Source organism: Battus philenor, unplaced genomic scaffold, assembly GCF_028537555.1.
Source record: "Battus philenor isolate CCGP_79_NKW_IND1 unplaced genomic scaffold, ilBatPhil1.0.hap1 SCAF_1, whole genome shotgun sequence".
Classification (NCBI taxonomy): domain Eukaryota; kingdom Metazoa; phylum Arthropoda; class Insecta; order Lepidoptera; family Papilionidae; genus Battus; species Battus philenor.
In genome coordinates, this window is record NW_027181661.1 from 15,454,442 (window position 1) to 15,576,337 (window position 121,896).

Sequence of the window (121,896 nt, forward strand, 5' to 3'; positions counted from 1 at the left end):
AATGATAAAGGACTAAATGCTTTTGTTAACAAACAATCTATTCTTTGCAATGGCAGTCATTGTCGGCATTTAGCATTGTAATTAAATTGTTCTATTATTATAAATTCTATTAGTTAATAATTCTCGCTGTTAATTGATTAAACCAAAAATTAATCTAATTATATTTCATAATTAATTAATTTATACTTTATGAATTTTATATTTTAAAATCTACGATTCCATGAGATTTAACGATCTTATTTAGTATGACCATTAAACAACCGATAAATTTACCTTTTAATAGACGTTTGTAAAAGTAATACCAAAAAAGCGAACTATATCTATGGAGGCTTTGTAAGGCTCTGTCAAAACCCATTTTACTCTATTTCGAACAATAGATATATGTTTGAAAATAATTAATTTAAAAAAAAAATTGGCCTATAGCATCTTCAAAAAATTATAAATACCACTGAGTTTCTTGTTAGTTCTTCTCAATAAGTAACGCATTACGAACTAAGGTAAACTTAATTTTAAGCCGGATATTATATCGTCGTATTATATGTTATAATGGTCGAATCTATGACCATTTATAATCAGAAAACAAAGCTATTTTGACTTTGACTTTCAAAGTCGAAGAACGTCATTATAGCAAAGGTCAATATGATTCTAGTTGTTATCAAACTGAACGCTACTGATATTCTTCTCTTCGTTATAAATCATTATAAATGAGTCAAAGTAGATCATTTGAACAAATGAATGAATTAAATATCAGACTATTCGTTGTTATCAGTAGATACATATATATATGTTTGTATATACACCCTAAACTGCCCTCCTCCTTCATGTGTCTCATCTCCATCCAAGGGTTGTCTGGTAGAAATTGCCTCGAGCGATAATACTGCCTCTTATATCTCTATGTTCTTATATGTCATATATCTCTATGTTAATTGTTTCTGTTTTTTTTAATTATTTATTGTGGTGTACAATGAAGTGTAAATAAATAAAAAAATATACATACATTATAATATTTTTTTTATATGATATCGCTGTAACGATACAATAGATTGTTCATGGTTTGTTCTTATATTTTTTATCATTTAAAATGTTTTTCTGTTTTATTCAATTATTCAACTTTATACATAAATAAGCACAATAATACATATTCAGTTTTGTAATATGTTAAATGTCCTTGGAGTGTCCGTTTTAAATGAATAGTTGAATTACAAGGTTAATAAAAATGCGCTGCTGTGAGAAAATGTGATATGAGAAATTGATATTGACACTTTTGTTATTGTACGAGTTCCCTGTAACTAAGGATGCAAAGGTTTGCATTGATGTTTGATTACTAGAAAATAAACATACAATGCCGTCGGAGAGAAAATAAAATTGTTACGTAAGCATTCTTAATAATAATTTTTTTCTTAAATAATATTGTAAATTTAATTTAGATTATATTCACAAAGTTATTTAAAATGTTCATTAGCAATAGAATCAATCAGGTCATATATCATCAAGGTCATTTTAATTGTAGGACATCAACTTGTACTTAGGCCTTTTTATTTCTCATAGGACCGGAATGGAATAGGCTTACATTCAGCATCTTCACGCAACTTTTACAGGATCTATAGTTCGTATCTACAGGTTCGTATTCGCCAATCCAAGACCATAAGGTCTCAGCGGCTATCCGTTCTGCTTGAGTGGCTTTGATCACTATCACTTCAACCTGGCAATCAATATAATGGCACATATTTTCTTTCCTCTCGTACCACTTGTGTGGGACAAGGACTATTCAACGTTATTTAATTTTTTCACATATTTTTTTATTTTCATTATCGTCTTTCATACATCGTATAATCTTTCGTTCTTTCATTCTTGCCACAATTCTTCTGTCTTTCCCTTTCGCTCTGTACCGCCTTTCATACATCATCTCATTACTCTTTTAAATTTTTATTATTTTATTTCTATATAGGATTATTACAATATCACTTGGTTTTACATTATTTTATTTTATTTTTTTGGATTTTTGTTGTTTACATTTTTATTAGCTTTTATTTCTATGTATTACTATACTTATTATTTTTCTACAGAGTAGGAGGAACTAATGGCACATATTGAATACACAGTAATGTCAAAAAACTAAAATTTTTAACTAGGCTATCACATACGGCTGAAGATTCTAGACTCTGACTAAAGCGCTGATCTATATTCTTAAAATCATAGAGCAATGCAGAGATAATATTGAAATTACTCTAACAGATTAAATAGGAAACAGATAATATAGATGGCAAACTTATTGTCGATGTGTAAGCCAATCACTTCATTGTCGGTGATCGTAGATAGAGATAAGGGAAAATGAAAGCCGTGTGTGAGACAAAGAGATATATCTCTCCCTTTATCTAGATAGTAGATGTCGAGATAGGACTGCTTAAAACGAAAGTAATTTGGAAATGTCTATACTAAGCAATGATTCTACTTACTAACTTTTCTTCGTCAATTGTTATGAAAGTCATTTACGTTACAAACTCATAGATAAATATCGTTTTCCTATTGAATTTTTAATTTTTAGAGTAGTTGCTTGAAAATACAATATTTAAATAAGCTGGCCGAGGAGCCTGGCATATCGAAATACATTTGTAAATGCAAATAAACCGATTTTAATGTTAAATTGGCTACGTTTATACTATTTGCGTTTCTCCGTTAAGAATATTACTCCTGAATTATTCGTTCGAAGCGAAATAAATATTGAAATAACAGAGGTACATGAAAAATTTACCTCTTAAATATTATATTCGAGAGTAAATATATTTGTATACATTATTTTATTTTTTAGTACACACTGTTTGTAATGTCGATTCATCTTCCACACGAGCCAAAAATCAGTCACGATCTTTTAGTAATAGAATGTTTATTTAGTCAATTTACTATCGACGTTTGCATTTAAGTCCATTTGTGATTTGTAAAACTTAAATTGTGCTTTACATAGCCCTTAACAACCACAGGAAAGTAAGAAAAGGACCAATATTTAGCCACTTCCGCCCGAAATTACACCGCTAAATTACAGAGTGGACTCTGTGTTTGGCACTAATCGGTGTAACATAACTCCTGAAGATGCCCCGTGGAAGGGTGAAACACGTGTTGAGTAATTTGGCGGTGGCGGTTGTGTGATTCGCATTGTTTGCCGCATACGCATTTATCAGCGGGCTGGCGGGCGGTGCATTTCATTGCACGACTACCACTGCATGTGCGGAAGAGGCTAAATATTTGTCCTTTTCTTACTTAGGATGAACTTCCGCGAGGTAACGCCTGATTCCATTAAATAACCACTGGAAAGTTATGGTTGATATGTAAATAAATTATATTTGTGGTTCATTAGGCGTTCTGTATGTCTTAATAGAGAGCATAGGCATTTTTATTATATATCGGTTCGCCGTCCGCTTAGCATCGCCCGCATTGACTTTCAGTACCCGGTGATTAATATTGCACATCGACCTAAAGAAAGAGACACTCAGCTAATTTCGGCTTCGTAGAGCATTATCTCTGTCCCACACTACCTATGTGACGTTTTGTCAGTCGTTGTATTTCGTGCGACAGAGATAACGCTCTACGAAACCGAAATTAACCGATTGTCTATTTCCAAAGGTCGATGAGCAATATTTATCGCCGGGTACTGTCAGTGGGTGTAACATCATAAAATCAATTCTTGGTAATTTTTAAAATGCCAAAATAATATTCTGACCAAGATATATGCTCTGGAAATATTCATTTTTTATAAACACGTCATCATCTTTTACTGGTGAAATTACCTAAAATCCGTTCTTATCCGCCTTTCTTTCTCCTCTATTCAGCGAATGGAATATTCCTACCAAATTTCAAGTCTCTAAGACTTATGGATTCAGAGATTTCGTGATGTGTGTTAGTGCATAGGTGTAAATCTCATATATATAGATATACATAATAAATACATATAAGTATATATATATATATATGTGTGTGTGTATATATATATATATATAAAAATTAGATTATTTATTATTTCTAAAACTGATGTATTCATTTACAGCAAATGAATTGTACACCTTTACCTTCACAAAAGCATTCTATACAACATAATACTATTTGAACTATTAGTTGTATAATTTTATTACTGAATAATCTACTGTAAATTCAAATATGCAGAAAATTATCAACATCATTATCATCTTAATCTTAGGATGTCCACAGCTGAACTTCAGCCTCTCCCATACAAACCCAATGAGATCAATTCGAAGTTGCCCGTTTCCAGTGTATTCTGACGAGCTTAACAATGTCTTCTGTGCACGTACTATATTCTCCCGAAACAAATAAATTATTGACAATTTATAACTAATTTATTGTATCCACAAATAAGACACATATATGCTTAAGATAAGTATGCTACGTAAATAATAATTATAATATTTTATTTCTCATACATTCAAAAATAAATTCTAACAATGAATATCCATTGAATAACATTACGGGTCAGCTCTTTGAGAAAGCTGCTACGTTCAAAACGAAAATCCGGTTATGTTCAGCCAGCTATCGTTAAGGTAAAGTCCGTGATGTGCATAAAGATTTATTCACTCTACATACGACGGATTAAATGAGAATTCACTTACGAATTTTTGCATTTATTTACGTTGACAGTGTCACAGCCGCTCAAGGAGTAGTAGACAAAGGAAAGTAACAGACAAAGCCGAGCGGATTGAGAAGTTGATCTGGCAGTGCGAGGAAGATGGTTGCTGACACCTTAAAGTTGTGAGGAGAACATCTATCCATACATCTTTGTTAAAGTCCTCAGTAACGCTGGATGCATGCCGAAATGTATAGGACAAAGGGGTGCTTTGTTTATAACGGAGTTTTAAAACGTAATTTTAAATATGATCACAAACTAACTTACTAAAATTGTCTAAATGTAAAGGTATGATTAATAATGTCGTTTTGAATTAAAACATACATTGATTATACGAAGAATTTCATAAACATTCCTCACGATTTCAAAACTTCTTGAACAAGTATTAAGGGGCCGAAAACTTGTAAATTAAAAATGTAGCAACGTCAAAAGTTTTTAAGAGGCAATTTTTCTTGTCCATTTACGTTGTATCATAGCTACAAAGTGCTATTTTTTTTTATTTATCTTTCAAACAAATGGGGAAATAATGATTATAATTTCATCATTTATACGTCCTTTGTATGTTTTATAATATGATATATAAAAACGAGAACTTTGTTCACTTTTTTTCGTTCTTAAACTGTACATATTGTAGGTTTGTTCAGAAACCTCAGCTCAGGCTTATATATTACCGTATTGCGAGGCCAATAGCTATATAAGCTATATAAACCATAGAACCAAGCATAGGAGCCCCTTAACATTTGCGATCTCACTCTCACACCTCGAGCCTCGATTTGGTTCGTTGCTTGGTTATCATTACTCAAACATCTTGGAGCATTAATACTGTATGTTATATACATAAACACATGTATATGTAAAAGAGTGTGAAAAGTTCTTGAATGGCAAACACGAGCCGGTAGACTATTTGGACCATACGTACACTGGAGGCAGGCAGCGCCAGACCAACTATCCTAGTAATATTTCTGGAAAGCCTATACTTCACTGTTGATTTCTATCGTCTGATATTATGATGTACATTTATATACATATCTACATATAAACAAAGAAATAAAAATATATTTTTACGAGAAGAGAACGTCTTTACTCTTAGGCTAGTTTATGATGACATGTAATATTTTTCTTCATATTAATTAATGTTCATGATAAAATTAAATAAGTCTGAAATATGTACATGCTTAATTCTATAAAATCATTAATCTTCGAAGTTTGATACGCGTCTGTCACAGCTTCCAAGAAACCCTCACGCTTTTTTACGTCACACCTTCAGCCAATAGGTCTGCTAATCAATTCAGTAGGTGAACTAACGACATTGCTAAGGTTACGGGAAGTCGACGGGTGCGGACAGTACGACACCATTTACATATATGAATCATATATTGAAGTGGGCGTTTATCGGTTGGAAAAAAGAAGAATCAATTCAGACTTAACTTTCATGTATTCGCCAAGAACAATATAATAACAAAAATCTATAAAGACGTTGTTAGTGTAAAAAAAACTAGTTTAAGCCAGTTTAAAATCCGCGTAGGATTTGTGTTCCATTTTCAAATTATTTAATATAAAATATGATCATTAATTAGATGGGTAATCAAATGAAATTAATATATATATTATACATTACTAGTTACATTTACACGAACAATATTGACAATCGTTTTACTTTTTAATAATACTAAAAATTTGTCCTTTGTTAATAACAACAACATCTTGTGTTATTAACTTTAATTAGAAGTACTTGAAATTATTTTCAATTTAGAAATACCATCAGTGACTAATGGAAACATAGTTTATATCTTCAAAATTCAATGTTAATTTAGAGTAAAAGTTATCATGATCGTATTAAAGTTATTATTATATTTAATATATTTAAATATTCGAGTAATTTAATAAACTTATTAAAACCTATAATAAAATGTGATGACTAAATTCGCGTGGTTAATTTAAGGGACTTTGGTGCCACTACGCACTAGATGTAGTTGAATTAGTTATACAGTAGCACCGGAAATAAGAAAAAGTTAAGATAAATATGAAGGGAGGGCACCACCGAATATAGTTAAATAAACAATAATTTTAACTACCCTCTAACTTTTCAGTATGTCGCCTGAGTCATTGGTAACTAAGGAGTGAGATAAAAAATAAATGCCTAACGGTAACCAAGAAACAATGATGTAAAAGCTTTAAACAGTTGAATGTAAAGCTAATTTGTCAGCAAAACGTTTTAATTCTTAACATCATTTCCCGATCATCTTGTTTAAAGTGACTATTTTCAAATATGTACCACAAATTTAATTTTTAATGATATACAATAAACTAAAAAACTTCTGGCAGTACAAAGTCTGGCAGGATTGATAGTAAATAGTAATTAATTTTAGTAACTGTTAATCCGAAATTTGAAACCTTTTTAACGATATTATCACAACGTTGTTTATTATTTCTGTAACCATTAATTTTTAGATAAGGTATACCACATATAACGCGACAGCAAATGAGCTGAGCTGAGATACTAAATATTTTTCAATCTTTTAAAGAAGTGTGAGGTATCGATGTTATATTAACACATTTATTTTAAATACAATGTAATTCATTTTTGTTATTATAACGAGTTGTGTGAAAGAATAAATAAGTATTTTATGTATTAATATCATAATTAATTATGTGTAAGCAGAACATTAAATATAGATCTTAATTATAATTGAATTCGATCAACAATTGAACTGTCTACGTAGTTGTTAATGTCAACACTCGAAGTCTATTTCCGACCATAACGCGTAACATTTGATTACAACCTGGAAATGACGTTAATTACATTCGCGTACGCGAAATTAGTGCTAAATCTGGCCTTGTTTATTATTCCCTGTGTTTATGGAATTAAATTTTAGTTTGTTAACAATAATTCCAGTTATAACGTGCCACACATTTTACAATTTCGTATTTAATAGATAAATGCAGCATACATTGAAAGATATGTATTTATACCACTCTTGGGCTTCCTAAAACGGAAAGGTTAACACGTAATGATTATCAGTTGAAGCCAAGATGTCATCTCGGAAGTCTTACATCTGGACTAGACTACATTGGGGTTTTTATATGTATGGGTAGGCTATGATAAGGTTCACTTCTTCAGCTCCTTTTTATCTGCCTTCGTTTTTGGAGACATCTCGGGACATGACATATTAGTGTTGATAATATTTTTAGTAAAAATTTACATATCTCATTCTCCTTCTGTTCTTCACGTGCTTTTCTTTCGTGCTTGACAAATATCTATCTTTCCATCGCTTATACAGATCTCACACGTTTTTCCAAAAACATAGCGTTCAGTGGGATGAAATAAACGATAAGGAGTCGGTCGCACATTTCCTAGAAAATAAGCCCGTTGTTACACATCTAATGCCAACATAAATGTCGTGAAAAATATTACCAAGAAAAGTCATATCGAAAAGATTTTGTTATAGATACATCTCATCTTAATTTTTTTTTGTCAGAAAACATTTTTTATATTAAACCAAAAAGTTTAATAATAATTACTGACTGTTACAAAAACAAGCTTGCGAGTTAGCAAGCTTGTTTTTGAAAACCTTCAGTGACGTAGATGCAAATTTTTCAAAGATCAGGTGGATATTTAATCAATAAAAAAATATTAAATTAATCGTATTGTCTCGTTAAAAATCGATACAATAAATATATATAAATGGAGTGTCTGCTTGTTTTTATCCGTCTTTTTGTTTCGGCTAATCTCGGAAACGACTGGACCAATTTCGACGGAACTTACACTGAGAGGTAGCTTATGTAATAAGAAGTAACTTTTACTTTATAACTTTTATTTTAGAAAAACACTTAATTGAAAAAAAAAACTTTATAAGATAAATATTTTTTTGTAAAATTCCACGCTAAATCTAATCTAAATTTGCAGATATAGCTAGTATACCTACATATACGTCAAAGAACAACATTTATTTTTACATTGTTTTCAAAAGACAATTTTGTTAAGGCCCACCTGTATACCGGCTGAGCCGAGGATCCCGAGAGAGACTTTAAAGCTTTCTAGAAACTACTTTTATACAGCTACCTCCATTCTGTGGAATCTGTAAATGCCGGTAAGGCTATATGTGGTCTTTTTTATACGTTTTTACAACGCTTGTAAAACGCAAATCGAGCAATTCAAAACGTGAGAGACTTGTGAAGGTACGCGTTCTTAAATACCTAATAGGGGCTATTATGTTCAAAACACCTCCGACTTTAAACTTTACTATCACAAAGATGCTGTCTGGTTGTGTGCCCTGTGAACTGTGTGTGGCTACGAGAGCTTTTATTCTTATATATCACGCATTCGTACCTCTACTGTTAATGTCAGTCTTTTTATATGACATTTATTTATTAAATAGATGTCACTTAATACACTGTTTAACTTATCTCTTATTTTAGAGAAACAATTTTACTAACCGGGCCAATATTTTACAGGTGCTTAAGCATAAATGTTTATTTACGATGTCCTATTAAAACGGAAATAAGCGATACAATCTCCAGAAAACCGTATATATATATATATATATATATATATATATATATATTTTGCAGCTTTTACACCTATATATATATATATATATATATATATATATATAGGTGTAAAAGCTGCAAAGCCTTTACAGCTATTTCCAATCATCCTGTATAAACACTCTAAAATATGTTACACATTATTATATTTACATTTTTTTTTTACAATGCGACAAGCCAATTACTTCTGGCAGTAGTCATTTTAATTTAGCTGCATTTAAAATTGTTTATAATTTTATTAAACTACAATATATATTACATAAAACTAACTAATACGTCATTTGCCAAAGGCGTTATCAGTGTATTAGAGTGTGTGCTTTAGTGTTTATTTACGAGGGTGTGGCAATTCGTTTTCACAGAATAAGCTTAAAGTTGTACGAGTCAAAGTAAAAACTATTTTATTATGTTATCATAGATTAAATTGCTAGTTGACTATGTAATTAAAATAATTAACCCTTCTTGCCTTATCTGAAGAACGCTACCGGGGAGGTTGTGTGAAATTATTTCATGTTTATGCAATTTTATGGCAACTTTCACTACACATTGCGATTCATTTTCAATATATATCCACGATTTTTAAAAAAATAAAAAACGATAGACATATGTACGAATTATAATTACTTTAAATAATTTTATTGAGACTTTATGATTTTTGTTTGTTTACGAATCGACACCGTTTATAGATATTTAAGCATATATTTCGACCTATTTTAACTACCATTTTTATTAAAATACTTAAAAAAATATTACTCAAGGGTTTATTTTTTTAAAAATAATTATAGATATTATAACTAAGTCGTGTTCATACCGTCTTGAATAATCAGAATAACATAGTCTTATAAACCACGTATGCATATACAATAAGTGTAGTTTGTACTGTAATGAATCCCGCAACTGCGATATGAATATTAATTATATGTTAACTGTCTTTCCTTATAGATGATGATTGGTTACACGTGTAAAGTTTCAAAGGGGTATATATAGGTTTAGCATAAAGCTGCTTTATACCTATTTCTTCTTAAAAAAGTTTAATATTAATTAATTTTTTTAGATTAGAATGCGACAGGCCAGTAACTTCTGGTATAATGAACAATTTCTACAGCTATAAATTGAAACCTTTAAAGCTTTTAAATTGACGTAGCAATTATTTTTTAAATATTTTTTTACGTAAAAAATATTTACACTTTTACGCAACTCTATTAAAGTCTGAAAGTAATTTTAACAAGATCGCCTTTAGAGCGCGGCTTCAGCGACGAAGCCAGTATAAACTTATAATAAAGACAAAATGCATATTAATCACTTCAGAGTGGTTACCCCTCTTTGGTATGCAACTGCTAAGGGAAAGTTTTACTCAAAGACTATGCAACGTTGTCCGGCGTTCGAAACTTTGGCCAGGTTAAACGTATTAACTTCGTACAAGATAATTTTGAAGCTGAAATTGTTTACATTACAGATCTAAAATTCAAACATCGCCAATGCTTCAAACTTCCTAACGTTTAAATGTAATATAACATGGTTATCATCATGAAAATTCGTATGTATACAAGAATAATTATTTATTGGTGTCAATGGTTTAAGGTGGTAAATTAATTGCAGAAATAATGAAAACCGTAATGATTACGTAAAAACAAAAATGTTTTCAAAGTTCGGATTACAAGATATTAAAATTGATTTTTGTTTATTAGGTGTGCTTGCAGATTTTGTAATGCCAGAAGTGATTGGCTTATCACATTGTAATTGAAAAACTAAATTAATGTAACATATTTAATAGTGCGATTATTTTAAATTAATTGGAAATAGATGTAAAATCTCTGAAGATTTTTTCTGTTAAATGAGCTATATATTTACATCTTTAATGTTTTTATATTTATACCCAATTATCCTATATGTTTTATTTCACTGAGGTGTTATTGCTATGGCCATTATAGTAAATTGTCAGCAGGTGACGCTGTGACTTATGAATGCATATATAAAACAATTACAATAAAAAATTACATGTACATTATGTTAAAAATTTTGAACATTGAGCAATGGTAGTGTGGCGGTAGAGGACTGAGACTAGCGATCAAAGGTCGCGGATTCGATTCCCGGGATACTATCTTATATAAATCACACTTTGTGCAGTGATTATATAGGATAGCCAACAAGTATCCAGAGGATGGGCAGCAGCGTTCTCTGCGTACCATTATACCACATTGCAATCGCCATCCCGCCGGCCAAGAGTGGCAATTACGGTATCGCCCACATGTAGGGGAAGCCTATCCCTTGCAGTGAGCGTCTATGAAATAAAACGGCGGCGACATATTAAACAAAACTTTTTGTTTTACCCGTACATTTACAAAAATTCTGTTAATTTATAAAAGTTTCGCTCTTATATAGTTACCTTCTCTTTTTTAATTAACTTCTTAGCTTTAATTAAGCTTCAAGCGCTCAATGAATATAACTCCACAGAACTTAGTTCCAGTAAACTAACAGGATATCATTCGGTTCCATCATGAACGTCAAACGAGAAATATTCTAAAGAAAAGTCATATCGGATATACTTTAAGAGGCTACCACGAAATTTAGAATTATTTTGTAATTTTTAATAGGGAAGTTTCAAGTACAAAGTTTTCTGTAACATTTTTTTTAAAAAATACTGTTGATTTCAAGTTTATAAATGGCGGCGGTTCGTAGAACAACTTGCACGTATCTTTTAAGAAATTCACTGTCGTTTAAGATTATTCTTAAAAATTGATATCTATTTAAATGAAACGCAAAATGTATTCTTTTATATTATTTTTAAAAAAGTATACTTTATTATATTTCACACTTTACGTAATACTTACGCAATTTTACCTATTAAGAATCCTAGTCGTAAACAAGTGAGATATGATAATGTTTAGGTTTACCGTTTCCAAAGAATGATGACCAATCAAAACTCTGTAACCCTTTCTCGGACTATTCCCGACGTTAGCGAATGTATCGGTTTATATATGAAACCCGATTACCATGCCTGTGCATGTGAAATAAATAAACTTCACTGTGCTCTTTGCAACATATCAGTAAACACGTGTTTGAAGTGAATCCTGATCCTGTTGTTTTGGAAATGTCCAATTCTTTTAATTATTTATACGATCTTGATTCGCTTGAGCAACTACCTGATGATACCGGGAATCCTGAAGTGAAGATTGATGTAGAGGAAAATCCTAGTGAGTATAAAATTCTTAGTCTGTTATCGGTGATGATAATTATCATCTAGTAATTTACTTAATTACGCTGTATCGCCTTTTTCGCATATCCATACATTGGTATATCATTTCCCGTATTGACCTGATCCGACCATATTATGATTATACCTATTTATTGTTTCCTTTAACAACGTCGCATATGCAAATTCATTTATTTTCACATGTATATACCTTTATACACGGAGTGATTAGTTACTGGTGTAAAATGTTTAAACTGTTGAATATAGCACAAGAACAAAGAGCTTTAAAGCTTTTATATCTATACAATGATACTGTATAAAGTGATCATTAGAATGCGACAGACACGCTAACAGAGATTATTTTATTTTAACACGTACTGACTCGAAATTAAAAAACGCTTATTCTTGCTCTAATATGATTATACTATTTAATATGTCTAGAGAAGATTGTTAGAAGAGCATGATCTTATGAAACTACAGCTTAGGCTGGGAACGCTTGACGAATGGAATGGGAGGTATATGGAAGGTACGACGGCATCGACAACGCGGAAATTTTTCCCGGACGCCGTCTCAGCCTATCGCGTGCTCCGTAGTATCGAAGTGGACGCGGCCTTGATCCAGCTCTTCACGGGGTAGGGGGGGTTCTCCGAGTACCTTCACAGGTTTATGCTCAAGGAGGGCCCCTCGTGCTTCTGTGAACCGAGCGGACCAGACCGTGGTCCACTGTCCCGCATTTGGAGTATTCCAGGTCGAATCCGAATGTCGGTTAGATATTAAAGTTAGCGATGATTCTATGGCCTCGCTAATCAACGACGAGGAAACAAGACCAACGTTCCTAAATATGTGCAGAACGATTGCGAATTTTCTTTAATGTTGTCACTATCTAACGCACAAAATCAATGTAGTTTTAATATATAACATCATTGCAATCATCTATTATCGTCGGCTGAAAATTAAGTTTATGCTAAAAGCGCGGGAAAACTAATAAGAATCTTAATTGGCTTGTAATTTTTTTTATTTTAAAAACGGAACACTTTGTTTCCAAGCTTTTCTTCTTTTGTTTTATTTGTGAACCTAATCTGAAGTAGGGTATACCTTTTAGCAAAGCACGTATTTAACAAATTTCTTGACTTTCCTTTGAAATAAATTTATCGCGTCGCCTGATAGTTTGTCATAGAATCGTATATATTTATCTTCGAATAATTGAGACACTTTATGGAACTGTATAGTGAGTATAGCGAGTTAATTTTTATTCCTTAGCTTACATTGATGGAGAGGCGTTTGTCTTAAATTTACTAAAAATTAAAAAAATGGATTTGAGTGTAAATAAAAATTTTGCATCGAAATTATTATTAAAAGGAAAATAAAAAAGATTCAAGTGTATTGTCATTAAAATTACAGCGCCAATTACAATAATATGGATTTTTTTTTAATTTTCTATATTACATTTCGCAGCCTTACATTTATTAGACCGTTTCAAAGTTTATATTTTACTCTTACACGGTAATGATTCAATAACATTCTCCAATATGCTACAACTGCGGTATATTAAATAATTATTAATGCGTAGTTTTTTTTTATAATTTGTAATATGAGACTTATTCAAAGTATTTTTCGTTAATTGAATCTTCTACATTTCTTCAGTCAGTTACCGATAGAAAAACAGCTGTTATGGAGCTACCGTTACTATTGTGACACGCCTTAGGAAAGCGTGGCTAGGTTGGGACCAAAGCAAAAAGCTTGGGTGCCGTCGCGAGCGTTGACAGCGGACTGTCGGAATAGATCAAATAATACTACCCCCGTCTCGTCACGGACATGCCCTGTGCGCGGTACCGCGGTTTCGGTATCACTATAATAACAATCCTATCTAATATAGATTATATCCAATTTCGTATATAAATATAAAAAAGGCATTTAGATTAAAATGTTAAAAGAAGTTTCCATTTCCATTAATTTAAAATATTCCGTAAAAATTAATGTGTTTATAAGTACCTAATAATTCTACTAGATTTTGAAAAAGTATTAATTACAGTCGTGACGGTATATCTTCATCATTATCATTTCAGACGTAAGGCTTGCGTTGATCTTAGGCTTCCTCCATAGATTTATAATAGGATCGTTTGGAAGCAGCTGGAATCCAAAAATTTTCGTCTGTCGACCTTTTGAGTGAACATTCTACGCTGTGCTTGCCGATCCGAGGTCTCCGTTTCAAAACCTTTAGACCACGTAGGCCTGTCCACTGATCAAGAATCCAATCCGTTGGCCAATTTCGTTTATCTCGTAAATAAATGAAATAAAATGTTGACATACGTAGCTGGATAAAATGAATTTAAGTCTAACTTAACATTAACAAAAGCATCCGCGTCCAGGGAGATAACGCAATTTGAAGTTGAATCTGAACAATTGAAATTGAATACGTTTCATGAATGGCCCTCGATACCAAAATCCAACCGGCTCCAATGTCCCATTACCGTTCTTGAAAGGGACAAACGTTTTGCCGCGTATGTATGCAGTGCTCGATCGGAAACCGGACTGCCAAAGTGGCCGTCTTGTACATTTGAACAGCAATTTCGAATAATTTCTCCCAATTCAGACATACCTTCCAAATACATTTCAAGTCTACTCTTACATTATAGCTACACGAGTGTGCTCTGACGAAGGGTATCTATTTGTATTTCACTACAACTTATATACAACAAATCAATGATTTGTATCATATCACAAAACTAAATTACCTTCCTTATAACATATATACTATATACCTTCCTTAACATATATACTATAACTATATACTCTTTTGACTTTCAAATAGGTATATAAATATATATGCTATGTATGCGCGTGTGTGTGTGTGTGTGCGCGCGTGTGTGCGTGTGCGTGTGCGTGTGCGTGCGCGCGCGCGCGCGAATCCTTGTTATGGAGTGTGTATAAAAAGATTATCTCCAATATACAGATAATCACAAATTAGCCAATTTGCTATAAAGCGGTGGAATAAAATACAACAACAATTTTAAAAATATAAGATAGCAGATGACACATAATGTAACTAATTTTAGAATTCAACGTGTATACGAATAAATATAGAAGGTTATGAATGTAGTATAAATATAATATAATATAAGTAGCAGACGATTAAATAGCAGATTCTGCTATTATTGCTATTAACGTGAACAGCTCACGCAGTAAAAACCGTTATGTCTACCAAAAAATGTTATAGAAGGAGTATTTAACAGTCTCTTACTTTATTGGTTATAGCTGTAAAAGCCTTTAAGAGGAGAATGAAATGAACAAAATAAATAGCTTACGAAATAATAAATAACAATGATAATGTAGTAACAAAAAGTATTTTTTTTAATTCCGATTACTAAATTTAAAAATTAATTATTGATTGTTATATAATTACGCAGACTTTATAATGACAATAATTGTTGGTTTTTACCATTACAATAGAAATAAAATTAATGTAACATGTTTTAGAATCACTTTGAGACTATAAAGCTTTTTGTTGAAAAAAGAGTTTTAAATTCACCTTCTCTCTTGCTTCTTATTCCTTTATAGCGTTCACATCTATAAGCTATCACATTGTATTCATTTAAAATATTGAGCTTTAATGGCATAATGACAGAGGCTGTATTTAAAAGTTCTTTTCGCTTTTATTATTAAATAAGCGACTTAACCTGGTTTCTATATAATAATTAATTCACAATGGCGGCTTACTAACCCATTGTATTCAGCTGCGTTGACTATTTTTAATTCCAAGTTTATGACATATTTAATATATACCCACGGCTGTTATTCTGAGTTCCTTTTCTTATAATTTAATATAATTAAGTATGTATTGCATGTCCGACGTCAATATGAGATAAACGCGAAAAGTTTACATTTTTACACTTTTCCTTTTTTTGATATATAAAAATACCTTTTTTTTGGTATTTCTTAAAAAGTAATGAATGCTTCAGTATGTTTTTTTTATTAAAATTCCAAAACTACCTCTGTGTATATACACACACACACACACACACATATATATATATATATATATATATATATATATACACAGAGAGAAATGTAACGATACAAGTTATATATATGCACTACCAAAATTAGTATCATAATACATTTGGTTTTATTATGTTGAAAGTAATTACGCGTTTTGTGTTATTGATTAAAAAGAAAACCTGTTAGGAATAATTAAAAAGGACTTACTTTTATTTTTTATATTATTAAATCCCAAATTTATTATTTAAAAAAGTATAATTTAAAATTGGAATTCGATAGTGCATCAGTGTGATTGGACTATAGATAGTAATTGGCTTATTTTTTCGTATCATTTTATTAAAAAATATATATTCCCACATGAATAATACAGCAGTAGTTTAGAATCGCTCGTATAGGAAGGTTGTATTTTTCCGAAAATTTGTAGATAAAATACTAATGAACACATAAACATAGAGCTTTTGGTGGTATATGGAAGATACGACGGCTGCGAAAACGTGGAGTTTGTTCTCGGACGCCACATCGGCCTACCGCGCAATCTGTCATTCAGCTGGACACATGTCCAGTCTTTGAGCACCTTCACAGGTTTAAGCTCGATAAAATTCTGGCTTGATTCTGTAACCCGGGTGAATTAAACTGTGATGCACGTTGTAGCCAATCGTCCCGTGTTTAGAAGAAAGTTCTTTGACTGCCAAATTGCAATAGGAAAGAAAATAGAAGAAAACATCGTCCTCCTTATTGGCGATGGTAAGCGTCGCCCCACGTTCCTTGAATTTTGTAGAAAAGTAGCAAAATATATTGTAGAAACGACCTTATATTAAAAAAAAAGTGTTGGCTCTAACGTAAAATATAGAAATTTAAAATACCTGAACAAGTAAATATAGAAAGTGTAATTAAAACAAGGTTTGAAATAGATTTATGTTTACTATCCATGGTACAAAACTAAGAAATTGAATAATATATTTTTTTAAAAAACAAAGTAAAAAACTATAGTTACGAAATAGTGATATACTGCGATATTAAAAGGAATACTTTGGTCTAGGAATGGAGGTGAAGGAAGGTAGGCGATGCATGAAAAAAGATATGCAATAGTATGTATAAGAAATTAAAGATATTGTGAAAGTAGAAAAGGAGTTTGTGAGAAATTGTTAATAAAGGAAGGAGAATGTGGAATAAAAAAAAATAATGAAAAAATTATTTACCCGAGGTTGCAACGTCCGTGCTATAAACGTAATAGAGGGAACGAGAGAAAAAAAAATGACGTTCACGTGAAAAAGCTCCTTATTACTGGCGACTACGGGCACAATACTTTTTAAAAATAAATTATTATTAAGCAAATTCTAATTCGCCTTATTGAATTCAGACGTGTTCAATGAGACATTACTTACATTGTGTTTGGGTCAAAATTGTAAATAATACACGGTTGTTAATAGACTCCGTAAATATGTAAATAAACGACCCATCGACCACTCGAAGAAAGAACAAATAAGCACACAAGTTGTAATTTACTTCACGTTAAACACGCATAATGTTTGTAACAAAAAATTACTGCGCAAACTTTATTTACTCTTTCATGAGTGCGATCTTCAGGTAAAAATCGTATGACAAAATGCTGCAGTTTTAAAATAAGTAAACCTGTGATAGTGTTTAAATAAAAAAATAAACATTGCAATAAGTTGAAAAATATCATACTTCGAAATTTTACATGTAACATAAAAAAATGCCAATAAAATCACATAGAGTAGTTTTAACGAAATTGTGAAATAAATATGTATACACACGTTTTCGTTCTTTGATGTGACGTACCTTTCAAACGGTATAACAATTCTGTTTGAATATAGAAGATGAAAATTCCATAACGTGTATTCTTATAATGTATATTTACATTTTACGGTCTTGTTCGCCTGATATATATATAGTTAAATGTTATATGTAAATGACTCCTAGTGTTATTTATTTAATTAGTATTTCTTTTCAAATACACATGAATTTATGTAATAATATTTTTAATATTTTACAAAAATTTTATTTGAGTACATCCATTAGTACAAAAGTCTGGGGGAAAAAATGTGACGTAATTTGCACCGAATCATTGGCAATAAATTTTTTGGATCCCATCGCTTGTATTCTCAATTTACGGAGGTATTAAAATAGAAGGCGTTATCAAAGAAGAGATGGAGGAAGTTTACTTCTGGGTATAGAACTCCCTCGTAGATTTTTAATAAGACTAGTTGAAAGCGGCCTGTTTCCAGGGTCGTGCAGCTCACTTTGAAGTCTGTTGAATGCCACTTTCGTTTTCGTTTCTCGTTCCACAAAAGCACAGAATGATATAAAATTTTGAAGAATGAAAGAAGAGAAATTTAATAAAGAAAGTAAATCCCTATTCCCAACGAAAACTCTGTTGTTACTATATCGGTTATTTTAGTTAAACTTAGTTGTATTTATTACGAAATTGGGTTCTTGAATGTTTCTCAAGTTAGTATATATATGAATATTAATTAAAATCAATATATCGACATGTTTATCTTATACCACACAGCTAGTCGACAAGTGTATATCCGTTGTGCTCAACTATTCAAGTCAGGGATAAAATCTATTGTCCCAGTATTCCATATTGCAAATGACGTGCTGTCAACTGCGCATTTATGTACGAGATTCAATTCAACACGGTTACAATAAATATATGAATTCGAAATAAAAATCGTCTGTAAATAATGGGCAATGTTTAAAAAGGATTATCGACTATATAACGTCATGTCAAATATGAAATATCCAATTTTACGTTGAAGCGAAACGGTCGTTGTTAATCCGATGCCAAATTGGTTTTATGTACATTTTATATTACATTTTTATATGTAACATGATATTTTATTAACGATATTTGGGATCTTTCCGAGTACAGTAGCAATATATGGAACCGACCTGTAGAATAGTACTTCTTTTGATCTCTTCGAAGATGTAAGGTGATGAAAAATATATTGACGACTCGAAAGAGGTTTTATTATTTTTATCCAACCTAAATTTCAGAATTATGGTAGTATGAAACGGTCGAGAACGATCCGATTTGTTTTTGGAAGTAAATATAACGTATCTGCTTTTTAATTTTGGGTTTCCATCCATGTCCCCTACCTTAAGAGGGAAGACAAGATAAAATAGAATTCCAAACTACTAAAATCTAGGAAGTTGATTTCAAACTCTGATGATAACACGTAAATTCTCCATGAGGAATCCAATGACATGTTTCATTCGCGCTATAATCCAAGTCAATCCATCGTCTTTCCCAAAGTTGCTTAATAGTGTTTCTGGTACGCACCCAAACAACACACCAGTTTGACGTATACCACAGTTTTTTAAATTTCGGTGAGGTAGATGCCGAGGAAAAACAATCGTTTCTTCTGTAATGACTACCCCCCTTCGCAGCGTACACTTAAGGAGCGGTATAGCGGTTTCGGTAGCACTTACTGTTCTTTATAAAAACTTAACGAGGCGTCTTTCCACTTCGAAGGTTTTTCAGTTGTAAAGATTTACCTTTTAGGTTTCAAATTAATTCTTATTAACCATGATGGTTTTTCAGAAAACTGAATACATATGTATATATAGACACTTACATATATATTTAATTTAGCTTTGTCAATGATCTCTTAGGATAGTTATCTTAGGTTTTGCATTAATTATCTAATAAGTTTTCCGGTATTGAGTTAACGATATAGTTTTTAACTTTTATTAAGACATTATTTGGGTTAAACTCTAAACATTAAAAAATCATGAATGTTATCAGAACAGAATCTATCCTCTGTTTATCTCTACAGCTTCTTCCTTATAAATACCTTCTATACTGGGCCTTGTTACGATCATCAGGAAATGCTGGAAGCAGACCTATTCCATCCGGTCTTTTCGAAAATCTATTGAAGCGATCTACGCTAAGTCCAATAAGATATCACAGAAAACAATGGAGATATGCTCTGAGTTTTGCTCAAATAAGAAATGAGGACATCCGCAAATGAACCAAAACCACTGACGTAGCTCGAAGAGTTGATCGTCAGAAGTGGTAGTGCGCGGGGTTACCAATGGCTGATGGGAGCTGAAGGTTCTCGAGTGGCGACCACAAGCCGGTAGACGAGGCTAGTATGCCCACCACTAGGTAGACCGTCGACATAATTAAGGTAGCAGAAAGTTGGAAGTCTGTCAGAGGCAGCGCACGTCTGGTCCTCGTGGGAATCTTTGGGCAGGTCCATCAGTTGAAAAGAAAAAGTAGATGTCCAGCAATAAACTACTATCCTATGACGGAAACGACGATGATATTATATATTATTCTTACTATTATTTTATAGTTTTTCATATAACAGTGTACTAACAAAAATTTTATTTCTACATTTCTCATAGAAGTGCAGCCGGATGGCATCGGTGCTGGTGGTGGTACAGATGGTGGCCAAGTACCACGGAGCAGATTTTGGTTGCTGTGCCTTTTCGTCTGGCCGAAGCCATTACGCGCTCTGTGCGCTTCTCACCGTTTTGACAATTTACACGTAAGTACATTGATGTTTCAATTATTATTTATGTAGTACCTGCGTTGACATTAATATCAAAAGTTACTGCTCTATTGCAGTTTAATAGAATAAAAAAGGTCGTGTTTAAGAATATATTTTGTTTTAATGTTTCAATAATAACAAAGATAGATCACGGAACTAAGATTACTTAACTCGAAAAGTATATTAATAATGTTAGTACATGATCTATGGTATGCGTATGTATGTACATATTTTTTCGTTTTTGATTGTCGTCAAATATTTGACAGCTATTAGCAGCTCTTTCAATTTACTCTGCGGTTTGTATTGAAAAAATGTTGAGAACCTAGACAACATTTAGTGTCTCAACGAAACAAATATCGAATAAATCATCGTTATCGAATTTTGAATTTGGAACACAATCCATAGCTTATGTTTGCTCGAGAGGAAATCCTGCACGGGATACCCCTCCGCTGCGTGGGCAACGAAAGGGTTATGCCGGACTCTAAACAGCTAAAACCCCACGGTCTTTTGGGATGCCTTTTGTTGAAACTACGGAAAGGCTTTCGCATACTCCCGTAGTTAACACAATCCATACCTATGGTTTTTTCTATATACTTATGTAGATATTTTTTATTTCTCTGAAAAAGAAAAACAAAAATAAAACCATTTATTGTATTTAAAAGCTTTTACACACTTTTAAAAATTCGAATTCTAAATAACGATCATAATTAACCGGCATCTTAAGTATTATTAGGAGTGCTCTCATATACATGTGCCATTATATCCAACTTCAGTAGACATATTTAAATAATTATAATAAATACGAATTTATTAAAAAAAAAAAAAAAAACATTGTTTGCGTTTTGTAAATGCGTATTCAATTGCGGCTCGCGAAAAATTCAAATTTCGAAAAATGCCTCGCACCATGAAAGAGCTTGGCCACGCCTGATATATAGCTTATTTGTTTCATATCCTCGTTAAGATATACAGCTATTTGTCGCTTTGTAGCTTAACTATAAATTCACCTCATCTGCCTGAGTACCTAAAGAATAAGTCGGTATATTGTAACCAAATTTCCTGAGTACATATTGCTTTTTGTGTGGAAAGGATCCATAGAAACGAAACCTTTGGTATTCAGAGTCAAAAGCATTTGTTAGTCGAAAAATAAATTTTCAAATACATTGACTGCGAAAGTTTTACTTCAACTAGATTGGAACTTCTCGGTTGACTGCAAAGAAATGGATGCACTGCACCTGAGTCGGTGAAGCGGAGCATATATTGCATCTAAATTGATCGGAAGAAGCGCTCCCTAGCAATTATTTGCTATACTTAACGTCGGGACTCAATTCTTAAATCGGCAATAATTGAAATGGAGAACTGACAATCGTTTCAGTGAAACTATATGTTTTTATATCTAAATTTATGAAATATTTATCAATAGTATCTTATTTAAGTACTTATTGAATTATAATCTATGTTCAATTATATATGTAAATATACATTTGTACATTTTCAGTGGAACCTAAAAAAAACGTAGAATAACCTCAAACTTTTTCATAAATCGTACTGGCCAGGTATGTTTACACAAAAGATTATAATCATAGTATAGCTTTTAGCCAACTTAGGATAACTTTGTATTATTTTTAATTACGTAATTTTAAATGTATTTACCTAATCATAACATGGGGAAAATGTTTAGACCATTTTTAATATATATTTTTAATGGATGCCCTTTGCGGTTAGGGTTTCATATCAGTATTAAGCTGACATCTACTCGGCGAAAGGATCGAGCGATTGTTACTCATTTGTGAAAACAAATGACAGAATAAGAATGTACGTGAAAAGGTCAGTAAAGAGTTCTATTTTTAAATTTTAAAATATTTTGTCAGTAGGATTTTTAAAACTGACCAGTTCTAAAATCTATCTATTATACTAATCAATGTGATGTCACTTTTTTCACACATTTCATAGTCTGTACCTTCGCTTTCTGAGACCAGCGAACCCAAATATTCCTATTTGGGCGCGACCCCACATTTTTTAAACATTGTTGGCGTGTTGTAACAATCAACGGTCATCATACTGTTTTTCAGATCAAACTTGATGTTTTACTATATCAAAATGGCGCAAAAGTGCAGTCACTAATTACTTTATTACTTCTTACATTATTCTGAAAATTTTTGCGAGATTCATAATATCTACAAAATACATTTTTCGGACAAATTGGTAAATAAATTTTGGTATAAATACGAAAATAATGAACCAACTCAAATGGTCTGATTAGTAATATTAGATAATTTTTCTTTATTATTTTCATTATTTACTTAACACGAAAACATGTTAAGTTATTATATAACTTTAAAATGACTTACAGCAAAGATTTAACACGTGAAACCGCGTATAAACCAAGCATGTAAGCGAATGATTTACGGCTTCTAACTTTTGTTAAGCTCTCAAAGAAAAGCAACTTTTCAATACTTTATATTTGCCGAGGACTTTCTTTACAATATAAGAAACACTTCCGGTAGCATTCTGTTGTATTTATAAAGAAAACAAACTTATATACCACGATTTTTCGTAACCACAACGACAAACTACAATGACAAGATATATAGACGAAAGGAAGTAAACGAGATAGCCCACTGGATTGACATGTGGAGAGACCACATAGCGCGCAGAACTGATGGCTGCTGGGGGCTTTGGCTTCTGAAGTGGAGACTGCAGTCTGGCAAGCACAGCTTAGGATTTCTGTCCACAAAGTTAATAAAAGATCTTGGAAGAAGCCGTGTGCAGGCCCTTTCCTACCGATATTAATTGAAATCCATTTCGTATGTGTACACACACACAAACTATACATACATATATATGTATATATAAATTTATATGATAATGACAATGGACAAGCCAAGGATATGTTTTCAGTTGCTTAGTTATTAATTACAACAGTAAACACATCATTCGATATGAATTATCGTCGGTGTTCGAATATCATTTTTTCGTCATTCGTCATTCAAAACTACGTTAATGTAATTTATTACTCTAACCGAATTTATTAAAAACTTTTTTTGTTTATTTTAAATTCAACTTTAATTAGAAACGCTTTTATATGAAAAAGAACTAAATAAAACGTGTATAATAAATACTCATTTTGAAATCTTAATAAGTTAAGGTGAAGTTCATACTGGCACGTTTTCATTATTTTAATCCGTCCCAATTCAAAAGTATAATAAGAGACATTTGTTTTTTTTTATAACACAAAGCTAGCTCTTTTATACCGGGTTCCAAGTCATTTTAAAAGCAAAAGAACTTTCTTGCGATATAAGAAAGTGCAGTAGTTTCGTTTTATTTTACGGCAATAAAGAAGCTAGGCTCTTTGTCAAGGTAAATGCTTGCTTTTGAGCTGATACTTCCAAGGGGTGTTATTAGATTGTAGGAAGGTGATCTTTTACTTGAATTTTTTCTTATTTAATATTAGATTTCTTTCATTTTAAATTTAAGACGATTTTATTGCTGCGTTCTTTCGCTTTGTTTGTATGGAATGTTTAAGCAGGGAAATTTTATGTTCGTGTTTCAAACATCAACACTTCATATTTTAACCGTGATATTACAATTACATATTCCCAAAAAGACCAATTTGAAATTGCCTTTTCACCATCTTCCAAAGACGTTAATACGCTACTTTTGCCAATCTGTGGACCAGCCAAACAGTTCAACATACAATGTGCCATAGCCATTTCAACTTGCCAATCCGCTTAACTATATCAGCTACTTTAGTTCATCTATGGTCTACGGATGTTATAATTGCGATCGGACCTCGTAGAGAAATTCCATACCTCGCTCCTTGTTTAACTTAAACCTTAGCATATTTTATTCCTTTTATTCGATTTATAAATGAAAAGGGCAAAATATATTCAGATGTTTTAGCATTGATTTTACGGATAAATTAAAATGCTAATTACCATTTACTAATAGTTTCTCCATTTTGCCGAGTACTCGTATAATAATCGTTGCGATTATTTCTGCGCAAAAATAATTGTATTCCGTATCAAATGACATGCATGGCATGCAGTTATCTCACAGTGACAAACATATTATTCAAATTTTACTGATAAATGTAAAATATAAAGAAACGTTACAGGTATATTACGTAGTTATAAATTGTTTTTATATTTTCATTGAAATTAAGGATAATTAAAGTCACTAAAAATAGAAATAACATATCAATGACTACAAGTTTTCACATAAGAACAGAAGGACAAGCAGCAGATATAATTGTTGATAGTTTATAATTTTATAAATACACGGTTTAGGCAATAAAACAAGTACATGCATACATTTGTTTTTATGTACAAATAGTAAATACATTGAAATACGTTATGGTAATTACAATTCAATTCAACCGCTTTAAATTAAACTTTTTGTAATGTACCTTAAACTCGTGTAAGACCTGGTTGCCTATGATTGTGGAAACATTTCACCATCACCATGTACAGTACCCGGTGATAATATTGCACATCGATCTTTGGAAAGAGATCATCAGTTAATTTCGATTTTGAAGAGCGTTATCTTTATCGTACGAAATACAACAACTGACAAAACGTCACATAGATAGTTTAACATTTGTTCGGTGTAGGGAGAAATTAATGAATACAGGTGAAATAATTATATTCATTCATTATCATCGACGAGTCTTATGGATCAATGAAAAAGGTCTTTGACTTGTGTTGATAACGTAAGTCTTTATAGTTTTTGGTAAACATTTTTTAGATTTTCATAGTCGCAGCCGTCAACTCAATAGAAAATTACTTGGCTTCGTATAGAGGCTGATTATAGATGTAACAATCTAAAAACTTTTACGCAATATATCATCCTGTATAAAGTAATCACTCTGAAATAAGTTGCATTAATTTATTTTTTCAATTCTAATGCGACTAGTCCGTAACTTCTGGCAGTATCAAAGCTGCAGAGTTAGTTAATAATTATTAATTATAATATTGTCTTATTGACTATATATGAAGCCAATGATTCTTAGACAAAACCAATATATACAGTACCCGGCGATAAATATTGCACATCGACCTTTGGAAAGAGACATTCGGCGTCACATAGGTACGTTTTGTTTGTCGTGCGACAGAGATAACGCTCTACGAAGCAGAAATTAGCCGAATGTCTCTTTCCAAAGGTCGATGTGCAATATTTATCGCCGGGTACTGTAATCCGATAGACGCTTACTGCAAGGCCACAGGTAGGATGACCAGTCTCTCGATGTCCGTATCCAATTACTTCCTGTTACTTTAACTATGTCAACATTTCATCGTCGACGTCGTTTCAACCCATAGACGCCCACTGCACTGCCTAGCTATCCCCGAAAGATATCTAAAGGGGGCTATACAATAATCGGCACACTTGGCAGGGTTGGCGATCGCAGTAAGGTATTATAGTACGCAGAGAATGCTGCTGCCCAAATTTTGGAAACTTGATTGTAAGCAGTGGCACTTATATATTATTAATGCACAAAGCGTAAATTACATCGGATTGTATCCCGGGAATCGAAGTCGCGACCTACGAACTCAAGTCGCAGTTCTTACCGCATGGCTACATTGCTCAACATTATAAAAGATTAAGTTATAGCGTTTTTTTAATATGTTCCATTTAGGCGAGTTGAAATTACATAAAATAAAAACAGACTAAACTAGACTTTGGACCCTCCAAATACAAAAGATTTTTTTTACAAATCAGCACAAGAAACATTTTCAATCCGAGCATAAGCGTCTACTAACAAACCCTTCAGGCCATCTGTTCTATGCGCCTCGTGTTCTGCCCACAGCTTCTTCTCCATGTGCTCCAAGCAAATAAAATCTCTTAAAATATAACCAGAGCTTTTCTTTAATCGAGGTAAGAGGAGGAACCTCAAACACCTGCAAATGGAAAACAGAGTTGGAAACCAAAATAGAACAGAGGATTGAGGTATAAAACGTCGCCTCTTTGGTGGGAGACTGAAAACATCGCCCTTAGTTCCTAAAATTCAGAAAAGATATCGTACAAGTTCTAATAAAGAGAAATAAAACAAATCAGTAAGGGTCGGGAATATATAATAACTTAAAAATTATAAATATTGTATAAGGATGTAATTAGATAGGAAGTATGTAACTAAATACAAGAGTTAAATTGTATTGTAATATAAAAGAAAACCTACTGTGATATTTTATAGCGAAGGAGAAGCAAGAAAGTTTATGTATAGAAGAAGACTAGTAAGCTAAAGGAATATGAAATATTGTGAAGAAACATAATAAATTAGTCTTAATAAGGCTTAATTTGTGGCGGATAAAAGAGAATAAAGAATATAAAAATAAATGAAAAAATTATTGATTTGTAGAATCCCTTTTAAAATAGGGCTGATCATGTATACACTACACGTGTCGTAATACAGTGAAGCATTTTTATAAAATAATACGAAATAAATATCCAATGGATTCAGGCATTATTTTGAGGAAGTCCATCCTAAGTAAGAAAAGGACCAATATATAGCTACTTCCGCACATGCAGTAGTAGTCGTACAAGTGCACCGCCCGCCAGCCCGCTGATAAATGCGCATGCGGCAAACAATGCGAATTACACAACTACCACCGCTAAATCACTCAACAAGTGTTTCACCCCTCCACGGTGCATATTCAGGAGTAATGTTACACCGATTAGTGCCAAACACAGAGTCACGAAAGAAATATGTATTGAATAAGTAATATATTTATCTTCGTTCGTGTAAAAAATAAACCTTGTAAATAATGGTAAAAAATAAATTACATATTGCCAACTTCAATTGTCACGCTAAAAAGCATGGTAACAGAGTTTAACTTACAAGCGTAGGATACCCGGCAAGCCGCAACTATTGTGTGAAACATTTAACAGTTATTTACCACAAGGGAAAGAAAGGAAGGTTGCTAGAAAACCTGCATGTACAGGAAAATGATCATTATCAGCCGATCGACGCCCACTTAAATGCATAGGCTAGCCCCAAAGAAAGGCCCTTGGCCCTAGCCCTTGGCCTTTCTATATTCAGCTACTTCCTGCAACCTTGACTATTTCTTTATTGAAATATTCATTAATAGAATACAATAATATTTTATTTCTTGACCAGTTTTATAACCTTGTACAATGTTTCAAAATTCTGTTTGTATGTCTAAGTCTCCCGGCGATTTATTACAACACCATCAAACAAAGACTACAACGATATTTATTGCATAGAAATTTTATTATTTGCTTACTATTTAACATTCAGCGGCGGTTTCGTCAAACAATACAGGCTATCGAATAGACTAGTAAATATAAACAGAACGCAAAACCACCGTAACAAAGTCCGACGAGAAAATGAAAAATGAAAAACTAATCGAATGCAATGAATACACTGCATTCGTACAACTCAATTCCTTGTAAATTCAATTCATCTACAACAAAGCGAAATTGCGATATTCCTATGAATTTCAATTTCGATTATTTACTCGCATTTATTCCGCCACTGAATTCATTTAACAGTTTCATTGTGCATGAAATGTGAGTCCGAACTATGTTTTGTTAGCCTTTGCGACTTTAACTGCCTTTTATACATTTCACCCGAACGACTATTTGACGACGTTGTTATTCCAATCGAAGCTTTCAAAATTATTATGATGTCAAAGAGAATGCACGGTCCTGTGTCACGTGTTTTCCTTTTTTTTTAATCCAGAGTGCTGAAAGCATACGTGCCCGAACATCGTATTAACGAACTCACGCATCACGGCGTTATACAGGCGGATGAGCAAATCCGTAACACGACGTTAATTAAGAGATGCGACTAAGTTACTCCCTGCAAAGTTTTGCTGTCTACGTTTGTTTTTGTTCACATGTTACGTTCGTCTTTAATGCATAGAGCTTATAAATAGTAGACTAAATTATGTTATGACCATTTATGGTTTTTTACATTGTAATGGCTAGTGATAATGATTCGATCTAAAAACAGACATTCTATCACAAAAATACGAAATATGTTTGATGAACCAAAATCAAGAATAAACCAATAAGCATTTGTTGTAGATTAAGGTCAATGTATTCTTAATGGTAATAAGTATACCAGCTTTAGATATATTAAAAAAATATCAAGAAGTTTTTCGTACAGTAACTAAAAATATGAAAGATGATCATTTACTAAGTCTTTTTTTAAAAAATAACGACACTGTAAACTCATCCTTACATTTTATAATCATCATAAACATTTCTGCAGTGGTACAAATACCACCGTACATAAGCCGTCCCCATAGATTTCAAATCGGTTAAAAGCGGTCTACGTGTGGCATCTTCCGTTGACTATAACAAGGTCATCTGGAAAGACCTCCATTTCATGTTGACATCCTACGCGGCACTTGGCGGTCCGTGGCCTCCTTTCTAGAACTTTAAGGACACAGCGGCCGTCTAGTCTGCGTGCTATGTGCCTCCCTCGTTCCAGATTATAACTTGTTCAAAAGTAGTTAGGGCAGCCCAATCTGTGGCTCGTTGAGAGACTGTAAGCTTACTAGCTAATGAGACCCGATGGATTGCCATTTTTGGTTGCAGAAAAGGAAAGAGAAGTTACATCGCTTCGCTAGTTAGCCAAGAGGGTAGGATGCCAGATCTATCTAAAGTACGGTATGAGGATAATCGGAACAGTAATAAAAAGGAATAAGACGTAAGTCAATAGAGGATGTACATTGCGAACAAACTGTTGAAAACCGAATTAAAAATAGTGACATAGAAATGTATATGTAAATCATAATAATATAATGTATATAATCTGTAAAATACAGATCAAAAATAAAATTTAGAATTGTTAAAGTATTCAGGAGGGAAGACAAAGGAAGAGAGGAGATGTATGAAAGGTTACCTTTCATACATCGCCTCTCTTCCTTGGTATGGAAAAGAATGGAAGAGACTAAAAAGACAAAAGAGGAGTGTGGAAACCGAAATTTGTGAAAAGTTTAAAGGTCCCCATAGGGGTCCATAAAAAATGAGACTTTATGTGAGAGATCACATTTCAATGCCATAAGTCATTACTAAAACACATTAGTTGTAAACCTTTTTCTTGAGGCTTTCGTCGCCCAGCTGAATTGGATTCTACTATTGAGCTCTTTCTGTTTCGTTACGTAATCCTTATATTTACGAGAGTATGTATGATGTACTGGCAAGTTTGGTTTAGATGAAAACTTGTAAGACATCCATATGTACGCCTACTCGATGGACCCCTTATTTACTCTCTTTACTTAACCTTCATTACAATTGTATGAAAATAAAGCATTCCCTTCAATGTGCGTAACAAATGTGTTTAATGAATAAAATTATAATATACAGTTTTCGTTTTTCCCGACGTGGAAATTGAAGTTGCTCTTCGAGAAATAGGTCGCGTATTATTCGGGCTTTTAAACAAATATGAACTCTTTATAATTGCGGATTATTTATATTTAGAAAGTTTAATTTTATGAAAAGCCAACCAAAATGCAGTTAGTAAAGAAAAATTTAAAAATACTCAATTAGTAGAGTATAAGTTCGCTAAAAAAATCACGCTCAATGTACTTTCATTTTTGATATAATCATTCTTAAAATCGAAGTAGATATTTGTCGTATATTCGAGTGTCGACAATCGTACAATTTGTTCGAAAGAAATCCGGAGAGGTAATCAACGTATTATATTAACCCGCAAGACATTACGTCTAATACAATGAAATAATTGACTCACTGGGGTTTTTTACGTGAATATTATTTATGTTATGTGGACAACTGCGTACGCTATTATTGTAATAGTGTATTAACACTCCCATATAATGTGTCTAAAAAACACTATACTTAAATCTTGTATAAAAATCCTATTACAGTGTCAGGAATTTTCAATTGATAACAAAGCTTGGGAATGAATTGTCCTACTATTATTTCTACTATTAAGAATATAATATTTTTTTTTATTATTCTATCTTTATTCTACAGGCATTAGTTTCCGTGCCTTTGTTTTTATTACAATTAGTATTTTCGTATTTTTTTTTGCTCACGTTACTGCATGTCACGGTTTAAAATAAGCTTTAGTATCTTAAATTATTTCCTAACTTGAATGTTAAACTATTTTAAACTAAATAGAACCAAACTAAATACTATATTTTTTTTAATCGTTGGTATCTTGTTTCTTTGTTCACAACACCTTAACAGTGTCTAATTTTTAACATTACTTTTCGTGCAACCGCTTCCTCATCCCCACACCATATTGCCACCCTCAGGCTGTACGCCAGTATCTGGCCACTGACTTCGCTATATCAATGAATACTTCTCTCAGTCTGGGTTTGTTATGGTCTCTTGTCAGAACAAAACGAGTTTGTAAAGGTCATAGATTTAAGTTGGAAGATGCCATTATGAGGGAAGCACAATCTGATTCCTATTTCTTATTTTCAAATTGGGTTCTTAGCATTCATCTCATGATGTATCACCACACATGATCACTAAAAGTGATCTCACGTGAACATTCATATGAATAAATCAATAAATAAAGCATGTAAAAACAAATCAGATCAAGTGCAAAATGCGGTCTTATCGCAAACGCCGAATCGTTTCAGACAACCATTGGATGGACTTACACAATAATTGAAAGTAGAACGAGCGGTCATCAGCCGATGGGCGTTGGAAAAGATGTATATAAATATAACATATTACTTATAATATATTCTTTTTGTTTCTCATAATGTATTTAATTCATGTATTTCTTTAACAATGCGCATTGATGGTACAGCTATTGTGTTGAACATATAAGCACTCTTAGTAATTAAAAGAAACTAACTATATATTCAATATACATTAAAACGCCATAGCAGCGTGCGCCTCACAACACTTGTTGAATGGTGTCCCCGCGACACTAACGCCCTCTAACCCCTAACCTTACGCCTTCTTAAGCGATTTTCCTAGTAATATTTTTTCCGAAGCAACCCTACATTAAAAATCATTTGCAAATGTAACCCCATATAGATACGTAATTTTAATATTTGCAAACACATTTATAAAAAAATAAGGGTATTAGACTATCAGTGTTACTTTAGTAGATTTAGTTGTTTACGAAATTTATTAGTGGTAAACCAACGCAAGACTTGTTGTCGTGACGAACTTTGTGGGTGGCCTGTGGCGATATGAGGGAGTTTTTTCCTCATACACTTGCGAGACATTTTCCATAGAAGGCATTCAAATTATCTTAAATATAATCAAATATTTAAGATAAATTAATTTTCCAGCGACGAGACCGCTCTCCGTTGTATTACGTGGGTGGTATAAATTAAATACGTTAACGCTGCCTTTCCCGTCGCATCTCATTTATCTTTTACACTGGTCCGCGCTGATGAAGGCGACGCTGAAAGAGACGGTTCAATGATTTTGTTGAATATTAAACAATTGTGCATTTGCATACGCTTCGCTAAGCGAATTAAATCTGCGTCGATTCCAATGCTTTATACTCGTGTATCTGGACACGCGACGTTCGCTTCCTTTATTACAGAGCCGACTACTGAAACACAATGTACTGTCTGTACTTGACAATAATCATAATCCAATCATACATATGTAACCATCTTTACTTTAGATAATAATATAGCAACTTCAATTTCGTTAATATGATCTATTTATCTATACATACAGGATGATTGGTTATAAGTATAACAGCTTTAAATTGATGAATTTAACAACAAAAAGAATTATATCTCTGCATAAAATGATCACCGTGAAAATATCTTGAAAAGAAACAGTACGAAATTTTGAAGGACGATAGGAAACAAAGATTAATTTTTAATCAGATTTTTATTTTTATTATTTCTTTGACCATTGATTTTTGAATAGGGTGTGCAACACATTAATAGAAAAATGATTTTGTATTTATGTATGTAAACATATATACATAAACATTACAAACGTTTTAAATTATATTACTCTGTACCTTGCAAGGAGAACGTTTTGTAGGAATAAAATGAGCTGCTTATATTTATATGTTTAAATAGAAATTTTTATTCTTAAAACAACCCGTTATCACCGAGTGACCTTTCTTGTTACCGTTTATGTCCGTCCGTCCTTTATAAATATAATTAAAGACTACAACACTGTTATAAAAGAACTCATTTTCTTCCGTTAAAACTCTGAGTTTTAAAACAGACTGCGGAAATAGAAAAGATTATTTGAAAACATGAGGCGACGGTCCGAGATAATTTTAAAATGTTTGTTATTAAAACTTTAAATAATAACGAGTGTTTGCAAATATTAAATGTAAATATTTTCTTATGAACTGTTTTGTTTAAAGTTTAAAAATAAAATTCATTGGAAGAGTTCTCTCAAAACTTAAGAGTATATTTAAAACAAATCATTAAATGTTTTGATATAGTATAATAATTAAAAAATCAATATATAATACCAAAGAGGTTTTACAAGATTCTTGTTATCAACATTATCATTTCACCCGTAGAAAATTTACATAAACTTCCTCTACAAATTACTAACTGGACGGTTTGAAAGCCTTTTTTGACGATATTACCAAGGTCATCTTTATCTTGTACGTGAACTGCCTACACGGAGCTTGTTAGTCCATGGTCCTCAATCTAGAACCTTAAGGACTAAGAGGCTATATGTTTAATTTAATTTAACGCTCTTTATTTTTCACACTAATGTATACATAGCTACATAATAGTAAATAAGTACAATGGGTCTTATCAAACAAGGCAATTTCTTTCAGATAACTCAGTATGAAAACAGTAAAGGGATATAAAACGAGTAGTTGACATGGATATATAGACTAAACATAATAAATGAAAATATTAAACTAACTTGGATCGCACTTTCTTCAGAAAGAATAAAGAAACGGAAAGAAAAAAATGTTTTTCAGGATAAATAATCAATGGTCTACAATTTTTTTTAGCCATTTTCGTCTTATATTCAGTGGCAACGTATTCCACAATCGAGCGGCCTGTGTAGTTAAAAGATTTGGCCATAAACGAAAAAATGCGCTAGAATTTTTAACTATTATTTATTACTTTTATATTCTATGTTACTTATGGCCTGATTACTGTCACTTCAAACCTTATTGATGCTAGCAATAAGATGACGCAATTACGTTTATAGTCAGCCTTGTTCATAAAAAATAAACTATATGTATTCTAGGTACCTCAATATCCATTTTTTACATAAAAATAGATTTCCATTTGTTAAACAACGAATTATAAAATGTTATATATTCTGTATGAAAAAAAAATATTTCTTACTAGCATCGCTGATTAAATCATTAAAGTAAGATATAAGTGTATAGTTTTAAAATTACTTTTTAAATAGAGTTATCTATGTGTATCCATTGGTGCTGGAAAGTAGTAGAACAATCGGAAACATAATTAAAAGGTCCACGATGTAAGATCAGAGATCGCCACGATGACCTATCAAGCGTGTAGTATTCGCATCAAACTAAAAATTAATTAAATCTTGTTGTTTTCTCTAAATTCTCTTTTTGAATCGTTTGTATCTTAATTAAGTTACTTATCTAAGAAAAAATACATAAACAAGAGTTAATTAAAAAAAATCTTAATTGCACTTTTGATTAAATTTTCTTCCTCGACCGCAACGATTTCTTTTCAATTTTCTTTGAGTCCTTTGTTATAATTTTCTTTATACACAATTAATTTTAAAATAAATTAAACTGCGTCTGTACTGGTCAGACTTGTTAATAAGAATATGCACAATGAATACATAGTTAATTATCTGTGTATTAAAATACGGTATACTCTATCAAAATATTAATGGTTTCAGGAACAATAAATAACGTAAATATATAATAGTGCAAGGAAAATATCTGTCCATGTGGAATTTGTACTTCCAGAAGTTATTCGCCTGTCTCAATATTAGAGTGGTAATTTTACACACTGACCGACTAAAAATAGGTATAAAACTTTAAAGATATTTATTTAAATAATCTAAACATTCACCCCTTTAAATCTTTTACACCCGTATCAAAATACAGTTTAATTAATAATTTAATACAATTGTTACATTAGGATATAATTCACTTTTGCATTTGCACTTTACCTCGATGAGTGGTCGCTTTTCCGTGCTCTCGGTACGACTCATGTTTTTATGAATAGAATAGTTGACTAACGCCTGATTCTGTTGCTTCCGAAATGTTGGCGTGTAATATTCCCAGTTCCATTGTCTTCGGAATCCGTCTGTGCATCTGTTTCCGATGTTAGTTCCATTACGAGTATCTCAGCGGGTTTCTACGACGTTGTAAATCGTAAAGTAGTTTTGGATGAATACACAACTAGACTTCATTTATTCGTTCAACGTGTATAAGTTTGTAAGATATACTTTTAAAAGCACCAGCACTAACTTAATACGGCGCGTATTTGTTCATCCTATATCCTTTCGGGTTGATTTGTTTTCGTGCCTATTATCGGAGTTCATAAAAACCACTTCTGTATCACTTATTAACCACAAAATTAGAAATAAATTACGAGTACTGCATTGGCTATAACCTGTAACTAGTAGAGAATGGAATAAAATAAAAAGCATCATTTTTTTTATTTTGGCACTAATTTTAATACACTAGTTAACCTGCATAGGAGGAAGAAGCCTTGTTGGTCGTTCTTTGAACTGTACCTCAGAGTCTTCTACGGAACAACTTGATGTGTCTGCAGTTTTTTTGCAGGTAATACCTTTGTATGCGCCTCTTGCAGGTTATGAAGGAATTGCTTCGATAAAAACCTCCATAATGTTTCTCCACCATCCCTCCATGGAGGGACGGAGGAATGCTTTCAGCCTCGTCTCGAGGGAGAAATGACTCCCCTTCTCCTCCCAAGGATAGGGGCACCGGCATCTTTAACACAGGCTAAGATTAGAACGAGAAGAAATAGAGTTCTAATATAAATCCGCCGACCATAATATAATTAAAAAGAATGGTTACCACAGCTTCACCAATGTACGCATAGGTAGTACGGCCTGTCTTAGTCATAAATGAAGGGAGAACGGAGCATCGCAGTACCCGCGCTTGTCTCTTCACTCAACTCCGTCTCCAATAATTAACCCCTCTGAGGGCGCTCTTACCACTAACAGTCTCAATAGACTGTAAGTGGTAAGAGCTATATATGGTTCAATAACCCTCTCAGAGTGACTACCTCAGGCCAGCCGTGCACTTCGAGCCGGTTGCGGAGACTTCTCTTAGCTTCACAGTTTGTAACCAGACTACAGAACCATACAGGCAGGAGTCATTGCGAAAGGGAGCAGGGTTTCATCATCACCTGTATGTGAATAGGCCTCCGCAAAGACCATCATGACCAGTCCTGTGCTGCCCGCAACCAGAGACTCCCCGCGACCTTCACAATGCCATCGGTCTACCTAGTGTGGGTCTACCAACTTTTAGTCTACCAGCCCATGGTCGCAACTCGAAATTCTTCCAGTCTGAACGGCCGTCAGTTTCAGGAGTGATCTGCTCTGCCTACTGCCGTTTCAGACGAGCAATTCTTCGACCAACTTATGGTAAGGTTTACTTCATCCAAAACCCTTACCGATCAACCAAATCACGCAACACGAAGTAATAAAAAAGATTATGCTTGAGAGTAAAAGTCGTTTATCACAGCTATACGCTTTGTCGAGTTCGTTTTTTGTTTCAACCGCATTAACAGAACATCGCTGCAATAAATCATAAGGCTGATTTATAGAGTGACCGGTCGCACTCTGAACTCTCTCATTTTCTCTCATAGATTATATATTTATAAACCGATACAGTAAGCTAGATTTATAAATTTAAATGAAATTCATACCTATTTTTTATATGGACAAAAGAAAAAAAATTGTAGTTATTCTTCTTATAATTACTTTTATTAATAGAATAGTATGAATGAATGTACATATTTGCAATTAATGTATGGTATACCCAATCCAAAAATGTATGGTATCAGAAATAATAATGTAATGTTCGAAATTTGAATTGCCACATACTAATAAAAATAAAATTAAATATTGTCTACTATATTTTTCTGCAGATTTTGTACAGTCAAATGTAATTGACCTATCGCATTCCCATAGTTTCAAAATGATCACCTTATATAAGGTTATTGGAAATTTGTGTAAAAGCATTGAAGATTTTTGCTGAAAAATGAGTAATGAAGTCACCTGTTTAAATTTTTTATGTCTATGACTAACCAACCCCGTGTTTTGAAATTTTTATAGCAAAAGTATAGTTTAATTATTTGTTACCTGAAATATAACGATTGAATCTCAGACACGATTAAATATCTAGGCTGAAGAAATAAACTTAAAATACTTTCAGAGCTTTAAACTACGATCTTGAACACTGCTTTATGCTGAATTTTAAAACTTTTACTGAACATCTCCCGCAAAACCCGTCGAGATAACAAATCCGATTTGATGAAACCGATTTAAGTTATTCAAACTAAGTTTCAATCTTTGCTTCGCGTAGTTTGAGTGTCTGTGGTCTTTCTCTTCATAATTTCAAGCGAAATTTTGAACTGATCGTGCTTTGTCAAATTTTAAGCTTATAATAATAAACGTTTCTGTGGACATATTTTACAGAAAAACTGATTGATTTTACCGCTCCGACATTGAAAATTTGTTTACTAGATGGCAAAAGGTTGCTGATAACGATGGTGAATATATAGAATTTAAAAATGTAGTAGAGTGAAATTAACTTAAGAAAGCGACATTACTTTCCGGGTCCACTAATAATATATTAACCCAATTGTTACAAATATATAAGGGTATATGTATATTATATATAAATGCACATATATGTATATATATATATATATATATATTTATATGTACTTATATATGTACACAACAATTCCAGAGGAGACATATACCTGTATTTACGTTTTACTGGGTTTTTTTGTCTACATTTAAAATTATCTAACAATATAAAAGTATGAATAAAACAATAAAAACTTCAAACAAGTACGTGGGTGTTTCAGTACGTATGTAATAATATTTCATAATTGTTTCCTTTATACACTTCACGCCCATAATCTTTTTTTTAATTTATTCTCTTTCAACACAATATACTTATTTTCTTTATTATTTTTACTTTTAAAGTTACGATATCTGCAGGTATTATACCTAAATACTTAACACTAAGGTTAATTTCCTCTGACAAAAATATTACGTAAATATTATTGTGAGTCTGTTTGAGGATATAGTGGGATATAGGGGCTATGCTCGATATTTCTCAACTAGATCGATTTATGATAAAAATAGCCCAGTGGATTGACAAGTGGAAGTGACAGTGAATAGGCCACTTAGTGCGCAGAATAGTACCCTGGACCCTTAAGGTTCTGGAAGCGATATCTTAATACGGTCGTTAGAAAAATCTTTAGGCCTAGGTCTAATTGTAAATCTATGGCAGAGATCTATGTTCAGTAGTTGACGTGCTGCGACTAGACTGTTGGTGATGTTGAAAGAGATGTTTCAACTTAAATATTAAGGGATTTTTTATCTTTGGATAAACTCGTTTCACGCAATGGTATACTTCATCGTTATTAAGCAATGGAAGTATTATCATAATGCGTTCATTCGTGTAGAGAATCGAACCTTCGTTTTGCAATGCGTAAATGTAAAAATGTTTAAGAATAGATAAAAAAGGTGCTAAGAATGAATAATAATAAATTAGTCGCAGAAAATAACAAAATGTAAGATACAAAAGTCAAAACACAAAACTAGCAAACAAAAATGTGATGAATAATCGGTGTTGCTTTGGGAATAGAAAAAAAGGATGATAGCCGAAGGGTGAATGACAATAATGCTTATGGAGTGAAAGATTTTATGATTAGTAAAAGAAAAAAAGCATGAAAGATTTTATGACGGAAGAAAAAAAATAAATATAATATAAAAATTATCTGAAAGAGTTATTACAGGAAATTGGAGTATTCCTGTCCCACACCAAACAAGGGGAAGAAATAAAAGCAAGAAGAAATCTTCGTTTTGCGATTCTAAGCATCTTTAACCTTTCTGGTGTAACTACAGTCCATTCGAATTGAGAATATAATGATTTATCATTATCCGCTGACTTTACCATACCCTTTAACTAATCATTCCCATTTGAAAAAAAAATATTCACGTTTACCAGTTGAACCGATTTGATCAGTCAGGTAAGGTGGCGGTTAAGATAACTTACTGTTTTTTAACATACGCATAACTGTATATAGTTACATGAGAATTTTATATTAAAAATCTTTTACCATCGTACCAGGGTATCATTCAGATTTTATCGTCACTTGCTGTAAATAAAACATTTGATAATTATTTTATTATTCAATAACTTTTTTATAAATTTACATTTACGATTCTAAAATATATTTCACCTATACTAATCTACGGTTGAAAGGTGGACAGAAATTTCAGGTTTACTATGTGATTTGTTTTGCCAACGAACAGTGACTTTATTTTCTTATATTGGAAAGTAATTAGAATGGGCCATAAAGTTGAAAGAATTTTTTGACGAGAAAATAAACTTCATGGTTCATACGTACACACTCCTTGAACCTAGACCACAAATTTATGTAAACTCGCTGGCACATCGCTCCTGGGATAGCAGACATTTCCTCGCGAATGTTCTTTTTAAACAATTCTCGTCGGTGTTGACGTGACCGCGGCACTTTAGTACCACAGCAAATAAAAAATTCCGTGGCGTGAGATCCAAGCTGTAGAAAGACCACGGAATATCTCCTGTAGGGGATATCAGTGTTACACTTCGTTTACCACTGCCAAAGATACATGAGATGTCGCGCTATTTTTTCGGCACTAGCTCCTGCTGTAGGCTACAAAATAATGCAGTTGTAGAAAGAATAAGTTTACGTTATTTTGTAATTTGCACGTCTTTCTGACGAAAATTTTATTTTTTAAATGTAATCGTCGGTCAAACTACAACAAATATATATATATATATATATATATATATATATATATATATATATATATATACACTCATTTATGTGTGTGTGTGTAAACTATATTACTTATGGCTTCAAAAACCTACTTACTTATTAGTTTTTTCGTTTTCTTAACGTTTGACCGTCAAGTCGATGTAATGTCACAAGAAATAAAGCGTGAAAAGATTTTTACGCTATAAAAAATAAAATAAAGACTTTTATTCGGGACCGCCGTCTACATATTGTTTGACAATCCCACATATATGTCGTCTGTCAAATTATTTTAAAAACGATTTTCATGGTGACAATGAAAATGTTTACTATAAGATCATAAGAAAACCCATGTGCAGATTGCAAACTTTGTACTTGAAATAGCACAGTGAATATAAATACTAAATGTATCTTTTAACCTTTGAAAATATACAATACTTCGAGGTGTCCTTTTTAAAATGAAAATTGTCTGTCATCTGGAATTACTGCAGCTGATCGGTGAACACGAAATATGTCAATCAAGTAACTGAAGCGTGGCCTAGAAATTCTAAAGTGGAAACTACATTCAGTTAAGTCAGTTTCCATTAAATTAAATTCAATTTTTTTTTAAATAATTAAACAATGCCTTTTGTAAATCAACAAATAAGATCTTCGTGTTACATGTTATAATTTTTATAAGATATCACAATCATACATCTTTAACATGCCCATGTACTATCTGCCGCTATAGATTTATTACTGTATAAAAGTATTAGGCCAGTGGAGTCCAATAAAAATGAATAAATAAATAAAACTTTTTTCGGATAATTAATGTAATAATAATAATCATGGAGCGAGGTAGTGTTGCAAGTAACAAAAATAGGAAAAAAATAAATTATATAGTGTTTCGTTCACTAGACTAATATTGCACTTTTTGAATGATGACGTCATTCGAAAAAAAATTGACAGCTGTCAACTCAATTACTTTGTGTTTCATTTGAAATTTAAAAGCTAATTTTTCTTTATACATTTTGTACCATGTCAACGTCATGACGTCATCACAGTAAAGCGCTTTTTGAACCATGAAATCAAAATTTTAAAACTTACCGGTTTGAAATAGATATTTGACCATTATTATTTTATTTAATACTATTGCCAGATTTCGACTTGTCGTTGATTTATGGGACATCGTATATCTCGCGATGTATGGAAAACGAGATTTATTTGTTCAAAGTTTATTAAAAAAAAATTAAGACCATGAATCCTCACAGATAATGTTAATTACGATTATCAAGTTGTGTCACGTCTTCTCAGACTTTGGCGGTGTTGATTTAATGAATTAACATCTATGTACTTTTATATACGAGTATTTATAAATGATACATGTTGAATATATATAGCTAGTTATGCTTTATTATTTTAAACATATCGATGTTGCACAACTAACGAAATTTGCGAGGATGTAGATTACATTTCGTTTATTTCGTTGTTCCATTAATAACACAGTTAACAGAGTTCCGGGAATCTAATTTCACGTTCACGTATTCTTCTGTGCGTTACATTTATCGTCGTATGTACGGGAACGTTTGAATATGACGGCATAGAATATTTCAACTCGAAAATTGTTCATTAAACTTCAACCTTTTCCCGAACAACCTTTCACAACTTTGAATGTGAAACTTTTTTTAAATGTAATCAAATACTTTACTATGCCATAATATCTGTATGATGTAAGCACTTAATTTTCCCCGTGACAAAAATAGGGAGAAATGTAATTTATTTTTTGTTAATGATTTCGCTGTTTACAGATATTCGATAAGATTAAGCTATTGCAACCGCCACCATTTCTTCTTTTAAATTCATGGTGTCTTTTCGCCGAGTTTCAGAAAACTATTATAAAGATTGATTATAAAAATCACACACTGACCGATGATACAAATTTAGATGACCACTGAATATCACCCCTTTTCGATTTGACTATTCTTGTAACACTTCACGTATGGCCTCCATGCTAGGAATAGTTTGGTACACAAATGTCTACATCCTGCTGGAACCATAATTAAACTTCATCAGGTCATTGAACACTTGAAGCTATATTTCAAGAATTTATTACTATAATCTCCCATATCTCCTCTGGATTACCATGCGATAAATAAAAAATTAACTTTATTATAGAAAACCAATAAAAATATAGTAGGACAGACTACCATGTTAAGCCTTTTTTTTGGTTTCGGGATGGGGATCTTCCGGACGTTCAAGATGCCCCACCTCTGGGGGGAGAACAGGGGTATGTGGGATTCCTACCCACTAAAACCCCCCGGTGATCGCCCTCTGCGCTATACGGGGGACCGCGGTATCTCCCGGTCACGGATCGCCACGCGGTCTTCCCTCGCGTCGTGCTATTTTCGATAGCCCGTCCCTGGGTAGGTATGCCGTCTGACCGCCTCGAGCACACGATCCGGCTCGCCACCGCCGTCCCGGCGGAGGGTGCGGACTCGGTTGTAGACCCTCGCATCCGTCTCCGCCAGAATGTCCAGAGACGGAAAGCGCGCCAGGACTGTCGCCGCCTCGAACGATATCATGCGATATCCGCGTATGATCCGTATGGCCATCCTCCGCTGGACGCTGTAGATCTTAATTCTACAGCATCGAATCGCCAGCCTTCTTGCCCACACGGGCGCCTCGTACAAGACTACGGAACACACGATCCCTGCATAGAGGCGGCGGACTTCCTCCGTGGGTCCCCCGAGACTAGGCAGCAGTCTGTGCATGGCACCCGCTATCCTCTCAATCCGGGGGACGAGTTGATCGAAGTGCTCTTCGAAGCCCCAGCGACTGTCCAGAGTGAGGCCGAGGTATTTCATGTAACCGCCCACCTTGTTAAGCCTTTTCTAACCGGTCCCCCTGAAAAACTTTTGGGGTCGTCTATGTCCCCAGCAGCGGACGGCGAAAAAAATATGACAATGAATCGTTCTGCATCAATTTAAAAACTAGATAAGAATCACATGGGATCTAACAGAGAAATTAGGAGGCTTTTGTTAAAATAAAGAGAAGAAGCCTCTCTTATCTAACTCAACTTGCAATTACAGTTTTTTAAGTGAATGTAAAACATATTTTTTATATATTTTTATTTGCGAATCAAGAGCTTTCTTACCTTAACTTTGCTGTATAAATGGCTGGTTGACAAGATCCAATTTTAAAGAACAGTTCTTCTGTCTCTATGGGTTTATTAATTTACGTGGCGGTAGAAACTAATACAAGTGTATTAAAGTTTTAGCGTAGAAAGTTCCAACATTCACGATCTTCGAGGAAGCCCCAATTTTAATCAGGAACATTTCCGCATTCAGTTTTCCATTCAGATATAAATCTATGGAGGAAATGAAATGGATATGAATTCATTTCGTTTTTTCATTTTTTCTACTCTCTCAATACGAGATATGGTTTTAAATTGAATACGCTAAATGTATTAAACTTTGCAAACGGTATACGCTTTTTAACTTTTTATAACCATTGTAACGTTTGGATGCGTGTTCAATTTATTAACACCTTTTAATTTATTTATTTTTTCAGTCAGGATTAAAAATATTTCACTGTCTGTCGGTTTTTCCTTAACATTTTGATCATTCGTCGAGTAAATTTAAAACGAACAGATTTCAAGGATGAGTAAGATGTTACTATGGAGTGGAATCAACATTTCACTGTCAAGGTCACCCAAAGAGAAATAGATAGGGTTATTGTGAATGATTTTGCTGAGAGATCGAAACAGAAATGAGTAGAACCTCAGAAAAAGCAAAATCGCGCGTTGTTCGTGCAACCGATGGCAGAGGAGCTGAAAGATTTTCGAATGGTGACCAGGAGCCTATAGACGCGGCGTGGGTAGGTTTCCCGACTGACCGAAGATTTAGTCAAAACCTCGAGAAGTCGCTGGATGTGGTCTGCGCAGGAGCGGTCATCATTGCGATTTTTGGCTAGGCCTGCGTGGACGCCTATTAGCATAAAAGAAAAAGACACGGACATCATGTTTCGACGACCTTAATTAAGTCGTCTGCCAACCTCGTGGGGTGGACGTCGTTCACTGTGCTTGCCCTTCTTTGAATTCTTCCCTGCGGTTATCGCTCTTGCGTATACTTGACCCTCCCACTGCAAATCCGTCAGGCTAGGAAAATAGTTTTTTTTTCTAGAACCTTGACGTCTGCTGCTATCTGTGTCAGTCATGTTGTAATTATAGCTTCGATATTAAAAAGTGAAATTAGGTCATTGTGAAACGGGCATCAATATATATGTATATATTTACTTAGAAGAGATGGGCAAGCCGTTCGATGCTATCCAACTTATATATTTCTCACAAAAGATGACTGTCATATTTAAAAAATCTTGTTTCAATATAGGATAAACCATTTACGCAAATAACAACTGTGTGAAACTTTCTTTATGTTCTGCTTTAATATTTAACGTCCGTGCAAAGTGGCCAGCGTTTTTTAATTATAATTGACATGCAGTTTAAATAGATAATCGTTGAGCTATTAAAAGAAGGTAAGGTTTAGTAGGTCGAGTCGTTTCCGGAGCTTGCAACGTGACTTTGGTGAGATTGATTATATTCTAAATAAAATTTTGGGTTACATAATAAAAATGAACACATTTTTACGAACCAACTTGTCACTTTTAATAGAATACTTTAAAAATAAAAGTTATCTTGTCGGGAGATTATGTTAGTGACATTATCTATATCTAACAATTATAAATAACATAATATTTTTTTTAACATATAACATACTTTAATATATGTTACAGTCTAGATAAAGATAAATGTTACGAAACATATAATTATAAACAGATGATTTTTTTTTAAATACTACCTTCCCCGTTGGATTTTTGTGCTATTTACAGCTAATCGCAGCCTTTTGATAAATAAATGAAATTTTAATTTTTATAATCGCATTAAATTTATCATTATTTTAATGATCAAATTGTTCTGTCGCTTGTAGAACCAATAAAAAGAAACTTGATCATTAATTTAATGTATCAATAATAAACGATCACTTAAAAAATAAATTTTCCAAATATGAAATGATTTTGGACTTAACAATAATATGATTATAATGCTTTATACTTTACGATATTTTGTATTCATTTAATCCTCCTTTTAGAAAATGTGGAGAGAAAAAAATGAATTTTTTATTTTTTTCACCATTGTTATATTTTTCACCCCATAAAAAATTTCATCAGACTTTAATGAAAATGTTAAAAAACTGATATGTTTTTCGCAGTTTTTTTCGAGTTTTGCGCGCAAGAACCCATTCGGCTATTTTTAAATGCATTAGCATCTTTTTTCATGTTATCGATGATTTTTAATGATCTTTTAATATAAGCTGCGTTTGATGTTGCGCAGGAGTATGTATTTTAAAATTTTAGTGCTTATCAAGGCATAATTAAAATCATTGATGATATCATTTGATCTTTATCTTCGTCTCACAATAACACAAGTGTATACAACAAAGAGCCTCAATTTTGAATAACTGAAGGCATTCATACAAGTACCGAATATTCCTGGTGCACATAGCATTCTGAAGGTTCTAGATTGGACACCAGGGGTCGGCAAGCGCAGCGTATTCCTCCCATCTACGAGATGCACAAATAATCCTATACAGGTAGTCAGAAAAAGCTAGATGCTGGCAGTTATAAACCGGTGTTATTGAAAATTTATAGCAAAGCCTATGTGACACTAAGACTGACGGTCGTAAGTCTCGAGATCGATTTCAGGAATACAACCTTATAAAATTGAAATTAGAACGTTAATTATATAGGATATCTCTTCTGATTATCTCTATCAGCCGTTGTATGGCAAGGCACAAGCCTCTCTTAAAAATCGCTGCTATGACAGGTCCTGCGCTGCCGATGTCCTGCGACTTCCCACAACCTTAACTATATCATCAGTCCACCTAGTAGGAGGGCACGCCAATCGAGAACCTTTAGATCCCGGCCAATGATTGCACGGGCGTCTAAAGTGGCAGTATGCGAAGCACATGCCCAGAGCAATTCTTTGAGCTATGTCTATAAGCTATGTGAAACTCCCAACATAGCCATTTGCTCTTTGGGTGATCTTCAACCTTATACGGCCCGTCGTATGCAGACTCAAGGATATACTATAATAAAATTAAAGTATTCAGAAAAGCACAGGAGTATACATATGTAATCTATGATATTTTAATGGTTAATAATCTGTATTCAACGGTACTCAGGAGTTCGTATATAAAATCTCGGCTAAAAACAACTTCGTAATGCCTTTCATAATTAAATTACCATCGTCTATCTCTCGTAGTATCTACAAGTACAAGCGTCAATCTCAAAGAACTCCTAGAGTCTACACACAGGTACTAGAATTTTTCTAGGTTTAGTTGGAGGATGTTGTAAAATATCCACATCTGGTTATAGGCCTCCCCCATTGATTTCAAATGGGATCGGTTGGAATACCTGCCTCCAGTGTCTTCTGTCGACTTTTAAAAGGACATTCTACTCAACGCTTGCAATTCCGTGGTCTTTACTCATCAGCCACGAATTCTTGAAGTATATACCTATTACCATAACTTTTAGATGAAAGTTATATTGTGTAGTTTATTTTCAATCTAATTTCTATAAGATTGGACTTCACTATTTCTTCAACGCGTATATATCTTTATCATCACATCATCACAATAAGTGATTTGTAGTAAATAATACTATGAATAATTACATATTATATTTTTTATAGTTATTAAATAAAATATATATAGGCCTACAGCGAAATAGCTCTACGGACGTCGAGATGTTACATTTTTTATTAATATAAACAAACATCACGGCTTGAGTCTATTATTAAAGAAAAAATTTGGTTTCAAACACATTATAAATTCTATTAACCATAATTATGTTTTATTTTCCTGTAATTATTTTTTACAAATCAAATACAAACGGTAACCGGTAATTACTGTACATATTTAAATAGATTACATACTGTTATATTTTACTGGATTGTCATTGTTGCTTGTGCTATCATAGAAGAACGGAGATCAGATTAGGAGGTAAATATATTTAATTAAAATTATATCAAGTCATACTTTAACTAATTAGCCAACCGTTTGCACAACTAAATATGATTTATTTCATTTTTTATACATTCAGTGAGATTCATAGACAAACTAAACTAACAAACATAGCCTTAAGTTTTGTTGGTTAAACTAACAGTGCACAGGCCTCATAGCGCTCAGAACAGACAAACCCACGTTAAGATTCTGGAGTGGGAACCACTAGTGGACCGGCAAGTGCAACGTAAATCCACTTTCAAGATGTTTCAATCTGACAACACATCCGGCGGATGCCCGTCTGACGAACATCCGGTTTTTTCACAACCTTAACAAGATTACCCGTCGGTGTTAAACCTGTGCAGAACCGGATGTAAGGTAGAAAACCATGTTAGTAGAAATTTACAGGGGAAGCATATGTCGAAAAGCAACACTGATACTTGCGGTCGTAAGTCGCGGTTTCGATTCCCTAGATACAATAATATAATTCACACTTTGTGTATTAGTTATATAGTATTTTGCCACCTTACATACAAGTTTCCAGAGGATGGGCATCAGCGTCTTCTGCGTACCATAATACCACGCTGCGATTGCCAACCCGCCTGCCAAGCGTGGCGATTATTACACATACTTCTATAAGATATCTTTAATGCTTTTGGAAGTCTGTGAATATGTCGACGATGCCTAAATGTAGGAATCTTATAGCTAAAATGATAATTATTTTGTATTTTATAAATAAATTGTAATATGTATTAAATTACGATTAAAAAAAATAGTGTTAAGTAATATTAGTTAGCTATTTCAAAGTCCAGTATTTTAGCAGTTAAAATAAAGGGGCTTTATTGACACAGCGCGTGAAACTGGCAGTAACAAGGCGGGTAAATAAAAAAAACATTTAATTAAAAAAGTGCCCGACGGCATGCAGAGATGAAATTCACAGTTTCGGATATATTTTTTTTTTTTTGGACCCGTGTCGCTTTGTGAACTCAAACGCTTCCAGGTATGTTTTTTGAATGTTAAGCTCGATATATTTGTACAAAAGAACTTCTCAGCTGGACTCAAAGGCGCATAGGTATTTGATATGTGTAAATCCTCTGTAGCGGTTCAAACAAATGTCAATGGACATTTTTATTTCTGTATAAGCCGATTCACTTTCAATATAGCAGACGTTTACATATATGAAACATATACGATGAATAAGAACTACCCATAGCTGCCTTAAATTTGACGTAAAAAATTAAAACAATTTTTTTTATGACGTCGTCATTTCAATCCATAGGTGTCCAATGCACGACATAGGCCATAGAGATATCTATGGGGGATATACCATAATCGCCGCGCTTGCAGGCGTATTGGCGATCTAACTGACAAACTTTGTGTATAGCACTACATTATGCTACTAATATCTGACGAAATTGAAGCATGCGGTCATCAAGTGTCTATGTCTTATTTTGCTTTATTACCAAATTAATCCAATGGTTGCTTAGAAGAAATCGCCGTTTAATCTAATTTTTGAAACTCTTGGTAATTTAAAATACGCCAAAAAAAATTCCAGCCTAGTTCTACACAATAAAAGTTAGTTATGAGGAACGTAAAGAGTATAGTTCAAAACAGCAACTGTGGTAGACCAGCGGTAGGGGATTAAGACTTGTGATCGTAGGTCGCGGGTTTGATTCACGGAATACAATCTTGTGTAATTCACACAAAACCATTCCGACAGTTGAATAAATAGATAAAAAATCTTGATAAGAATTCTGTCTAAATAGAAGTTTAAATCGGTGATTCTGGCAGACGATAGCTACTAATGACCTGGTAATGTGAAATTCAACTTTTATACTATGCGTTGAGGCCCAGCGGTAGACTGACTTGCGATCATAAATCGCGGATTCGATTCCTAGAATACAATCTTGTATAATTTACATATTGTAAATTATTTATATAGGTTTTCCATTGCTCACAAGTTTCTAGATGATGATCAGCGTCCTCTGCGTGCCATAATACCACACTGTGATCATTAATCCGCCTCCCATAATACCACACTGTGATCATCAATCCGCCTCCCATAATACCACACTGTGATCATTAATCCGCCTCCCATAATACCACACTGTGATCGTCAATCCGCCTCCCATAATACCCACTGTGATCATCAATCCGCCTCCCATAACACCACACTGTGATCATCAATCCGCCTCCCATTATACCACACTGTGATCATCAATCCGCCTCCCATAATACCACACTGTGATCATCAATCCGTCTTCTATAATACCACACTGTGATCATCAATCCGCCTCCCATAATACCACACTGTGATCGCTAATCCGCCTGCCAAGCATGACAATTGTGCTATAACCCCCGTAGTTATCTTTGGGGAAAACCTATGCCTTACAGCCGGCATCTATTGCCTGAAAAGAGAGAGTTAAAAACAATAAACAAAACTTTTTTTTCGTGAACGTCCTCGACACCTATCGATGATGGAATTTTGTAAAATCCATTCGTAGCAGGCCTATACTCGGAGATGGAAATATTTCCAATGAATTTCATCTCTCTATGCATAATCGTTCAAGAGATATAGTGATGAGTCAGTATATAGGTATGAACCTTTCAGAATTTTATATTACTGAAATTATATTACTGGCTTATTATTTGGGTTATTAACGTTCATAAAAAAAAACTAATCATATTTTATTAACTTTATGTGCATGTAATATTTTCATTTATAATTTAATACATGCACTTCAATAACTGAATGTTGTCTACACTACAAGCTTGCATAGTCTTAAACTCAGAAGAGGAAAAACTAATTAACAACTTTAATACGTAAAATTCACAACTCCTCCGACCGATGTGCGGTGTAATTTTCATCAAAATAAGTTAATACTCTCGACGTTTGTTCGAAATGTAAAGCATTCAGCGTTGTTTTGCAATTTAAACGTATAACATTTATTCTAAATTTAGTAAGAAAACTTCAAAATGTTGTAGATATCTTTGTTAGGTTAGGTCTGCAAAGTATAAGACTCCCTGAGAGATTGTTATGGTAACTGGTTTTGCTCTGACTTTTTGTTGTTTTGTTTGACTTCCGGTAACATAGACAATGTCGTTGGTCCATCTAGTATAGCCCCTAAGCGTCTACCTACTCATGCATTTGCATTTGATGTGTTTGAAGTTATGCTGCTAGCCGATTAAGGCTATATGCAGCCTTATCCAAACTATGTGATCCTAAGTGTTTCCGGTACTCCGCAAACTAAAAAGGTTGCCGTACGAGAACCTTCTTATAAAAACTGTCTGAAACAAACGATATAATCAAGGATTAAAAATTTTTCAAAGCATTTGTATATCGTTCAATGAAAGTGAACATATATCTTAAAAGACTTAACATTGCATTAAATTGTTTGGCAACCAGAGTGCAGTCAATTAAGAGCTTTTTTCCTGGAAAAACCAATTTGCTAACCGTATCTAAAAACATATCTTTTTTATGACTTATACCAATGCCCGTGTGTTATTTGCAGATAGCATTAGTTCGAGAGGAAAAAGCGTAGATGGCGCTTCGCCTGAAATCTCTTTTAGTACTGGTCCGTTAAAACCTCCTTAGAGGAGGGCTCCCAAGGGACCCTCGGCTCAGGCCACAGACTATAATTTCACTGAATTGAGATGCCACTGAGCTGTGACAAGTTGCACGTACCTTTGCTTCTGCCGTCACTCGTCGATAATACGCCTTTACCTTTCAAGATCGCCCAAGGGCCAAACCTATGCTTAGTCACTTGCTTTTTCCTAGGTAACATTACTATCATTTCGTAATCTCAAAAACAGCGCAACCAATTTAAATCATAATGCTACACGATAAATATATTTCAATGTTATTCACAAGTGCGGAAAGTAATTTAAGTGCGTGTGTGTGTAGATTCGGGCGATTTCGATCTTTCGCTCAACGCCCGTCTAAATTTCCCTCAAATACGTTTAATGTTAAATTTACTTTCTTGTTTGTATTCCCAAAACGTTACGTACATCGGTTAATTTTTTTCCAAATTTATTTGTATCACTTGCACGAACATTTATTCTATTATATGTTAGTAAATGGTTCTCTGTTAGGTCACTAGGAATTTAGATGTGAAATAATAATAGATAACAGTGACGTAAATAATATGTTATAAATCAGTCAAAAAATTGTACAATAAACTCACCTATAACATGACACGATACTTTTATAACCCGGCCCTAGTATAATTAACGCTCCATCTATAAGCGTTCTGTTTTTAAATGAGTATTTACACAAATAGTAACTTTTTATTTACTATGATATTCATTATCATCGTACCATTCGATAGATGCATGCTGTAAGGCATAGGTTTATTTCAAACATCGTCACAATGACCGGCCTTGCACTGTCCGTATCCAGTGACTTCCGCGACTCTGACTACATCTTCAGTCCAACTAGTGTGATGCCATCGACTCGAGGGGTCTCTTTTGGTTCCAAAAATGTGCATTAACACGTTGAGTGCTACGCAGTTACATAGAGACTTCCCCGTCAAGCTAAAATTATAGTGGACTATAATAGAGGAAAGACTGCTGTAGACTTATCTGATCAGATGAATGGTTATAATAGTCCACTAAGATCTCTGAAGTGGAATAGGAAACTGGCTATTGAACTTTTACTAAATACTTCAGACCTAAATAGTTTTACTCAAAAATATAACGACGAAGAGAATAATAATTATAGAATTCCGAAAGAAATTGGCGATTTACTAAACAAATTGCAAGAAAGCCAACATTGCAACCAGTAAAAAACAACACAGTCTGCAGTAATAACTTGTCAGAGTGTTAGCAGTGCGAAAATATTGAAAATTGTGCTATGAAGAAAATACACCGGCGTGGCAGAAAGATAGCACGAAATTTGACCAAAAAGGTTATAACATTCTGTGACACTTGCGAGAGACAACCATATTTATGTTTACCTTGTTTCAATAAAATCCATTAAAGTTTTCTATAAAATGGTCAATTTTTACTTTTATTATCATCTTTTAAACTGTCAGTCACCGGTGACTAACGCTAAACGGAAAGGTCGATGTCAATCATCGGTGACTGACGTGGCACTAGACGTGTTAGATTTTAATTTCTGTGTTATTTATATCGGGCTGATTTATACGACATAATAATAAAACAACTCCACGCATTAGCATAGTATATTGAACATCAGAACCTGAAGATGGGAAATTTCCGCATACATCACTTAAGAGGCTAATGGAAAAATGAGATAAAGTAAATTAAAAATTCTCAAACGCTGCTCGCTAATTTGTTCATTAACGTTGGATTTATTTCCCGGCCAGACCTCTCCCTGACAGGCGTTGTATTTAAAATTTTATAATTCGCTTCTTACTGCTTTCTTAATGAAGAGTAATTTTAAAGAGTATTTTGGTGTATTAAACTCGTGTTCCAATACTAACTGTCCCGGCAGGATTTATATCATTAAAAGATTTATTTCTGTCGCAGTCCATTAGAATAAACATTTATTCCAAAGAGATTGCTGTTTATAACAATTTAATTAAACTATCATTTTAATTCTTTTTGGTACTCGTTATTTAATAACACCTTAAAACGCATGTTTAGTTTTGACTGACTGTCTTTGATCCTTTTTTTTTCATATAAAAGATAGTCGTGGTTTTGCAATTTTCATTTCCATATCTATTTATTTCCCCACAACTACGTAAAGAAAAAAACAGTGTCGGTTCAAAATTTTTGCTTGACACGCAAAATAAAGTAAATTGCAAAAAATTATTTTAATTTGCTCTTAAACAAAAAAAAACGTTTATTATACAGTTCAATAAAATATTATCCGCAAAATAGTTAAAAACTTCCTATACCAAAAGAAATATGATAAAAATACAAAAACAACCTGTCAACGTACATGACATGCGCAAGCGAATCTACACAAATTAAATATTCAATTGAAAATGTATAGTGTGCCTCGCTACGAGTAGCTACGAACCGCTACAAAGGGCCTACGACCGCTACGGCCTTTACGATCGATCGGATGTAAATTTAAATCATCCGAAATTCTAGACTCATCAAAGCGGCCTCTGTGTGTAATTCTGGATCCAATTTTAAAAACATCACTTTTGTAGCAATATCTGGCACAGATCCGTCGATCATGAACCTTTCGAAACTATGCCAACTAAAATACACGATTGGAACACGGTAATATTCTCTAAAAATATACATAATTTACGAAAGAACAAAAGATGGTTTATGGGTATGCAAGAGTTTGAACAAATCGGAACACAACTATGACGATAAAGTTACCTGTGCTGTAACATAGTAAAATATTAAAGTGATTAAATTAAAATCCCTCACAGAGATGAAAATAATTAAGAGAGCAAATTTTAAAAAGATTTCATAGATAGAATTTATAATTCTTATATTTGAAGTTTGAATTAAATGTCCAAAAATCTAAATTCTTAATAGAACACATTTTAACCACCTGTGCAAGTCATAGAAAAAATGTCAGAAGAGGCCAATTTATGAGTAACTGGAATCAGATTTAACTCCTCTATTGGCATTCTTTATCTTAAAACAACGAGTCGCAACGTATTTTTATGTTTATTTATACAATATACTTAATTCAGTATTAGAGAGATTCATTCTCAAGCTTTTTTATCATTAAAAATTCTCCCACACTGTAATTCTTTTTTTTTTACAAATATTTGTTTAATTAAATCTTAAATTTATTGAAAGATAAATAATTAATTTTTTGTTGCTAATACTACTCACGTGATAGATCGCGTACGTTGCGTAAACGCTTCGTCGATTTTTATAATTTTATTCACTAAATGTCACATGTTTTAAAATCGTTATATAATTTAGTTAAAATGTATAGTTTAGTAAAAAACAATGAGAAACTAAAGGAAGTTAAACATGAACACTTTCCGGGAATAACGGATCACATCACACATTACTCGAACATTGATAAATCAAAGAACAAAGTTAATTAGTGTGTCGTATTACTATTTCGATTCAACATATTTATATGAAAAACAATCGTCATTTTAATTGAAATTTGTTAATGTTTTTTGTTGTGCTATACTCTGTAGTGATAAATAACTTTCTATATTCAAAATGAGTTTGCTTTACATATATAAATGGTTTTACAAATAATACAAATCTATCGATATATATCTATCGATATATCTATCTATCGATTTGTTAGTGAACGAAGATAGAGCAATAAAATCTTAGCTTTTTAGACGTTTTTCTCATAATCGAGGGTCGTCGCGTCAGTTTCCGCATCTATTTTTCTCCAAGCTGTTCCATTTATTTTGTGAAAGTTTTATGGAGCCGTGAAAGGTAGTGTTGTAGTTTTTTCACTCAAGCTAGTAAGTGACATCCTTTAAACCTTTTACCTTCCACATTACTGACAAATATTAGTTTCTCCTGATTATCTGCATATAAAAAAAATCCGCTTACCACTCCTAAATAAACGCTACCAATAGTCAATTTAAAAAATTGAAAAAAAACGTCGTATTCCGGTCCCTTCTTAGTTCTGTGCGCGTTTGGAGCCTTTCGAAAATTGGCGAGCATTCCTTACGTACATATTTCTTCACTGTAAATGATCCGACGTGGATATTTAGATGAATAAAGGATTAAATAATGACCTTTCACCAAATTTTGACTTAACGTTGATTTATGGGATACAATATTGGGATTAAATTCTTTTATTCTCTTTGATAACTACATATTTTTAATAATTGTCGCTATCGGTGGAGAAAAGATAGATTTTTATATTAGAAATTATTTTCAATTATACTTTCACATCCCTAATTCTAGGGAGAGGCTTATTTTTCTCGTTTCATAATTAAATAAGTTATCAAACAATCAAAAAGAAAATCCTTGTTCATGATACGTTGTTTCATTTGATAGATTTATATTAAGAGTTGACAGCAAGTGCATTAAAAGTACACTAAAGCTTTCGATTCTGAAACTTTTTCCTTGTTAAGTCAACTGATACTGCATTAACGGCTTTATTCCTAAGAGCACCTAGTAGTTGTACTTTGGAATTTATTTCAACCGAGTAATTGCACTAGAGGACGGACTTAGAGAACCGTACACCGGTATCTAAGAATTCTATCCGTACGACTTGGATACCTCGAGTTCTCTTAATTACTTACTTATTTTGACTTTTAGACATCATTATCTTCATTGACATATCAGCCGATAGACGCCTCCACCGCCTGGCCACCCCTAAATATTGCCACGATGACCGATCTTGCGCTGCATATGGGAGGCACACCCACGCCGCCTCTATCAGCTCGAGATCACCATATCTAGTAGCCATAACCCATATATATAAGGGGGCCGTAAGGCGTCCACTGCTGGGCACAGGGCTCCCTCAAATATTTTCTAAATTTAATCATTAGTCAAACATAGGTCTACGACAAAGATTTCCAATAGGACTGGTTGAAAGCGGCCTCCATCTAGCTTATTCGGACGCTCTTACAGTACGTCCATCTACTTTGCGGGGGTCCATAAGACCTAGGCCTCCTGCCATAATCACTTCTTCATCTTGGCAGGTTGGTTCGCTATCGCAGTACGGTATTGCGGTATTACGATCCTCTGGAAACTTGACCAGTGACAATTATATATTTGATATTATATTATATTATATTATATTATATTATATTATATTATATTATATTATATTATATTATATTATATTATATTATATTATATTATATTATATTATATTATATTATATTATATTATATTACATAGTGACATCGAATAACTAAACTGCAAATATCTCAGATGGCTCAGGTCGACTCAAACAAGTATTAACTTATTTCGGTCAAATAATAATAGTAAATTGATATTTAATTGAAAGCGATTCTATTTCTAATACAGACAAGACAACTCTAATGAAATTAACATGGCGACCTATGTTCTATTTGGAACGTAACCCATTCGCTGTCAAGGACGAGTATACTCGTCTTTGATTTTCTGCTTCTAAATGATTATATATGATAGTATATGTGCTCTTACTAAGAAATAGTAAGGTTTTAGTAAACAATAACGCGCAAAATATAAATGGCAATGGGGATGACTTCATATAATTTGGAAATATACAGAATTATGTGATTTTTTTGGCGCTTCATCGTCATTATTTCAGCTGTCCACCACTGGACATTGGCCTTCTCATATAGATTTAGAAAAAGACAGATTGGAAGTAGCTAGCGTTCAGCATCTTCCGACGACAGCTAGGCTTTCTGTCCACCTTGTAGATTGCCATCTTACGTTGCGCTTGCCGATTCAGTCAAAAACTTTAAGATCACAGCGGTCTGGGCATGTTATGCCTGCTATTTGGTCTGGCCAATACCTATAAAGTAGTTAAATTTTATTTTTAGCAGTGAAAGATAGATGTAACTTAAACTTTTCCTATTATAGGAAAACTCGGGATGAACATGTAACACTATTCGTTCCAATCAGTTTGCGGAGTGGATCGTAAATTACGGATTTGGGTTTCGATGCTAACCCATTACGAGCGGTTGCTGCATTTCGTTCAGAAATTTCAGACACAAAGGCTTCCTATTACTCAATTAAGGCGCACATTAAAATCGTATAATTCGATGTACATTCATGACGTTAATTCGAATACGAAGGTATGTGTAGAACCTCAAATAATCCGATTGCACTCCGACCCCCATTTAAATTGCATTTTCGCGCTCATATTTGACGAAAGAGTAAATAGAACACCCAATACCGTATTTCAGAAATGAGAAATTCCTTTAAGATTACTTTAATGACAACCATCTCGTTAATATTATTCAAAACATCTTCAGTATAAATGGAAATTTAAGTTAATATTTACTATTATATGCACATACACTTTTATACACTATTTAATAATAGACAAACGATATAATGATTGTAATTCGAATTTTCTAGAACATTTAATGTATTATAATTTAATTTGGATCATTAATAGTGACGCAGCTTTTTGGCCACTTTTAACTATTCGTTTTGGAGAGCTATCTGACGGCCTAGAGTAGTGGACTATCCACAACTGAAATGGTGATGATTTATATACGTTTGACAAAAACTTGAATCAAATTTAAATTTTCTATTGTAGGAATCTATTTTTTTTTCTCACAATACGTAGTTTCATTTACCGTTCTAGCCTGAAAAACTCAACAAACTATGTTAGTTTTTGTGATCGCTTACACAAACATTTTAACAGAATAGCAATTTATTCCCGAGTTTAAAAATTGTTATTAAAAATACTTTACACTGTGGTGTAATTTTTTGCTATAATTATTTATCAATTAGTCCGGAGATTTCAGGAGTAACCCGCGGTATTTTTAAATAAATAAATTATGAGAAATTAAACAATATATGAGTGTATAAAAAGGAGTTGTTAATACTGTTAGTAAACTTTACATTTCTATATAATATTTTTACTTATTAATTGTAAAATGAATTACCAAAATCAATAATATGCGCTAAACTGCTGTCAGTATTTAAAAAGATGGTAAAAGAGCACTTCCTTGGCCTCTAAAATAGAATATTGTATAGCATTTGTTATTTATTCGTATTTATCTAATACCTTTTTCGCGTAAATATATTATGTGCGTATATATGTATATATAAGTATTTTTGTATGCGTGTATCGTAATGTATGCGTTTTTTTGTACATACACCCTACTGACCTCTCTTTCATGTCTCATCTCCATCCAAAAGTTATCTGTAGAGATCGCCTCGAGCGATAAGACCGCCCTTTGTACCTCTATAAAAATTGCTTCTTTTTAGTTATTATCTATAGTATATAGTAAAGTGTAAATAATAAAAATGATTAAAAAACTCTACAATCATTACTTGTCTAATAATTTAGTGTTGTTCTTTATTCTCTGTTTCTTTCTTTTCTCTCGGGTATATACGATCCTAGTTTATTTAATTTTTTTCTTGTTACATTTATAATTATTAGAGGTACGAAATTTTCGCAAAAAAAAATCACCAATTTCGCATTTAAATTTTTCAAACATTGCAAATTTCGCATTAATTTCGCATTTATACTTTAAAACTTATTAAATTTGGAGTTATAGGCATTTTTCGACAAAAATTTTTGTGTGCATTGCTTTAACATTTGACAAGTTTAGTTAATTAAAAAATCGTAAAAAAATTAATATTCGCAACCTTAAGCGTTCTTTTTTAGTTTGTTACGACGACATTGTATATTTTAAAGATGAGTTAAGCGTCCACTATGTAAAGTTGGATGTCAAATACTCTGTATTAGATTCTGCTCCATCAAAGGACGAAAAGTTGCATTTGACGGCCAACAAATTGTCATGCATATTATGATTTATATTTTTATTAATGAGTTCATGGATTAGCCCATTGATGGCAGAGTTCGAAAAAAAGATAAGGCGTTTTTCTAAAAATTAGGGATTTTCAACTGACCAGAGGTCTTTTACACAAAACAAAGAGCTTCTTAACTGATAAGTAAGCCAAGAAATATATCCCGTAGGCCTTAGGGGTCTATGATACGGGGTTGACATGAATTTACCTATGAAAGTGTGTATATTCATCAATTAACTCATTTAAAAATGATCTTGAAAAACAGAAAAATTGCATACATTTCGCACTTATTCGCATTTATAAGAAATTTTCTCATTTATTCGCATCTATTTCGTAAATACGAAATTTCCGTACCCCTAATAAGTATGTATTATAATAAATATGTTGTAGTATTTAATTATAAACATAATTAAGGCATATAAGAATAAATGTATGAATGTTTATGTATTTATGTTTGTATATACATATAAACGAGCAGTTATTTACTGCTAAAAAAACTGGCTGTACCTGGCTGTGTAGTGTATAGATTCTATAACGAACTGCTTAAAGACATATTACTCGATTTCCAAATATGTTCAGAATTAATATGCCCGGAAAACTATTATTCTAATTATAAAAAAAATCTTTATTAAAACAAACAATTACCACGAAAAAATTACAAATCCCGAAGAGTTAGCCACCCAGGCTGTGAACTTAAAATAAGCTGATTGTAATGATCTTATATAATAAAGCTATTTTGCCTTTGACTTCTATTGCCATTTTCGTGAAGAAATTGCTTCGTACGATAAGACCGCCCATTGTACTGTTTCTTACAACGCAACTATGTATTTTAAAACCTGTTCAATAGTGTATTGTAAGAACTTAGCGGTCATTTCATAAACTTCCTTGACTTATATCAAATCATTCCTAAGCTGTCTATTTACTTTAATAAATCCTTGACGTTATACGTCTTTTAAAATTTAAAATGTAATCCATGGTAACTATACCACATTATTATATATCTTTTTTCTATAACATTTACTTGCTTATCCATTTGTATCTCTGCACCACCATGGATAGACTGATAATGAAGGTCTATAAGGTATTTAGTCCCCCATTACATAATGTTTATAACTAAATACATGATCAGAGGTGTAAAGTAAACGTAAAATTTGTTGAGTGTTTATAGAAACTCGTTTCGAGTCAAAATGTTGACAATTTTGAACTTTCTATTCGTAACAATTGTTTCCTTACTTGGAGCGCTTCTCTTAATTAAGATGGCCGTAGAACGTATTGGAGGCGTCACTTCCTCCCCTCCCTAATCACTTCCGTGGTCTCTCATTACATTGAAATTATAAAGCAACTTGTAAGTGTGTATTTTTTGCGACAAAATTTATTTTATACTTTGTCTCGCTATATATAAATATTTAAACAAATATATATATAAATAAATGTATATTTATACATATGTACATATATTATATTTATATATATTTGTATGTAAATATGTATATATATATCGGCGGGCTGGCGGGCGGTGCACTTTGGTGCCCGATTACCACTGCATGTGCGGAAGTGGCTAAACACTGGTCTTTTTCTTACTTAGGATGGACATCCGTGAGGTGACGCCTGATTCCATTAAATGTTCATAATAAAGTTTATAGTTATATTGATAAATTTAAAAAAATATATATAATTTTACAAATGCTAAGCTTGAGACCATTTATAAAGTATAAGCTAACAATTTCATTAAGTTATTGTAAATTGTGAGTATTTTATATATATTTCATATTCAAGATGATACATTTTCTTATTACATGAATGAGAAAGTGATCACTGCTTTAAGTTTTTTAGAATAAATCATCACGTAGGAATCAAAACCGTTATAAACATGAAATACGAACAACAATAATATCAGATTACATAATAACACAGTACGTAGTTGCTTAGGATATAAAATATTGTCGTGAAGATAAAAGCACACACTTCAGCAAAGAAATGTCGCAGAATATTCTATTTCAGCGTTTGTCTAGCGAAGCATTCGCTCAATATTCGCTCACTTTAAAATCAAAAATTTTAAATTCACTTTACTCTTTTATGTTGTGCCGTGTTTTCGTGCTGGCTTCAATATCACTAAAGTATACATATCAAGCATTTATTTTCTATTTACATTCTGTGTAAGCTATATTATTTGCTTCCTTCTCTGGTTCATCGTAATCATGATTTACTGGAAGCTTAACTAAAATCATTCAGTCACATCATTTCAGTTTACGTCTTCTTTTATATATAGGCCTCCCCCATAAATTTTTAATAGATTGGAACCAGTTGAAAACTGCCAGCATCCAGAGTCTATCGAAGACATTAACAAGGTCATCTGTTCACCTTGTGTGGTGGATGCCCTGAGTCCTTATAGGCCATCTTTTCTTCACGCTACGTAACCACTGTCACTTTAACTCACTGTTTTACTCGCTAGTTCACTGAGGTACTGTGTTCTTGCAAATAAGGCTTTAAGGGAGACGACGAAGTGCCTGTGTATCCTTCCGGCTGGTTATTATATGAATAACATAGTATATTTTAATGTAATAAAAAAATTACAGTGTAAAAGTCTACGTAAGACGCACTGCTGAAGAAACTCCAGTCTTACGGCTGATGGTATTGCAATAAAAATTAATATTTACAATCATGCATTGAGAGTATAAACTTTCTTTAATCCACATAACTCTATGGAAGCAACGTTTCCACGCAAAATTTCGGTGAAAGGATTATCTGTCGCACTATATTTCGTCGAAGCAAAGATTAAATACGTTATCCGTCGGTAATCACATTGCCAACCCTTTCACTCACTTGTTACTTTTCGTAGTACAATGATAATTCGAGCCGTGTACAATGTTTTAATGACATATACGAATCAAGTTGCGTTTTATTATTGTGCATCTTGTATTCAAAATAGATCTTCGATATTCAATCTTTTAAAAAGACCGGAATAGAATTGTCATTATTTTAAAGTTGCAATGAAACACACGTCCTATATCTCATATATATTAATTGATTATAAATGTAAATGATTTAAAGGAGTGTACAGTAGCCGGCGATAAATATTGCACATCGACCTTTGGAAAGAGACAATCGGCTAATTTCGGTTTTGTAGAGCGCTATCTCTGTCGCACGACTGACAAAACGTCACATAGGTGGTGTGGGACAGTCTCTCTTCAAAGGTCGACGTGCAATATTTCGCCGGGTACTGTATATATTGGTATTGTCTAAAAATCAATGGCTTCATAAATAGTCAATAAAACAATATTATAATTAATAATTATTAACTAACTCTGTAGACTTGGCTTAGTCGCATTTAAATTGAAAAAATAAATTAATGCAACTTATTTCAGAGTGATTACTTTATACAGGATGATATATTGCGTAAGTTTTTAGATTTTTACATCTATAATCAGCCTCTATACGAAGCCAAGTAATTTTCTATTGAGTTGACGGCTGCGACCATGAGAATCTAAAAAATGTTTACCAAAAACTATAAAGAGTTACGTTATGAGCACAAGTCAAAGACCTTTTTCATTGATCCATAAGACTCGTCAATGACGATGAATGAATATAATTATTTCACCTATATTCAATCAAATGTTAATCGATAGAGAATGTCTTAGGCATTAAGTTAGTCGTTCTGAGCCTATAAAGACAGTGCAATTTAACACATGGCGGTTGATGAGATACCTTGATAATATTGACCATATAACAGTTGTTATAAATGAAGACCGCAATAAAATAACAATTTTGTTTGGGATCTTAAATATTCACAGTTCTTTAACAGTTTGACTTCGGCAGAATATAGCACCCAATGTTGAGGGAAATCGGTAGATCAGAAAAACGATTATCGTGTTATCTGGCAAAAGCTTATGCCTTGCAGTGGGTGATTAAATGAAGAATAAGAAGCAAAAATCACTGAAAAAATAATACGAAAACATAATTTAAACTATTTATCTGAAATTAATGAAAATTTTCAGGTTTTAAATCTCTGAACTAAGTTGTGTTTAGACCTGTAGATTCACTTCGAGTTTTATGACCATAGTAAATTTCACGAAATCACAACATTAAAAGTCCGACGAGGATATATATCTCAATTACATTTATTTCCCCTTGTACATAACTTCGCGAAAGGTCACTATATAATATTGTTACAAAACTATAAAATAAATTTATATTATTATTTGCTTAATTTAACATTACCTGCTTTAGAGGATTTCAGTTTAGATTTTTCTCATCAATATTAAGCAGTCCAAGGGAGTGTATAAAACACTTTATATAGTTATACTCAGTAATATATACCAGCATTTCATTCAAAAGGAAAAACAAATAATTTACATATATTTTTTGCGAAACCTTCTAGACCTCTGTTAAATATATTTAAATCACCTGCGTAGACTAAAATATATATGAGATTTCCACCTCATCACGATTTCTCTAGAACCATAACGATTAGTTACTTGAAATTTAGCATAAATAATTATTTTGTCAATTAAAAGCCAGCTAAAAACTAATTTTAAGAAATTCTACCCGGAAAAGAGTTTCATGACGCATTTATAGATGTATATAACTTGGTTAGAATGTTTACTGCGTGTTAATGATACCCAAAAATTAATTATGTGAAATTACTTCCACAAAATCAATCCATTCCGCGTAGCGAGCGGGGGACAGCTAGTATCTTTATTTATTAAGATAAAAATAATTAAATTTTTGACAGCTTATATTTATTACTGTTGTACTTTTTTTAAAACAGTGTTTCTAAAACTTTTCGTCATGCCCCACTTAAGCCTTTCAAAAATACGTCTCCATATGTAACATACATTATTTCAATATAAAGCCATGAGGTTAAACTAACGTGAAGTCCATTTTTGAATTGCTCCCCGTTAAAAATGGTCTTCCTTTGGGGCGTAGGCCCCATGTTAGGAAACACTGCTTTAAAGGCACAAGTGATAGTCCGCAAAGAGCCTAGTGCAGATTAGTTGATGTTGTATTATAATTCGTTCTCATATAAGCCAGTTTCTCTGCGATGCTTTGTATTATTTTATTAATACAGCGAGTGCCTCCCAAGAATTTAACTTGTGATCTAGAATCTTATAAGTTACACACTTAACCAAAAGGTAGCAATTATAAAAAAAAAGTGATAAGAAACAAAAAAATAGAATCTTACTAAAAAAACGACTTCCTCTGGGTAATTACACCAATGGTGATATTCTGTAATTCACACAATGTTCCACCCGAGAATTGAACATGCGAGTTCATATCTCGAAGTTTGTAACCAATGAGCTATCTATGTTATTATTTCTGTAACACTGTCATTTACTTTAATTACTATGTACAGAATATTATGATATAGATGTGAAGGGTTTAAATGGATGAATGTCTAGCATATTTTTCAAAAAATTCAAATAGCTTTGTTTTTACATAAGTTTCCAATTAACCTAATGTATAATACATTAGGTTAATTGGAAACTTATGTAAAAACTGTATGAATGATTGATTTTTGTACATAGTGTACCATACATCAATTTTCAGTAATAGAAAAAATCATACATATATACATGCACACACACACACACATATGTGTATATATATATATTACGTCTTGTAAGAAATATTCTTGGTCTTTTAAACGTTGAAACGAAATTAGCTTTGGTTAAAATAAATAATAAATAAAAATGCCATGCGGTTATTCGAAAGATTTTGAAAGTCACCTGTATATTATCTATGTACGAGTGGTCTTAGACAAGACTTCGTCCATCTATGTACGTGTTGACAATTTATTGTCTCATGTAATATTTAGAATTTTTTTAAAAATCGTACATGGCTCGTGGATGAATTAATCGCATTAAAGCCATCACGCCCACGATTTTTATCCGATATTGTTCGTTTTAAAAAAAAACTCTAAAACGCCAGGCAACCTGCGCGCGCTGCATATCTCTTACACCTATCCAAGGTATTTTATTCCAGACAGTATCGGTCCATCGAAGCGAGAAGTAGTTCTCTAACTATCGCGTAAAGTCAAATATTTATCCGTACTTTGAAAGTCTTTAATTGAATCATCTACTACTGCGCGGTGCAATGGAACAGGCAACCATATTTTGTTTTTTCAAGCGCAAGAAAACCATGGTAAGGAACTTTTAATTACTACTTAAACTTTTTATTTTTTTTATTTATTATCAATTTTAGACATAATGAAGATATTAGTTCGTGATTTTAAAACAGATTAAAGACAACCGCGTAGCTTGTCCAACGCGGAATCGAACCCGAGCTTCAAAAGACTCAAAAAGTCTCATAGAGCGAAACAATATAAAACTTTTTTATACTCTTATTTTTTTTCCAAAGTTAGTATATTTTTCAGATTAATATCTTTATTGTTGTTTTAAAGCTAATTCGCGAAGTTTTCAACTGTTATCGGTTACAAAGTTTTCAAATTTTTGGTATTCTCCAGTATCCAGATTATATAATTTTCGGGTGATAAAATTTTTAAATTTCGAATTTCGAAATAAAACTTTTTGCAAAAACTCATGTAGGCTTAATTAACGTAAAAAAATTACTTAGCTTTCATAATAATTTATTTTATTTTATTGGTAAATTATAGTCCATTAAACCACCGCCCGAACTTAATACTGACTTGAAAGATTTTAAAAACAGACCTATGTACAATGATTACAGGCAGTTTTTTTTTTCTTTTTATTAAGTCAAGTTCTTTTATCGAAAATATTCACATATTTTGAACGTAACGTTTCGTTTCGTTTCGCCGCTTGTAACTCGCACAAGACAAGCAATATATGTCAAAAACGTAGAATGTAAAGTTAATAAAATTTAAAATGGCGGATGACTTTTACGATTTGATAAAGAACTAAATGTACCAGTTTAGGCGTCGGTGTGTTACGCATCTAATTAAAAGTTTGAATAAAGTTTTGATACAACTGAACATAAACTGATATAAAAAAATTTAAAACCTGTTGATATACCTAATGATTATCCAAATTTCCAAGGTGATTTGATGTATTATTTTTGAATCTATCGAGTACAGACAGACACATATATTTTTAAATACATATTATAACCAAAAGTACTTAACAATTCTCTTTACATGTCTGTAAACAAATATTTTAAAAAACAGTTTTCGATTTATATTTTGTTCCGTTCAACATTAGCACACACTTTTATGAATGAATTTATACGAAAGTCGACGGGCAACTGTTGTTTTCCTTTCCTTCTTGTTAAATTAGATAAATAATTGCAGTGTCTTATAACACAAGCATTATTTACTTTATAGGCGACAATATTATAAACTGCTGATACCATAAGAATATCTTTATATTAGGGGGACCGGAAAGTAATGTAGTTTTTGTCGACATATTTTACAGAAAAACCAATTGATTTTTACAGCTCCGGTATTGATAATTTGTATACTAGATGGCAAAAGGTTGTTGATAACGAAGGTGAACATATTGTTTATTAGAAATGAAAAGTTGTTTAAAAATGTAGTCGTATGATTTTAACTTATGCAAGCGACATTACTTTCCGGTCCCCCTAATATTCTATAACTTAACTGAGAAAATCGTGTGCTATAAAAGTTTAACAATAATATAAAAAACTTGATTTGAACTTAATTCCAATATAAGCTAATAAACCTGTTATATAGAAGATACAAGTTGCTATAAACATTTGATCCAAATATAGTTAATATAACAGAATACGAAAAATAATAACTGAAAATTTTATAAAAATAATCACCATGTATAAACTTATTTAAATCACAAAGCATAATATTTAGCCATATTTTACCATATAGTGGTATACCATTCTGTATTCCATCCTTGTCAAAGGGTGTGCTAACCAACCTCTCCTTTCAATAGACATGAAAGAAAGATCTTTTTAAACTAAAATTTGGTTAGTGAAACAGACATGACTACACGAAAATTTGCCAGAAGTAGATATTGATTTAACCAGGACAATGCATTAATATAAAAAAATAACTAAATGGTCACTGAACATCGCAAAAACGAGGCATCTTATTACGGCTAATTACTACTCTAAAGTAAATATTTAATTTCTTTCAACTTTTCACGTATAAAACAGAAGAAGCTTATTTTGTAATCTTTACTAATTACCGAGATAGGTTTGAATAATCGGATTTATCTTCTGTAGATTTAGCGATTCGAATTTTAAAAAAGATGTTTAGAAATAAATAGGTTTAAATTGTGTTCATAATTCCTATGCTTTTTATTAAATTTATATACCACAGACATTAGCGCCTTTGCCTTTATTTTTACAATAACAGTTTAATTATTTTTTAAACTACTTATTTTTCGCACTTTTAAATTTCTTATTTTAGTTTTTTTTATTTAGTGGTGTGTAGTCGTTTGTTTTTTTTTACATCCTAGAAATAGCCAGTATTTAACATTCACAGTTCTTTCGAATACTTACTCATCCCTACTCCTTATTGCCATCCTCAGGTTGCACGTAAGTATCCGAGCGGTGGTTGCAGGTTTCGACATATAAATGAATCTTGCGATCATGTTTTATCTCATCAGGATTTTATATTAAAGACACAAAAGTAACTATTTCTGTTTCTAAGCTATATAAAGAATATTTTATTCTGTGATCTTTAGAAATAGGTTGCCAGATAAATTATAATTTTTTTATTTCATAAAAGACAACGTAAAAATAGTTCTACATTTTCTTTTATGTTGTAATTGAATATTTTATTTCTAAATTATAATTTTAGATACGTTCGCAAATATTTATCTATTTCTTGCTGAAATTTTATATCTCTGTCGATATTTTTATATTTCTTAATAATTAATTACAATTTAAAAATCGAATAGCCAATGCAATTATGTTGTAATCAATAGCACTCGAACCTTTAAAGCGAAGAAACCGCAACTTAATGAACGAGAAGGAAACTTAAATTATCTCGCAACTTATGTTGGACCTGTTAAAAGGTATAAGCAACTTATGTTGTCCACCTCAATAGCAATTTGTTGAAGCTCAACAACTCGTTTACGACAATTTTCCAACCGAATACACTTGTTTGTATTGGCGACTTGAACGCTCGATGTTCCAATGCAATATTTTTAACTTTAAAACTGAGTATTTATAGATTACTTTTATCGTTTATGAATCAGTTATACTAATATATTTTATCGATCATAAGTGTAAAAGACTTTAAAGGGAGAAAACATATAGTTTAGACCAGCTTGCACGTAAATTTCTATCTAGATAAGTAATCAATCTGAAATATATCACATTAATTAATCATTTCTATTGAAATGCAACGGACAATAGATTCTGGTTGTATAAAGTCTGGAAGTACAGATAGTAAACAATAATTGATTTTAATACTTAATTTCCGATTTTTTAAAACACCATTACGTTATTCTTTATTTCTTAAACCATAGATTTCGGATAGGCTCTATGATACATTAATTTACTTCGTATGCGCTTTTAATTTTATATTCACCCTATAAAACACTTTTACACCTGTTACTAATCAACCTGGAAACACGGATAATAACATAACACAAGCTTTTTATTGTAAAGTTAATCAAATCATTTTCTTTCTAATTTTAAAACTTTGTATTATATCACTCTGTGTTTGTCACTAATCGGTGTAACATAACTCCTAAAGATGCCCCGTGGAGGGATGAAACATGTGTTGAGTGATTTAGCGGTGGTAGTTGTGTAATTCGCATTGTTTGCCGCATGCGCATTTATCAGCGGGCTGGCCGGCGGTGCACTTGTACGACTACTACTGCATGTCCGGAAGTGGCTAAATATTGGTCCTTTTCTTACTTAGGATGGACTTCCGCAAAATAACGCACGATTCCATTAAATATTATAAAAAAATAGAAAATAAAGCCAAGGGTAAAATTTTCCGAAATCTTAAATCAGTACATTTCAGTATAAATTAATTTTATTTAAATTGTGACGATAATCTTATTTATCTCCGTTGACTTACTCGTACAACGGGTAGAAGTGTTTTAAGTAAATTCGGAATTGTGAAAAATACCACAAGTAATTTTACTTTAGTACAGGTGAACCTAATAAAGAAAATTAGGGAAGACAAGACTTCACTGTTTTTCTTTCGATTTTAATATATTTTTAATCTCAACACTATACTATTAACTTTATTCACGTATATTCACGGAATCTTCCGGATGTTCAAGATGTCTCTGGGGAATAGAGTTATGTGGGATTCTCACTAAACCTTATCCGTTATCGTTAGCGTAATCAGGAACTTTTTATTATCTGCACTGCCCCTTGAGCTGTGCTATTTTTGATAACTCGTCCAGGGGTATCCGTTCTTCACGTACTATTACGAGTGTCCGAGAAAACATCGATTCGTCGTTCGCCTGAGAGACGTTTAAGTTAGCAGGAGATTAGGACTTTCAGCTAAATATCAAATGAAAGTAATCGAAACAGTTCATCGAATTAGCCAGTTAAAGTGGCAGACCGCAGCCGTGTAGTGCCCAAAATAGATGGCTACTAGTAATAGTAATAGGACGTCTACCCACTATGTGAATGCAAGCTGAATTCAAGCTGAAAGTAAGTTGAATGCAAGCTGAATGAAAGCTGGATACTAGCTGTTCCTAACTATTCCTATTAGAAATATTTAGGAAGTCCTATGTCCAGCTGTGAACGTCATTTGTTTGAATTGAAAATAATTATTTAATGGAATCAGACCTAACTCCAGAAGATGCCCCATGGAGGGGTGAAACACGTGTTGAGTGATTTGGCGATGGCGGTTGTGTGATTCGCATTGTTTGCCGCATGCGGATTTATCATCGGGCTGGCGGGCGGTGCATTTCATTGCACGACTACCACTGCATGTGCGGAAGTGGCTAAATGTTGAAAATAATTAATCATTTTCCGCAAATGACAAAGAGAAACATCGCCAGGGAAACGTGTCTTAGTGGCCAAAATTCTAAAGTTATTTGATTTCTACAGATTAGTAATAATGATAAACGAGCGATGAATTAATTTCTTTAAACGTTTTACATCTATATTCATATGTACAAGCAAAATTACAGATTAATAAATATTTTCTCGTTTGTTCACAGGTCGAGATGTTGTACCAGCGTTACTTCCTGCGCATGAACCAGACCAACATGACCCACCTGCTCGGTCTGCTACTCGCAGTTACTCTGGCGCTAATGTTCGTGCAGGTACAGCCTCTGCTGTTCACCCAGAACTTTCTGAACACCTACCTAACGCCACCAAATTCGACCATGATCTTCGATCCCGACTTCTACCAGTAAGTATTATTGGAAATGTAACATATTTAGTAATGTAATACTTTCTGTCTTATTGGACTCTTCCGGTATTTTTCCACGACACATACAATCCTTTGAATACATGAAACTTAAACAAGCATCGATAGTATTGGAAGTTTTACGATAGTAGTAACAGATCGTATCGAAGTTAGACGGAAACTATTGAATAGCCTTTGAAACCACAGACTCAGTTACTCCATAAAGGATCCTTAGCAACCAAAAAAATTAAAGACTGCTTAATCAGTTTAAATTAAGAATTCAACCGTCAGGACTGAGATTCTGTAAGACCTCAGAGCTTAGTTGCTATGAAGACTTCTAAGTTAAATATAATTGTTTCAGTTGTAAAACGTCTGCATGACATAGACTTCACCCTTAGATATCTAATATGACCGGTTGAAAGCGGTCCAACTCAAGCGTCTTCCTGCGATCTTAATATAACGTTTCTCCATCTCATTGATGGACATCTTACGCTGCGTCGATTCGCTGATCTACACTCAGGAATATTGGGTTCGCTATGTGACCTGCTCTTTGCGACATAGCTTGCCCATTCATAATTCAGGGTAACGAAGAATGTCTACCTTGTGGGAGGACTTTCTATGCTGCTGATACCGATTCCACGGTCTTCATTAAAGAACCTTATGTCCCCGTGATAATGCTAACCTAATTATATTATTATTCTATTCAGGAAAAAAAGTTTCTGAGATACGAAAAAGAATTTTTATTTTGTTGCAACAGACGATTTGAAAATACAACCGTTTATCCGAACACGACCGCCACTACGGAGAATTACATGGAAGCTGTTATCAGAAATGGCACCTTTCACCTGAAGCGGCTCTATTACTCGAGGGAACGCATCGCTCACACCATCAACCTAGTAATTCTCGGAATTTCGGCCCTCGTTTACGCCTGTAAGTTTCTAAACTTTAATCGTTGTAATCCCGACATGTAGGATACACGAAATTCAGCCACCTCAGTTACTTGAGCAAACAAGATTTTATACGCTGTTCAAATTAATTTCAATATATTCTCACAGCTCCTGTGAAATAGTTGTTACACCCAAACTTTGTCCGCGTCAACGGAACACTAACTTAATATTTGCGGTATCATATCCCGTGTTATACTAGTTGTCCGTCATCTGCTTTGCGAACTCAACGAAGACCCATATAACCCTATTGCGGGTAGAGTTTCGTAAAATCCGTTCTTAGCTGATCTGATGTTTCTACGCCTTTTAGTTCTTTAGATATGTGTAGAAATCTCTTGGTGTGTTGTTCATTTTCAAAATAATCTCGGCCAGTTTTGTCTATTTCAACTAGATTTTTAACAAAACCCATTGAAGATTGAATTTCGTAGAATAAAATTCCAGATAATAATAATAAGTCAGTACATTAGTAGACCTCTCTTGTAACATATAGATAGATTAAAGCTTATATTTTCCCTATATTTTAAGAATATGTTTATAATAAATAGGCCTGCTGGGATGTCTGAGCCGACCTGCCATGAACGAGATATATCTCCTCACCGTCTCCTACGTCGTACTGTTGACCTTCTTCATGATTGAAATCGCTTTGACCGGAACCTCCGTCTACAGGTAAACTTATTTGCCAAGTACATATTACATGCTTAGTATAGTTGAATGATGAGGTAATTTTTGTTTTGAAATTACTGTACAGGATGATGAATTATAGATGTAAAAGTTTTAAGGAGGTGAATAGTTCATTTGCTGCCAAATATTATAAAGCACCGCATCAAAGAATCAAAATATTTAGAAATAATAAATAACGTAACACGAAAAAAATTTTAATTAATTATGTTTTATTATCTGTATTTTAGAATATGTAGAACTCTACTAAAAGCCATGCGCCTGTCGCTTTCCAATAATAAAGGTAAAATAATATAATATAAAATAGTAACTAAGTAATCGCTTATACAGGGTGATCAAAAATACGTATAAAAGCTTTTAAGTTCGTTGCTGACAAACTAGCTATACACTCATCCCTTTAAATCTTTTACATCTATATCCAAATCATTTTGCATCTTAATTTTTTTTCATAAATTTAAAAATAAATTCACGTTTCATAATTTCTCTTGAAACTACGCCTACTTAAGTAAAATTCGTTTCGCTAACTTCGGATATCAAAAGAAGCCGCTAAAGTTTTTCTGAACATTCAAAGACCAAACGAATTGGACTTTAAAGTCCAGGTTGTTGTTACATTTTTTCGGCTTTCAGTTGGAGAGTTATTTCGATAACGTTAGAAAAACGGAAGTTGAGACATTTTTATACCGTTTTTATAGCGATAATTTTAAATCAAGCGTTTTATATAAGTAAATATGATTGTATATATACTTCGACCACACGCTACTCGTCTTCTTGTTTACAAGCTTTAATAATAGTTTCTTATAGCTATTATATCTATATGCTAGTCTTTCTGTGACATTTAAAATAATATTCAATTAATTTAAATCATGCAAAATTTTTTATAATTTTCATCAACTTTTTTATGCCCTATATTTGTCAGTGTCGACAGAATTTTATTCGCATAACTGCGTACAATTCTGACAGTATGAACACAGAAGAAAACAGAACTAACATGTAGCGATAAAAGTTTGAAGAAACTTAAACTAGAACTCTTTAAGTAATCTTTAATTCGAAGTTAGAACAGTTTCTTTATCTCAAGAAGTATGATGCATTCAAAGGCTACACTGTCCTAACAGACACGCAGTCGAACACGTGGCTTCTCTTATTGTCGCGACGACAATAAGAGAAGCCACGTACACTGCACATCATCATTGTCGAATTCAATAACCAACCAATCTCGTCGGAAATGATATCTGATCGTAAATCACATGGGAAGCAAACACCAGTTCATACTAGAAGCATCGCTAGAGTTTCTTCCGCCATTTTTCCCACGCTCTTCCAATTGGTAGTCACGATTTTAGCTAAGAAATAGCAACAGACCAAGAAGTTCAACCCTCTCGGGCGCCCTTATTTCGGAATATTTAGCAGATATATATTATCGGTAAGTAACCGCCCAAGCCGAGATGTCCTAGTACGTCCACCAAAGCAATCGAAGAGTCTAGCGACCTGAGCAGAGATTTCTCCGGGAGCCCCCGAACTTCGTTACTTCAAAAGAGGTCTTAGGTTAAGGACCCTCTGCAAATGTCATATCAGCGACAGTCCGATCCAAAAAAAGAGTAAACATGTTTATGTAATAAAAGATCATTAATCATTCGTGCAATTATAGGTCCTTGAATGTGAGCTCTGGTGACTGTGCTCTCTTCATCTACATCACCTATGCTACGCTTCCCGTACGTCTGCATGAAGCAACCTTCGGCGGATTCTGCCTTGCCGCTATCAACCTCGGCGCCCAGGTCATACTGAGAAAGGCTACCGACGCTCAGGTATAAATCCATTAAAGTCATCAAAACCTCCACATTACTATGTAATAATTAAATAGAATCAGTTCTAGTAAAGACAAGTCCGTTTTAATATAATTTTTCAAATTAAAAATTGTTAAACAAATTGTGTATCTAACTGCCGAAATTACTCTAGACTGCTGCATAGACCACCCGAAAAATAATAATAAATATTCGTGACTTGAAAATTAAAAAAAGAAACGGTATAATCAATGGACAATTTTTAAAATAGAAAGATAAAACATGATGTAGTAAAGTTTAGTTAAATGATTTGTATATAGAATTTCATTGAAGTTAAAAAATAACTTCGAGTTTAAAAAAAATAGTTCTCTACAAGTCTGATCACTCAGTCAGATTTAAGATCACAAGGGAACCTTCAAGTGATGAATTTTTTAAGCAGTTCACGCCAGAGAGATTTTATTAAAGTAATTTCTTGCTAACATTTTTATTTTATTACGCGTTCATTGTTCACCGCATATGAAAGATCGTGATAAAAATGGAGAAGAATCAACATCATTGATGTCAGCCAAAAGATTTTTATAGGCTAATGCTCAAACATTCTCGGCAGATCTTTTGCAACCTGATCACCTTGGTGGCAAGCAACATTGCTGGCATTATGACTCATCACCCCCGCGAAACCGCCCAGCGCCGTGCCTTCCTCGAGACCCGTGACTGCGTAGAAGCCCGTCTTGTCACACAACGCGAGAACCAACAACAGGTAAATATCTAAGTAAATTATAACGTGTTATACTAAGAGTCACGCTAGCTAGTACGATAGTTGCGCCATCTACTTTAGATTACAGAATAAAATCTTAAGAGGATTGAAAGTAATGTTATTTCTGTCGACATATTTTACAGAAAAACCGATTGATTTTTACAGCTTTAATCTAAAAATTTGTATACTAGTTGTTGATAACGAACGCAAATATATTGTTGATTAAAAATAAAAGACTTGTTAAAAAATTAGTAGTGTGAATTTAACTTAATAACGAGACATTACTTTCTGGTCCCTCTAATATATCGTTAAAAAAGGTATATTTTAGAAATAGAAATTTTTAAGTCATGTAACGTCCACTTATACGTAAGGAGAGGTGTGAATTTTTAATAGACAATTACAACAGACACTGTGGTATTTACTTGATGATAATGAGTTATGAGACATGTATTTAAAGTATTTTACATCAAAGGTATGCCTTATTGGCTACGACTTTACGGTCCACCGGTACTGTAAGATTCGCACAGAACACGAATCAAAATAAAATATATCGTCCCTTAATAAGAAAGTTTATGACCAACTCTATCTGTAATAATATGTATACTAGAAAGTTTTTTTTTAAACTTTAAAAACAATGTAAAGCATTTTATATCCAACATCGTAAAAATTAGAAATGTTAGTTTTAACAAAGGTTGAAGAAAGTTTAAACGAAAATTGCCAGTTGCAAGAAAAAAATTCAACACTAGCAACGTGTATATAAATTATAGGGACTCATGTTACCTTTGTCTTTTCATTTTAATTAACCTGAGAAAAACCGCTCGATTCGATTTTATTTTGTTCTATTGTTACCCAACACGTAACGGCTGGAAAGGTTTCGAGCGCTTACCAATTATCCACCCGTACAGTGTCCATTAAAATGACCGGAGAGCACGTCGTATACACATGGCAAGACTTTATTTATAACAGTGACTTGATAATAGTCATCGTCATTTCTTATTTAGAATGTCCTCGAAAGGACAAAGGTTTCTTCTATAGATATATTCCTCATTATTCCTAAAACCTTAGTAAATCCGCTTGTCCACTTTGCTGACGTTCTACGTTGCGCTTGTCCCCGCTGGTGGTCCCCGCTGTTGGGGACCTCTCGTTCCCCTATCTCGTGTGGGACAGGGACTTTTTAATTCTAGTAATTTATTCATAATTTTTTTTATTATTATCATTCTTCTCTTTCATATATCATCTTATCTGTCGTACTGTTTCTTTCATTCTACAATTTTCCCAGTCTTTCTCTTTCATTCCATTAGCCATACATTCATCCTCAACCACTACATTCTAGGTTTCCTTACTATTTTATTTTGCAACATTATTTATTGTTCAAATATTTAACACGTATTATTCCTTTTATTTCTATATTTTAATGTTCGTTTTATTTTTACTTATTGCATTTATTACCACCTTCCTGCAGTAGCTGAGGAAGCATTCTCTCTCCCCTTCGTCTTGCATGATGGCCGAGATATTCCTTTCCTGTATCTTTTTGCCCATCCGGCATTCGGAATCTGCGCGCAGTATTCCGAACGCCGGACAGTGGGCCACAAGGTGGACCACGGTCTGTCTACGTTGCGCTTGTCGTTTCATGGTTCAGAATCCTAAGGGCCCAACAGTCTTTTCGGACCACTTTGCGGTCTACTCATTAACTCTAGAACTTGCCAATCAACTGTTGGCAATCTTTACTTTAATTCGTTTAAGAGTCTTTTAAATCCATAGGAATTCCGACTGTAGCTCTCCTTGATCTCCCCCATAGATGACAGTGACTTCATTATCATATCAGCTTATAACCGCCCCGTGCAAGCCAAAGTCTTTTAGCCGAAGATTTCTACATAACCAGTGGCAGTGACATTAAATTGCCAATTGATAGTTAACATTTAACGGAATGAGTTATGGTGATCCATTCACTAACTCCTCCCCCAACATTTTTTCTTTCCACTGCCCTTATAATTGACTTGTCATTTATGATTACGCCCTGATAGCAGTATCTAAAAGCAGCTCCAAGATTTAAACTGAGCAACACATTCGGCTATTCGTTTATATTTTTTGTAGCTGTACCGGTAGATTGTTCTGCCGGAAATTAGTTTTATATTTTGTTACGATAAGATAGTTCCACAGTGTAATTAAAAAAATTATAAAAATAAAATTGATGAAGTTATAATATTCATCGTGATATACAATAGACACCAACTGTTGGGCATAGGCCACTCCCAAAGATCACCTCGACCACTGATATAGCGCTGCCCGCACCTGACCGTTCCTACGTCGTCGGTCTACCTGTTGGACCGCTCACCCACGCTCGTGGAGAATCTGTCAGTATGAACGAACATCAGACGACATGACGATCACTATTTTACCGCTTTAGTCTGAAAATTTGTATACTAGATGGCAAAAGGTTGTTGATAACAAAGGCGAACATATTGTTGATTAGAAATAAAAAAACTTGTTAAAAAATTAGCAATGTGAATTTAACTTAAGAACGCGACATTACTTTCCGGTCCCTCTAATATATCATTAGAAAACCGGTATATTTTAGAAATAGAAATTTTTAAGTCATCTAACGTCCACTTATACGTAAGGAGAGATGTTAATTTTTAATAGACAATTAGAACAGACACTGTGGTATTTACTTGATGATAATGAGTTATTAGACATGTATTTAAAGTACTTTACATCAAAGGTATGCCTTATTGGCTGTGACTTCACGGTCCACCGGTTCTGCGAGCTACGTCGGTGACATTGGTTTTCCTGCGGATTTCCCCATCTCAGATTCGTAAATAAAATTTGAAAAGGAAGTAGTCATTTTCATACATATAACATTTAATCATCCAAACATATATATTTACATGACTATTTTTTATCAGCAAGCAAATAATATCGACATGGTCATACTTCACGAAGTTGAAATAATGCGTTGCTACGAATTTAGGAGTCACTTAAAAACTCTCGTAGCATATAGGAGGACATTCCTCGCTCATCGCTTGAACACGTGATCATGCATACCCGAAGCTATTTTATTTTTTTCCTTTGTCACACTCCCGATAATAACGAAGGTGTACGGGACTCCACAGATAATGAACAATTCATTTTTTGTAAAAATTTTCCGCTGTTTCACTTTTATTTGTAAAAATATAATAACCGTTTTAATATACGTATATAAGAGCTTTTATCTTTTCCTTCTATACAATTAAAAATTAGAAATTCATTATATCACTAAAAGGGAGATTGGTGTGAAAGTTTTAGAACACTTTGATTTTTTTATATTGTTTCGTCTGTATTTATTTATCATTTTTTATTAGTCATATTGTTTATATGATTACCCGTGACTAAAATTACAACTGTGCCTGTAATTTTAATGTAATTTGATTTTGCATATAATATTGTACATTGTATTTGCAATCCAAATTAAAAAAAAATTAAAGGTGTGAATATTATGTATGGATATTAGGTTATATTTTTAATTAAATTTGCATATTATGTTATACAGGGGATCTGAAAGTAATGTCGCTTTCTTAAGTTAAAATCGCACGACTACATTTTTTACAAGTTTTTTTCTAATCAACAACATATTTACCTTCGTTATCAATAATCTTTTGCCATCTAATACGCAAATTTTCAATGCCGGAGCGGTAAAAATCATGACAGATTTTTGTTAAATATATCGACAGAAATGATATTACTTTCTAGGCTCCCTAATATAATATTATATTACATTTATAATTTATATTCATAAGTTAAAACCGTAAGCTGTTTTCAACGAAAGCCGCTTCAAGTTTTTAATCCCAGTGAATAAAATAAAAATGTTCCCCCTTTTCAACGAGCGATCAAGATATACTCGTAAGCTTTTATCATTTTTTCAGAAATTTTTAGGGCCGAAAGGTTCTCTTCTTTGTCGAAGTCTAAGCGGAAGCCGTTCAGGCTGTTACAGCTTATTCGTATTGTGAGTTGTGAATTTCAAATGTAAGAAACTCCATTGACACTACACTTTTACTTAATAGATTAAACTCACAGAAAATATGCTGCTTTCTTTTAAAATACACACTCGTTAAACTGTGTTCCTTCTTTACTGTCGCCCGCTTTTAAATGATGTGGGGAACACCATCCACCACCACTTTTTTCAAAATTATTCTATTTCATTCACTTGCACAAGTACCGTCACAGAACCACTTAATTTTATTCATTGCCAAAACAAATGAAATTTTTGATATATTTTCTCCGATTACCTTTATCTTACATAACTATGAAATTCTAATCCAACTCATACAACTTATTCTACGTTTCGACGTTCATTTGAAATTCAAAACAGCTTTGAGCTCAAAATACAAATCCTCGTATCTACACTCGTCTGGAATTTGTTTAACGCCATTGTGGAATGTGGTATCCGAGCAATGGAAGACGGTTTTTTTTTATTTTCATTGCGAACATAGACTATATGTCTTATATGTCGTCTCTTCTGTTCAATGCTACTTCAGAATGTTGTTTTATTAACTCTTTAATAGAGATTACTTAGCAGAGATACTATTTATTACTACTTTACCGATAAGCCAGTGTGATTTTGGTGTTCATAACAAACTTTCAATACAATACCAACAGTTTTCTTATGTTCGACTAACAGCGTTACAACGTCGTGGAAGTAGCGAGCCTCTTTATCCTGTTATTGCGGGTATATCCAGTACATATGCACTGCAAACAATATGTTTATGGATAAAAGTTCAAATACATTTTACCACAGAGACAGCAGTGCACCTGGACCGCGTATTTCAAAAATTTAAATTAGAAACTTTTTTTTTTCTGTAACGCCGTCTATGGAAATTTATTGGCACTAGATCAATAAGTCATAAACGCCAATGTTTAGACACTAGCGCACAAAATCAAGTGGTAGCTTGATTAGACACTAATTGACATCTTTCTAAAATTTCAATTTCTATTCCTAAATATTTACTTAGGTTATTTAAAACCATTTAAAAATAGTCACGCCTATTCAAATTTTCTAAATCTAATTAGTACGGGTTTATATAAGTATCTTAATTTTTATAATTATTAATAAATATAATAGACTGAATGCTACCAACTTTGATGTCACACAAACCTCATTAAAGAATGTGGAATCTCGAATTAAAAGTTACATGATTTAATTACACATATATATAAATATGGTTTTTTAAAGATGTTCACTATTTTTTTATATCGACAAAGTTTCGTAGTAGATACATACATCTGAATTCTATCCTGAAGTCAAGGTAACAAGACAAAATCTTTTATTTTTTAAATAGAATTGTCACACAAGTTGTAATGAAATTTTAGTTATATAAAATGAAATTGTATATCGATACCTTATTATCAAATTGGACTCTCCGTGCACAAGTGACAAGAATGATTGATTCAAAGAGGCAAACAAAGTAAATTAATGGTACAAAATATATTTGTATATTAAAGAAAAAAATTATAAAATATATATTAATCGCTTTATAAACAGATAAAGCTAATATAAAAGCATAGTGTATACAGAACTAACTTACCCGATGAACTATGGTAAACAATCAATGAGCAGATTTCTGATTTACAAACTAACACAAAATTATTAAGTTCAAATCATAACTTATCCAGTCATAAATGTAATGTATTAGGGGGACCGGAAAATAATGTCGTTTCTGGCGACATATCTTACAGAATAACCGATTGATTTTTAGTATAATATTTGTTGTACAGTATTTTTTTCAGCTTTTTAAATTATTTTTTATTGATAATTTGTTAATGAACCACTACCATATGTTATATACTAGGGGAACTGGAAAGTAATGTCGTTTCTCTCGACATATTTTATAAAAAAACCGATTGATTTTTACGGCTCCGGCATTGAAAATTTGTTTACTAGTTGGCAAAAGGTTGTTGATAACGAATGTATATATTGTTGATAAGAAATAAAAACTTGTTAAAAATGTAGTAGTGTGCATTTAACTTATGAAAGCGACAATACTACACATTTAAATTAAAAAATAATTTATCTGTATAGATAGTTTTATTCACGATAAAAAAAACAAGGGTATTGATTATCGTTTTGTTTCAGGAACGTCTCTTGCTATCCGTACTGCCCCGTCATGTCGCCATGGAGATGAAAGCTGACATTGCCAACCAACCCCGACAGGAGCAATTCCACAAAATCTACATCCAGCGCTACGAAAACGTTAGGTGAGTTTATTACTTTTGAAATTCTATAATAATCATTATTTATAAGAAAATAAAATCTTTTTCTTGAGCCAACTGTATTAATTTATCAAACTAAAAATAGGTACTACTACTTACTGCATTCTAAATTATTATTTTTTTATTTGTTTATGACAAAAACAATTGTATTTTCAAATATTGTCCCATATAAATTAGTCATTTGTGTCGTATATAAATTAGTCATTTACTTAAATTATTAGTTGAACATAATCAATATATTATCAATTTCCTAAAATATATTAACTCAAATATACCGGTGAATAAAGAATATAAGAAATATAAATATAGAATAACCACGTTTTAGCAACAGTATTCAAGTGATTTTGGGCCAGACATAATGGCAGCAACTGCATCGCTACTAACGTTCTCACTTGAACTCTATTGCGAGTTTGAAAAAAAATTCTATATGTTTTATCTCTTAAGGTTTACTAGATACAGGTCGGTTTTTTGATTTATATATATATATATATATATATATATATATATTGTATTTATTGTATTATATGTTGTTATATATTTTTTTTGTAAATATATTATATATACAAACTTATATATATATATATATATATATATATAAGTTTGTATATATTTCTTGTATATAAATTCTATGTATGTACATATATGTTTTTGTCTGCCATTAAATTCAATTTATATAATTTACACAAAGTGTGTGAGCCTAAAATCAAACCCGAGAACATTGATCGTTCGCCACAGTTCGAAATATATAAACTAACACTACTTGATATATGTTCAGTTGCCACCCTTGAACCGTCATATTTTACGTCCAATTTTTAACCTGCGAAGTCCGAACTAACGATACAGTTCAAGCAAAGAGAGAATAATCCACTTGTTACGTGTTTGTGTAACATCTAAAATGCAACAGGACTATAATTCATGCGCCGAACGACTTTGAAAAAATCTTCATAATTTTATTCATTGATTCTTTACAACACACTTGCCTTTTATGTAATTTATAATAGAGTATATCACTTCGTCATATGTATCAACTAAAATTTATAAATAATCTTGTTAAAGCTGTTCTGTACTTTATATTTTTAATATCGTTTCAGCGAAGCGTGAAATGATTTTAAACAACGCTTACATTCCGATACGTATGCGATGTTTTATTTTTAAAATCTTTCGCTGAGCTGCTAACATGATTTGCTACGAATTCATTGGTCCATGATATAAGGCGAGAGAGATCGCTCTCTCGAAAGCCCTCGCTTGTAAAATGAAAGATGTTTCTTTAAAATTTTCAACCACTATTTCTCTTTACACTTATTTTATATCGATCACGGACTTTATTTGCGCAAAATGAATAAATACTAATAAATAAATTGTCATCTATTTCCGAAATATTGACTTTAATATTTTTTTACATATTGTACTCTGTAATCTTGGCCGACAGCATTGTTTGAAGTACGTCCGGCGCTAATTTATTCATTAATGTCAGCTAATTATGCCCGCTGCGAGGCCTAGGCCAATAAGATCGCCTTAACGATCGGTTTTATTATAAACTGCTAACATTCAGCGACTTCCTGTAACCTTGAATTTCGTCGGTTTACTTAGTGGGGGGCGAGCCTATTCACCACTTAATTCTTACTACAAGCACAATACAACTTAAAAAAAATAAGTGTCTAAAATGGAAGGGAAAGGCAACCTGCGTCTCACAAGTCACAGACTCTTCGAAGCATTATTTTTGTCTTCAGTTATTTGGCGAATTATTTCAAATCGAAACATCGTACTTATGCGAATCATTTTATTTCATTTTGAAATTCATAAAATCTAAACACCCATAAGTATTAATTAACCATCATTTAAAAGAATCACTGAATGTCAATATTAAAATAACATGTTCAATTTTATATTTAAATGCAAACTTCATACTTTTATAAATGTGTTTTCAATGAACAATTTCTGTAAAAAAATATGCTGATGATCAATTGAAAATTTAAAGATTAGATAAGTTGTCCTAAGTTCGCTTCCCGTGACAATAAAACGAAAGAATCTAAGTACAATGAACAATTAGTTAAAGCACCGTTAAGTTGAAATTAAACTACTAATATATCGAACTCCACCTTAGCAAACTAGTTGTGCTAAAACAAAATGTTGGCCACGACACTGACCCCGTGAGGGGTCAAACGTCGTCTTTCAAGAGCAAGGAGACCTCCAACTTGAGTCACCACACGGTCGGACCACACATCGCCAGAAAGAACAAACCTAAGAAAGAAAAAATAAATTTCAACACCGAGAAGTATAGAAGCACCCAAAAAGACGGCAAAAGCTACGACACCCGAAGGGACAAAGAAACAGTATACCTGAGTCATACAGATGCGCCATATACCATCACATAGTAGCGCACGAGAATGCGTAGAATTAGTGGTGGGAGAAATCTAAAAGATCTTTGTCAACCCTGGTCTAAAACCTCAAAATCGCTCTCGCAATCACTCCGTACTCCGTAGTTACTAAATATTAACACAAACTTGACAGATTGAAGTACATTAAATTTACAGGAGGCAAATATTCTTCGTTGGGAATGGTTGTGCGACTTAAGCAAATACGTGTCATTTTACAGCTATATCGTACCGAGGAACGGTTTCAGTTCAGCTAATATTATGTTCTGTCAGAAGTCTTATCGTACTTGACTTGGGATTTTATACGAGTACTAACTATTGCCGAAAATTAATACTTACATAATTTTCGTAAATTTCTCACACTTAATTGGGATCACTGGAAATATAAATGTTTTAAATTGTTCAAATTGTTTAAAAAAAACACGTGTTTCTTGACACGGATGAATGCTTGCTTGTCCGTTTGCATTTATAAATTAACTAAGTTTTGATTATCAATAACTATTTTTTGGACCCACTCTTTAACCCTCAAAACTCTTGAACTATTGCACTGGATTGAGAGGCCCTTGGAACGCCTCATAAAAAAAAATCACAATCGGCATATCCAGTCGCCGGCTGTCTTCAGACAAAGATTTATATGCGTCGCGACGACCATAAGACGGGCTTCCTACAGGTGATTTCACAGATGTTTGAAAACCAACCGACCTCGTTGAAATCGAGGTCGGCTTATAAGGATCAGCAACACCCCCATCATTCTTCATAGACCTGGTGTCTTCTTCCACCTGTTTTCCCAATGCCAATGCTTTCCGAAGCGGTAATAACGTTAGCCATAGCAAGCGACCAAGTCGATATTCGGACATCTCGGGTGTCCTTGAACGCTAAACGGATATTATCACCGCCCAAGCCAAAGTCCCTTCGAAGGTCCTGACGCTCCATGTAACTGTCAGTTTACTAAGAGCTCCGTGGTTTACCGATCTGATAAAATTGTAGTATACTCGTATAGCAGCCAGCTGAAAGGCTTCACAGCGAGCTTCGCTATCTTAAAAGAGAATTAAGACTAAGCGCCCTTTCTTTCTGCTGTTTGGCAGCAGTGTACATTAGTTCAAAAATATCGAGCTTATCACAGCATCATGACATAATAATTCTGATGAAGGTTTTAAGCCCATCCTAATAAATGATCTAATATTCACGGAACCATACTACAATTTTCAATAAACACAACACTATATATAAGACATAATATTTTTTTGCGAAATATACTATTATTAAATATCAAAATGAAACGCAAAGCATTTCTTGATGAATTCCACAAACAATTTTAGATCTGTCACTTGAGAAATTAGAAATCAATATTAAAAACATATTATAGATAAAACTATAATAAATTTTTCTATCGAAGAATACAATATTAGTGTTAATTTGAATGGAATCAAATATTGAATCTCACTCGGAAAGCTAATTATTGTCATAGACTCATTGAAAAATTATATTTGTTAAGAACAACTGTTGAGTGCCTCGCCGGTTCTTCTCAGCAGAACTGCCTTCCGAGCCTACCTCCTCCAGAATTAACAATAATGACAATATATGTTTATTGACGATTCGAAAGTGCTTTTAATATCCTATTTTAATAAAGAAAATGTTAGAATACAATACAACTTGATTGGTTATAGGCGTAAAGGTTTAAACGGGTGAATGTATAGCTCATTTGTTGGCAAATATGTTAGCTTTATATTTATTTCTAATCAGCTGTATAAAGTGATTCGTCTAAAAATTTTACAATAATTTATTTTTTCTATTAAAATACGACAGACTTATAATTTCTAGCAGTACAAAGTCTGCAGGTGCAGATAGTAAACACTAATTAAATTAAATATATAATAATACTATCTTTTCTGAAATTATTAATTTTTGAATAGGGTATACCTGGATTTTACTGGTAAAGAACTAAATTTTTACCCCTGGAAAACTTCTACTTGTATACCCAATTACTCTGTATATGGCCTGCACGAAATGTATTTTGAAACTAGTGACGAAATTTTTGCATGTACCCAATTGTTTATAGTTCTATGAAAACACTTAACGAAATTGAACTGTAACATTGCTTAGTGTCACGTTGTTGCGATCGTAATCGATTTAAAGGTGACCGTTTTTTTTTTCTAATCAACAAGCTTAGTCAATTAAGATGTTTACAAAACACACCCTTGTTTTTCGATGCACCTGGCACCCGGGAAAACTATATGAACATTTTCAATTATCCTCAAATGCTTCTATCGTTTATATCTATATCCACTAACATCTATTTTGTTAACTAGGATGGAAGTTTACGAGTTCATATCAATATAAAAATGTTTTGAAGTTTTTAGATGACGGTAGATCTCCTAAACAGTTATAATACTATGAATATCTTCCAGCTAGGCATCCTTTTATAAATTTATTTATTCGTATTATCATCATCATCTACAGTGACCACGTGTGGAACTGTTCTAGAAGAGCTCAATTTCATAAAAAATTTGAAACAGAATGGACTTCCCCACAATGGCGTCGTTCAATTCGAAACTACGGGAGTTCCAAACTCGCACTGATCTGAGAACTCGCAACAAACTCGAGCGGGGTTTTTTGTAGTAATTTAATTCTATTAGTAACACCATTAGCGTATTTGGCTGGCAATAGCTATATGATTGGCTGGTAAACAGAATCGAGCTCAAACGTTTTAGCTTGGTTAGTTTATATTTCATTTACTTTAATAATATTGCTACGTATCAGAATGTGACTTCAATTAAAATGCCACTTAAACTCAAAAGATGTATTTAATGGCACCGAGATAAGAATAGACATGGTTGTATACTGACTATTCGCGCACAATTTTGTGACTACGTCAACACTAGACTGTAACTCAGCGAACACTTTAGTCAGGAACCATACTTCAAACCTACGATAACGTTACGACTAACGCTTCATCGTCCCGAGATGTCAGAAGAAAAAACTCCTCGCCTTCTTCGAGATCGTTCCTTAAATACTGCTGGCAAATAATTTTTAGACAATGAGGTGAAGAAACAGTAAAGCAACCTGAAGGACGAGCTTCTATTGTAGTTCGTACTTTATTTGATCTCATCACCTGTCAGCTAAGCACCAAAAAAAAGCGCAATAAAGCGAGGATGCACAATAGAATCCGCAAAACTTTATTACGTTACTTATTCCATCTACACCTTTTTGATGTCACACCGTCAGCCCCGATGGGCTCGTTCGTTAGATTCGACCTTTGTTTACGGCGATCCTTTGCGTCGGATATTAGAGCGGTCGTCACAGGATTACTACTCACGGCGTACTACTCCTAGAAAATGTTCAAAAAGCTACATTTAAAAAATGTGAAATTTGTGTTTAAAAGATAACTAGACTGAAAATTTAACAGAAGTTAAAATACCTCTTCAGTGATGTGGCCGCCTCCAGGCTATTTCAATGTTTATTGAATATACATTTTATATTGTTTAAAAAAAAATACATAGACCCGTTGAGTTTCTTTCGCCTGTTCTACTTAGATCTGAAGCATTTTATCCGAACAGGTGGTATACACAGTTTTACGTCATCGTGTGTTTAATAAACATTTCTTTTTAATTTGACTTAAACTTACTCAAGTCGCCGAAAGCTTTGTAAAAGTAATATTTTGATTTCTTAGGACAAACGTGATTCGTTAACATATCATAATTGTTTTCTATTATCTACATACAGATAGGAAAATATGAACTATTAAAAGTATTTATTAACCTTCGACTTGGTACTCGAACATGTATTAATTCAAACTGTCGTTCCAGCATCCTGTTCGCTGATATCTGCGGCTTCACCTCTCTATCCGACCAATGCACCGCCGAGGAGTTAGTTCGTCTACTAAACGAGCTCTTTGCCCGGTAAGTGATTGGATTTTCATAGCCTTAAGTACTAATTTTAATAAGATATTTATTTGAAATACCATAACTTCGAACTAAGAATTTTGTAACAACCTATACCTTGATACAATTCTTCCTGTTAAAAGTTGTTTTTTGTTGGATTAGCTAATAGCATTCAAACAGAGAAAATAAAAAAGTTAAAATAATTTCAAACCAATCAATTTTTTTAATGATTATTATTAATAGATAGCTGTCCCTGTCTATCTTTGTATAGCCCGCTGCCTTCTATGGGTGTAATTTCGTAAAATCCATTACTAGTAATTTTTAATTCTTTAAAATGTTCTGGCCAAGTTATTTACCTCAAAGAGCTCTCTCTCTCTCTTTCTCTCTCTTTCTCTCTCTTTCTCTCTCTCTCTGGCTTTTTATCTATCTCCTTCTGTTGAAGTCAACGATGATAGCCTTGTAGACTGACATATCTTTGTCGAAATAAGTTTGCGGAAACATAGTGGTTCACGAACTATGTACCCATAAGAATTATGGTTGGATAATATATATTTTTTTAATGAATAACAAACTACCCCCTTTGCGGATATTGTTTTTAAAATTCGTTCTTCCAATTTTTCTTAACTCTTTCCGTGTCAAATGAATATAGCCGAATTGTTTGACAAGTTTTGCGCGTAGTTATTCATTTGGAAAATGCTTTTGTTTAGATACAGGTTGATCAGTTATAGATGTTGCTTTAAAAGGTTGAATATAAAGTTCTTCTGTCAGCAAAAAATCTTGTAAGATTTATATATATTTCCAATCTGGTTTAAATGGTAAATGAACAAATCAATAAATCTGTAATGTTATATAACTTTTTTTTCGAATGCGTCAAGTCAATGACTTCTGGCAGTACAAAGTCAGGAGGATTATATAGTGAACCATAATTAATTTTAATATGTAGTGATTCGAATTTTAAAACCCATCTTATCCTTTAATGTCATTAAATTATTTAGTATTTCTGAAACCTTTCATGTTTGAATAGGGTATACCATGCATTAAATAATACTAAATGAGCTGTATATTCACATTTTTAGCTTATAGTACGAAAATGAAAAATCGTAAATAGATTATTTAAACGTAAACACATTAACATTAATAAGGCAAGCAAGTTAAACCACCCTAACTATGGCACCGGGACATTTCGAAAAGTAGATATAATTTATCTCACCTGAACATTATTAGGGCGTAGCTTTACCAAGCCTTGCAATTAACGCTTCCACATTGCAACGTGAAATATACATAGCTGTTTTATATCACTCTAAATTATATTATACCGTAAAGACGGCGCATTGGTCGTCGCCCGGTTTTCAGATCCTACTTTGTGCGGGGGATTTACGAGATTTTATGTATGTAAATAAACAACCACTAGATAACGAGGGTGAACCCTATGTTAATATAAGGTAAGCTACGGGATATATGGAGCTATAAATCTTAAAGAGCATAAGGCATTAACATCTCTATTTGTGTTATGTTTTCGTGTCTTTGTGTCGTTGACGACTTGTTTTTAATAACACGTTTTGGAAGTTTAATAGTTAAACATATTGATTATAAAATGAATCTTATTATTCTTTTTAATCTCTCTCGTCTTGACAGTTTTGATAATAAGCTTTAATAGCCCAAGTGATGTCATTAAATCTAGTCACTACATAATGCGCCTGCTGGGCGATCTAAGAGCCTAGTGGCTTACCAGTCGGGTGAAATAAGAGTATGTGCGAGGCTCCCCGAGAGTCATCGTGTCTCTCTATCTTAAGAGATGACTTGAGATTTCAGCACACTATCGCCTTGAACCTATGGAATCTGCAAATGACACTTAAAAACTATGATAGTCTGATCCTGAAAAAAAAATTTACAATTTTAATGTAAGTGTAGAAGTTAAAATATTAAAAATAGAACACAACACAAATAAGTTTTGGCGCTCGAAACGTAATTTCAAACTTTCTTATACCGGTTTACCGTTGTCTTTAAAAATTTGTCACAGATATTTAAAAAAAAAACTAATAGTACAGAACCCTCCGAGAGAATCTTTACCAGAGTCAATACGTTACAATAATAAATTCGAATTTGAAATTATAAATTTGAGTAATTTATTTTTAATTACTCATTTTTTTTATTTTTACATTCGTATATATATATTTCATTTCCGTTACTATAATAAGTTTAATTTCCGAATAGTCGATTCGATTATCACTGTCAAGTCTTATTTAAAAAAAAATTAATTTTTACGTTCGTAAATGATTACGGAATTTTCGTCTATCTCGATAAAGAAAGTATTATTATAGATATAAAAATAACTATTTATTCATGATTACGAATATGCATTTAAGTAATTTTAGTTATTCCACGGGAGAATACGAAATGGATTTTTGTTTGAAAGTACGGGTCGAGTGATTAAATTACCAACTGCGTACATTTTTTTCCATTCGTCCGTAGGGACGTCGATCTTTTATCTCTTATAATCCCGGGTTAGTAAATGCTATGGTGCACACTATTTTTCAACGAGATAATCAACTTAAACTTATTGATTTAGGTTGTGATAATTATTGATAAATAGTGTATTTTATGATAATGTGGTACTTTATTATTTATATTGATAATTAAGATAAATTGCACGATAATAGATTCATAACCTAATATAGTTATCATGATATGGAATAATCGATGTTCAGAATAAATTGTAAGTTAGGATTCGAAATTTTTAGACTATAAACTTGATTTTCTCTGTACATCGTCGTAAAAATATGGCGTCGGCTTCAACGTCGGCGTGGACTTCACCTACTGCTTCGGCGTCGACCGTTGTAGGCGTCTGCTGATTACTGAGTTATCTTATACATCGGAGAAGTGTACGGAGTCGTATTCCTCATAAGAGGCAGCGTCGACATCTGTGGACAGCGATGGTCAGTCTACTACATTGATGTCAGCAATCGTCTCAGCGTCCACTTTCACGTGTATGCCTTGACGGTGTTTGCTTCAAGTCATAAGCGTAGGCGTTGACGCGCCTTTAGGCAACGGCGTTGCTTATATCTTCAGTGTTCAGTAGCGTCGATCACCGTTTCGGATTCTGAAAGTACAATAATGTTTCCTTAATACAAGAAATATAAATATTAACGGATTTCGTGTTTTGTTATTTTTTGTAAGTCCGTTCGCCGGTTGGCAAAGGTCTTCTCCAACCTTTTCCATTCCACTCTATTTCTGGTCACTCTGCTCCGTGTTGTAACTCGTGGTTTTCTAATGTGAGAACATTTAGAGCTGTAACTTATATTTTTGATTATCTGTGTCTGCTTTTTTATTTAATTTTTTTTCCTTTGTTGTTGTAGGGTTGTGTACTCTATCCCCCACGAGGACCTGTCGGCTTGGACACTTTTTTTCTTTCGATTGACGTCAAATGTGGTTTAATTTACAGTATGATTTTTAAAGGAAAATAAGCGTGGTCTTTATGCTATTTTCTGTGATAATTTTTCTTAAATTTTTTCGTGTCAAATGAATACAGCTGAATTGCTGAGGCCGCGTCATTGGTGTCAACATTCGCTTTGGATTCGCCTTTGTCTTCGGTGTGAGACAGAGGACAGAGGCGTGTACGGAGTCGTATTCCTCATAAAAGGCGGCGTCGAAGTCGGCGGGCAGCGATATTCCGTAATCTGAATTGACGTCGGCGACAGTCACGGCGTCCACTTCCACGACAGATTCTGCGTCTATGTCTGGACGGTCTTTGCTTGAAGTCGCAAATGTAGTGTTCAGTGTTCAGCAGCATCGGCGTTGAAACCGTTTCGGATTCCGTATTCACATCAAAACTGCGTCGGCAATGTATTCGTTGGCCGCCTCGGCGTCGGCAGTTTATTCGACGGCAGCTTTGGCGTCGGCAATGTATTCGATGCCGTCTTTAGCGTCGCGATCAATAGGAAGGCGTCTTGGCGTCGGCAATGTATTCGACGGCGTGTTTAGCGTCGCGATGAATAGGAAGGCGGCTAGGCGTCGACGACTTCATCTACCGCGGTTTTGGCGTTAGCTATGTAATCGACGGCCGCCTTAGCGTCGGCAGTTTCTTTGACGGCAGCTTTGACGTCGGCAATGTATTCGACGTCGTCTTTAACGTCGCGATGAATAAGAAGGCATCTCGGCGTCGTCGTCTCCTTGCGCTAGGATATGGGCGTGTGCGTAGGCACACGCGTCGTCTCCGCACCGATCTTCCACAAGCTAAAATAAAATATCCTCCTAAAAATAATGAAGGTTTTCTTCGATTATATTTAACAGAACTTTAAAGATATTACAGCAATGTATCAAACATTATTTCTATACTTTTAACTTTTCAAACTTTTGACACATAAAACTTATTACTCTGTATTTGTCAGGTCCGTTAATCTTTCGTTATTCCATACACCGCATGTATTGCAGTAAAAATACCATGCATTTACTCTCAAAAGCTGCGAGTCGTGTCAAATAACTTTTTTTTGAACGAACGACTCCCAGATGAAGGTGACATGAGGACGCCGGTTGACATAAAAGCAAAAATCCCGTAATTGCATTTTACAGAACCGTGTCTCGCATATTTCGACGAAAGAAATTCTTAAAGATTTTTTTCCATCGGAACACGAAACACCGTGGAACAACGGGGAGAAATTCTTGTCAAGTGTAATATTTCGTCTATTGAAGAGGAAACATAATAAGCGCCCACCCATTTACATTCCGCCACTTTGTGTCCTGAACAAGGCATCACGTTCACCCCCTCCCAAAGGAACCACCTCATCTCATTATTTATGTACGGCTGTAATAAATCTTTAAAACTCGTTACAGTCCAAATTCACCATAAAACAAGGTTTTTTTTATAACCGAAACGCCGTAATGTTGCGATGCAAACGGATTTAAAATGTGACGCACATAAAATAAATTGATAATAAACGTTCAACGTTCGTTCATGGAATTTTATTCATTTTAATTTTTTTTATTCGATTCACAAAACTCATTATATAAAAAGGAGATTCATTTATATGTCAGCAAATATACGCCCCTAACGATTATGTTTACGGGCCCGTGGTCGCCACTCTAGAACCATATGGCTGTTAGCTGCACAAGCCACACTGCTACTTCTGACAAGCAGTTCTTCTAGTTACATCAGTGATTTTAGTTCTTCCACATTTGTGTTACGCTCTCGAAGCGAAGCTCCGAGTAAAGCCCTGTCCATTTCTCTCTGGGTGACAAGCCATTTTATAATGCCCATCTCCAGCAAGCACGTCTCAGGACAACAAATATATTCTTTATATATACTTTCACAGTTATTAAAATCATCTATATTTGAATAAATGACTTTTAAACAACTTCCTAGACCAAATCAACCTCACTGAGGTGATAGCGCAGGGAACAAAATTTCATTATTAGTTATTCAAAACTTCTTCAATCTCATTTGGTTTAACCGCAGACGCAACCGCGAATATCTCTGAAGCTTGTTTTCATTTTGTACTTGTATCTTCACTTATAGTTTTCATCAAAACATTTTTGACATTTTTTAATCATCACGGATGGTAACTGGAACCCTGACTTTCTGGAGTGGAGATCACGGATTGGCAAGTGCAGGACATCTACATACGAGGTGGACAGACAATCTTGTTAAGATCGGAAGACGAAAGATGCAAGCAGCCTCCAACCGGTACTATTGGAAATCTATAAAGAGGACCTATATCCAGCAGTGAAAGTCCCTTAGGTAAAATGATGATGGTGATGATAAATTTAAATAATGTTTTATCAGTTTTTCCTAAATTAAGTTATTTAGTTTCCGCACACATATACTCGTATATATCGTAATCATCTTTACAGAGTTACAAATCGAATAGAGATATCTATCTTCATCGATCGAATAACGATCTGTGTATATAATAGCGCATGACATCGTCTGATACATGCCTTAATTTTGTGTTAGTCTTGACCATAAACAACTGCTATCGATTTGATTTCATCCTCTCATCATCAAACTGCAGCGCTGTTTCTCTTCCCATTCCTGGGGTACCGAGACATGATTGTTCTACTCCATTTTTCAATGCTATGGAGATACGCCCATCGTAGATAAGTCCATCGCCATTTCAGTTTTTTTTTTTAACTTTTGTTGTAACTTCCGAGACCTTTATGTTTCTGATTGTTGTGTTGCGAATTTTTTGGAGTTTTCTTACACTGAGTATACTCTTCTCCATGGCGTGTTGGCATGTTTGTAGTTTCCTCAGATGTGTTTTGGTGAGGGCCCAGGTCTGACAGCCGTAGGTCAGAATGGGAAGTACACACGTGTTAAACAGTTTCCGCTTGTAGAATACATTTGGATCTTTGTTTTTAACTATCTCCTTAATTCCCATGTTACTCTTCCATGCTTTCGGGATTCCTATTTCAATTTCTATTGAAATTAGGTAGTTTAATTTGTTGAGATGAGCTAGCCTTGATAAATATATTCCTTCTCATACTCTACATCAAATCACTGGGAAAACCACCAACAATGATATATCGGATACTTTAGTAGAATAAAGAAAAATTACACGATATTTAAGAATTTAACCCTTTGCACTCCAGCCTAGTAATGCATAGAGGCTACCAGCAACTCCAGCACTATATTAGTTCCAAGTACATACCTATGATGTAGAAGAAAAATAGAGTCGTTTCAATAAAACAAAATTTTTATTTCTTAGCTATTTTATAAACAAAACATATTCTAACTTATATTATAAAAGAAAAACATAAATTTTAGGACTTAAGATTTCTTAAAGTGTGATATCTTTCGAAACAATTGCCCATATGCATTCGCGGTTTACCGGGACAAGTATCACAGTATTCCGAAGTTTCGCGTCTTTGTCCTTTTTCCTGTCTATTAGAACAAACAATACAATCTCTTTTCTTGCCTTTTCGCAATATGTGCAGTTTTTTGTCCAGTCTTGTTTCAGTTGCTGAAGTGGAAGGTCTTGATCGATCTTCGCGGAATTCACCTACAAGTTGATCGACTAATCTCTTGACGAACTTCAAATGGGACAGTGGTTTTTCGTTCTTACTTTTTTTTACACACTTATATAAAATGTATGCATTTATTGCAGACATCTCCATTCCCCAAAAGAACAGCTTCCTCCACCACTTAAGAGATTTTCTTAGAAAACAATATGATGATGCGTATTGATCAGCGCGATCAACACCACCCATTGAAGCCGTGTAGTTAACAACAATTTTTGGCTTTTCCACATTTTGTTGTTCACCTCCTCTTACAAATCTGGTTTTTGTAATGAATCCAGCGCTATCACTGGTGCTTATCAGCGTAACCACCCTTTTATCTTTCCAAGACAATATTATCGTTCTTCCCTTGTAATGGTTCCTCGATGTTGAAAACTTGTGGCCCTGGTATTTTATTTCCTGTTGAAAAATTGATTTTTTCCAAAGGAATGTCGCTTCCCGTAATATTACTCCATACATCGCCGTCTACAGATGGTGTATCTTCGTCCTCTAAATCTGATTCAATAATTGCAATTCTTCTTTTTTTTCTAACTACTATTACGTCACTATCGTCACTATCTGTCTCTAAATGATCTTCTAATTCTATTTCACTTAAATCGTCGGCAAGCAACGCAAAATCGAGTTCATCTTCCACATCACTTATTTCACAACTATCGTCAAAATTTTCGCCTTCCATCTTCACTAGGGTTATAACGTTATGAGTGTAACGAAATAAACTTAAATAGAGGACTTTTTACTCTTATTACAATGTAAGCATAATAAACGTATCATAAACACTATAAGATAAGCACAGACTATTTTGCTTACCTAACTGTTAAGGGCACCAAGGCAGCAAAACAACCATGTCGCCGCTACGGCGACAGCGGATTTATTGTTAGCTTTTTAATGTCGCAAATACGGCGACAACGGAGTGCAAAGGGTTAATAGTGTGAAAGCTTTCTTAGTCAGAGACTATAATATAATGCATAATTAATAAAAGATAATTATTCAAAACACTTCAAGAGGTGTCAACAGATAACACTTCATTGAACTCCCAACACGTAGTCTAGACAGAATGACCTTGTTGCTCACAATGATAATTTTCTCATATGTTTTTATGCTAACGATGTTTGGCTTAACTTTGCTTTGAATAATGTTTTGTCTTTAACATAATTATTGCGTATCTGCTACGTCTAAGTTGCCCCGATGTTATTCCTGTTCAATGGAGATAAGCTATCGTGACAACTTACATTTTCTCGAATAATTTTCCTTACTGAACTTTTCCATATTTCTTAGGTTCTCTTTAACGTCTTCAACGGTGTAATTAAATGGAAAATATAAATTTTAAATGATAAATTTCATCATTTCAACCACAGGACGCCCACTGCTGGACATAAACCTGTTATACACTGATTTCCAAGAGGACTAGACGACCCGATTCAACATCTTTCGGCCTGAACAAGTTCGTCTATCCATCTTGTGGGCGGACGTGATACGCTGGGCTTGCCGGTCTGGTGCACTTATTGCTATAAATAAAAGATATTCGTTGTGGACTACTCTTGTATCAGAACATACTCGTGACCCTCGAAGCTTTAAGTCGAGTGATGTTATGATCAGATTCTATTAATGTATGATCCTCCGACATTCCTTGAACGTACGCAGGTGATCATTGTAAATCAGTGCTACGAAACCTTTTGTCATCTACGGCACAATAAAATGTTTTCTAAAAATTTCGCGGCACACCGTAAGCTAAATTCGAGAGACTAGTAAACATTACGTGTCACTGTATCTCGATTACAAAATATTTATAATGAAAAATTGTAAAATTTTAATTTATTAAATTTCACCATGGCACACTCGTATCTGACCTAGTGTGCCGCGGCACATCAGTTAGGAAGCACTGCTGTGGATGATTCAAATTAAAAATAAATGTATGATTAAATAAATATTCTACTTTAATTTCCAAAAGTCATAAGCCAACGGAAAATCGGTCAATAAATGATTATAATTATCGTTTCAGCCTACAGTCGCCCAATGCAAGACTTTTTTTTTTATGGCTCCCGTTATTGGGAGCCTCTCGTACCCTCTATCTGGTGTGGGACAGGGACTTTTTGTTTACATTTATTTTATTTTTTCACATACTTTTTTTTTCTTTCTCTTCTTTCATACTTCATATTATCTGTCGTTCATTTCTTTCTTTCCACAATTCCACTATCTTTCTCATTCTCTCTGTATCGCCTTTCATTCGTTCCTCATTACTTTTACATTTTCTTATATTCTATATCACATTTTTTACTTATATTCTATTTTTATTCTATATTACATTATTTTGCTTTTATTTTATGTTTGTGTTATTTGTTAACAATTTTTTACTTTTTTAGTTTTTTTTTTTTATCTATTGCTTTTCCTATAATTTTTTTACAGAGGTGAATGAACTCTTTTTTAGTTTTTTCGTCGCATATTAGGGAGGCTATGGTTTCCTTATTGATTTTTACGCCAGAATGCAAGACTTAGGCCTCCCTCAAAGATATCTATGGGGGATATACCCTAATCGCCATGCTTGTTAGACAGGTTGGCGATCGCACTGGTACGCAATATGATACGCAAAGGATACTGGTTTTGTGAGCATTAGCAATCTTATATAATTAAAATACAAAGTTTGAATTATATAAGATTGTACAATAAATAAAAGAATGAAGCAGCAAATTATGTAGAAAATAGAATATTAATAATATATTAGGTTAGTAAAGATACTAATGGGAAATATAAATTACGTAGTTTCGATCGCCTGGCCTCTGAACACCATTGCCTTCGGATCAAGCTCCTCGGTGACTGCTACTACTGCGTCTCCGGAATACCTGAGGCTCGCGATGACCACGCCAAGTGCTGCGTTGAGATGGGCTTGGACATGATCGACGCTATTGCGTAAGTAACTTTTACACACTTCTGATTGGTACTTCATATGCAGGTTCGCAAAAAGAAAACTAAATTATATAAACTAAAGGCGAATGTTGAATTACTATTTTTTTAATACATTGCGGTTTTTGTATACATTCTCGACTTATCGTATTCTTTGCCTATGCAAAGAAGAATAGAAAAACCATAGGGTTATGATTTATAATGTCCGCTGACAGAATTCGGATTTTAAATTTTAATTTACAAAAAAGTACTGTAATTAGAAATTAATCTAAGTATAAGTTAGAATTAATAATTATGCGGATCATATTTTATTTTAATTATATTGCTTAAATGCTGACCATCATGTTGAATAAACTCTTGAAATCTGGCCTAGGTATTTCGTGCCACTCGCAGCATAAGTGATCAAAGTCGATACTGCTCTCACAAACGAGATTTTTATATATTTTTTTATATTCATCAAATTTAATGTAATAGTGTGTCCTGAAAGAATTTGGATACAGGCCGCTTTCAACCGGTCCTGTTGATAATCGAATGGCGAGGACTATGCATATCCATAGACATTATACAGTGAAAATATTGATGTTAGGAGAAATATCATGAGCACCGTTGCCGGCTAACCTTGATAGCGGGCTGACGGAACGGAGCGTATGACATCTTCCCCTCAACCCTACCCGTCTCGCCGCGCACATACCTAAGGCGAGGTACAGCGGTTTACTATTTCTTTTGTGAATAGCTTTGGTATATAGCGTTGTCGTTTAAAAGTTATATCACTTTAACGAAACTCTAGTTCACATTAAATTTTACAGCGTTAAGCGTGTTGCATTGTTATTCCCGGAACGGAAATTTCGGTGGAAAGCCGACAAATGCGGACCTTTGTGAAGGTAATTAGATTCAGATGGGATAAAAGGTTACCGAAGTGGCAGTTACAAGACTGAGGCGAATTTTAAATTTCACAACCAACACACGGACAATTTCAAAACATCTCTGTTTCGGATGGCCGTACTCAGATCGTGCGAATTTCAAAGTTTAATTAATTCGAGATTTTTTCGATTTCACTTCGCCGACAGACGACGGGTTCTCAAAAATTTTCAATTTCACTTCTCGCACACTTCCCGGTCGAGGTCGGTGTGAAAGTTTATAAATGTTTTTCACCTGCCAGTCGGTTGTATCGGCAAGCTGTTTGTCGTCATTTCAATTAATCAAACAACTTTGTCCAATTACAAAATTCGTCCAAACAAAAGTACACTCGTTATCTATAAGACGATGTCATTTTTTAAAAATAACACTTTGTTACAACTACGCTTCGTACGCTACGTTAGTTAATTATTTATTTTGCTTATTATTGAAAAAAATTTGTATGAATCTTACGATATAGGGTATTCTTTGAGGAATTGCTAAAAAAGTACATTAAACATTTTTAGAACAATAACACTCGTAACCATATTACTTCGCAAACGGCAAATGTAAATGTATATGTACATGTAATATATATATATATATATATACACAGAGAGAAATGTAACGATACAAGTTATATATATGCACTACCAAAATTAGTATCATAATACATTTGGTTTTATTATGTTGAAAGTAATTACGCGTTTTGTGTTATTGATTAAAAAGAAAACCTGTTAGGAAATATATATATATATATATATATATATATATATATGAGTGATGAGGCCAACTTATAATTGGTTCAAGTGAACTGACTCACTTGGGGACACTCGGACCTTGGAGTACGAAGTGGGTCTGCTTGTTGAATCAAAGTATTTATTATGTCCTTTCCTAGAGTAATTAAATTAAAAGTTTACCCGAAAAAAAAAATTCAACAGTTTGGTCCGCGAGGTGATGGCAGTGAACGTGAACATGCGTGTTGGCATCCACACCGGCCGCGTGCATTGCGTTGTCCTAGGCCTTCGCAAGTGGCAGTTCGATGTCTGGTCCAATGACGTCACCCTCGCCAATCACATGGAAAGCGGAGGAGTAGCGGGGTGAGTTTATATCTTAATTTATTTCTCAATTATGAAACAGATATGCTTGCCTGGTACATCAGTGACGAGATGCAAAAACGTTTGACCAGTACGCAAGCCCGATCATGTCCGAAGCAATACATATCGCCGAAGTTTTCACGCAAACTATCAAAAAAGGCTCACGATCCTCGATGAGGGACATACAAGGAGGAGAAAGCTTGATCAAAGTATAACTCGCATGTTATTGAACAAAATAACCAAAGTAAGCGTGTGACATATTAAAGCAGAAGAAATATATAATCACGATGTCTCTGAAACTAAAAGGTTTTGAAACATAAATTTATACTTTACTTAAATATTACTTAGCTGTCCACCGTCCTCGTTGCGTGACCCGCACTGCCTTAAATGTGTTCTTGGTTGTGGTTTTGATTTTTAATGGTTTCTAAAAGACGATTAGCAATTTTTAACTTGGTGAAAAAATCTAAACAAATTTAAAATTTGTAACAGTTTGATAAATTAACATTTTATATGAAAGCGCCCTCGACTCTCCTTGCGGGTACAATTTAGTTAAATTTATTCTCTATTGAGCTCTACCTAGTGAATGAAATATTTCTGCCTAATTTCAAACCTATAATCCTTACATAGGTGGAAATCTCTAAAATACAGATTATAGATATATAATAAAGATTAAAATAGTCTCTGGACGCTCGAGTATACATGTTACCATTGCTTGTGACTTTTTCATTTATTAAAAAAAAAGAATGGAATAAAAATGACTTTTGTAAATAAAACGAAAAATTGTGAAGAAAATTTGTTGAATTGATGAATGATGATATATAACTTTTTTATTCATAAAGCCCGTCTTATATATAAGTCACAATAATATATAATATCTCACTAAATTTCTCTCTGAGTGGAGATCAGAATATCTACATCGATATATTTGATATTTAATGACGTCATTCGCAGAATTTTCTTCGTCATAGGACAGGCCTGAGCGACGCGGTGAACGTGAAACCCAATTCAGTGCATCAATTTAAATTACTTCGCCGGTCTATTCCTAGATCGCTAAAATATATGACACGAGGCTTTTAGCCCAGAGGTCGTCAACCTTTTCAGAGAATTAAGAATAATAATAGACAAATTTTCAAATTAATTAAAAATTATTTCTTATCTACAACAAATTAGATACTAATATTGTCTTTGCAGATATGTTATTAAAACCAGTTGTCGATTTCGTAGAATTTATTATTGTTGAAAATCTTTTAAGTGATAAGCTATAAGATTTAGAAGCAATTCAATCTACTTCTAACACCATCTAGTGAACTGGGACATGAATTAAATCTACTTAAATAAATGCAGTTAAATAAAATTACGGTAATACAGATATAGCTACGTAAAAGATTATACAAATATTATTGCAGTCATCATTGTCTGTCGAACAACAGACACCCTCGAGCTGTATGTGTCCATGACACCAACTCGTCGGTGTATTACACGGATAGATTCAATATTCAAGATTCAATAAGACGCAAGATTCATCGATGTAACGAAATCGGATATTGGCGTACAATATGGAGTAGAATTGAAGAAGTGGTCCCACGAAATGTAATTTTAAAAACTAAACATTGCTAGGGTGTTGAGTAAAAAATCAAACAAACAAACTGTGCTACTAAATAATTAAAAATTATTTTAGTTAAATTTAATTCGAAATAGTTTAAGATTTAAGTTAGGAAATAGTATGAGATCATCTTAAACTATTTCCTGTTTGCTTAGTAAACACTGTAACATGCTTACTGTTATTGTAAAAAAGGGCACAGACTCTAATGTCTGTATAAAGATTAAATATTTAAAATTAAAATAGTGTTTTATTAGAACACCGCCAGTATACGGCCGACAGATGCGGCGTGGGTCGGTCGTAGGAAGGTGCTGGATGCAACGACCACAATACTATGTTACTACTATGTTATCATAGCAATCTTTGGTGAAGGCATATGTCTTATAGTGGGTCTCTATTGTGATATGGTGATAATGATCAAACTTATACTTGAGTAAGAAATATTTGCGTATGGAACTAAATAGCTTCACATCAAAGTGCCACGTGAGTCACACGAGCCACCAGTTGCCGACCAATGTATCAGACAGCTTAAAATGCCTTTCCATTCGCTTCACTAAAATAACTATTGACAGTGGCTTCACACGTCCCTTATATAGAGGAGCAGTTTTAAACTGTCAATCATCTAAATCCGATCATGATGTATTTAAGAACGTCTGTCTATTTGAGTTCTGTTCAAACAGTTATCTTTATTTTATTGTCATAATAAAACGAAATTTATTAAAATAGGTACAAGAATTCTTGAGATTTATTTTGAGTCGGCCTCTTCTCACCCAAAACCTCTCATAGCGAGTGCTTATCGCTACACATCCCATACTTCAGCAAAGATCAAGACACATCCCAAAGATGTACTCCTCACGTCCAATCACAGGGTTCCCACTGAACACGCACCACACCACATCCGCTGCAGACAACACAACACTGCAAGCGATAACCACACAGCACCAGCAACCACTTCACCTGCGTCACGCCGCACAGGACATCGCGTAATTCACAATAGGATAAAGTACTACTCACCACACCATAATACCCGTTTCTAAGGTGCGGCCGCCCGCTCCCTAACCGCGAACAGAGTGGGCGAACCAAGGCTGCATCCGGATTCATCCTTTGCTAACAACACTATTCGCCGTGCAGTTTGCATCGGCAAAGAGAAAACCGAAGATGGCAGGAGGTCGGGTGTCTATAGGTTAAAGTGTGGTGGGTGTGATGGGGTATACGTGGGTCAATCTAGTCGTAGTCTTAACATCCGTTATAAAGAATATATTTCCGCGTATAGGAATGATCCTCTTGAAAGATCTCATTTTGCTAAACACTTATTAGAGTCGTGACATTATTAACAAAAGATTGCGGGTGGACGTGTTGGAACGGTTAGAAATATTAAGACACAGGGGTATTGGAACTATATTTAACGAGCAGGTGAATGTTTCCTCCTCTCCATTATTACGATTTTACCGATATACTCACTCAAATCATTCATCTACTGCCTAAAATCTCATATAACGTACGCGTACGTAAGCAAAAAAAAAATTTGGCTCACGTGACATAAAATGGGGGGGCGGTAGCATATAAATGGCAGAGCAGTTACAAACGGAGCTCACTCGTTGTTTGGCACTAGTCGGTCTAACATCTCCTGAGGAAGCCCCGTGGAGGGGTGAAACACGTGTAGAGTTAACGGTGGTACTTATGTTTCGCATTGTTTGCCGCACGCGCATTTATCAGCGGGCAGGCGAGCGGTAAACTTTGTTGCACGGCTACTGCTGCATAGCGGAAGTAGCTATATATTAGTCCCTTTCTTAGTTAGGATGGACTTCCGCGAGGTGACGCCTGATTCTATTAGAATTTAAAAATAATGTTAAAAAATTAAAATTTCTCAATTTTTCTGCAATTATAACGATAACGATAAAATTATTGGAAATATAATCAACCCACTAAGGTTGACGACATGCTAAAAGTCACGGGGAGTCCCTGGATACAGACAGCGCAAGACCGGCGCATAGTGGCGATCTTGGGGGAGGTCCTGTTCCTTGCAGTGGGCATCAATCAGCTAACTTGATGATGGTTTCTCACTACTATTAACAATTTCAATACTTTTATTAACTCGGTAAAAAACATAAGTATAATATGTTCCCATTCAACAGCCGCGTTCATATCACCAAGGAAACCCTCAATTGCCTCGGCGAGGACTACAGAGTTGAGCCGGGACATGGAGAACAGCGAAATGCTTACCTGAAAGACCACAATATTGAAACCTACCTTATCGTCCCCGATGATACCAGCCGAGTGGTGAGTATTGCCATAATAAAAAACGATATACATTAAAAATATTTCTGACATTTTTTTTTCAATTTATTCACGTTAATAAACATCGTTTTACCGTCCTTATTACTTACAAAATTGGTGATTTATTCGCCTAAAGCAGACAATTTAAAATATTTAGGTAATAATAAGCTTTATGTAAAATCGACACTTATAAGCAATACCGAAATTTAGTATAAACGTCATTAAATATAATTTAAAAAATGTTTAAATAAATAACTAAAACACAGTATACGTTCTTCTACAACTTCGACGTGTTATAAATATAATTTAAGCTCTATTCATATTTGATGACGTCATCATTTAACTGCAAGTTCAATTTTAGTGTCGTGAATTGTATTAAAAATCCACGATAGGTATCTAAGACATTTATCATTTCAAATAATCTTATATTACAGAGTTTCGTGTCACTAAATTGGTATTCTATTAATATAAGTATTGTAAAAAAAACCTTTTCATTCTCTTGAATCGACAACTTCTCGTGTTGTGCGGCCGTAATATTCATCCATAAAAGCCGGAAGGGTCGCTTATTCACATAAAAAGTAATCCATTCAATTAAGCACATTTTAAGTTATAGGCCCATAACAATGAAAGTTTCTACCAGGGAATCAAACGAAAGAAACTCTTTTAGATTCCCTTAATTTTTTACACTCTTGAATTCTTTAAAGTAAAATAAAGAGTTTAAAGAGCATAAAGATAAAAAAAATACACGACTAAGCTATGCAAATATAGATTAAAAAAATAACGGGTACCAAAAAATATAGCAGCTGAACAAATACTGTTTGTATGTTTAGAATTGATAACAAAATTATACGAAAAACAAACAAAACTAAAAGAACAAACTCCTTGTGTTCGCTCATCGGGTAAACAAAGGAAAAACTTGTTATAAACAAAACAAGTTGATTTTTTTTTCTATGCTTAATGTAAATAGAACTTTTTAAAAATAACATGTTGTTATAGCTTTTTTGTAACGCATTGTATGTTAAGATTACTTTTATTTAAAATTAGAATATCAAATGTACAGAATATAACTTTGATATAGGATTAACAGCTGATTTAAGATTAACTTCATGCTAAGTACGGTAAGATATATGATTTTGAGAAATATTTCAAAGCAATAAATATACACACAATAATCTTATTACTTACGTTTCAAAAAGTATATGTCGTTTTAAAAATAACTCAAACCTGAGGAGAAATAATTATGGCAAAATCTTTTATACCTAAGCTTTTTAAATATTTTTTTTTAAATAGCATGTTATAGCTTTTTTAAAATAACACGTTTAAATTAGTTCTCAATTTAAAAAGTAATTTTTCACTGCTATAGCTACGCACCAGTTGTGTCATGGATGAGTTGGCCCGACTAGAAAAATAGCACACTTGTAAATATGTAACGCCTTTTCAATTTTTTTTTTCTATTGGAATGCGACAAGTCATTGACTACAGGAAATAAAAAAACATCAGAAAAACTTTAAGCTTTTACAGTTATAGCCAATCATCAACAATAAAATAAATTTATAAATCGAACACCCTATCATTACTAATTGATAATTTTAAATATGTAAATGAGTTGTAACTTTGATCAAAAGTATTGTAGAATTGTCATTTAAAATTCTCGAACATCACGAAAGCAGTAATTTTTTTTTCTCTTACGTTGGTAGGACTGTCTATAATATTTGATAAGCATATATTTGTCAATATTAAGATATCACTTGGCTTAGTCTAAAACCATTTTGAAGGATGTTTTGTGTTTCGAACGCGTCAATTCTCGATTGAAAAAACTCGACTCATATCGTTTCGCAACCACCGCATTCGCCTGATTTGGTCCCGTGCATATATTCCAGCTATTCAGCGAACTCAAAAGGCCAATGCGAGGATGCTGTATTGACACGATAGAAAAGATAAATATCGAATTGAAGAAAGTTTTGAGGGGTATACCGGGAAAAAAACTATCAGACTGATTGTGAAGTAGAAAAAGCATTGGCACAAGTGCATTTTTTCGAACTAAGATAAAGAATTTTACATTTTACAAATATATACATCTTTCTATTTTATCACAGTATTAGATATTAAGAAAGTATCTCTGTAACGATATGTGTAAATATTTTGCCTTCATACGTTGGATATTAACCTCACTCTAAGCCCTGCCACTTCATACCCGCGCAATCTGCAAATGTCATTTGGGCAGCAGTGATAGTCATGGCTTTAAAAAGTTGGATAACAAAAAATCGTTTTCAGGACACGAAACCCGCTCACTCTTTGGCCGGAAACGGAAACGTATCGAAGGAAATGCGCGTCATGGGTCACGGATCTCAACACGGGAAGAACTCGTCCAAGTAAGCAATTTATTATTTTAAATTAAAAGTTTTACCATTACCACATACCGTATGGTAAAGCAAGTGCAACCTTGTTTATTACGACTGTTATTTATGATCGTAGTCAGCAAATTCTAAAATTAAATATTAACGATCATCAATATCATCATTATATAAGCCGATAGACGCCACTACAAGGCATAAGCCTTGGCTAATATCGCCAGGATGACCAGTCTTACGCCTCCCCGCAAATACTTCAATGGTATACCTGGCGGGCCCTATCAGATCGTGATCGCTACTGTAGAACCTTTCGTCTGGGTGGTAAATTTCTACACAGCAAGCCGAGTACAAAGGACCCGGTCATAAATCCCCAACAGCCTAATCCTACTCGCTTTAACACTTCGTCCTTCTGTATGTGTTTAAAAATTTACAATACAAAAAAAATGTATATTACAACTAATTATAACAGAAATAAATTAAATATGTAAACAAAATTGAAAATTAGGGAAATAAGAGAACTGTGATATATAGGTACAAGAAGTAAAATTAACTAAAAACATTGTGATATGTAAATTGTATAAATAAACTGCGGTAATTGAGTAAAGACGAAAGGATATTAGAGCGGAAGAGAAATATTGATTGAATTATGGAATGAAGAACAGAATGATGGAGATTGTAAAGAATGGAAGAAGAGTATGAAAATAATAAAAAGAAAGTGAAAAATTTATTAAAGAAAGTAAATCCCTGTTCCCAACAACATAGGGGGCGGAACGAGAGGGCCCCGATAACGGAGACCATTGAAATAAACCTTTCGCTGAAACAGCCATCGGTTGAATGAATTATTAAATTATTTATTGAGTAATAACAATGTAAAGTCTCATTATGAATAAGCACATCTTGTGTGAAATCGTAAAAATATTTAACATTCATCAATTTACACTGAACCCGCGTGATGGATTACATTCTTTACATTATCTCGTAATAGGATTCTAAAAAGGTACATAATATAGCTAATGCATACATTATGATGTCGACAGTCGTAAGTTATTTAGGAAACAATTTCAAGTCATTTATTCACGAAGCAAATCCGATTCGTTCGCTCCAGGACAACGGTTCATTTGTCTTTATTACCTAATAGCGTGTAACGTTTAACGTCTCCGAGACAATTTGTTCTAAGTCCTTAAGTTGATGTGTCAATTAATTAATTGCCCGGTAACGAAATTTCTGCATTTAATTGTAATTAAAATTAAGATACAATTATGAATGGATGCTGTGAGAATAAAGCATTTGCTTATATAAATCTGATGGCGCTGCAGATTTAAACATTTTTTTAAATATCATCACCTACAGCCGTCCACAGCAAAGCATAAAGTTCCCCTAAACATCACCTCGATGACTAATCCAACGCTGCCCGCAACCAGCAACTTCAGCAAGCTTAACTATATCGTCAATCCACCAAGTAAGAAGCTACCCTCGCCGCTTTTGTTTTTAAATATAAAGTTGTAAGTATTGTTAATTTTGTTGCGTAATATGTGAACGGGGCACTTTGTTCGCCTAGCCGTCGGACGTTGGAACCGGAAGGTTCTCGAATGTTGATTGAAAGCTGGTAGAAGCGACGTTAGTAGGCTGGGTTACCGCACAGTAAAGGACGCTGAATGCTGGAAACTCAAGATCAGTTATCGTGGTCTTCAGAGGAGATCTTCATCCCTTGTCTTGCAGTAAGCGTCTATCAGCTGATATGATTATGATGATATGACATATGTTAATATAAATCGGCATTTGGTAGCAATACCGGAATCTATACGATTGTTCCAATTTTGAAAATAAATTACGTTTATAAATATTTTTGTTAAATACTTTAACAGCCTTTTTGGATTAAATTTAAAAAAAAACATGTCAACTACTGAATAGTTTTTATATTCAATAAGTTTTCTTTGATTTGGAAAAAAAATATTTATTTTAGATTTTAAAATGGAAATTTCGATAAGTGTATAGAGCACGAGTTTTCATCGATAATCCCTTGTGGCCAGTTCTAATAACATTTTCTCTTTGTGAGAAACTCGAGTAGAACAGTTCAGCGTTCAGATATTGTAGTTTTCAGCCCGAGCGTTCAAGCGCGCCCGCAAAGGAAACTCGTAACAATTCTTTGCAATAAATTTCTACGAAGCTGTCAACGGTAGTCCGTGAACTGAGTAAAATTTAATTCAAGGCGCGATTTGTGTTGTATTGCTCAGACTTACTTTCTGAAATGAAACTTTATCACTGTATTTCAATACTGACATTTTTATTACTATTTTGCCATCCATTAAATAAATAATTCATAAATATTTAACACTCTATCTAAGAAATTAATTACCTTCACTACATTTTTTTTGGCTCTCGTTATTGAAGTCCTCTCATACTCTCTATCTCCTTTTTAACATTCTTTTCCTTTTGTTTTTAACTCGTCTATCATTCATCGTATGATCTTTCTTCCCTCCTCTTTCATTCTACAATTTTCTATCATTCTTTCTCATACTTATTTCCATTCATTCATCGCTTCACTTCGTTCGCCTCGTTCCTCAAATATCACAGATTCGGGTTATATAACATTTCTGTACCTTCATTTTACATTCTCGTTTAATATGCTTATTTATTACGAAGTTTTTATTTTATTTACTTAACATTATTTTTTTTCTATTCTTTTAATTCTAGTTTTATTTTTGTTTTCTATACCTCCTGTTTATTTCGTAGCTTACCCGACGTGTTTCAGTTTTATTTCTATTTATTGCATCCTTCACTATCAATCACTAGATATTTGAAATAGTATGGCAACATTTCAATATCTGTAAGGATAAAAGTGGTCATTACTCTCAATGAAGTAGTAACATCCAAATGAAAAAGAAAGCTGTTTGGCTATACAGAAGGTGGACATATTATATTTCAGAAATTGCTGGAAGGTACTAGGTGAACAAAGAAAAAGAAAGAGTGCATGGAATACACTGGAGCAGGCCTACACTCAGAGTTGTGTCCGAATACTACTATAAATACTACGCACTAATATAAACGAATATTAAATTTACGAACACTATTTGAATGTATATTTTAAAGATTTGTAAATTAATTGCTTCGTTATCATTACTTCGAAGAGATCTGTAACAATTAACTGTAAAATAACAGTGCAAAACCGGCTACATAAAATGCATATCTTTTTTATATTTATTTCGTTCAAGACTAAAAAGTAATTATCTTAACAGAGTTGACACAAACAACGAGAATAAGGACCCGGAGGATGAAGTCAACGAATACCTGATGAAAGCCATCGATGCCCGCTCCATTGATCGTCTTCGAGCTGAACATTGCCAGCGTTTCACCCTGACCTTCCGCGACAACAATCTTGAACGCAAGGTAATATCTATGTACTATTCATTATCTGTGTGCTAGCTGACAGGCTTACTACTGTCAAAATTTTACAGCAGTGGTCCAATTTTAAAAATAACATTTTTTTTTCGGAAATTACTTTCCTTAATTTCATATATCAATAATAAACAACGATTGCATACTAACATTTTATATCTTATACACTAGTAATAATATTTCAATAACTAAAAGTCATTCTAGCATGCCTTATTTGGGACAGCCGTATTAATTTAATATGTATTTTTATTGGAAAAAGAAGTTTTCATTATTATCTTCCCAATTCATTTTATTCTCTCCGTAAGAACGTCTGTAATGCCTTAACGGATATAAATAATAAATGATAGCCTTTTTTCTTTATAATTTTTCGCTTAACAAACTATTAGATAAACATTTTTTTTTAAATATATTCTCACTAAAACTTAGTCTATTCGCATTTAGGAATATTTATACAAAACTATGCCATTTTTTGTAAGAAAACAACAATCCTTTGTTTTTAGATAAAATTGGAATGGGAATTGACATAATTTTTTTCGTAAAGAAATTGATAACAAAAAGTATAGTATTTACTTCGATCTATTAAAGATGTACATGATGTGAAACGTCATCAGATAATAATTTATCCTTAATCAGCGTTATAGAACTATTAAACTAACATTTTTTTTATCTTTAGGGAAATATAGGGAATAACTGTATTCCTACCCAATTTCAAATAGTAATGCAATTTTTGTCTGTCAAAAAATTACAATATTCAAATTAGGCTAAAAAAAGTACACCAAAACGCTTATTTGATACAGTTGATTCAATTTATCTTTTAAATATGACAGATAAAGTTGATTAAGGATTATTCGATTATTTATAACCTTTAAAAATATGTCATAAAGGTTCCTAAGTTGTGCAAACAATAATCTTAGGATAACTATTCCAGACTTATATTAAAGGATTTAAAAACGACGAAATGAAATTCTTCGTTCGCATACTTGGAATGTCCACAACAAAGGATCTCTGTCGTTTGCATAAGGAAATTGAAATTTGTGTGCATATTTACTTATGTATTGTTACTCTTTTGTATTTTATTTTTATCATATTTCAAAGGAAAAATAAATGGTTACTTACGTATACGATGATATATAACTTTACATACCATGATTCTTGTATTACTATATCAACATCAATAAATGTGTAAAAATCTCTACAGTATTGTTTATTCGTACATAGTATTAAGTATAACTATCCAATCAAATATCATGAAAACTTTAAATTGACTATCCCAGTCATTTTCATTCTATAAAATCATTAAATTAGCCCTGAAGCGTCATGCATTCCTAAAATGAAATAAATTAAATTAAAAACATAATAAAAGCCGAAAGTATAAAATGTTAAAAATAGTTGTTGTTAATAAAATAGAAAATAATAAAAACTGAGACAAAAAAAGTCTGCTTAATGCTAAATTACCATAAGTAATGGCGAAAACTACGGTATTCGAAGCATAGAATTAACCGTAATTTCTTTTCTAAAACAGTTGTGTCAGTTACATTTTGCCAAAAATTTGTTTACAAAATAAATACGTTAATAATTTAAAATGACTAGGTAAGCAAATAAGGTTCTAATGCCAGCGAAATAGGCTCATTCAGGATTAATGGATGTATAGAGTTCTAAAGTTATACCTTTAAGAGACTATCAGATCAAATGAGATATTCCCGGTGCTGATTGAAGAATCTCAACGATGATTCCACTACGAGAATTATTAAATTTTGCATCTTCATTTTATCTAATTATGAACTCCCAACAGCTCAATGAATGTTCGTCTGAATTATTAAGTTAACAAAAAGCTTGAACTTAATTTTCATGCGTCATGATTGAAAATCCTCTGAATTTAAGGATCCGTAGTTTTTTGTATTGCAAAATACTTAGGTAGCAGTGAAATAATGGTTCCATAATTGTGTTTAGTTGAACTATGGCTCCGGTACCCTCGAATAGGAGAAAGTAAGCAGTGAATGCCAAGCTGGGGTCCTCTTTCGAGTGTCTCTGCTTCTTGAGCCCTATAATTCCTTGAAAAGTCCACAAATTAACTCGATAGTTTTACAATCTAGTGAAATTTCTAATGAAAGAACTGTAAAAATTCCTATGAAACTCCTTGAGCTTACTTTCTTGAGCATTCCTTAAACTCATTGAAGCTGACATTTGACTAAAGCTTAGATCAATTTAAAAAAAATAACTTAAAAAATTGTCATGTTAGTAATTTCAGAACAATTGCTACTACTTGTTCTTATGAAAGTTTATTACATAGATGAATTGTTCTTTTTCACAGTACATTGCCGAGCGTGACAGGATGCTTAAGGTGTATTTCATCTGCACCCTTGTGGTCTACTTTGCTGTCGTCCTTGTACAACTATTCACTTTTGGCATGTAAGTAATGTTTATTGTTATTATTTTGGAGCAATAACTCATAAAAATATTTATTATATTTTTATGAGTTAAATGTTGTTTAGTTTTTTAAAGTATATTCTTTTTTAACAAGTCTATTCTTCCTTGACTGGATACATATACAAAGAGTTTACTTATTAATGAATAAACGGTAGTTATTATATTATATATCTATGGATGAGAGTGTACATGCATCTGTGCTACACTGATGTGTATGTACATGTTATATTTAGTTAAATTAAACCTAGTAATACAGTGGTCTGTGCTGAGACTCTCATGAGAGCCCTCTGGCTTTGACCTTATAATAGATGTTACGGCTAAGTGCAATCTGTATCCTGTGCCCACGAACCTATGAAAGCTGTTAATATCCACTACCTTTTTGCCAGATAATCACACTTATCATGTTTTATGGAATCAAAATTCATGCTAGCATATGGCTTTATACAAAACACAGCTTAATCTTCTACATTACAATTATACTATACTTACGGTCTCTTACTAAAAAAATATTTCAATATTTATGTATAGTTCTAACTGAATGCGGGCAGCATAAAACCAGTCATTGTGGAGATCTTTGGTGGAGGCCTATGCCTTTCATTGTCCATCTGTCGGCTGATATGATGATGATGATGTATAGTTTAAGAGACTTGTGCAATTTACATATTGGTTGCTACAGAAACAAGTACATAATTATAAGAAACAGTTTCTGTGCTCTTTCCAAAAATTAGAATTGAATCTTAAGTTTGCTTTAAATATAAACTTGTTAATTGCTCATCTAAATATATGAATCTTAAAAAGTTTGTTAGATTTATTTTAATGAAATTTCTTTTCTTCTTTATATTTGGGTTTCATACTAATTTCACCAATTTAGTCAATGAGATAATTAACAATGTTTATATTTATGTAAGATAATTTTTGAATTTCATTTGAAATGTAAGCTGTACCAATGCTCTTATTTTTATACACAATTGTTAACCTTTACTTGCATTGTGTATTACAGCAGTCCCTTTGTTGTTGGAACCATCCTCACTGGCAGCGTTATTGTCCTCTCATCGAGCTATCTTATCCTCTGCATTGACTTTAAGGTAAGTGTTAAAACTGAAGAAGCCACTTTTTGCCTTTGTGTCTACTACTATTTGATGGTTAATTCATTTTGAGATTCGGGGATTATTCCTAGGGACTTCACCATCTTCATCCATTTTTGCTGTATTTATACAAATTGTAAAGGAAACCATCACAAAAACTGACATGTTATTGAGCTAATCATTTAAAATAGGTTTACAGAGTGCACACACTATCCCACTATTTATTGATATTTACTTATCTATATACCTTATTTATACATAAGTGATACTAAGCTTAATCTCTGAAAATAAGGGAACAACTTTCACTTAGAATACCCATTTAGATGGAAGTAAATGCCGGAGATTTTAATGTTACTCTGGTAATAACAACCGATCAATTCAAGGTTGGTTTCTTACGAGTGCTCTTTAACTAAGCAAACAGTGGAGATTAAAAGCTAAAATAAAACATGATACAATCAATACTGAATGACAAGTGACATAAAGGCAACGAAAATTTCAAAATAGGCACATTTATTTTACATCAATATCATATGTGTATAAATTAATATCATTATAATCATTATATATCATTAGCATATGCAGAGAGCCTATGCATATATATTATCAAACTTGTTATTGAAAATTCTTAAACTTTTCTGTGTGGCATCATTTAAATATTTAGAATGAAAATTAAGAATAAAAACATGTGGAATTCAGAATAACATTGGCTATAAAGCAGTGTAGTGAGTTTAGCTTTATTATATAATACTATAACTATCTACTTTTATTACACATAGCAACACAACAACAAATAAATAGATAAATAATATATATAAAAAAGTGTACATGTGTGTGTGTAAGTGTATATATATATATATATATATATAATGTTATTTACTAATACTAAATTGTATGTTACTTATTTGCATGACATTAGAAAATATTTAGTCTCATACTCGTATAATGTAACAAAATTTGGAATGTTGTACACACCTTCAATAAGCAGTTACTTGGACATTGTAACTGATCAGTGTTTTTTTTTTAAATTAAGCATTCATTTTTATTTTTACTTGTTGAAAAAACTTAAAAATTAGTCACACTATAACAGGCGACTTATACAACAAAAGGTTGTTACAAATTTCCGCCTTTGGCATTATTTATTATAGCATATACAGGATGCAAATATTTGTCAACATCAGAGAGTGGATTATAACTCTGCAGAGTTGATAATGCGAGTAGAGCAATCTTTATTGACAGCTTTAGTAATAGTATTTGATATTAGTAAAATACAATGTAAAATATTATTTTCAGAAAACTCCCGCCAAGGCTCTTAAAATCTCTCAACGTCTGCACAGCAATCGGACCCTGGCTCAACTGATTTCTTTCCTGGTCGTCACAACTGTCGTTATGCAGATTCAGATTATCACGGTGAGTTTCATTAATTTCTTCGCCATTGTTTTATTAACATTATATCAGCTGTATAAAGTCCATTGAATTGTCGGAAGAAATTATTAAAATAAATCTGTCAAAATTATACATAAACTAAAAACTATTAAAAACTTTCAATACACTGTGAAGGATTTTTAATTGAGAACATAAGGTAGAGAATGAATTATTCTACTACTGTATAAGGTTATTGTGAAAGTGACCACTTAAAAAACAGTCTAAGTTTATTGTGGGCTCTTCTCAGATCAGGATGCACTCGCTACCATAGATTCTTAAGTTGAAGAACTCAATTTCGGAAGAGTTCAGTCTGATTCTTATTTGTTATCAAATTGAGCTCATATCTAATTCTTCTCAAAGGTACTTAAGTATTCAAAGTATTTCATGAATAAATAAATATGTAAGCGAGCCTAAATCCAGGCAACGCCTACCTCTATCAGTGAACGTCTTACGGCTTAAATGATAATTATGTATTAGAGAGACCGGAAAGTAATATCGCTTTCTTAAGTTAAATTTACATGACTACATTTTTAACAAGTTATTATTTCTAATCAACAATATTTTCACCTTCGTTATCAACAACCTTTTGTCATCTAGTATACAAATTTTCAATACCGGAGCGGTAAAAATCAATCGGTTTTTGTATAAAATATGTCGACAGTAACGACATTACTTTCCAGCCCCCCTGGTATATAACATATGGTAGTGGTTCATTAACAAATTATCAATAAAAAATAATTTAAAAAGCTGAAAAGAATACTTTGTAATAAATATAAAATAACATTTTAATTGCTTGTCACTTAAAGACGCTATGTTTAACAACTATGTCGAATATCGGTTTTCTTATCAGTCTTATATTCCATAATAACCGGAGGGGGTCAACCCCCCACTAGGTGGATCGACAACATAGAGTCGCCGTGAAGTCGCTGGGTGCGGGCAGTGAACTGGTCACCGTGGCGATCTTTAGTCGAGGCCTATGTCTTACAATGGGCGTCCATCGGCAAAAATAAAGAACAGCCATAGAAAAATATTTTAACTTTTTTTTGACAACTTACCCTTCAATATAATGATTCAATTTTCCTATACCATACAGAATTAAGTTCTAGAATCTTCTATTTAATATCACAAAGCATAGTTTCCATTAAAAATGTTATATAATTTCACAGGCTGTCGACTCGACCGTTCGTTCGATTGTTGTCCAAAAAATCGGTAATGAAGTTGCATCATGCACCCACGACATTAATGAGGTAATAGTTGGTTTTACTTCATACAGTGCTCATATAAGTACTAGATTCATGACATGCATCAAGAATAGCTTCTTATCATAATTGTTTAAATATAGCTTAAAATTTTCATATTTATTTTTAAAAAATTACAGCAGTAATACAATAATTATGGGTTAGACTGGTTTCATTTGCCTGTATGTAAATCAGTATATAAGAAAAATTCCCTCTGTGTTCGTTGTGATGTCTTCTCAGATCAAAGTGCACTTGGAACCATAGGTTAATGTTGAATAATGCTTTACAGGGGAGGACAATCTTTTATGACGTCCTTAAATGATCCTAATAATAATATAAATAAATAAATAAATCTGTATTTCTAACTTAATCTTCTTAACAACTTATATTGTATAACATTGCACAACAGATCAAATCACTCAACGAGACAAGCTGTGTTGTGCCTTTATAGTTTTTATTAACCATAAAAGTTGGAGAAAAATAACATGCCAGCAAATCCTAATTTTATTTTTATTTGTTATTGCACATAAATAGGACATAAATAGTAATAGTATGTAATTGTCAAAAAAAATGTAAATACAAAATGCGTTATAGACAGTTCAATTCATCATTTTGCTCGGTGCTATATGTGTGTTAAGCCCGTACATATGCAATGACTGAATGTATGTTACAGAAGGTACAGTCACAGTAACAAATTTATTACGACATAATTAAATGGGTGTTTATTATGTATCACTACTCAAATTACATACTATAACTGTAAATGCTATACATACAACATATCTTAGATCCTCTTTTTTAAGTTTTAAATATAAAATTAAAAGCATGTTTTGAAATAAATTTTATGTAAAGAACTATTTTTTTACTTATTTATATGGTTGATATAATTCAATATTTACATAAAATATTGTTGAATTTAATTTAAAAAGTTGAGTTTCTGACCGGGTCTTAGCAGATCCTCGTTCCTAGCCCATGTCAACTTAATACTTATAATGTTAAAATAATAAATGATTCAAAAGTGGGTGTAAATGTCTATTTGAATAAAGATTATTTATATTTAAATTTATAGAGTGAATTACGTACTTGTTAGTTCCAATATTTTTTTCATATCTTTCTATCAAAAGTCCTTAAGTTTTCAAACAATGTCTAGAGTGAAAATATTTTATTTGAATAAATAATAAAAAATATACTTCAAGAATTTAAAGTTCGAAAATAACTTTGCTTAATAAAATTATACATAGTTAAGATGGTAATGATTTTTTGATACTGACTGTACCACGACAAAGTGATGTGAACATGTTATGCGGATGTCGACTTCATACTTACAAACACACGCACACATATAGCCGGGTATTAACATGTGTTGAGTAGATGAGATGTTTTATTTTAATCATAATTAATCTTTTGCAACAGCACTACCTACAACTGACACTATTGGTTATGTGCCTCTGCGCCGTGCATCAGATCTTGATCACCGTCGCCAAGACCATACTTCTGATTATCACCTGCTTCACCTACGTCGCGATCACTGTACATAAACACACGTACCTGCAAGGAAACTTCTTCAGCTACCAGTAAGTTGTCTTCTCCTCTTTTTAGTTCCGTCTCAGGTAAGGATCTTGACTCCCACTCTTAAATGACTTCGTATTTTTTCTGTCTCCATATATCATTACCACTTAGATTCCACACTTTAACCTTCCACTAACCCAACAGGACATGGGTTGACAGTCCTCATCACACCAAACCACTCATACAGCACTGTCAAAACCCTTTATACCACACGCCACGTAACCTTGTCTATTACGTATGAAACAGCTTCGCAGTTTGCTTCATACAAAAGTCTTAGAACCTTAGAACCTACTCCTCTATCTGAAGTCTTAAAGCAGCCGACTCCAGCTAGTCACCTATCTTAAGCTAAAACCTTCGGTGACTCCACTAGATATTGACATTTGGGGGTGGGGTATTCTCCTAAATAAACACAAGATACTCTGCTATCAGGGGAAAGTATAACGATTCCTTACCTTAAAAATTCCTCTGTGGTCATGGTCCATACCTTTAGAAACTCCACCGGATTTTGTATGGAAGTCTGAGGGCATAAATATCCCAAGCCACGTTCCAGGGGGTAGCTAAACCACCCCGACATTGGATTTTGTCTTAACCCAAGCCAGTTGGTCTAGATCTAAATCTGGTCTCCGACTTAAAGGACACATTTATTGATAAACACACTTGAAGGTTCTCCGGTAAACTTAAATCATCGACATTTTTCTAGGAAAAAATGCCATGTGGACTGGAATCAACAATGGATCAACATCGTAGTGGCGGTCGGAGCCACCGTGGCCCTTTTGCTTCACTCCCAACAAACCGAAAGCACCTACCGTCTGGACTTCATCTGGAAACTGCAAGCTAATGGTATATCCTTCAAAAATTTATTTCTGAAACACCAAAAAATTCGGTTAAATAAACATAATCAATTTTCATAAAGTAGATGTAAAATTTTATTATTTATTTAATAAAGTAGATGTAAAATTAGTTGAATAAATGTAATTAATATTAACTACATTTGTTTAATTTTTCAACAAATTTTATATTAACCAAATGTAAAAAAATGTTTTAGATGAAAAAGAAGATATGGAACACCTGGAGGCTTACAACCGCAAGCTTTTGGCCAACATCCTGCCTGAGCACGTCGCCCAACACTTCTTACGTAGCGACAAGAACATCGATGTAAGTATTAGTAGAGCGTTATCTCTGTCGCACGACTGACAAAACGTCACATGGGTAGTGTGCCGAAGCCGAAATTAGCCGATTGTCTCTTTCCAAAGTTCGATGTGCAATATTTATTGCCGGTTACTGTAAGTACTGTAAGTTAGTTTGTGTTGATTGTTCAACAAAACCCATAGTTCATTTACGTTAATTGCACTGGCTTATTTCTCATCCGCAATCGATTTCGCCATCAGGAGCTGTACCACGAGCAATGCGAGTCGGTTTGCGTTATGTTCGCTTCAATTCCCAACTTCTCCGAGTTCTACGTGGAGCTTGAGGGTAACAACGAGGGCGTCGAGTGCCTACGCCTTCTCAATGAGATCATTGCCGACTTCGACGAGATATTAGCCGAAGAAAAGTTCAAATATATTGAGAAAATCAAGAGCACAGGGGCTACATACATGGCTGCATCAGGTAATGACATTTAAAATCTGTAATGTACTTAAGGATCAATGTATATGACATAGATTGGATAGTCATTTGGCAGTGACAAATTTATTGATTTAATATCCTAAAATAAATACCAATCACATACAAAAAAGTTTTCTATTTCCTGCTCTTATTAATTTATGATTCAGATTTTAGTTTATGGTACATACATTCTGAAACGCCTGTTATGGGTTTAAGACGTCAAATATTGATTGTAAATCAAAACTATAAGATGTATTTTAATATTCTTTGTGACATTGTGTCCTTTTTTTATTAGTAACTTGGAACCTTAATTTATAAAAAAACGGCGGAACTTAATGAGATGTTTTCGATTTTTATGCATTCATCTATGGCAACATTTTTTATAGTTGCAAACAATGTAAAGAAATATTTATATTCATGCTAAACGATTTGACATTGAATAAAAATTGAATTAAATAATTTAAAAATATAGAAGAGATTATGCCTTTGTTTTAAGTGGCACCGAGACTATATCCATTTAATGCGTCTTTAATTTTAATTTAAGAAATACTTGAGCTTTTTGATATTAAAGTATGTTTCAATTCTCTGGGTATTTGTTGAATCGGCTACTAATATATTTTAGGCAATAGCTCGCGTGCATACGGGATGTTCAATTATTGATGGAATGTCCCACGAGGAAATTATACTGAATTCACAAATAACTAAACAATCTTCCATTGTGTTTAAACTGTTTTCTTGTCTTTTTTCTTACGTTTTTCAAATGGCGATACATTTTTTTAATTTAAATAAATGTATTGGTTAAAATTTTCAGAATGTATAGATTTTATTTATTTAAAATTAAGATATGTAATTCTCGTATAGTAGTATGAGTTAACTATATAACAGCATCATTATTGGCCCTTTTTAAATATGTTAAAGTTTCACGTGTTAGTTATTTTACGATTGCAGGTCTCACAGAGGCTACAAGGGACCTAGTTGGTTACCGTCACGTGACTGCAATGGCTGATTACGCGCTTCGTCTTCGAGAACAGCTCCAATACGTCAACGAGCACTCGTTCAACAATTTCCGCATAAGGATAGGTAAGAAGTGGTGACACAAGTTTAGCATTGCGACATATTGCCAAGCGAATTGCGAACGTATTTACTATATACTTACTGCTTAGCGTCAATAGTGATTTATTATGGAATTATAGAACCGTTTGGGCATATAATTGTTTGACAGGTATCAACATCGGACCAGTGGTTGCTGGTGTGATCGGTGCCCGGAAACCACAGTATGACATCTGGGGGAACGCCGTCAATGTTGCTTCCCGTATGGACTCCACTGGAATTCCTGATCACATCCAGGTGAGGATAGATCATGCATTAAAACTTTTGTCATATATTAATTATTAATTTTTGCTGTGCGGCAAATAAGCTCTGCGTTGTGTATGCATTGCGATTCAGTTCATATATTTTTGTGCTATGGCCGAAGGTAAATGAAGTTGATAAAAAAAAACCCTACCCCGAATCATGTTGCTATAGGTAACGCAAGAGGTATACGAAATACTTTCGACCCGCGGATACCGGCTTCGGTGCCGGGGCAATGTGGACGTCAAGGGCAAGGGTAACATGGTTACCTTCTTCCTGGAGGGCATCGGCGATACCATCTGCGCTACCATTCGGGACATCTACACCGTGAGTTTTCTTTCAAACATAAGAATTTATTATTTTATATTAAAATAGGCCTAGTGATGGACTAAGGGAGAAGGGAGCTACCCATACCGAATCTACCGACTCATGGTCTCCACTAGAGAACCTTTCACCCCCAATAATCTTCAGATATCATAGTGCTTATTGGTTGACGAGTACGTATGTGTGGTGTATATAAGGCTTTAGAACACAGGTCAATATGTGTCTGTAATTGTAACTGTGTCCAAAATTACGTTTTGTATGTACTATTTGTATGAATTAGTCACAAATTCAAACTAGAATATGTCTATACATATTCTAATTTTATATTGTGACTAGTTCTATGGAGAACTATGACATTTCTAAGTAATAAAATAAAGAGAAGAGGTTAAGAGATTGCCTCGAGTGGTAAAGTCGCCTATTGTGCTGTAAAGAATTTTAAATAAATAAAAACAAAAACTACAAATGAAATGATTGTTTTCCATGTTATCGCAATTCACCTGAATATTTAGTTTAATATAGATTACATGTTTCTTTTGGTTTTAATATGCAGATATTTTTTGTAAAAATAATAAAAAGGCTACTTATTACTAATTTTGTTGCTAATTTTAGTGTTTATAATAAACAATTTTAATATTAAAAAATAACATTCTTTAAGTATTTAAATAAATACGCCTCTAAATAATCAGTTTTTCAATGCAGCATAAAGGTAAAATAAAATTGAAATTTTAGCATTAGATTAAATAAGCCTTCATAAGGCTTCTCTGCCATATAATGAATCGAAAAACATTATTTTCGATATAATACAGTTTTTTTAAAAAAATTGTCAATTGCAGAACCCACAACCATCGACCTCTGGTCAAGGTGGCGCTGGACCCAGCGGTATCGGCCGCTCTGAACACCGGGCTCTTGAGACCCTGTCCGAGGGATGCACCGATGAGGATGCCGGCCCCTCCCCGAGGCCGTCCATCCCCCAGGGTAATTATCACCTTTTTTACACTAACAAAATTAATGGTTACGGGTAAAAGGGATTTAAACAGATGAATGCATAGTTTGTTTGCAGTCATTTAAAGTATGGTACCACTATATTCAAAATTCGGATTATTCTTCTTCTTCTCAGCTGATAGACGCTCTGTGCAAGCCATAAACCTCCCCCAAAGATAACCACGATGACTGACTAGCGTATGGCTACTGGCACTATACCAGTTTAGTATTGATCCAAGGCCAGAGGTCGACTTAATTTATTTTTATTGCCTGACTAATGTCACTACTATCATTTCGGAAACCTTCAGGCGCCGGGAGAAAAGAAACTCCAGCAACTAACAGGTTCTATAACTTTAGAGCTCTTCCACTGTTTTGGTAAGAATCCGTCTGTCTAATCTAATCTAAATGGTATCGGCTGAAAGTTTGGCTGTCTGTAGTTTGGCCATCTTATTGATGATTCCACCTAAGCCTGGAGCTAAGCGTGGTCGAAAAATGCACAACATCGCACTTTACTGGGTCCATCGTCTCCATTTTAGAGCCGATGTCGGAAACGAAACTTTCACAAGAGAGGGGTCCTTTAAAAGGGCGCAAGAGTTCTTTGGTCAACTATCTCAAACATATTCCGATAATTTGCCTCTAAGTAGAGCGAGGAATGCCCCCCTTTTTGGGAGTGGGAGATTACCCAGAGAATAGTACTTCTAGCACCCTCCCTGCTGGAATAACAGGAGGGAAGTGTGCGTACTTTATATAGTAGTAAAGTGTTTTTCCAACCTCTACGGTTATTTGAAGAAAAAACATGATTTTATGGCGATATATATACATCGAAGGTTAGGTTTACCTTTTATTTTAGATCTATCCGAAATAAAATTATTGTAAATTTATCGTTACAGAAGGTCAAAATGGTTCAATGTGCTCACGGATGCTGAACGGAGAGTCTTCGTCCCAGGAGAGCTTGGCTGTCGCTGTCCGTGCCCGCGTCATCCGTCGCATGGAGCGCCCTGTATCCTTGGCCGACGACCCTGGATTACCAGCCTTGATCTCCCTCATCAATACCAAGGCCTACTCCACCGGATTCGACAGTGTGTATTTCTACGATGAAGTCGCCTGCAAAGACATTTCCATCAGTCTTATCAAGAAGCCGATATCGCAATCGAAAAGTATTGGAGAAATTGAGAAACTGCTACAGAGACATGGACCTCGGCGTGCGTCGAGCCTGGTCGACTTTCTCTTCAAGAGGCGTCGAAACAGGCTCGAGACAGCAACAGTGAACATCATCGAAAATCCAATGAATGTTAAGTAAACATTTTTCAACTTCCTTCAATACTACAGCACTCTGTAATTGTTTAACATCGTATTGAAGGAATATCTACACAGAGATGACTTAACCCTTAAATGCGTATTGCTGATAATTGACGACATCTTTTCAACTGACCTGCTCGAAATATCGCTACGGTGATCGGTCTTGCATTGCCTGCATCTAGCGACTTCCCGTGACCTAAACTATGTCGACAGTCCAACCACCACTTTAGACAAGCAATTCTTCGAGCTACGTCGATTACCGTGGTTCTACTCCGGATCGCCTTCGAGCTCCAGGTATAACTTTCTCAATTGTTCTGTGTAACCTTGAGTTTTTTTTTACTAAAGCGAGCACTGTAAGCGAGCACTGTAAGCGATCAATATTTAACATTTTAATTCACTTATAAAATAGTTACACAAGGCAAATTAGTTTTTTTTTATTATAAATTACGACGTTTTTATTTGTATTTGAAAACAGGTCACAATATGCATTTAAGGGTTAACACCTAATTGACATTCACGGATATGACACTGCCGGATCCGACTATACCCGGATTTGACTATACCCGGATATTACGTAATACCAAGACTGAAAACATACAATGAACAAACCCAAGGACTGTATGTTTCCAAACATGACTGTCTCTTATCGAATTTATTCATATTACGCAAATTATATAAAGGTCAAGTAATTGCCTTGGTTTGTGACAGAAATGATGCCAATCAAGGGCAGTCAATTAACAATGCACTTTAATTAAGGATCATACGTAAAGGCACCTTGTGGTTTCGTAACCGCAAGGTGCCCATTGTAAATAGTTATTTAGGCGTAAATATCATGATTTTTAAGCACCATAAATTACATATACATCCAAAGACTTACACATCTGTAACCATTTCAAGTATTCATTTCTCATCGAAAATCTTTTGACTTCATCTAAATTCAAAAATATAATATACCGTCTAAAA

General features: G+C 33.4%; 1 protein-coding gene and 1 pseudogene across 1 annotated transcript; one reads left to right on the forward strand and one right to left on the reverse strand.

Annotated features, from left to right (window-relative positions):
- Positions 1-65,941: 65,941 nt before the first annotated feature.
- On the reverse strand, positions 65,942-66,062 carry LOC137922349 (U6atac minor spliceosomal RNA; annotated as a pseudogene).
- A 2,664-nt stretch (positions 66,063-68,726) lies between these two features.
- Positions 68,727-120,934, forward strand: LOC137919683 (adenylate cyclase type 6). Its single transcript, XM_068762831.1, has 27 exons — positions 68,727-68,750; positions 69,266-69,459; positions 70,214-70,386; positions 70,946-71,058; positions 72,427-72,455; positions 72,736-72,862; positions 73,419-73,610; positions 79,717-79,838; positions 86,035-86,127; positions 95,878-96,024; positions 97,854-98,012; positions 101,745-101,889; positions 104,161-104,258; positions 107,474-107,624; positions 109,945-110,042; positions 111,061-111,145; positions 112,436-112,552; positions 113,734-113,814; positions 115,219-115,379; positions 116,075-116,214; positions 116,420-116,529; positions 116,763-116,982; positions 117,928-118,059; positions 118,202-118,326; positions 118,504-118,656; positions 119,487-119,628; positions 120,525-120,934. Exons 1-27 carry the CDS (start codon positions 68,727-68,729, stop codon positions 120,932-120,934), a joined length of 3,741 nt encoding a protein of 1,246 aa, XP_068618932.1.
- The last annotated feature ends 962 nt before the right edge of the window (positions 120,935-121,896 follow it).

What these genes read in the sequence shown, in the direction of transcription:
- LOC137919683 (XM_068762831.1), top strand. Translation starts at nt 68,727, where the DNA reads ATGCAAGCTGAATTCAAGCTGAAA. An exon ending in AAGCTGAATTCAAGCTGAAA is followed by an intron (nt 68,751 to 69,265) that starts GTAAGTTGAATG and finishes GTTTGTTCACAG; the next exon opens with GTCGAGATGTTGTACCAGCG. An exon ending in CAACTATTCACTTTTGGCAT is followed by an intron (nt 110,043 to 111,060) that starts GTAAGTAATGTT and finishes TGTGTATTACAG; the next exon opens with CAGTCCCTTTGTTGTTGGAA.